Source organism: Pan paniscus, chromosome 1, assembly GCF_029289425.2.
Source record: "Pan paniscus chromosome 1, NHGRI_mPanPan1-v2.0_pri, whole genome shotgun sequence".
Classification (NCBI taxonomy): domain Eukaryota; kingdom Metazoa; phylum Chordata; class Mammalia; order Primates; family Hominidae; genus Pan; species Pan paniscus.
Window position 1 is genome coordinate 64,087,458 of NC_073249.2, and position 144,179 is coordinate 64,231,636.

At 37.9% G+C, this 144,179-nt stretch overlaps 1 long non-coding RNA gene across 1 annotated transcript; it reads left to right on the forward strand.

The window, feature by feature from the left end:
- The first annotated feature begins 11,135 nt into the window (after positions 1-11,135).
- On the forward strand, positions 11,136-79,407 carry LOC130541354 (uncharacterized). The gene is made up of 3 exons (XR_008955396.1): positions 11,136-11,292; positions 74,466-74,626; positions 79,111-79,407. It is a non-coding gene; the product is annotated as an uncharacterized LOC130541354 (long non-coding RNA).
- The last annotated feature ends 64,772 nt before the right edge of the window (positions 79,408-144,179 follow it).

Below are 144,179 nucleotides of genomic sequence, written 5' to 3' on the forward strand. Positions count from 1 at the left end.
ACTGAGGCTTGTGCATTCATCGCATAGTTCTCATGCCATGGTTTTCAGCTCCATCAGGTCCTTTAAGGACTTCTCTGCATTGGTTATTCTAGTTATCCATTCATCTAGTTTTTTTTCAAGGTTTTTAACTTCTTTGCCATTGGTTCGAACTTCCTCCTTTAGCTTGGAGTATTTGATCTTCTGAAGCCTTCTTCTCTCAACTTGTCAAAGTCATTCTCCCTCCATCTTTGTTCCGTTGCTGGTGAGGAGCTGCATTCCTTTGGAGGAGGAGAGGTGCTCTGATTTTTAAGAGTTTCCGGTTTTTCTGCTCTGTTTTTTCCCCATCTTTGTGGTTTTATCTACCTTTGGTCTTTGATGATGGTGATGTACAGATGGGTTTTTGGTGTGGATGTCCTTTCTGTTTGTTAGTTTTCCTTCTAACAGTCAGGACCCTCAGCTGCAGGTCTGTTGGAGTTTGCTGGAGGTCCACTCCAGACCCTGTTTGCCTGGGTATCAGCAGTGGTGTCTGCAGAACAGCGGATATTGGTGAACTGCAAATGCTGCTGCCTGATCGTTCTTCTGGAAATTTTGTCTCAGAGGAGTACCCGGCCTTGTGAGGTGTCAGTCCACCCCTATTGGGGTATGCCTCCCAGTTAGGCTACTTGGGGGTCAGGGACCTACTTGAGGAGGCTGTCTGCCTGTTCTCAGATCTCAAGCTGCGTGCTGGGAGAACCACTACTCTCTTCAATGCTGTCAGACAGGGACATTTAAGTCTGCAGAGGTTATTGCTGCCTTTTGTTTGTGCCCTGCCACCAGAGGTGGAGCCTACAGAGGCAGGCAGTCCTCCTTGAGCTGTGGTGGGCTCCACCCATTTCGAGCTTCCCGGCATCTTTGTTAACCTACTCAAGCCTTGGCAATGGCGGGCGCCCCGCCCCCAGACTTGCTGCTGCCTTGCAGTTTGATCTCAGACTGCTGTGCTAGCCAATGAGGGAGGCTCCGTGGGCATAGGACCCTCCAAGCCAGATGTGGGATATAATCTCCTGGGGTGCTGTTTGTTAAGCCTGTTGGAAAAGTGCAGTATTAGGGTGGGAGTGACCGGATTTTCCAGGTGCCGTGTGTCACCCCTTTCTTTGACTAGGAAAGGGAATTCCCTGACCCCTTGCGCTTCCCTGGTGAGGCGATGCCTCACCCTGCTTCGGCTCATGCAAGGTGCGCTGCACCCACTCTCCTGCACCCACTCTCCGGCACTCCCCAGTGAGATGAACCCGGTACCTCAGTTGGAAATGCAGAAATCACCTGTCTTCTGCGTCACTCACCCTGGGAGCTGTAGACTGGAGCTGTTCCTATTCGGCCATCTTGGCTCCATCCCTCTATTTCCCTTCTTGAAGGACACTAAAGACTCTAATCAAAAGATTATTCAAGTCTATGCATAGTTCAGATAATAAATAAACCACCCTCCAATTTTTCTCAAAAGTATTCTTTTCCTTTTTGCATAATTTTCTCCCCTAAAAGGGGCATTTTTTTTTTAAATGTCACCATGTCACAACCAGAAAAAAGTCAATTAAGTTTCCTAGTATGGAAGCCCAACCTGATGAAGTACATTTGTTTACTTATTTATTTCTCCATTTCTTTCTTTCTCTTGTTACTTTTGAAAAATAAAAGCAAAATCCTAAACTGTCCCCCAACACCCAACTGACTAAAAGGACCCCCTCTCAACCAAGGGGACAACAGAAAAACCTTAAACACTGAGTTCCCAACCATGATGGGATGAGAGGTCAGACATGCCTTAGCATGCCCCTTCCTTATTGATCTTTAACCAGAATTCTTTTCCAAGGAGTAAGCAGAAACCAGCTCTAGAAAACAAGAAACAGACAACTCATTTCTTTACCATCGTCTGCCAGTTATCTGAGGCTGCTACCAGACTCTACCTGCCTCTTTGCAGTTTCAACATGACAATTCACCAGTTTCACAATGCACCTCTTCCTAAAAACTGACCACCATGTCTAGACCAGTTTTGAGTCACTCACAGAGGATGTGCAGTGTGGGTTTTTGTGTCTTCTGCTTCACCTTTTGACATCAGATGGCTGAAAACGGCACCCTCAGATCATGCTAACACCACCATTTTTTCAACATGTGACTCATGAAAAAGCATGAAGCTCAACTGCACATTTGCATATTCTCCCTTCATAAATATTCATGACTTCTCCTTTACCTTATTGAGTATGTGTGTTTGGCTACCCTATTCAGCATGAATTCCTGTCTTACACTTTCCCTTCTTGAAGGGCCTGTTACCAGTTTCTGTCATAGACTACACTTCCAAGCCTGTCAGAATGGCTACCTGTAGGCTACAATCCTTTATAAGAAATAAAGCTCTCCTTTCCTTTTATGAACCTCCTCATTCTTCAATTGACAATCTCAATTTTCCTGGTGACAGTGATTCCAAAGTATCATAGAAAGGCTTGGTTGTTCTTGCCATAACTTTCAGAAGTTAAAGTGTCCTAGTTTTTATTTGGAGCCAACTATGAATATCGGACATGAATTTATCTTAATTCTTTTGTTTTTGTTAAGCTGTTTGTTTATATTTTTAGCTTGTGACATGTCTTGAGATAATGAGTTCCATGTCCCATATGAGAGAAAATCATTTATCTCTTACAGATAGAGTAAATAGGCCAGGAAAGGAAAAGTCCAGGATAAAGTTTTCAGTCTTGGGAATCCAGACCTGGACCTGGCCTTGAAGCCAAAGGACTCTGGGCAGCTGAAGAATATTCTGTAATTTTGAGTTCATTTGCCTTCCCCCTCCAGGGTAGAACCTGTGTCTTCGTACTTTCAGCACACAACAGTACCTACCATATACTAGATCCACAATAACTGTGCTGTGAAAAACAATGAATGAATAGATGGATAAATGGAGGGAGGGAAGGAGGGAGGGAAGGATGTCTGTTATGAGGAACTGGAGGGAACGTGAGTGGGACAATTTTCCTACTTCATAATTTTGGCAATAGAATATGTTTCTGTACTAAATTCTCAACTCCTGAATTTCCCACAAAGCTCATAATTTTTATATACATATATATATATACACACACACACACATATATATTTATACACATATATATACACACACATATATATATTTCATTCCAGAAGTCTGCTCTTCATATTTTACCTATAAAATTTGCTTATTGTTTTGTGTATGTTCCTTTGCTTTAATAATTAAAGTAGAAATATTGTAGCTGAGAATATAAGAAAATGTATGGTTAAAGTGAATTTACAGAAATAACAACTGATTGCAAGAAATATATCATTTTAGCCTGTAATCCCAGCAGTTTGGGAGGCCAAGGTGGAAGGATTACTTGAAGCCAGAAGCTCAAGACCAGCCTGGGCAACAAAGCATTTCTACAAAAAGTTAAAAAATTAGTCAGGCATGAAGGTGTGCACCTGTAGTCCTAGCCACTCATGAGGCTCAGATAGGAGAATCACTTGAACCTAGGAATTTGAAACTGCAGTGAGCTATGATTATACAACTGCACTCCAGTCTGGGCAACATGAGACCTCATCTTTATTAACAATAATTATGAATAAAATAAAAAAATTTTTAAAGAGATATATTATTTTAGTTACTGGGAATAGCTATAAACAGGAATATGCAAGAAAACAATTTAGAGAAAATAAAAAAGAAGCTGAGTGGGTTGGAACAGCAGCAGGAAAGCACTGACAAGGGAAAAATTTCCATCACTAGCTACAATATTGCCTAGCTTGCGGAAATCAGTTAAGCTATAATTTCCAAGTTCCTCATTAACAAAATAATAAAAATAATATCTATTTTGCAAAACACACAAAATTGGAGTAAGGATCCAAATTAGATGATGTTCAAGAATTAATCTATTAGCTTCCCTTTTTCATGTTTCTCAAGAGCAAGAATTCTGTTTCATTTACCTTTGTACCCACAGTTTCTAACACATGCTATATTAGTCTGTTCTCACACTGCCAATAAAGACATACCCGAGACTGGGTAATTTGTAAAGAAAAAGAGGTTTCGTGGACTCACAATTCTACATGGCTGGAGAGGCCTCACGATCATGGCAGAAGGCAAAGGAGGAGCAAAGGTATGTCTTACATGGCTGCAGGCAAGGGAGCATGTGCACAAGAACCACACTTTATAAAACCATCAGATCTCACTATCAGGAGAACAGCACAGGAGAAACCCGCCCCCATGATTCAATTACCTCCCACCAGGTCCCTCCCACGACATGTGGGGATTATGGGAGCTACGATTCAGGATGAGACTTGCGGGGGGACACAGCCAAACCATATCACATGCCCAGTATGTAAATGCATGAAAGTTGTTTAAGGTGTTTTAATCATTAGGCCATAGATTGTCAAGTTGAGATCAGAGAAGAAATGCCAAAAATGAAAGGCAAATTTTTCCAAGTCAACATTGGTCTTTTTCTGTGTGTGCATGAGTGTACTAATAAAAGAGAAAGGAAAAGAGAGGAAATTAGGGCAGTTTCAGTAGGGTGGTCAAAGCATTATCAAAAAGAGATATAGCTGGCCTAAGCAACATGGTAAAACCCAAACTCTACAAAAAATAGAAATATTAGTTGGATGTGGTGGCATGCACCTGTAGTCCCAGCTACTCAGGAGGCTGAAGTGAGAGGATCACCTGAGCCCAGGAGTTCGAGGCTGCAGTGAGCCATGATTGTGCCTCTGCACTCCAGCCTGGGTGACAGAGTGAGACACTGTCTAAAAAAAAATAGAAGGCACATAGTTGCCTGATTTCTTATGACAGTGGCATTAAAGACATTGTGAGGGGAAGACCGATTCCATTTGTAAAGGAGGAAGATCCAGCTGTCTGAAGGTAGTGAGTTATCTCATTTGTTTATTCAGTCAGTTACAGATCCAACTCCTTGTTCTACTCTTTCCCCGTTTCTCAGTACTACGCTTGACTAATTTTAAAAAAAAGGAAAAGGAGGAAAAACAGAGAAACAAGGGAAAGGCATCCCCTCCCCCACTTCTCACCTTTCTTATCCATTTATCCAATGTATGCTCTTTGTCCCATCATGTCCCATCTCCTGAGAGATGCTCTTCCCAATGACTTTATTCCATACCGATTTCTATGTTCTCTCAACTCCTAATTTTTTTTTAATGATTTCCACCTCTCTGTTTGGCATGTACTCCCTGCTATTTTCTCATTGCTTCACCTCTCTGACATTTTGTCAGAGTCTGCTAATTGTCCATCAAACTCCATTTTTCCCTTCTTTTATGGTTCCTATACCCTCTTGCAGTTAGGCACCTAAATGATTATGTTCTTTACAATGGAAAGAAAGTGGAAGTAATGTATGCCACTGCCAGGCTGGGCCCATAAAACCTCCCAGCAGTATCTTTTCATGTTGTTCCCCCTTCCTGAAAGCTGAATGATGTCAGTGAAGACCAGAGCAACATGTTGAAGATGGTGGCTTTCCAGCAGCTTGGGTTCCTGAATGATTACAATGAGTGAAGGCTTCTACCACCCCAGAATAATCAATAATAACCTTAACAATTACCCAAGGGAGAAATAAACTTCTACTGTTTTTGAGACATAACACCTTGGTTCTATTGGTTACAGTCTACCCTAACTAATAAAGACAGGTATATCTCTTCTCTCTATCCTCCAAAAGACCACCAGAGTGGCTAAATAGTAGAAAGGAGAGCGTTATTAACAATGTCAGTTTGCAGACCAGAAAGAGATAGTCTCCAGAATGAAGCAAAAATGCTGTCTTCAAAACAGGAACAGGTAAGTAGGGCTTCATGCCTCACAGCGTCTGTATTACTCAATAGAGTCATACATACTTAGCAGCTTTAGGGAACAAGATAAACATATTTACTAAAGGAGTCAAGCACGTGCAATGGGGACACATATATGTAATATACATCCAATGTTCACTTTTGGTGGGGTTTTAGCATTAAAATGAGGTGGAATTTGGCTTTTTGCATCAAAAGGTGAACTATAGGACACAAAGACAGTTTGTGCACAGCCATTATAAATGGACTGAAACTGGCTTAAGTGCTGCAGTTGCTTATTAGAAAAGAATGTTCGCAAGACCAGTCCCCTGTCCAATCAGAGTTGAGTGGTTTGGGTTGTAAGTGAGAGTTAGGAAAGCTCTGACAATTTGGCTGATATTTCCTATTGTTGGGTAATTTAGCAAGAGTGTGGTTTGCTCTTGTAGCCATAAGAATTTAGGAAGTTGCCATGCCAGCCAAGCCCTGAACTGTCAACCTGTAGACAACTTTTGTTTCTTTAACCTTAGGCTTCATTTCAGTTGATAAAGGGGTGCCTATTTGGGTCTGTCAGATCACATCTCCAATTAGATAACATGTCTCAATCACACCGCCCACTCCAGCACTATGTACATAATAGGTAAATGATAAACACTAAGATTATTGATATTTTAAAAATTAAAAATAAATATTGCCTATGAACCCAGAAAATCTGAGACAGGTCTCAGTTTATTTAAAAAGTTTATTTTGCCAAGGTTGAGAAAAGTGTGCCTGTGACATAGCCTCACGAGGTCCTGATAACATGTGCTCAAGACGGTCAGAGCACAGTTTTGTTTTACACATTCTAGGAAGACATAAGGCATCAAGCAACATATACAACATGAACATTGGTTTGGTCTGGAAAGGCAGGACAACTGGAAGCAAAGGCAGGAAGACTAGAAGTGGGGAGGGGGTTTCTAGGATAAGTAGATAAGAGACAAATGGTTGTATTCTTTTGAGTTTCTGATTAGCCTCTCCAAGGAGACAATCGGATATACATTTATCTCAGTGAGCAGAGGGGTGACTTTGAATAGAATGGCAGGCAGGTTGGCCCTGAGCAGTTCCCAGCTTGACTTTTCCCTTTAGCTTAGTGATTTGGGGGCCCCAAGATTTATCTTTCTTTCACATGCCAAATTAAAAATCAGTGAAACAGAGAAAAAATAGTATCATAGCTACACATCTAGGATGGAGAATAGCATTGGTGATGAAGTGGAAAATATGGGAGACAGGCATACTGCTCTGGAAAGATAGAATTTAGGAGATGTTAAAAGTAACTATCGTTACTATCATTTAAGTAGTATTACTGTGCTTCCTAGAACTGCTGATAGAGATTCAAAAAAATTCAGGTTTTTGGTAAAGCATGTGGGTCCTTTAAGAAAAAAATTATACTTCTTCTCTTATTTGTTATCAGAATCTTTGAAAATGAAATATTAGACATGTGAAAAACCATAAACAGCCATAAATGCTATAGAAACTACTGAGCTGGATTTTTTTTTCAAGTACCATTATATAGGCCAGAGGCCTTTGTGCCTGTTGACTTGTATTATTATATGGATGATCTTAGTTTCCATTAATGTTTATGTCATAATTTAAATTGGGCTTTTACCTGTAAATGTTATTTAATTAAAAATGCCTCTGGGCACAGTGGTGCACACCTCTAGTTCCAGCTACTTAGGAGGCTGAGGCAGGAGCATCACTGGAGACCAGGAATTTAAGCTGTGGTGCACTAAGATTGTGTCTGTGAACAGCCAGGGCACTCCAGTCTGGGCAGCATAGCAAGACCCCGTATCTTAAAAAATATAAATTATTGAAGATCTACACATTCTCAAATCCTTGGCAGATATGATGAGATTTCTACAAACAAAATATAAAAATTGCCAGCAGTATCACTGTAAAAATCCACTGAAAAGCAACTGGTAACAACTCTTCTTAAAGTTGAAACAGATTTAATATTTAAATTGATTTCTAATCTATTTAGTCAAATATCACCCAGCCTAAGAGTTGTATGTTGAGAGGTCTGTAACCTATCTGAAAACAAGCAAAATTGAGCATCCTGTGCAGCTACTATAGGGCTCTTGACAATTCATTGGCTCAAACATAGATCCTCAACTTCTCACTGACGTGCTGGTAAAACAAATTGGCTTGAGTGCCAAGAAAGGGAAAACTAAAAAAACAAAAACAAAACACAACAACAAGCTGAAGTACAAAGAGGTTTGTTTCCTGTCCTTAGTGGAGGCAGAAGGAGGTCTTCTAGATAAAGAGGCAGAAGTGAGATATTAGAGTCCACCATATTCAGAATATTTCTAGTGAGAGATTGGAAATGGGAAGAGTGGCATTTGTTAGCCAATCACAGAAGAATCCACTTATCCAAAGCATGTTTAAAAGGCTAATGTGGCTCCAATACCTAAATCCAGCAAATTTGATTAATTTGTGAGATTGTTGAAGGTTAATTTCTCCAATGTTGTCAACAGCGTGGAGAAAACATTGTTTGTATTGCAGAATTACCTTCATCATCCCAGCAATCTAATGTTGGAGATTTCTCTGATGATGCATTTCAAGATTACCCACTGCAGTTGACGCTTTTGTGTCCTCATGTTCCCCATCTACACGAATTCAACCAACCATGGATCCAAAATATTGTTTAAAAACTAAAACAATAAAAAATAAGAATACATCAATTAAAAATAATACAAATAGGCTGGCCTGAATGCAGTGGTGTTTACAACTAACTGATCACAACCAGTACAGAGTTCTTTTTTTTTCTCCACTCCCACTGCTTCATTTGAGTAGCCTTAAAAAATAAAATAAAGTAAAAATAATACAACATAATAGCTATTTATACAGAATTTACACTGCATTATGTATTACATGTAATCTAGAGGTGATTTAAAGTACACAGGAAGATGTGGTTAGGTTACATGCAAATATAGCCAAGCCCTGCATGGCAACATTTGGATCAAGGACAGACCGCATATCGTATGGTGGTCCCATAAGATTATAGTACCATATTTTTACTGTACCTTTTCTATGTTTAGATATGCTTAAGTAGATAAATACTACCTACATTTGTGTAAGTATACTCTATGATGTTCATTCACACAACAACAAAATTGCCTAAGGACGCATCTCAGAACAAATTCCCATAGTTCAGTGACACTATGTACTATGCCATTTTATGTAAGGGATATGAGCATCCTTGGATTGTGGTGTCTTCACGGGTCCTAGGACTAATACGTTGTAGATACCAGGGGATGACTCTATATGGAATTTATATTGGAGCCCTTGTACTTCTCAACTGAATCAAATTTATTCTTTTAGTAGCTCAATAAAATATCCTTTCAACTGAAACTATAACACATCATGGCACAAAACTTAAATTGCTTTCACTATAAATAGTGGGCAAAGTACACATATAAGATGTGTGTTGGTAGAAACTAAAAAGCACATCCTTTCTATGTTCTGACCTGCTATGTTTTTTTTAATTCCAGAAAGTTATTTGATAACCACATAACATCTCAAGAACTATTTGGGTTTGAATTTCAGCTCTGCCTTATATTAACTCTGGGATCTTAGGCAATTTATTCAACCTTTCCTTACCTCAGTTTCCCATTTATAAGATGATTAATGTATATGCAGTACTGCTTTACATATAATAATAGCTCAGTGAACCACAGAGATGACCCCCCAAATAGATATTCGATTCCATACTTTGTCCTGTTGAGCCAATTGCTCTACCACAACCACAGCAGTATTTAAATATTTTGCGGGAATCTTAAACACAACGTGCCCCAAATCACACTTATCATATTCTGACTGAAAACTGGTTCTTCCATTGTCTCCATTTTATTTTCTGAATTTGCTATAATTCTCCAATTTAAGCTAATTGGAAGCTCAAGTTGCTTCCCCAATTTTGGTACAGTTACCACATAGCTTTCTTACTCCATTTTAAGGGTTAAAGGATTTCAAATCTGAAATCTTGCACAGAATTCTGTCTGCAAAGAAAACTGCACAGAAAATTTATAATGGGATATTTGAAGAAAAAAATGGCTTATCCTGAACAGCACCAGAAGTTTCATATTTTTCTGTACTGTTGTAACTCAGCAGATAATGTTTACATTTGTGTATATGTCCTCCAACACAAATAAGTATGGTTGCTAAATAATATTATGCCATTAAACTTCTTGTTTAATGCTTCTTCATTATGATTCATTATGATTGTTTAATGCTTCTTCATTACGATGTGTTAGAAGTTTTTCAAAAGTTTATACTTTGTCTCTTAGTGGCAATTACAAAAGAAATAAACATGAACTCCCCAAATGAGCCACAAAAATAAATCAGCATGTCTAAATTTCAGAATGAGACACAAAGATGCAATTCTCTCCTCAGACCAAACAAAGCAGAGATTTTCAAACTGCAGAGGTGCCATAGAAAAGGCTGAATTCTCAAGCATAGTGAGCTTCGACTTCATAGCTAAAATAGAAATTTCAGCTTTTAGAGCTGAAATAGAAGGTCTGAGCATTAACAAAACATTAGTATAATGTATATCTGTATATATAGTATATACAGATCAGATTTCCCTCTATGCTGCCAGACTGCTTTTCCAAATAGCTGTGCCAGTCTGGACTCTCTTGGGAAGTGTATTCCTTTTGTTGTTTACTTTTTCTTTTGTTTTTGAGACAAGGTCACACTGTCATCCAGGCTGGAGTACAGTGGTGCAAACGTAGTTCACCCAGCCTCACCATCCCAGGCTCCAGCGATCCCCCACCTCAGCCTCCTGCCTCAGCCTCCCTAGTAGCTGGGACCACAGGCATGCACCACCACACCTGGCTAATTTTTTGATTTTTTTGTAGAGACAGAGTCTTGTTGTGTTGCCCAGCCTGGTCTTTAACTCCTGGGCTGAGCAATCCTCCTGCCTTGGTCTCCCAAAGTGCTGGGATTACAGGCATGAGCCACTATGCCCAGACAAGAATGTATTCTTAACCAGCATTTGTATCATCTAACCTTCTACTTATTGTCAATCTGATCTGTGTAAATTAGGAACTTTAAAATTATCATTTATCTAATTGTAACCATAATAGGTTCATTTGCCCGATGTGCAGTGAGTCAATAAACTGAGACACTTGGGATACAGCAGAGACAGAGTTTAATACTTGTAGGGCAGCTGAATGAGGAGACCAGAGGAAACTTCAACTATGTCTCCCCAAGAGTTTTGGGGTTGTTTTTAAGAGGTATTAACTGGGGTTGAAGTGTGGGAATCACTGATTAGACGAGAAGCTCAGAGTGATACCCTGGGACAGGGAGATGAAGAAACCACATTTTTTGTTCTAAGTCTGTTTCTGGGTGGGTGGGGGATCTTCACACTGGTTGGCCTCAGACCAGCTGGAATTTGAAAATGCCATAAGCTCTTGAGCAAGAAGCTCCTATCATTCTAGCATCAGAAATTCTATCTATAGGCACAATGGGGGAGCAGGTACCAGGTGGCCAGCATCCTAAATGACTCTCAGCAGCCGCAGAGAAGTGAGTCAAAGTGCACCAGTGCACTCTGAATAATGCCTAACTATAATTCTGCCTAAAGCCTGGCTTATAATTCTTGTTAACCCAGTGAGAGTGGTTCCATAACTACTATCGAACTTGACATCTATCTATCTATCTATCTATCTATCTATCTATCTATCTATCTATCTATCTATTTTTTTTTGGAGACGGGTTCTCACTCTGTAACCCAGGCTGGAGTGCCAGTGGTGCAGTCTCGGCTCACTGCAACCTCCATCTCCTGGGCTCAAGTGATCCTCCCACCTCAGCCTCCAGAGTAGCTGAGAACACAGGTGTGTGCCACCATGCCCATTTAATTTTTTGTTTTTTGTAGAGATGAGATTTTACCATGTTGCCCAGGCTGGTCTTAAACTCCTGGGCTCAAGTGACCTGCCATTTTGGCCTCCCAAAATGCTGGTACTTCAAGTGTGAGGCACTGTGCCAGGCCCTCATCTCTTTTTACACATGCTAACAATTTGGGTTTCCTCTTCCATGACTTGCCAATTCATATATTTGCCCCATTTTTCTACTTGTTTTCTGTCTTGTTCTCATTGATTTATGGGTATTGCTCATGTACTCTAGATCAGGATGTCCAATCTTTTGGCTTCCCTGGGCCACACTGGAAGAATAATTGTTTTGGCTTATACATAAAATACATTAACACCAACAATAGCTGATGAGCTAAAAAAAAAAAAAAAAACACACAAAAAATCTCATGTTTTAGGAAAGTTTATGAATTTGTGTTGGGCTGCATTCAAATTGTCCTGGGCCACATGCAGCCCACGGACCACAGGTTGGACAAGCTTGCTCTAAATAGTCATAATCCCTTGACATTCTTAGACATTTGTTGGAGTGCAGAAAATGATTCTTTAAAACATGGTACTTGGGCATGCTGAGTGCTTCTGAAAATTGAAAGGCCTCAGAAATAAGCCTCAGAATCAATTTAAAATTGTCTTGGGTCCCCCACCCCCAGCACAGGGAAACAGGGAAAGACTCTCTGGAATTTCCTTATCTGACCAAGAAAGCTTCTTAACAACAACAGCAAAGCAAAACAAGAAATCTCTCTCTTTCTGTCTCTCTCTGTTTCTCTCTCTCTCTCTCATACACACACACACACACACACACACACACACACACACTCACAAACTGCCTTCTCTCCCCCACCCTCCACCCCACCCTTACCTCCTTACCTATTGTGGAAAAGACAGAAGAATGCAACCAGATCTGGATGGATTTTTCCACAAGATAATGCCTGCTTCTCAGGCTCATTCAAATTCCAAAGGGAATTATTTATAAGTTAATTTCTGCCTTGGGTCCATTCATTCTCCCTAATAATTGTTTACTGCCCCTCAGAAGAATTGTCTATATTTCCCCATCTCCCCCTTCCCCTATGAAAAAGGATATAGAAGCATCTGTACTCCACAGCATGGTGGGTAATTACTCTGTGATTTCCCCCTCATGCACATTAATACATTTGGATGCCTTTTCTCCTATTAATCTTGGACTTTTGTCAGTTGATTTTCAGGGAGCCTTCAGAGAGCAAAGGGAAAGTTTGCTCTTGCCCACTAAAACTTGCAACTGTCCACAGTCTGTCATCTATCTTTTAATTTTATGGTGTCCTCTGTTGAACAGAAATCTAACTGTGCTAGAGTCAAAGCTATGTTTTTCTCCTTTTACAGTGCGTTTTGACCCTGTTGAAGTAAGGTATTCCAATCCTAACTCACAAACATATCTTTCCATATTTTCTTCATAAGATTTTAGCTTTACCTCTCACTTTTAGGTCTTCAGTTCATTTAAACTTTATTTTCATATATGGTATGAGCTAGGAATCCAAATTTATTTTTCTCCACCTAGTGATTCTGTTTTCCTCAGTACCATCTACTAATGATCTATTCTTTCCTCATGATGAGATACCACCTCTATCATATGCCGACTTCACATTAATATGTGAGATATTCTGAGTTCCTTTTCTCTCTCATTGGCAGTTTCTATTTCTATGACAAACCTCACTTTTTATTTTCGATTGCTCATATCTGATAAAGTATCCCTCTTTCTCTTCTTTTGTAAATTTGTCTTTTCATGTACCTTTATTTTTCTGTATAATTTTATAATCAATTTGTCAAAAGCTCCAAAACAATTTTATCAGGAAATTTATTAAAAAGACTTTGAATACATTCCTTAATTCGAAAGCAGCTATCATCTTTAAAATTCTACAGCTCCCCATAAATGAGCATGGTATATGGTACTATTGATAAAGGAGCTAAAAGAAATTATTTAGACAGATAGTGAAGGTAAGAGAGTCCTTGGCAGAGCTTCCCTTTTAACAAAAAGTAACCCCCAAAATCACTTCTTTTCCAACAAAGAGCAGCCTGAAAAATCGAGCTGTAGACATAGATAAGGAAGCTGGAAGCTTGCACGGGTGAATGTCAGCAGCAGTGCCCATAGAGAAGGGCTACCTGAGGGCCAGGTATGTTCAACATGGAGGCTCCATTTTCCCTTTTCTTTGTCACCACGTGTACAGTAAAGGAAGAGGCAACATGGCACCAGCCAGTTAGAGAACCCATCTGCATAATAAAAGATTAAGGTGGGGTGGCCAGATTTTCACATGCTTTGCAAATGGCACACCTAGTCCGAACCAGTTCTCTAAATGTATCTGATACAGAATCAAATTTTAAATTAAAATGTTTATCTACAATAAAAGAAATTGACTGGTTAACCAGTTTTTCACATGTTATGCAAATGGCACATTTGGTCCAACCAATCTTTCATGCCCTATGTAAATCAGACACTCCTTCTTAAGCTCATCTATAAAACCCCTTGTATTTCGCTGCAGACCAGGAAACCCACTTGGAGAGAGCTTTTCTCTTTCTTTTGCCTATTGAACCTCCACTCTTAACCTCACTCCCATTGTGTGTCCACATCCTTGATTTCCTTGGCATGAGACAATGAACCTTGGGTATTACCCCAGACAAATGATGTCACTTCACTATCTTATAATATCTTCTTTTGTATCTTTCAATAAATTTCTCCTAAAATATTCTCCATAAACATCTTGTGCATTCTTTATCCTATTATCTCCTAGATCTTTTAGAATTTTTTTTGCTAATATGAATGTGATCTTATTTGGTATTATCTAGTCAATTTCTTTTATTGTAGATAAATATTTTAATTTAAAATTTGATTCTGTATCAAATACCTTTGAAGAACTTTATTAATTTGAATAGTTTATGGATTATTTAAGTTTTTTTCTATCAATGAGTATATCATCTATAATCAATCGTATTCTTTTTTCCTTTTTTGAGAGAGAGTCTCGCTCTGTCGCCCAGGCTGGAGTGCAATGGCATGGTCTCGGCTCACTGCAACCTCCGCCTCCCAGGTTCAAGCAATTCTCTTGCCTCAGTCTCCCGAGTAACTGGGATTACAGGCATGCACCACCATGCCCTGCTAGTTTTTGTATTTTTAGTAGAGATGGGGTTTCCCCATGTTGGCCAGGCTAGTCTCAAACTCCTGATCTCAGGTGATCCGCCCATCTCGGCCTCCCAAAGTGTTGGGATTACAAGTGTGAACCACCGCACCCAGCCATCAATGGTATTTTCAGCTCTTCCATTTACTTCTTATACTTTCATTTCTTTTGTCTTGTTGCACCGTCCAGGACCATAATGGATGGATATATAGGCTGACGTATATCAATTGGCTTGAGTTGTTTGGTGATATTCACCAGATCTATATTTTGCTATTTTATGGATATTATTTTCAATTTCTGAGGTAAGTACAATAAATTCTCAAACTATAATTGTTAATTTACCTACTTGTCCACACAGTTCTGTCTGTGATTGTTTTCTATATTTTAACTACATGTTGTTTGGTGTATATTCCTACTGGTTCATATCTCCTTAGCCCTTTGTTCCTTTTACCAGTATATATATTTCATACCTTTATGATTTTTCTTTTTATCTTCCAAAAATATGAAATTCTTGGAATATTTGAAAGAGCTGAGTTTTAAAATGATCTAGACTGATTTGTGTGTGTAATTTCATTTCTTTGATATTTATAAGACCACTCAGCTGTTCTATATCTTCTTGAGTTAGTTTTGGTCAACTTTTGCTTTTGTTTTTTTAGTAGACTTTATTTTTTAGAGCAGTTTTAGGTTCACAGCAAAGTTGAGCAGAAGGTACAGAGATTTCCCATATACTCCCCATAAATTCTGGTATGGTTTGGATACTTAGGCCCTCCAAATCTCATGCTGAAATGTGACCCCTATGTGGAGATGGACCAAGTGGGAGGTGTTTGGGTCATGGAGGAAGATCCTTCATGAATGACTTAGTACTCTCTTCACAGTAACAAGGGGGTTCTCACTCTATTAGTTTGCAGGAGAACTGGTAGTTAGGGAGTCTTGGCACCTCCTCCTCTCTCTTGCCCCCTCTCTGACCATGTGACACACCTGCTCCCTTTTTGCCTTCTGCCATGAGTAAAAGCTTCCTGAACCTTCACTAGAAGCAGATGCTGGTGCCATGCTTCTTGTATAGTCTGCAGGACAATGAGCCAAATAAACCTCTTTCCTTTATAAATTACTCAGCCTCAGGTATTTCTTTATAGCAATGCACAATGGACTAAGACAGATGCATATGTCCTCTATGACCAACATCCCCCATCAGAGTAACACAATTGTTACAACTGATGAACCTACACTGACACACCATCATCACCTAAAAGTTTGCAGTTTACATTAGGGTTCAGTCACTCTTGGTGTTGTGCATTCTGTGGGTTTGGACAAATGTATATACTATTATAGTATCATACAGAATAATTTCACTGATTTTTAAATTCTCTGTTCTCTGCCTGTTCATGCCTTCCTCTCTCCCACTAAGCCCTGGCAACCACTGATCTTTTTACTGTTGTCACAGTTTTGTCTTTTCCAGAATGCCGTACAGTTGAAATCATACGGTATATAGACTTTGCAGGTTTTTATGCGGACATGTTTTTTGACTCCTTTGGGCAAATACCAAGGAGCAAGATTGCTGGATCATATGGTAAGACTATGTTTAGTTTTATAAGAGACTGCCAAATAATCTTCCAAAGTGGCTGTACCATTTTACATTCTTAAGAGCAAAGAATGAGAGTTCCTGTTACTCTACATCTTCACTGGTATTTGGTGTTCTCAGTGTTCTAGATTTTGGCTGTTCTAATAGGTGTATATGGTACCTCATTGTTGGTCTAATTCACATTTTCCTAATACTGTATGATACGGAGCATCTTTTCATATGCTTATTTGCCATCTATTTATCTTCTTTGGTGAAGTGTCTGTTGACAGCTTTGGTATTTTTTTGATCAAGTTTTTGTTTCCTTATTTTTGAGTTTCAAGAGATCTTTGTGTGTGTTGGATAGCACTCCTTTATCAGCTGTTTTCTGCAAATATTTTCTCTCCATCTGTGGCTTGTCTTCCCATTCTCTTGACAGTGTCTTTCACAGTATAGAAATTTTTAATTTTAAGGAAGTCCAGCTTATCAAGTCTTTCTTTCATGGATCATGCCTTTGGTCTTGTATCTAAAAAGTCATCTCCAACCCCAAGGTCATCTAGATTTTCTCCTATGTTATCTTCTAATAGTTTTTTAGTTGTGCATTTTACATTTAGGTCTGTGATTCATTCTGAGTTTTTGTGAAAGGTGTAAAGCTTGTGTCTAGATTTATTTTTCTTGCATGTGGATGTCCAGTTGTTTCAGTACCATTTGTTGAAAAGACTACGTTTACTCCATTGAATTGCTTTTGCTCTTTTGTCAGAGATCAGTTAACTATATTTACGTTGGTCAAATTCTAGGCTCTCTATTCTATTCCACTGATCTATGTGTCTATTGTTTAGCCAATACTACATTGTCTTGATTACTCTAGCTTTACAGTAAGTGTTCAAAAATTGTAGAGCCAGTCCTCCACTTCAATTCTTCCTGAATATTAAAGTAGCTCTTTGGCTATTCTGGGCCTTTTCCCTCTTAAAATAAACTTTAAAATCAGTCTGTCAATATTCACAGAATAGCATACTGGGATTTTGATTGGGATTGCATTGACCCTATAGATCAAGTTGGGAAGAATTGGAATCTTCATATATACACACATATATATGTATATGTATACACACGTATATATGTATATGTATACACACATATATATGTGTATATGTTTGGCTAAAGAATAGACACATAGATCAGTGGAACAGAATATAGAGCCTAGAATTTGACCCACATAAATATAGTTAACTGATCTCTGACAAAAGAGCAAAACACATATATACACACATATATACACACATATGTGTGTGTATATATATATGGAATCTTCATATATGTGTATATATACACACACATATATATGAAGATTCCATATATATATACACATATATATACACACACATTTCTTTATAGCAATGCACAATGGACTAAGACAGATGCATACATCCTCTATGACCAACATCCCCCATCAGAGTAACACAATTGTTACAACTGATGAACCTACACTGAAACACCATCATCACCTAAAAGTTTGCAGTTTACATTCGGGTTCACTCACTATTGGTGTTGTGCATTTTGTGGGTTTGTACAAATGTAAATACCATTATAGTATCATACAGAGTATGTGTATGTACTATATGTGTATATATATGAAGATTCCAGTTCTTCCCAACTTGATGTATAGATTCATATATATATGTATGTGTGTGTGTGTGTGTGTGTGTGTGTGTGTATATATATATATATATATATATATATATAGCTTAGGCTTAAGCTATCCTCCTGTCTTAGCCTCCTGAGTAGCTCCAATTACAGGCATGTGCCACCATGCCCAGCTAGTTATTTTATTTTTTGTAGAAATGGAGGCTTGCTATTTGCCCAGGATTGTCTCAAACCCTCTCCTCAAGTGATCCTCCCACTTTGGCTTTGCTTCCCAAAGTGGTGGCATTACAGGCATGAGCACTGAGCCCAGTCTAGAACTGAAATCTTGACAACATTGAGTCTTTCTATCAATGAACATGAAATATCTCTCCATCTATTTAGTTCTCTGACTTCTTTCATCAGAGTTTTGTAGTTTTCTACTATAAATCTTGCAAATATTTTGTTAAATTTATATCTAAGTATTTTATTTTGTGGGGTACCAATATAAATGGCATTACATTTTTAATTTCAATTCCATTTGTTCATTGCTAATTTATAAGAAAGTAACTGGCTTTTGTATATCAATCTTACACCCTGCAACCTTGCTATAATTTCTTATTAGTTCCAGAATTTTTTTTTTGCCTATTCTTGAAGATTTTCTACATAGACAATCATGTCAGCTGCAAACAAAGACAGTTTTATTTCTTCCTTTCTAATCCACATACCTTCTATTTCCTTTTCATGTCTTATTGAATTAGCAAAAACTTACAGCATAATGCTGAAGAGGAGTGCTAAGAGAGAACAGCCCCGCCTTGTTCCCATTCTTAATTGGAGAGTATCTAGTTTCCACCATTAAGTATGATGTTCACTGTAGGGTTTTTTCCAGGGGATTGGGGGTATTATTTAACAAGTTGAGAAAGTTTCCCTCTATTCCTAGTTTGTCTAGAGTTTTTATCACAAATGAGTAGTAGATTTTGCCAAATGCATTTTCTACATCTATTGATAGAATTATGTGATTTTTCTTTTTTAGCCTATTGACATAATGGATTACATTAATTAATTTGTAAATGTCGAACCACCCTTGCAAACGAGATAAATTCCACTGGGTTTTTTTCAGGGGGTGGGGGTATTATTTAACAAGTTGAGAAAGTTTCCCTCTATTCCTAGTTTGTCTAGAGTTTTTATCACAAATATTAGATTTTGCCAAATGCATTTTCTACATCTATTGATAGAATTATGTGATTTTTCTTTTTTAGTCTATTGACATAATGGATTACATTAATTGATTTGTAAATGTTGAACCATCCTTGCAAACCTGAGATAAATTCCACTTGGTGATGGCGTATAATTCTTTTTATACATTGTTGGATTCAATTTGCTAATATTCTTTTGAGAATTTTTGCATCTATGTTCATGAGAGATATTGGTCTGTAGTTTTCTTGTAATATTTTTCCCTGGTTTTGGTATTAAGTTAATGCTGGCCTCATAAATGAGTTACTAAGTATTCCTTCTGTTTTTGTCTTTTGAAAGAAACTGGTATAATTTATTCCTCAAATGTTTGGTAGAATTCACTTGTGAACCTATCTGAGCTTGGTGCTGTCTGTTTGGAAGGTCATTAATTATTGATTCAGTTTCTTTAATACATATATGCCTATTCAGATTGTTTTAATCTTCTATGAGTTTTGGCAGATTGTGTCTTTTAAGAAATTGATCCATTATCAAATTTGTAAGCATAGGATTGTTCATAGTATTCCTTTATTATCTTTTTGATGTCCATGGGATCTGTAGTGATGTTACCTCTTTCATTTCTGATATGAGTAATTTGTATCCTCTCTATTTTTTTCTTAGTTAGCTTGGATAGAGGCTCATTAATTTTATTTATCTTTTCGAAGAACCACTTATAGTGATTTTCTTTTCTTTCTTTTTTTTTTTTTTTTAATTGAGATGGAGTTTCATTCTCGTCGCCCAGGTTGGAAAGCAATGGTGCAATCTTGGCTCACTGCAACCTCTGCCTCCTGGGTTCAAGCAATTCTCCTGCCTCAGCCTCCTGAGTAGCTGGGATTACAGGTGCCCACGACCACACTTTTTGTATTTTTAGTAGAGACGGGTTTCATCATGTTGGCCAGGCTGGTCTTGAACCCCTGACCTCAGGTGATCCACTCACCTTGGCCTCCCAAAGTGCTGGGATTACAGGCATCAGCCACTGCAGCCAGCCAGTGGTTTTCCTTATAATTTTACTTTTTCACATGTTTTGCACAAATTTTTAATTTTACTAATTTCTCTTCTAATTTATTTTATTTCTTTTCTTCTGTTTACTTCGAATTTAACTTGCTTTTTTTTTTCTAGTTTCCTAAGGTGAAAGTGTAGAGGACTAACTTTAGATCTTTCTTCTTTTGTAATATATTCATTCAGTGCCATAAATTTGCCTCTAAGCACTGCTTTTGCTCCATTCCACAAATTTTAATGTTGCATTTTCATTTGTTTATAAATTTTAAAATTTCTCTTGAGATTTTTTTCTCTGACCCATGTTCTATTTAGAAGTGGGTTGTTTAATCTCCAAGTATTTTGGGATTTTTTAACTATCCTTCCATTATTGATTTCTACTTTAATTCCATTGTGGTCTCAGAACAGACACTATATTATTTCCATTTTTTTAAGTTTGTTAAGGTGTGTTTTTTTTGGCCCAGAATGTGGTGTGTCTTGGTGGATGTTGAATGTTAGCTTGAGAAGAATGTGTATTCTATTGTTGATGTCAATTATATCTAGTAGATTAGTGGTGCTGTTGAGTTCAACTATGTCCTTGCTGATTTTTTTGCCTACTGGATATGTCCATTTCTGAAAGAAGGGTGTTAGAATTTCCAATCGTAAGAATGCATTCATTTATATCTCCTTGCAGTCTATCAGTCTTGCCTTACATATTTTGATGCTCTATTGTTAAGTGCATACACATTGAGGATTGTGATATCTTCTTGGATAATTGACCCCTTTATTATTATGTAATGCTCATCTTTATCCCCGATAACTTTCTTTGCTCTGAACATCTGCTCTGTGTGCAATTAATATAGCTATTCCCACTTTCTTTTGATGAGTGTTAGCATGGTATATCTTTCTCCATCCATTTATTTTTAGTCTATATGTGTCTTTATATTTAAAGTGGCTTCCTTGTAGACAACATATAGTAGGGTCCTATTTTTTTATCCATGCTGACAATCTCTGTATTTTAACTGGTGCATTTAGACCTCTGACATTCAAAGTGATTATTGATATAGTTAGATTAATATCTACCATATTTGTTACTGTTTTCAATTGGTTGCACTTGTTCTTTGTTCCTATTCTTGTTTGACAGTCTTTTTCTACTTTTTGTGGTTTTAATTGAGCATTTTATATAATTTCATTTTTTCTTATTTTTTACTTTTTTTAGTGGTTGGCCTAGAATTTACAATACATATTTATGGCAACTAATCTATTTATTCACAGCTAATTCAAGATCACTTTCAAATAACACTATAGAGTTTCACATGTAGAGGAAGTACCTTATAATAATGAAATAATCTTAATTCCTCACTCCCATCCCTTGTATTAATGGTGTTATTCATCTCACTTATACATAATGAATACACTGTTGCTATTACTACTTTGAGCAAACTGTTACATGTCAGATTAATTAAAAATAAGAAAAATAAAAGTTTTTATTTTATTTTTGCCAAGTTATTCTCTGATGCTTTTTTTTTTTTTGAGACAAGGTCTCACTCTGTTGCTCAGGCTGGAGCACAGTGGCTTGATCATGGCTCACTGCAGCCTTGACCACCCCAGGCTCAGATGATCCTCCCACCTCAGCTTCCTGAGTAGCTGGGACTACAGGCATGTGCCACCACACCCAGAAAATTTTTTTGTTTTTTGCAGAGACCAGGGTTTTACCATATTGCCCAGGCTGGTCTCTAACTCCTAGGCTGAAGCAATCCTCTTACTTAGGCCTTTCAAAATGTTGGGATTAAAGGCATGAGCCATTGTGCCCAGCTTTGAATTTTTTTTTTTTTTTTTGAGACAGAGTCTTGCTCTGTTGCCCTGGCTGGAGTGCAGTGGCATGATCTCGGTTCACTGCAACCTCCACCTCCCAGGTTCAAGTAAATCTCCTGCCTCAGCCTCCCGAGTAGCTGGGATTACAGGCACACACCACCACGCCCACGCCTGGCTAATTTTTGTATTTTTAGTAGGGGTTTCACCATGTTGGCCAGGCTGGTCTCGAACTCCTGATCTCAGGTATCTGCCTGCCTTGGCCTCTCAAAGTGTTGACTTTTTTTTTTTTTAATGTAGATTCAAGTTTCTGGCCTAACAATTTTCCTTCTCTCTAAAGAAATTCTTTTAACATTTCTTGCAAAGCAAATTTACTGGCAATAAATTCCCTCAATTTTTGTTAGTCTGAGAAACTATTTCTCTTTCACCTTTGAAGGACAATTTCACAGAATACAGAAATCTAGGTATATGGAGTTTTCTCTCAGAGGACTTTAAACATTTTACTCAATTCTCGTCTTACTTTTCTGTTTCTGAGAAGTTTCATGTAATTCTTATTTTGCTCCTCAATAGGAAAATTTTGCTCCTTATTTTCCTTTGGCTTCTTTCAGGACTTTTTCTTTACTTTTGATTTTCTGTAGTTTTGAGTATGATACACCTTGGTGGAGTTTTCTGGACATTTATCCTGTTTGGTGTTTTCTCAGCTTCCTGGGTCTGTGTTTTTATTTCTGATTAATTTCAGAAAATTCTCAGCCATTATTGCTTCAAATATTTCTTCTGTTCGATTCTCTCTTTCTTCTCCTTCTGAAATTCCCATTACGCATATTTACATCTCTGTAGTTGTTCCACACCCCTTGGATATTTTGTCCTGTTTGTTTGTTCTGTCTTTTTTCTATTTGCTTTTCAGTTTTGGAGATTTCTATTGAAAAATCCTCAAGGTCAGAGATTCTTTCCTCAGCTATGTCCGGTCTACTAATAAACACATCACAGAAATTCTTTATTTCTTTAAAAATGTTTTTTAGCTCTAGCATTTATTTCTGTCTCTTTCTCAAGATTTTGGTCTTTTTGCTTACATTGCCTAACTGTTCTTGCATGCTTTTTAATTTGTCCACTAGAGCCCTTAACATGTTAATTATAGTTATTTTTAATTCTCGGTATTAGAATTCTAACAACCTGCCATATCTGAGCCTGGTTTTGAGGCTTGCTCTGTCTCCTCAAACTGTTTTTTTTTTTCCTTTTAATAGGTCTTGTAATTTTTTTTAAAAGCCAAACATGACATATTGGGTAAAAAGAATTGCTATAAAGAGGTCAAAAAAAAAAAAAGGAAAACAATAAAGCATGTCTACAAGATCTAGAAAATAGCCTCAAAAAGGCAAATTTAACAGTTATTTGAATTATGCTGAAGAGGAGGTAGAGAGATCTGGATAGACTGTTTATTTAAAGGGATAGTAACAGAATATTTTCCAAACCTGGAGAAAGATATCAATATTCAAGTAAAAGAAGATTATAGAACACCAACCAGATTTAACCCAAAGAAATCTATGTCAAGGCATTTAATAATCAAACTCCCAAAGGTCAAAGATAAAGAAAGGTTCCTGAAAGCAGCAAGATAAAGAAACAAATAACATACAAAGGAGCTCCAATATGTTTGGCAGCAGACTTCTCAGTGGAAAATTTTTGGCCAGGAACGAGTGGCATGACATAATTAAAATGCTGAAGGAATAAAAACTATATTCTAGGATAGCATATCCAGTGAAAAAATCCTTCAAACATAAAGGTAAAATAAAGACTTTCCCAGACCTGTTTGCTTCACTGCTGAATTTTTATCAAATATTTAAAGAACTAGTATCAGTCTACTGAAACTATTCTGAAAAATAGAGGAGGAGAGAATACTCCCAAACTCATTCTATGAGGCCAGTATTACTCTGATACCAAGATCAGAAAAAGACACATCAAAAAACAAAACTACAGACCAATATCCCTGATGGACATTGGTGCAAAAACCCTCAACAAAATACTAGCAAACCAAATTTAACAACACATTAAAAAAAAGATCATTCATCATGACCAACTGGGATTTATCCCAGAGATGCAAGAATGTTTCAACATATTCAAATCAGTCAATGTGATACATCATATCAGCAGAATGAAGGATAAACCATATGATCATTTCAATTGATATTGAAAAAGCATTTGATAACATTAAATATCCCTTCATGATAAAAATCCTCCAAAAATGAGTATAGAAGGAACATACTTCAACATAATAAAAGTCATATATGACAGACCCACAACTAGTATTATAATGAATGGGGGGAAAACTGAAAGCCTTTTCTCTAAGATCTGGAACATATCAACGATGCCCACTTTCACCACTATTATTTTATGTAGTACTGGAAGTTCTAGCTAAAGCAATCAGACAAGAGAAAGAATTAAAGGGAATCCAAATTGGAAAGGAAGAAGTCAGATTATCTTTGTTTGCAGATGATATAATCTTATATTTGTAAAAACCTAGAGTCTCCAAAAAACCTATTAGAACTGATAAATAAATTCAATAAAGTTGCAGAATACAAAACTCAGTATCATTTCTATATGCCAATAGTGAACAATCTGAAAAAGAAATCAAGAAAGTAATTCCATTTACAATAGCTACAAATAAAATAGTATACTTAGGAATAAACTTAAAGAAGTGAAAGATCTCTACAATGAAAACTATAAAATATTGATGAAAGAAATTGAAGAGGACATACCAAAAAAATGGGAAGATATTCCATGTTCACGGACTGGAAAACTCGATATTGTTAACATGTTTATTCTACCCAAAGCAATCTACAGATTCAGTGCAATCACAATAAAAATATCAAGGACATTCATAACAAAAATAGAAAAAATTATCCTAAAACATATACAGAACCACAAAAGACCCTGAATAGCCAAAGTCATCCTGAGCAAAAAGAAAAATAAAACTGGAGAAATCATATTATCTGACTTCAGATTATACTACAGAGCTATAGTAACCAGAAAAGCATGACACTGGCATAAAAACAGACATGTAGACAATGGAACAGAATAGAGAACCCAGAAATAAATCCATACATCTACAATGAACTAATTTTCAACAAAGGTTTCAAGAACACTCATTGGGGAAAGGACAGTCTCTTCAATAAATGGTGCTGGGAAAACTGGATATTCATATGCAGCAGAATTAAATGAGACCCCTATCTCTTGCTACAAACAAAATAAAATCAAAATGCATTACAGACTTAAATCTAAGACCTAAAACTATACAACAAATTTTGTATTTGTCATATACAAATACAAAAAGAAAGCTTTGAGGAAACTCTCCAGGACATTGGTCAAGGTAAAGTTTTCTTGAGTAATACCTCCAAAGCACAGGGAACCAAAGCAAAAATGGACAAATGGGATCATATCAAGTTGAAAAGCTTCTGCACAGCAAAGGAAACAATCAACAAAGTGAAGAGGCAACCCACAGAATGGGAGAACATATCTGTAAACTAGCCATCTGACAAAGAATGCATACCAGAATATATACAGAGCTCAAACAACTCAATAGAAAAAAAATCTAATAATCTTATTTTAAATGGGCAAAAGATCTGTATAGACATTTCTAAAAAAAAAAAACAAACAAACATACAAATGGTAAACGGGTATATAAGAAGATGCTCAATATCACTGATCATCAGAGAAATGCCAATCAAAACTAAAAGGAGGTATCATCTCACCCCAGTTAAAATGGCTTATACCCAAAAGACAGGCAATAACAAATGTTGGCAAGAATGTGGAGAAAAGGGATCTAAAAATCAAAACAATTGAACCCATGGAGATAGAGAGTGGAAGGATGGTAACCAGAGGCTGAGAAGAGTAGTTGGTGTGTAGGGGTGGTGGGGAGGGTATGGTTAATGAGTATGAAAATATAGAGAATGAATAAGATTGAGTATTTGATAGCACAACAGGGTGGCTACAGTCAACAGTAATTTGTTGTACTTTTAAAATAACTAAGAGTATAATTGGAATGTTTGTAACACAAATAAATGATAAATGATAAATGCTTGAGGAGATAGATACCTCCTTTACCCTGATGTGATAGTTATGCATTGTATGACCATGCCAAAATATCTCACGTACCCCCATAAATACATACAACTACTATGTACCCATAAAAATAAATACATGCTATTTCTTATTCTAAAAAAAGACTTTCTGTAACACTACACTAATAAAAACAGTATGATAATGGTATAAGAATAGACATAAGTATTGATGGAATTGAATAGAGTCCTAAATAACTTACATACAATAAATTGAAGCCTAAATATTAAGTGTCTTTCAAGAGGGAAATGACAGGACAATGACAAGAGAAGTCCAAATGAGCAAGAAAAATTTCTTTTCAGGTGGGAGAGAAGTGAATACATTTAAATGCTGCAAGAGAAAAGGCAATCGAGAAAGTAAACATATAGAAGAAAACTGGAAAAATCAATGAATAACATTTTAGTGAAAGAGGCAGGATAGGAGGATCAAAGGTGGAGAAATTTTACTTAGACTAAAAAAGAGAATCCCTGCTCTGAAAATGGCTGTAAAAACAGATTAATTTGAGTTGGGGTCAGATAGCCTTGATAATTTTTTTCCAAAGAAGAAGCAGATCTTTTAGATGAGAGAGAAGAGTTATGTGGTACAAGTTTCTAAAGATAAGGAGTTAACAAGGTGGAGAAGAGAGGAAGAATGTTCCAAATGAAGAGAAGATCATGAACAAAATCAGGAAAGAAGAAAACCTAGCACACAGAAGAGCCACAGCTTAAAACCTCAACTATTGCCATAGAAGCCTGGTGAATGATGCAATATGTCTGTGTCTATAATACACATGTAAGTTATTTATATCATGATCAATGGAAGATTAAAAATAGAATGCAGCAGATATTCCAATGAGAAGCTCTAATTTGTGACTCTGAAAGTGTGATTAACATACATCCTTGCTCCATAACTATGCAGTAAGCTTTCCTTTTTTTTTTCAATAATCTAGCCAATTATTTTTGAAAGATAAATCCCTTAAAAAACTAATGGTTACAAGGGCAGCATGATTTTTTTTATTTTTAATTTTTGTGGGTACATAGTAGGTGTCTATATTTATGGGGTACATGAGATGTTTTGATACAGGCATGCAATGCATAATAATCACTTCATGGAAACTTGAGTCTCCATCCCCTCAAGCATTTATCCTTTGTGTTACAAACATTTATCCTTTGTGTTATTTTTAAATGTGCAATTAAATTATTATTGACTATAGTTCCTCTGTTGTGCTATCAAATACTAGGTCTTATTCATTCATTCTAACTATTTTTTTTAATCCATTAACCATCCTTACCTCTCCCCCACTCACCCTCACTACCCTTCCCTACCTCTGGTAACCATCCTTTTACTCTCTATCTTCATGAGTTCAATTGTTTTGATTTTTAGATCCTATGAATGAGTGAGCACGTGTGATGTTTGTATTTCTGTGCCTGGCTTATTTCACTTAAAAAATGAACTCTAGTTCCATCCATGTTGTTGCAAATGACAGGATCTCATTTGTTTTTATGTTTGAATACTATACACAGTCCATTGTGTATACATACCATATTTTCTTCATCCATCAATCTGTTGATGGACACTTAGGTTGCTTCCAAATCTTGGCTATTGTGAACAGTGCTGCAACAAACATGGGAGTGCAGATATCTCTTCAATATACTGAGTTCCTTTCTTTTGGGTATATACCTAGCAGCGGGATTGCTGGATCATATGGTAGCTCAATTTTTAGTTTTTTGAGGAACCTCCAAACTGTTGTCCAAAGCGATTATATTAGTTTACCTTTCCACCAACAGTGCAAGATGGTTCTCTTTTCTCCACATCCTCAGCAGCATTTGTTGTTGCCTGTCTTTTAAGTCATTTTAACTGGAGTGGAATGATACCTCATTGTATTTTTGATTTGCATTTCTCTGATGATCAGTGATGCTGAGCACATTTTCATATGCCTGTTTGGCATTTGTGTGTCTTGTCTGGAGAAATGTCTATACAGATCTTTTGCCCATTTTTTAATTGGATTTATAAGGTATGTGAACTTAAGCAAGTTATCCCTCAGGCCTTCAAAATCTTAATCCATAAAATGTGGATAATAATTCTATTCACTTCATAGGTGTTTTGTGAGGCTTAAATGAGATGATGTATGCAAAGTAAGTGTCATAATGTTAGCTACTCTGACAATTGCTATTTTTATTCTTGTGAAGAGTTTCTCCTAGAATGTCATTATGAAAAACTTTAACTCAGACAGTGAGCTTGTTTGAAAAGTTTTTGCCAAATTTTTTCTGCCTCTTGCTTTGAACAGTAATTGACAATAAATGAGTGTGTTTTCATTATATCTTGACTGAATAACATAACTAACACCAAAGGCTATGCAAGAAATTGTAATTGCCAAAAGCAACCATGAACAGAATGTGGCATTGGAACAGGCTGACGAGCTGTGGGAATATTGTAATATAATTTTGAGGTATTTCTTCTTCTGTGGGACAATAACACTCATTAATCTCAGAGACTTTGCCAAACAGATCTACTATTTATAATTTCCACATTGACACTGGACTTTGCAGATAAGCCAATATGTAGTGAGTTAAAGACTATCTATGCCAAAATATTATATGTTGTGTTGTATAAGTAAGGTTGGCAAAATAACTTCATTCTTTAATAACTCCTACAGCCTGGGCTATATATTAAGTCTCATGCCTTATGTGTAACTGAGTGATAAAATCTGTCCTGATTTCTATTGTAAGTAGGGGCCGAAGTGTCTGGGCTTGACTTAGACTTTCAGATGGCTCTGGTATCCTACAACTGTATAAAGGACATACAAAGGATTGCAAACATCACTGGCTAATTTGGAAGTCACAGAGAAATAGAAAACTTGAAGAACTTATTACTTAAAAATGTTTAAAATAATTATTGGTTGGATAATGTTCCAAAATCAGTTTTTTTAAAAACTTTTATTTTAGGTTCAGGGATACATGCAAAAGTTTGTTACATAGGTAAACACATGTCACAGGGGTTTGTCTTACAGATTATTTCGTCACTCAGGTATTAAGCCCAGTACCCAATAGTTATCTTTTCTGCTTCACTCCCTCCTCCCACCCTCCCCTCTCAAGTAGACACTAGTGTCTGTTGTTTCCTTCTTTGTGTTCAGAAGTTCTTATCATTTAGCTCCCGCTTATAAGTGAAAACATGTGATACTTGGTTTTCTGTTCCTGCATTAGTTTGCTAAGGATAATGGCCTACAGCTCCATCCATGTTCCTGCAAGAGACATGATCTGTTCTTTTCTATGGCTGCATAGTATTCCATGGTATAAATATATATTTTTTAAATCTAATCTGTCATTGATGAGCATTTAAGTTGATTCTATGACTTTGCTATGAATAGTGCTGCAATGAACATTTGCGTGCATGCGCCTTTATGGTAGAATGATTTATATTCTTCTGGGTATATACTCAGTAATGAGGTTGCCAGATCATATGCTAGTTCTGCTTTTAGCTCTTTGAGGAATCATACTGCTTTCCACAATGGTTGAACTAATTTACATTTCCACCAGCAGTGTATAAGAGTTCCCTTTTCTCTGCGAACTCGCCAGCATCTGTTGTTTTTGACTTTTTAATAATAGCCATTCTGACTCAGGAGATAGTATCTCATTGTGGTTTTGATTTGCATTTCTCTAATGTTCAGTAATATTGAGCTTTCTTTTGTATGCTTGTTGGCTGCATGTATGTCTTCTTTTGAACAAAATCATTTTAATATTGAATTTCTGTTAATTGATGTCTGGAAATTAAAATATATTATGTGCATATACATGCATGCATATACACATTTACATTTAGAATAAAAAGAGGAAACAATGTCTAACTCATATTTCTTTTCTTGAATTCTTTAGCTTTTAAGAATTCTTCATTTGTTTTTACTTGCAGATACCATACCAGTCTTTACCTAATAGGTCATGAAATATTGTTTAATATTTAATGAGCACAGATAATTAGAAATTCTGTAGACCACAGAGATTTTACAGGAAATATTGTCAGGCTGTTTTTGCTAACACTTAAATTAGTAGACAGCATGCACCTTGACTTCAGGAATGGTGCCATCTCTGTTTGTATTTTCAGCACCTTGCTCAGTGTCTGGCAAATTGTAGATGAATGTATAGATGACTGAACAAATAAGTGCATGATTACATGAATGAAATGATAATGACAGGAGTGATTACACAAGATGATAGCTTTCTGTGGGTCTAAAAACATTTAATGAAAATAATGGTTGCAGTGTATTTAATGAAGAATGTACCTGAGAGATGGAAATGAGAGGTCCCACAGTTCTGGACACCAGAAGGTATAAGGCAGTAGCCACTGGATGATTGAGCAGGTTGCCAGGCTGCATATTCAAACACTTTTATTGAAAGTGAATCTCTATGTGTCTATTAGAAGTCATTAAATTGAAGAGGATATAACATAATATTTGGTCAGGCTGATTTTTTTTTTCGTGTATTCATTTGCTATTTTCTTTCTGTGTTTCTTACTTGTCAGGAAAGAGGCATTACCATGTCAAAGCCTTTAGCCTTCTTGCATCACGACAAAAATTTGAACTTGGTGTTTGAAGAACATGAAAAATGAGGAGGAATAAAATAATCATGAGTCTCCTGGTCATTAACTGCATGAAGTTGAGCTGGTCACTTAAGCCATTCCTAATATGTAACTTGATAGTATAGTATTAGATATTCAGTAAATTCCCTTCAAAATTCACATTTAATGTTTCCTAATTAAATATATATTTGGGGCTAAATATACAAAGCATGGTAGTTAAGTTCTATATTTACTTCCTCCCTCACTAATTTAGCAGTTTTTTTTTCTTTCTTTCTTCTTTTAATTAGAAATGGGGTCTTGCTCTGTCACTCAGGCTGAAGTGTGCAGCGGCACCATCCTAGCTCACTGCAGCCTCAAACTCCTGGGCTCAAGTAATCCTCAGCCTCCTAAGTAGCTGGAACTGCAGGCATGTGCCACCATGCCCAGCTAATTAAAAACAATTTTTTTTTTTTTAGAAATGAGATCTTGCTGGATTGCCCAGGTTGAACAGTAGCTTTTCCAAAATAAATTCGCTTTTTTTTCTTAATTTGCTGATTTATCAATGTTATCTATGTATCTAATGGGACTGAGAATTATTAACATGTCCATCTGGTCCTCTACCAGAACTGCAGTAAATATGAGAAGTGGTGCAGAGGACAAGAGCCCAAGAGACATCATTTCTCTAAGGAAAATATTTACAGATGACAAATGACATTTCAATTGATCTATGTCTGGTGGGGGAACATTTTGTATTGAGGAAGATGGAATTAGGAAAGGGGTGTAAGCAAGAAAGTGACCAGGGAGGCAGATGAAGATGAGGGATCAATGTGGATTTATTTGAAAGAAAGAGTCCACCAGTGAGTTTCAGAGAGCTGATTTACAGAAGTAAAGGGGATTGTCATAAATTTGCTATCAACTGTATGCTTAGATTTCTTCTTCAAGGAAAAGCAAATGATTTACGTTATTTCTAAATTCCATTTGTTTGTTTGAGATGGGGTCTCGCTCTATCCCACAGGCTGGAGTACAGTGGCACGATCTCCGCTCACTGCAACCTCCACCTCCCAGGTTCAAGCAATTTTCCTGCCTCAGCCTCCCAAGTAGCTGGGACTACAGATACCCACCACCGCACCCAGCTAATTTTTTGTATTTTTAATAGAGATGGGATTTCACTATGTTAGCCAGACTGGTCCTGAACTCCTGGCCTCAAGTTATCCACCTGCCTCCACCTCCCAAAGTGCTGGGATTACAGGCATGAGCCACTTTTAAAACTTTTAAAATGTTAGAATAGTTTTGGGTTTAGAGAATAGTTGCAAAAGTAGTACAGAGAGTTCATTTATATCTCAAACCTAGTTTCCTAAAAGAAATTTATTACTTACAGTTCTGGAGCCTGGGAAATCCAAATCAATGTGCCAGGAGATGCAGTGTCTGGTGAGGGCTTTTTCTCCTCTTCAAAGATGACGCCTTGTTGCTGTGTCTCTACATGGTAGAAGGGGCAAAAGGGCCTAACTCACTTGCCTGATCCTTTTTGTAGGGGCACAAATTCCTTCCATGATGGCAGAGTCCCCATAAAGTCCCTACTTCTTAATATTATTGCATTGGGGATTAAGTTTCTACATGAATTTTGGAGGGACACAAACATGCAAACCATAAAAAGAAGCATTGCTCAGGTTTTATAGAATACCCCTCACATTAGTTTTGTCTAATTTTTTTTATTATGATTTGGCTGGGGCGATGGCTTTGGAGAGGAAGATAACAGAGGTGAAGTGCCATTCTTTGATAAGGGTATATCACATCAAGGGTGCATGTTATGTATGAGACTTATCACTGATGGTATTAACTTTGAACACCTGGCTGAGGCAGTGTTTGCCGGGTTTCTCTGTTATAAAGTTATTTTCCCCTTTCCTTTCTGTGTTGTATAGAATCAAGACACTAAGCATAGTCCACATTTGAGAGGTGGAGAGTTATGTGCCACCTCCTTGAGGAGGCAGTATCTATATAAACTATTCAGAGTTTTTTGTTTTTTGTTCTTTTGTATGGGAGGTTTCTCTCTTCTATCCTATTCATTTATTTAGATTAGTATGGACCCATTTAATACTTTGGGTTAAAATCCCACAGTCACTTATTTTGTTGTCTAATTTCCTTTTTTTGGTTGAATGTATTTTCTTGAACAGAACCTCCTGAGAAGCTCAGAATTCCTCAGGCTGCCTTTGGGGCCTTTTCTAGTAGCCCAGGAGACTGACTTGGAGGAAGTTCCTTGTGTGTTCTTGTTACTTTCTATACTCAGGTACATTTTTGTTTGTTCATTTGTTTTGAGGGTCTCACTTCTGTCACCCAGGCTGAAGTGCAGTGGTGCAATCACGGCTCACTGCAGCCTTGACCTCCTAGGCTCAAACAATCCTCTTGCCTCAGCTACCAAGTGGCTGAGACCACAAGTGTGTGCCACCATGCTCAGCTAATTTTTAAATTTTTAGTAGAGACAAGACACTTGCTATGTTGCCCAGGCTGGTCTTGAACTCCTGGGCTCAAGCAATTCTTCCACCTCGGCCTCCCAAAGTGCAGTGAACAGTGTGAGCCACCACACCTAGTGCTAGGTACATACATTATATTTGGATCATAATTCTGAGACCAGGAAGCATCAACTGTCATAGTAACCCACTGCTTAGACATTCTATCCAGAGAAATCACATACAAATGTCAAGAGTCCTTGATGTTAGGGATTTTTACTATAGGCCCTACCCTGTAGGGTTTCATGGCAGCAAGAAGGCCAGTCGGGAAAAGGCATGTGAGTCTCCTTGACGGGCTGTAACAGAATCAGGACAAGAGCACTAAGTGTATGCATGTACTAACCTTTTGTTCCATTATCTATTATTAGTCTGTTTTACACATAAATTTAAGATTTGGATGCCATTCCAATGATCCTGAAACTTATATCCTTGGTTCAAAAAACAGCAAATAAAATATCTTAAAAGATGCATACTGTTAGGATGGCTGCATTTTTAAAGTGTGTCCACAATGCCAAAAGAACAACTTAAAATCCCCATTTAAAAATATTTTTTCAATGTTATATCAATCAAAATATGTTAATTTCTATAATAAATAATCTTAACATCTCAGTAGATTAACACAATACAAGCCTACTTCTCCCTCAAGTAAAGTCTGATGTGGATATTACCAGACAGAAAGTTCTCCTGGCCGGGCGCGGTGGCTCACGCCTGTAATCCCAGCACTTTGGGAGGCCGAGGCAGGCAGATCATGAGGTCAGGAGTTCGACAACAGCCTGGCCAATATGGTGAAACCCTGTCTCTACTAAAAATACAAACATTAGCCGGGTGTGGTGGCAGGCACCTGTAGTCCTAGCTACTCGGGAGGCTGAGGCAGGAGAATTGCTTGAACCCAGGAGATGGAGGTTGAAGTGAGCTGAGATCACGCCACTGTACTCCATCCTGGGTGACAAGAGTGAGACTCCGTATGGCTCCATATAGTCACATGGTGGGAAGGAGAGAACATGTACACACATCACCCACAACGCTGTAGGGGCTTGCTTGGAAGTAGACAACATTACTTCCACCTCTACCTCCTTTCTGTTGCCCAGTGCTTAGTCCCATGGCCCCATCTAGATGCAGTGGAAGACTGGAAAATGTCCTCCTGGTGTCCAGGAGAGAAGAAAGAACAAAAACAGACTATTAAACACAACATTATGTCTGCCACAGCTGCTTAAATTATTTTCCTAAAAGGAAAATAGATCCTAACAGTTCTCTTGTTTCCCTTCATAGCATTTCCATCCTTTCTTACCATTTTCCTTTCTTCCTCCCCACCCCTGATTCTCTTCTTCTGCCTCATGATTTGATGTTTTCTGTGATTCTATCCTTGTGCAAGAACTCATCTCTTCTCAGCCTCTCTGTTCTCCCTCAGTGATCTTGTTCATTTCCCTAGCTTCAACTACTACCCATCTGCTGGTGATTTCTACTTTCATTTCCCTGCTGATTTGTATTTTCAAGTGCCTAACAGGCATATCCACCCAGATGGCTCAGAGGCTCTTTTTTTCTTTTTCTTTTTTTTTTTTTTTGAGACAAGGTCTCACTCTGCTGCTCAGGCTACAATGCACTAATGCCATCTCTGCTCACTGCAATGCAGCCTTTTGGGCTCAAGCGATCCTCCCACCTCAGCCTACAGAGTAGCTGGGACTACGGCATGCACCACCACACCTGGCTAATTTTTGTATTTTTGTAAAGATGGGGTTTTACCATGTTGCCCAGGCTGGTTTTGAACTCCTGAGCTCAAGTGATCCACCGCCTCAGCCTCCCAAAAGTTCTGGGATTACAGATGTGAGCCACCGTGCCTGGCCAGAGGCTCTAGAACTGGGCAATCACAAGCTGAATCTACTGTCTCCTCCTAAATTTTACTCTAGTTTATCTCTCTTGCTATTTTAGGGAATGGACCAGCTCACAGTGGTTTCTCATACCATAAACTGGGGGTCATTCTAGATCCTTTGCCTTTCCTTTCACAATACATCTAATCTCTCTGTCCTTTCACTGATACCTTCTAAATGGCCCTTTAAATTTCTCCTATTCTCTCTGTCATCACTGCTAAGTGCCTTAATTTAGGTTTTTATCATCTTGCATCCAGACCACCTAATTGTTATTACTCTCTTAAATACCTCCTCCTCAATTCCATCCTTCACATGGCCCCCAAAGTCATATTTTTAGACCCAGATTTTATCAGCTCACTCCCCTATCTAAAATATTTCACTGCCCCCCTTCTGATGAAAGCTGTGTCTTCTTCTCTCAAAGGAAAAAGTGAGACTGTGACAAAATAGCAAACATTCCCCATACTTTCAGCTACTATCCCCAGCTTCCCAGAATGGCTGTTGTGTGTCTTCCATAACCAGGACATTGAGGGAGAAGCTTTGCTCAAGCCAACTCATAATGTGAATGGTAAAAAGTAAAAACAAGGTAAATATCACTTAGGGTAAGCCAAGAGTAAGAAGCCACAAAAAGTAATTATGAACATTCAATTCAAAGGGCCAGTGGCAGCCCTGAAGTTGATGTTACAGCTATAAAGACAGCACTTGAGGCCAGTCAGTCAGAGCATGCTGGGAACAAGGAGAGAGAGTCTGAAGAAACTGGCTCAAGCAACTCTGGGGCATCCACAGCTGGCTTTTTTTTAGTTGGTTACCAGGCTTATGGCTATTTGAGGCAGAGATCATAGGAAATAAATGGCAGTCCTGGAGAAAGCTTTGAGGTGAGTGAATTTAAATTAAATTATAAGAGAATCCCAGTAAAAGCAATGTCATATCTCCCTAGGACAGAGAAAATTTTAAAGCCTAGATTACTTCAAGAACCACTCCCAACTGAAGTGGTGTGAGGCCGAGGACTACATTAGTCAGGGATCTCCAGAGAGACAGGATCAATAGGATGGACAGATAGATAGATAGATAGATAGATAGATAGATAGATAGACAGACAGATAGATACATAGATACATAGATACATAGATAGATTTATGAGTGGAGAGATTTATTAGCGAATTGGCTTCCATGATTATGGAGTCTAAGTTCCATGACAGGCTGTCTACAAGCCAAAGACCACAGGGTGCCAGTTGAGTGGCTCAGTCTAAGTTCGAAAGCCTCAGACCAGGGAAGCTGATGGTGTGACTCTCAGAAGACCCAAGAACCTGGGGAGCTTTTGGTGTGAGGCCTGAAGCCCAAAGGCTAGAGAACCTGAAGTTCTGATGTCCAAAGACAGTCAAAGAAGAGTGTCCCATCTCCAGGAAAGAGAGAGAGGAAATCGCCCTTCCTCTGCCTTTTTTGTTCCATTCAGGCCCCCAGTTGATTGAATGGTGCCCGCCCACACTGAGGACAAATCTTCCCCTCTCAGTCTGCTGACACACAGATTAATCTCCTTCATAAACACTCTCACAGATGTACCAGAAATAATGCTTTACCAATTCTCTAAGTGGTCCTTAACCCAGACAAGTTGACACCCCAAATGAATCATTATAGGGACAGATATAATTTGAAAGGAAACCCACTTCTGTTTAGAGATGAAAAGTCAAATAATTACCATCACTTTCACATTTGTTTTTCTTTTCTTACATTGTGGATATAGAAACTTAAATAACAGCATTAGAAATTTACCCAATGCTACACACTTCAACACTCAATCTGCTAGGATAATCAAGAGGCTTAGATCTTCAAGAAGGAGTCTCAATTTACAGAATTAAGTATAACATCACTTTAAGAGCAGAATACTAACATCAGCCTCCAAATTTCTAATAATTGAGTTCAGTTGGGATTTTTTTTTGCAAGAAATAGAATAAATAATGGCCTAATCAAATTAAGAGTTTGTTTTTCCTCATATGAAAACCTAGAATTAGATTGTCCAGGGCTAGTTTGGAGTGCCACAGTGCATAAGACTAGGTTTCCATTCGCATATTCACCTCCTTGCCCAAGATGTCTCCAACCTTTGTTAGACAAAGAGAGGAACAAGGACATGACCTCCCCCACCCACCCCATACACACTTTAGGTATACTTGCTGGAAGCTACATACTTTCATTTACATTCCACTGACCAGAAGCTGGGCATATGGCCACACGTGGCTGCAAATGAGGGTAAGAAGTACAATGTTAATTCTTAGCATAATGTGCTCATCTAAAAATAAGAGGTTCTATTGCTAAGAGAAGGAGAATAAATATTGGAGGACAATTAATAGCAATGCTACATTCAAATGCCTTACTCTCCTCCATATCTATCAATTACTGAATTTATTCTTATACTCTACAATTCTTCAAAATTGAAAAGAATAGAAGATAATTTATTTCTGCAATGAAACTATATGAAAATTCTGCTACACCATAGTTTGTTTCATTAACAGAATATGAATTTTTAAAGAGTAGAATATAAACTTTTAAAAACTAAATATTGACAATAAATCCATAGGGGTGCACTTTAACATAATATAAAATAAAATATTTAAAGACAAACAAAACCAAAAAGGAAATCAAAGAACTGAGAACAAAAGACTTCCAAAAAGATATGACAGTAAGCTCAAAATATAAATCAGAATTTCTATATGCACAGCTGAGATATTATTTTTCTTTTGTACCTAGACCTGTCTCCTCAAACCATTTCTCTGTGCATCTTACCACCATAGCAATTATCTCAAACCTTAGCTGCAAAAAAAATTTTTTCTTGAAAAAAATAAATACTATTTATGAAAAAAATGAATTTTCAGAATTTGAAATATTTTCAGTGTTTCTAATTTATTATCTTATTTCATCATTTAATACTTATTTAGTTAATTTAGTTTCTATTTTGCATGAGGGATTCTGCTGTACTACAATGGGAGGGAAAGCCAGGGTTGATATAAAGATAAGTCATGGCCTTCAATGATCAAAATTTGGAGAGATAAGATGTTTGAAAAAATAGTTTTAATATAATAAAAATGATAAATGCCCTAACTATGGAAGTTCAGAGAAAATTATGACTATATTAACATTTTCAAACATATGTTACCAATATGACTTTATCAGCTCAAAATACAAAGGTGATTACACTGCCATTATACTACTAATTACTTATTAGCAAGTCCAGTATTTTCCTTTAGAAACCACTGCTTGCTGTTAATTATCTTAATTAACAAGTATCTTAATGCTTATTCAGCCCCAAGTGATCGTTTCTACTTCCAAACGACCAAGTGGAGAGAACCAGAGGGTCTAATGAGACCGCTAGCATAATTCCTCAGTAGCAACCACATTTACATAGTTACTGAACACTAGATGCCCAATGGTTGCTTGTCCAGCTGCAGTGATTGCCTTGCTGATCCTTGCTGCAGTTGTTTTAAGACATAATCACATATTCAGTCATTGCAGCTAAAACATGATCCCAAGCATATGTCTGGCTTAGTAAAGAATACCTTCTACCATATCCACATATTGTGGATATGTGCCATCAACACGCCAACCCTGGTGTTAAGATTGGGACACTACTTCTACACATTTCTTAGGAGCGAACTTCAGTTAGCTGAAGTTAGTTGAACTCTGTCTACCAGTGATGTTCTAATAATGTTAAACTCAAAAGGGATGAGGTCAGTTTCCTGATTCTTCAGTCCTAGGAGTCTCCTTGGCCCTTATGCCATGTTTCCTATGTCCTCCCCGCCAAAACAGCTCTGCCTACCAAGGGCTATTATAAGGGGCTTCCTTTTGCTAGCCATAGAAAGCACCCTTACACATAGTTATTATTTTCTCTAATATTAGAATTTGTTTTAAAATTACTTTGCATTTTTGTTGACTCCCTAGAGAATTTTAACGTGTTTTTGAAAGTTACATTTCAATATTACTTAGATGTTTAACTTAGAGTATATGGTCTAGGTAACACTAGCAATAAACCATATTAGATCATGAATGTGAGGGTCGCTATGGAATGTATTTGATGTACACTTCATTTTACAGGCACCCAGCTGAGCAGTTTGCCAAGGAAAAAGAAAAGTAACTCAAAATTGTTTTGTTTTTTTTTTGTTTGTTTGTTTGTTTGTTTTTTAAAGAAGGGGCAAATGAAGCTAGTAAGTTTATGCATAGTTGAGGGGGGAAAATGTGATTGCTAAGTTGGTATGCTACTACTGAGGAGAAGTACATCACACCTGTAATTTCTCTCCATCAGCAGTAGCTTTGTGAATAAAAATGAATTTTTACCCCATTTAGGAGAAAGTAAGAGACTAGGTACATGGAACTTAGGTTAACAAGAGAACTAAGTACTGATAACTGAGGAAGCTGAAGACAGTCAAAAGATTGCCTCAATAAGGAAGTTAAATCTTGTAACAGAAATGAAGAACTATCTAGAGATGTTATTAAAATTTCAGCATAGTAGAAAAGCCCCAGAAGAGTCTTTGGGCAAGTTAAAGATAAGCAATTTCTTTCCAGACTAAAAATAGACTAGAGATGCAGTTTGATTGACAACAGCTAAGGATCATCAAGGAAGGTACAAAACGCTACTTAGGTTTTTATTAACATCTTTTAATGTTTTCTTAAGTTTGTTAATTTAAAAATAGTAACCATGTTTCATAATCAATGGTCAATGTTTCTACTTTGCTAAGTTAATAAAAATTACCTTTTTATACATTAATGTTAAAGTATGCAACTCTACAACATAAGGCATAATCCAGCACTGTTTGGCAAAATTTCTACTGGGAGGCAAAGCATACAGGATCACCTTTTGAGAATCAGTCTTTCAAATCCATAATTGAGCCAATGAAGGGGAGGCAAATGTTATGCAGATTAAAAGTAGAAAGAATTCCAAGCCTCATCAAAGGTTTATGTTTGCACTGTGGGTTTTTCTTTTTTTTGTTTTTTATTTTTTTGTTTGTTACATAAATATTGTTACCAGCAGAAAAGCAAACACATAAATAATGCGTAATTTATTTTTAAAAATTGATAACCAGGCAATTTTTTAAGGAATCTATAACAAACTCATATTTTTGAGAAATAAACATGTTTATATGTTTATCATACAGTTATTTCCATCTTTCTTTGCAGTCTTAATTTTTTAAATGCATTTTGCTTTACAATTCAACACTGAATTATTAGACTTTTGTTTGTGACTGCCAGTAATTCTGGTTGGTGTTGATTTAAGTAACAATATCAAAACACATTGCACTACAGCGGAACTAATAGGCCAAGTAGGACTACCCTCAAAATAATGATCTACAGGAATTATTTTTTGCCAAAGTTATTATTGCTTTTTAATGCTGAAAACCAAAACAAAGAAAGCAGGTGAAATAAAACGATAAGGTTTCAGTTATTACAGATAATAACAAAGGATTCTTTCTAGGAAATGAATATTTGAGACAGATGAGCCAATTTGATAAGTAGCATTTCAATGTTCCTTTTTTATGAAAAATTTGTAGTAAAAGCTCCTCCCACACCAGTCAAGGTGCTTATTTCACAAATTCTCTGGAGAAATATGGGAGTTGATACAAAGGAACTAAAGTACTTAACTGAAGCATTGTCATTAATTAAGAGGAATTGGCCGAAAGTCACACTTTTGCACTAAACAGGTCTTCCAAGCAAATTTATCTTTTAATATAGTACACATGAAAAAAATTATACCTAAGTCTGTGTCTCCTGAGGCACTTAAAAGTAGTATTGGGGACTCCAACAATTATTTTTAATATTCCAAAATATCAAATGAAAATCACAGTTTTATCTTCGTTAGAATTGCTTGGGATGACTAAAACATCTGTTGCTTGTGGTTGGAATTCAGTCAGCTTGGTGCTTAAACAATGTGTAACTTTTAAGAATATTTTTATTTATAAATACTGAGAAATGATTTATAACATATTGTTTGTGGTTTAAGCAACAAAAATATTTCACGCTATGGGGTATGGGAAAATAAAAAGGTCTCTGGGTAGAGCTCTGGGTGGTTCCTGCTCAACTTCAACAGCAAATGAAAACCTATAGCAGAAGCTGGGAGGAAAGATATATGTGATTCTCCAAACCCCAGGGGATTTGCAATCAATCACCAAGGAAATGGTAGAAAAGTAGAGCTTTTCCCTGGAGTTCACAGATCTGGGATGGCAGGACCCCTTAGGAGCTGAAACCAACCTGTATAATGACCCTCAGTCTCCTTTTCATGAATGTGTATCATAGTTTCCAACAGCTTGAAGCCCAACAGTGAGATCTTACAAATTTTTGTTCTTTTTCAACAATTTTTAAATTAAATAAAATATATATGTGTATATGTCTGTATGTGTGAAAATATCTATCTCTATATAGAGATAGATATAAATATATCTCCAATCAGAGACTGGCATGGCATAAAACTTACAAAAAGGTTTCTTCCATGTTTCTGCTTTAGCAAAATAATTCATTTTCATTACTCTCAAAAGAGTTAATGAGTTAATAAAATATTTTTTTCTGCAAAGACTTTGAAAGTAATGTATTGCATGTTGAAAGGCAGAAATGAGAGAGTCAAATGCTACCCAAAGCAAGACCATGTCATCCTTCATATCCAGCTATCAATATCCACCTTCTCCATTGTTCTTATTTTTTACCCCTCCTATCTTTATTACGTGATACTGGGTCTAGGACTCTGCAAATCAGCTTAACCTGCTGACTCCCTGTCAGCTTCTACCAATAGTGGCCGCTAGAGGGAGGTTAAATGGCAGACTCTTTGCTTTCTTCCTCTTCCTATCATCACCTGAGCAATAGCTCTGCATCCTGGGATGGGCAGTTGGCTTCAGTCTCCTCTTTTATTTTAGTATTCTAAGAACTAACCTGAATGTGCCCTCTTAGAGGTACAGGTACCAGCACTAGCTGGGAAGTCTTCCCAGCTCTTCTGAGCTCCTGAGGTACCAGCACGTGCTGGGCAGCAACCAGGCCTGCACCTCCTGTCCTCCACTCCCTGACACATAAGGTTCTGCATTATAGCTCTCTGAGCTGTGAAGATAGGACTTTGTGAGAGACTGGAAGTGTGAGAGAGAGGCAATGCAGACAAAGCTTAAGATTCTGATCTGGAGAGGCAGCAGCTTCTTATAGTCACTCTCTCTTTGTGACCTCAGCATCCCTTCTTTGGGTTTTTATTTCTCCAGTCCTGTTTAACCAACTTCTCATATTAAATTCTCACTGTTGAAATGCCCAATGCAGTTTCTGTTTTCCTGACCAGACTCTTATCGATATACCATATACCCAGAAAACAACTTTCTTTTATTGTTTAAAAGAATCAGATGAACCAGCATCCTCATAGACTAAATCATTAATGAGTATAAATAAGCTCCTTAATGTATGGTTACAAGATACTGGGAAAATGACAGACCTAAAATCCAACCTGGCTCCTTTGGAGCTCTCTCTCTTCTCATTCAGCCATCATGCTCCAGCCACACTGGCTGTCTCTGAGGTCCTCAGATTATCCACACTTCCCTCCAGCTCAAAGTCCGCACACATGGTCTTCTCTTTGCCAAGAATACACTTCCTGACATTCAACTTGTTCACACCTATTCCTTTTTAAGATCTAAATTCATTTACCACTTCCTCAGGGGAACCTCCCCAAGACTTTCAGGGAGACACAGACATTTTTATGGCACCCTGTACTTCTGAAAAGATTAGTATTTAAATAAATAATTGGCTAATTAGTTATTAAATCCTAGAATGTAAATTCCCCTGGGGCAAAAACAATTTCTTGCTGTGCTTTAATTGACTCCCTTGCCCTCTGGCTCCCTGCTGGATTTGGCAGAGCAGAAACTATTTCTGTAGACTATTAGCTGTTTCATAACTGTTTCACCAGTTCCTTTAACTACATAGTAGTTAAATTACAAGTGTATAAAATATATTAATTATTGAACACTAACTATGTGCCAGGCATTGTACTAAACACACTGCATGTATTATTTCATTTAATCTTCCCAACAACTCTAAAAGATAGGTACTATGACTACACTGAACAGAGAAGGAGCCTAAGGCACAGCGATGGGAAGTGGCTTGAACAAGGTCGTACAGCTCACAAGTGATGGAGATAGGATTTCAGCCACTCTTACTCCAAGCCTATAAACGAGTGACGGTCTCATTGGGAAAACAAAGCTGATAGTCTCATTGGGAAAACAAAGCTTATACTTCACAGACAGGCAGCATAGGCTAAGTTTGAAAAAGCTAATGCAGACATTCTGTGTTACCAGAGCACAGAGAAAGGGCAAATCTCCAAGGCCAGGGTGATAAGAAAAGTTTCACAGAGTGGCTGGAATTTCAGCTGGACCTTGAAGGTAGGGCTGTACTAGATAAGGAGAAAGAAGGAAGGACATTTAATGCAGAGTAAACAGCCCAATAAAATGTCCTTCAACCCCTTCACCTTCAGGTGACCTTTAAAAGCAAAGAAAGCAATCTGGAAAATATTTAAATGTGTGTGTGTGTGTGTGTGTGTGTGTGTGTGTGTGTATGTGTTTTAAGGGCTAAGTTTCCTCTTTAAAAGGACTCCCTTTTCAACAGCCAAATAAGCACAGTTACCAATTTATTATAAAGCACTTCTAATCTGAAAGGGACAATCACAAAGAACCGCAAAACAGAGGGATATATGCCAAGGTACAGCTGAGCAAGTGGCAGGCTGCATCAGAGGGCACCAGGACATGATAGCTACCATTGGCCACTGCAGATAAGGTGGAACAAAGCCACAGAAAAACTGGCAGAGCAGCATTTGTGCTGCAGAGCTAGGCAGGAAATTTGTCTTCCAAAACTGACACTGGGCTGGGACTCAGGATTCCTGAGCATTCTTAGGATAAAGCCCTGAATAAAAAGAAGGAATCAGGATTTAACTGACAAAATTATTCAAAGGCAGAGCCAAAATAACTTGCTTATAGAAATGGGTTAGGAAGTAGAGTTGTTACTATTAGCAAAGCATAGATGGAAATAGATTATGTTGAAGGATGGGCTTATAGAAAGTGACAAAGTTTAAGGCAGGACCAAAAGACACCTGGATCCAGCCTGATTTCCACCTTCACTTAGGAATAGTAGAAATTTCCTCATTAGCATGGTCCTTTATGGGTCCAGGCTCGAATAAACCAACCTAGGGTTTTCTTCTAGTAAGCCACCTTGATTTTGATATTTATTCCTTTACAAATGATAAAATTTGTCCTACCTTGGAGGAAAACTCATTATCTATTTTTGCATGGTTTTAAATTTTTTTTAATTTAGTTTTACTATTTTATATTAAGTTTAAAGAAACATAATTTCATTTTGATATTTTGTTAAAAAATTCTCCCAGACATTGGTATATGAAATATGATGTATGTACATAGTTCTATAAAAATGAAATTATACATTATATGTTGTTTTTTAAACTCCTTTTTCCACTCAGCAATATGTTTGGACCTCTCTCTATGACAGTAAACACATTTCTTCATCACTTACCATCTATTTTCAGAATGGGAAAATTGAAGCCCAGGGGACTAAAATGACTAATCAAAGCTCCAAAGGAAATCATTTAGAAAAAGCATTCATTAAACATCCATTTTTATGTAACACTACACAAAAAAAGTTAAAACCCATGTAGACCTTAATCAGCATGTATTTACTGTATAAGATAAACACAGAAAGACCCACAAAAATTATAAAGCCTAGAAAAATCAGATACCTAAAAATACTCTTAAAGAGGTTTCTGGTTTATAGAGCAGTTTTGGAGAAATAATTTGATTTTTCAAAACCATCCAGTGAATTAGCTAAATCTGTTTTTATTAATAAATAACATTGATAAGTGTCTTCCTGTCTGTTATATAATTTCTACTTATAAAAATTCCTCATTCCTCTGCTCCCCACTCACAACAAACCTTATTAAGTAATTATTCAAAACATGCTATTTCTACTTCCTTATTCAAATATTCATCCTCCAACCTACCCCAATCTGGATTCCAACCTTATCACTTGACTGACTTCCACTTAGCTAAATCCAATAGCAAATTAGACTTTTCTGTCCTTATCTTTCTAAACCTTTCAGCAGGGTGCATTATCACCTTCTTCTGAAATCTTTCTCTTTCTTCTCTTGTTGTCCATGACACTACTTTCTCCTGGTTTATCTTCAGAATTACCAGCTGCTTTTTCTTACTTTCTTTTTCTAAATTCTACCCAATCTCTCAGTGTTTGAGTGCCTCCGGAATTTTTTCTGCTTTTCGTTATCTGTACTTTTGTCTAGTTATCTCCTCCAATCCAATGGCTTTAAAGGACACCCATATGCTGGTGACTACCAACGTTGTGTATCTAGCTCTAACCAATCTACAACCCAAGCCCCAGACTCATATTTCTGACAGCTGACTGAACAACTCCATTTGAATATCTAATAGAATCTCAAATTTACCAGATCTAAAATATCCTCTCCAACAATAAAATCTGTGTTCCTCTAGTTTTCATCAACACATTAAAAAAAATTTTTTTTATTATACTTTAAGTTCTAGGGTACATGTGTACAATGTGCAGGTTTGTTACATATGTGTACATGCGCCATGTTGGTTTGCTGCACCCATCAACTCGTCATTTACATCAGGTACTTCTCCTGATACTATCCTTCCCCCAGTCCCCTACTGATGTTTCCCACCCTGTGTCCAAGGGTTCTATTGTTCAATTCCCACATATGAGTGTGAACATGCGGTGTTCGGTTTTCTGTCCTTGTGATAGTTTGCTGAGAATGATGGTTTCCAGCTTCATCCATGTCCCTGCAAAGGACATGAACTAATCCTTTTTTATGGCTGCATAGTATTCAATGGTATATATGTGCCACATTTTCTTAATCCAGTCTATCATTGATGGATACTTGGGTTGGTTCCAAATCTTTGCTATTGTGAATAGTGCTGCAATAATCATACGTGTGCATGTGTCTTTATAGTAGCATGATTTATAATCCTTTGGGTATAAACTCAGTAATGGGATCACTGGGTCAAATGGTATTTCTAGTTCTAGATCCTTGAGAAATCGCCACACTGTCTCCCACAATGGTTGAGCTAGTTTACACTCCCACCAACAGTGTAAAAGTGTTCCTATTTCTCCACATCCTCTCCAGCATCTGTTGTTTCTGACTTTTTAATGATCTCCATTCTAACTGGTGTGAGATGGTATCTCACTGTTGTTTTGCATTTCTCTCATGACCAGTGATGATGAGCATTTTTTCATGTTTCTGTTGGCTGCATAAATGTCTTCTTTTAAGAAGTATCTGTTCATATCTTTGCCCACTTTTTGATGCGGTTTTGTCTTTTAAATTTAAGTTCTTAAGTTCTTTGTAGATTCTGGATGTTAGTCCTTTGTCAGATAGGCAGAGTGCAAAAATTTTCTCCCATTCTGTAGGTTGCCTGTTCACTCTGATGGTAGTTTCTTTTGCTGTGCAGAAGCTCTTTAGTTTACTTAGATCCAATTTGTCTATTTTGGCTTTTGTTGCCCTTGCTTTTGGTGTTTTAGTTATGAAGTCTTTGCCCATGCCTATGTCCTGAATGGTATTGCCTAGGTTTTCTTCTAGGGTTTTTATGGTTTTAGGTCTAACATTTAAGTCTTTAATCCATCTTGAATTAATTTTTGTATAAGGTGTAAAGAAGGAATCCAGTTTCAGCTTTCTACATATGGCTAGCCAGTTTTCCCAGCACCATTTATTAAATATGGAATCCTTTTCCCATTTCTTATTTCTGTCAAGTTTGTCAAAGATCAGATGGTTGTAGATGTGTGGTATTATTTCTGAGGCCTCTGTTCTGTTCCATTGTCTATATCGCTGTTTTGGTACCAGCACCATGCTGTTTTAGCTACTGTAGCCAAGTCAGGTAGCGTGATGCCTCCAGCTTTGTTCTTTTGCCTTAGGATGGTCTTGGCTATGTGGGCACTTTTTTGGTTCCATATGAACTTTAAAGTAGTTTTTTCCAATTCTTTGAAGAAAGGCATTGGTAGCTTGATGGGGATGGCATTGAATCTGTAAATTACCTTGGGCAGTATGGCCATTTTCACGATATTGATTCTTCCTACCCATGAGCATGGAATGTTCTTCCATTTCTTTGTATCCTCTTTTATTTCCTTGAGCAGTGGTTTGTAGTTCTCCTTGAAGAGGTCCTTCACATCCCTTGTAAGTTGGATTCCTAGGCATTTTATTCTCTTTGAAGCAATTGTGAATGGGACTTCACTCATGATTTGGCTCTCTGTTTGTCTGTTGTTATAAGAATGCTTGTGATTTTTGTACATTGATTTTGTATCCTGAGACTTTGCTGAAGTTGCTTATCAGCTTAAGGAGATTTTGGGCTGAGACAGTGCGGTTTTCTAGATATACAATCATGTCATCTGCAAACAGGGACAATTTGACTTCCTCTTTTCCTAATTGAATACCCTTTATTTCCTTCTCTTGCCTAATTGCCCTGGCCAGAACTTCCAACACTATGTTGAATAGGAGTGGTGAGAGAGGGCATCCCTGTCTTGTGCCAGTTTTCAAAGGGAATGCTTCCAGTTGTTGCTCATTCAGTATGATATTGGCTGTGGGTCTGTCATAAATAGCTCTTATTATTTTGAGATATGTTCCATGTATACCTAGTTTATTGGGAGTTTTTAGCATGAAGGGCTGTAGAATTTTGTCGAAGGCCTTTTCCGCACCTATTATCATGTGGTTTTTGTCATTGGTTCTATTTATGTGATGGATTATGTTTATTGATTTGCATATGTTGAACCAGCCTTGCATCCCAGGGATGAAGCTGACTTGATCGTAATGGATAAGCTTTTTGATGTACTGCTGGATTTGGTTTGCCCGTATTTTATTGAGGATTTTCCCATTGATGTTCATTAGGGATATTGGTCTAAAATTCTCTTTTTTAGTTGTGTCTCTGCCTGGCTTTGGTATCAGGATGATGCTGGCCTCATAAAATGAGTTAGGGAGGATTCCCTCTTTTTCTATTGATTGGAATAGTTTCAGAAAGAATGGTACCAGCTCCTCTTTGTACCTCTGGTAGAATTCGGCTGTGAATCCATCTGGTTCTGGACTTTTTTTGGTTGGTAGGCTATTAATTATTGCCTCAATTTCAGAACCTGTTATTGGTCTATTCAGAGATTCAACTTCTTCCTGGTTTAGTCTCCGGAGGATGTATGTCTCCAGGAATTTATCCATTTCTTCTAGATTTTCTAGTTTATTTGCATAGAGGTGTTTATAATATTCTCTGATTGTAGTTTGTATTTCTGTGGGATTGGTGGTGATATCCCCTTTATCATTTTTTATTGCATCTATTTGATTCCTCTCTCTTTTGTTCTTTATTAGTCTTGCTGGAGGTCTATCGATTTTGTTGATCTTTTCAAAAAACCAGCTCCTGGATTCATTGATTTTTGTGAAGGGTTTTTCGTGTCTCTATCTCGTTCAGTTCTGCTCTGATCTTAGTTATTTCTTGCTTTCTGCTAGCTTTTGAATTTGTTTGCTCTTTCTTCTCTAGTTCTTTTAATTGTGATGTTAGGGTGTAGATTTTAGATCTTTCCTGCTTTCTCTTGTGGGCATTTAGTGCTGTAAATTTCCCTTTACCCACGGCTTTAAATGTGTCCCAGAGATTCTCGTACATTGTGTCTTTGTTCTCATTGGTTTCAAAGATCATCTTTATTTCTGCCTTCATTTCGTTATTTACCCACTAATCATTCAGGAGTAGGTTGTTCAGTTTCTATGTAGTTGTGCGGTTTTCAGTGAGTTTCTTTACCCTGAGTTCTAATTTGATTGCACTGTGTTCTGAGAGATAGTTTGTGGTGATTTCTTTTACTTTTGCCGAGGAGTGCTTCACTTCCAACTATGTGGTCAATTTTAGAATAAGTGCGATGTGGTGCTGATAAGAATGTATATTTTGTTGATTTGGGGTGGAGCGTTCTCTAGATGTCTATTAGGTCCACTTGGTGCAGAGCTGAGTTCAAGTCCTGGATATCCTTGTTAACCCTCTCATTGATCTAATATTGACAGTGGGATGTTAAAGTCTCCCATTATTATTGTGCGGGAGTCTAAGTCTCTTTGTAGGTCTCTAAAGACTTGTTTTATGAATCTGGGTGCTCGTGTATTGGTTGCATATATATTTAGGATAGTTAGTTCTTCTCGTTGACTTGATCCCTTTACCATTATGTAATGGCCTTCTTTGTTTCTTTTGATCTTTGTTGGATTAAAGTCTGTTTTATCAGATACTAGGATTGCAACCCCTGCTTTTTTTTGCCTTCCATTTGCTTGGGAGATCTTCCTCCATCCCTTTATTTTGAGCCTATGTGTGTCTCTGCACATGAGATGGGTCTCCTGAATACAGCACACTGATGGGTCTTGACTCTTTATCCAATTTGCCAGTCTGTGTCTTTTAATTGGAGCATTTAGCCCATTTACATTTAAGGTTAATATTGTTATGTGTGAATTTGATCCTGTCATTATGATGTTAGCTGGTTATTTTGCCCATAATTGATGCAGTTGCTTCCTAGCATCAATGGTCTTTACAATTTGGTATGTTTTTGCAGTGGTTGGTACCAGTTGTTCCTTTCCATGTTTAGTGCTTCCTTCAGGATCTCTTGTAAGGCAGGCCTGGTGGTGACAAAATCTCTCAACATTTGCTTGTCTGTAAAGGATTTTATTTCTCCTTCACTTATGAAGCTTAGTTTGGCTGGATATGAAATTCTGGGTTGAAAATTCTTTTCTTTAAGAATGTTGAATATTGGTTCCCAATCTCTTCTGCCATGTAGGGTTTCTGCTGAGAGATCCGCCGTTAGTCTGATGGGCTTCCCTGTGTGGGTAACCCAACCTTTCTTTCTGACTGCCCTTAACATTTTTTCCTTCATTTCAACCTTGGTGAATCTGACAATTATGTGTCTTGGGGTTGCTCTTCTCGAGGAGTCCCTTTGTGGTATTCTCTCTATTTCCTGAATTTCAATGTTGGCCTGCCTTGCTAGGTTGGGGAAGTTCTCCTGGATAATATCCTAAAGAGTGTTTTTCAACTTGGTTCCATTCTCCCCGTCACTTTCAGGTACACCAATCAAATGTAGATTTGGTCTTTTCTCATAGTCCCATATTTCTTGGAGGCTTTTTTCATTCTTTTTTACTCTTTTTTCTCTAATCTTGTCTTCTTGCTTTATTTCATTAATTTGATCTTCAATTACTGATATCCTTTCTTTCACTTGATCAAATTGGCTATTGAAGCTTGCGTGTGCCTCACGAAGTTCTCGTGCCATGGTTTTCAACTCCGTCAGGTCATTTAAGGTCTTCTATACACATTTATTCTAGTTAGCCATTCATCTAACCATTTTTCAAGGTTTTTAGCTTCAATGGGTTAGAACGTGCTCCTTTAGCTCAGAGAAGTTTGTTATTACTAACCTTCGGAAGCCTACTTCTGTCAACTCGTCAAAGTCATTCTCCATCCAGCTTTGTTCCTTTGCTGGCGAGGAGCTGCAATCCTTTGTAGGAGAAGAGGTACTCTGGTTTTTAGAATTTTCACCTTTTCTGCTCTGGTTTCTACCCATCTTTGTGGTTTTATCTACCTTTGGTCTTTGATGTTGGTGACCTACAGATGGGGTTTTCATGTGGATGTCCTTTTTGTTGGTGTTGATGCTATTCCTTTCTGTTTGTTAGTTTTCCTTCTAACAGTCAGGAACCTCAGCTGCAGGTCTGTTGGAGTTTGCTGGAGGTCCACTCCAGACCCTGTTGTCCTGGGTATCACCAGCAGAGGCTGCAGAACAGCAATATTACAGAACAGCAAATATTGCTGCCTGATCCTTCCTCTGGAAGCTTCGTCCCAGAGGGACATCTGCCTGTATGAGGTGTCTTTTGGCTCCTACTGAGAGGTGTCTCCCAGTTAGGCTACATGGGAGTCAGGGACCCACTTGAGGAGGCAGTCTGTCCGTTATCAGAGCTCAAACCATGCTGGGAGAACCACTGCTCTCTTCAGAGCTGTCAGACAGGGACATTTAAGTCTGCAGAAGTTGTCTGCTGCCTTTTGTTCAGCTATGCCCTGCCCACAGAGGTGGAGTCTATAGAGGCAGTAGGCCTTGCTGAGCTGCGGTGGGTTCCACCCAGTTCAAGCTTCCCAGCCACTTTGTTTACCTACTCAAGCCTCAGCAATGGTGGACGCCCCTCGCAGGGCTGCACCCTCGTAGGTTGATCTCAGACTGCTGCGCTAGCAGTGAGCAAGACTCTGTGGGTGTGGGACCTGCCAAGTCTGGCATGGGAGAGAATCTCCTAGTCTGCTCGTTGCTAAGACTGTGGGAAAAGCACAGTATTTGAGCCAGAGTATACCGATTTTCCAGGTACAGTCTGTCACGGCTTCCCTTCGCCAGGAAAGGGAAATCCCCCGACCCATTGTGCTTCCCAGGTGAGGCAATGCCCCACTCTGCTTTGGCTCACCCTCTGTGGGCTCCACTCACTGTCCAACCAGTCCCAATGAGATGAACCAAGTACCTCAGTTGGAAATGCAGAAATCACCCATCCTCTGCATCGATCACGCTGGGAGCTGCAGACTGGAGCTGTTTCTATTCAGCCATCTTGGAACAGATTCTCTTTCATCAACACATTTTATCACCATTTGTTCCGCTGCTCAAACCCCAAACCTAGAAAGCACTTATATTCTCCCCTTTCCATCACTCCCTCATACCTAATCTCTCCATGTCTTGGAGAAATTGTAATTTCTTCCAGTTTTCACATCTGTCCTCCTGCTTCTGTGTAGGGGATCAGTCAAGGTGGTGGGAAAAATTATAAAGTTATAAGAAATAGACACAAACCTTCTTGGAAGGCCAGGAGGTTTGCATAGCTTCAGTAAAAGATTTGGCTGAAGGCAGCCTAATCCTCTTTATCTTGAGTTGATAGCAGAAGAGCAAATAACAAAGGAATGTGGGGGAGCTTACCTAAATAGCTTGTTTACTTATATGGTTCTAAGACTGACTTTTGATCTTCCACGGGTGCATGACTGCTCTCTCTCGGGGAGCGTGACCAGATTAATTATCCACAGGTGTGTTGACTCAAAGTCTTTGTCATCAAATCTGTGCTGAACAAATGCCCACAGGGCCAGCTAGTTGGGGCACACGGCTGCTACAACTTTTTTCTGTGTACAGCCCAGCCCCCAGCCGCTCTTTCACTGAATATCAGTGTCTGAGTATGTTATTCTTCCGTCGTGCAGCCTACGTCTGCGGGTCAGACCCTGGCAGGTGGTGCCCCATGTGAGGAAAACTACAAAGGATCATAATGGAACCCTCAAAAATAGGGGTGAAAAGGACGGCACAGTCAGTGAGTCAGTAAGTCATTGGTGCCCGCTTGGGATTTCCAAGTTGTGGGGGCATTGTTCAGGCTAGGGTTTCACCATGGGACAACAGTTATCAGCTCAACAGAAACAGTATATAAAAGTATTGAAAGAACTTCTTAAAAGCTAGTGGAGTCTCGGTTTCTCAGGCTCAATTAAGGGATGTAATGCAAACTGTTGTATTCCATAACCCATGGTTCCTGGAAAAAGGTACACTAGACGTAGAGCTCTGGGAACAAGTGGGGAGAAATCTTAAACAACACCATGTGCAAGGGGAACAGGTCCCAGTAACAGCTTTAATGCTATGGGCTTTAGTTAGGGTGGCTGTGGTCTCATTATACACAGAAGAGCCTAAAATGGGGAAGGAGGAGGAACCGTCACTTACCTTACCGCCTCTTTGTCCCTCAGCCCCACTATCACTGGGGCCAAAATAACAAAGAGGAAATGGAGGTCTTGCCTGAGCCTCCTCCTCTAATTGATAGGAAAAAAGACAAGGGATATGCTACAGCTATGGGACCCCATCTTAGGCAAGCAGCATTAGAAGGGGAGCTCTTAGCCTGTCCAGTAATGCAAGATCAACAAGGCAATCAGGTATATAAACACATTTCTTTTAACGTTTATAAAAAGATAAGAAAAGGCATTAGAGGCTGGAGCTGCATGGCCAAGTGGGCGATGGGTGGAAGTAAAGGCTCAGCAGCTGGGAAGCTTGTGGTGCCCCGGGCCGACAGGGTCCGCCCGGCCGGCAGCAGCCACGCAGCGGTGGGGGAAGGGAGCAGCACAGACAAAAAGTGGCACAGACAAAAAGCGGTGCCTAGGAAAATGCAATGTGACCACTGCCCTAGGATCCATGCCACTGCTCTTTGGCTCCGTGGGCATCCCACAGCAAAATTCATGTGTTCCTTGTATACAAGCAACATCCCAGATTATAATTCTCTGCTAAAATATAAGTAAAACTTAAGAATTTAAAAGACCTCTTTCTAATAATGGCCACTGTTATGTATCTCCTACCCCTAACGTGGCTCTCTCAAAATCCAATTTAAGTAGAACAGTAACCTTTAAAGGGGGAGAAATTACAAGGAGGCCATGACTTAGTTGAGGAGCAATTAAAAACAGGTCATATAGAATCATCAAACAGCCCTTGGAATTTGCCCATTTTCGTCATTCCCAAAAAGTCTGGTATACGGAGACTTTTGCATGACTTACATGCTATTAATGCTAATTTACAACCTATGGGGCCCCTTCAACAGGGCCTTCCTGCCTCCGCAGCAATTCCTCAAGATTGGCCTATAATTGTTACTAATTTAAAAGACTGCTTTTATACTATTCCACTTGCAAAGCAGGACAGAGAAAAATTTGCATTTACAATACCAGCTATCAATAATGAAACGCCAGCTTGCCAATTTCATTAGCAAGTGCTTCCTCAAGGAATGCTGAATAGTCCTACCATGTGTCAGTATCATGTAAATCAAGCTTTGCTCCCCAGTAGAAAAGAATTTCCTGATTGCAAGGTTATTCATTTTATAGATGATATTTTACTACCAGCCCCAACAGAGCAAATGTTTTTAAGTCTATATACCTCTGTCGTAAAAAACACACAGTTAAGATGTTTAATCATAGCACCTGAAAAAGTACAGATGTCTTCTCCTTGGAAATTTCTTGGATACATACTAACTTTCTGGTCAGTAAGACCTCAAAAGTTTAAATTAAATACTAGCAACTTATACATCTTAAATGATTATCAGAAATTGCTAGGCGATATTAACTGGCTTCACCCCACCTTGGACATGTCTACAGATAAGTTGCAAAACCTGTTTTCTCTCTTAAAGGGCAATACAGCCCTGGATTCTCCCAGGTATTTAACCCCTGCAGCAAAAAGGGAAATTGAAAAAACAGAACAAGCTATCTCTCAAAGGCAACTAGATCGCATTGATCCATGGTATTCAATTCAATTGTTAATTTTTCCCACTAAACACTCTCCTACAGGGTTAATAGGACAGATGACTCCAGGACTGCGCTTTCTAAAATGGGTTTTTTTTGCTCGCATACTGGAACTAAAACACTTTCTCCCTACATCCAGTTAATCAGTAAAGTAATCTATTCAGGCCACAGACAATGCAATCAGTTGCTAGGTTATGATCCTGGTAGCATCAGGATTCCTTTAAGTAAGAAGCAATTCAAAGCAGTATTGCCCTTATTGATGGACTTGCAAATAGACATCTCTGATTACACAGGCCAAATAGAGAATACCCTTCCTGCTGATAAACTCCTTCAGTTCTTGTCTCATACTCCTGTGATTTTACCTACAAAAATAGTTCACTACCCCATACCTAATGCTTTAATGCTGTTTACTAATGGTTCAGGTAAACATGGAAAAGCAGCTGTCTGGTGGAGACCACATAATTCCCTCACTCGATCTGGGTTTACTAGCACTCAAAGAGCTAAGGTGGAGCCTTAATTAATATTGGCTTTGGAGACTTTTTCCACTCAGTGCATCAATATTGTGAGTGACTCTGCTTACTCTGTTTATTTATTCCAAAACCTTGAAACAGCACTAATTAAGTCCACTCTGGAGCCCACCCTGTGTGCTCTTTTTCTCCAGCTTCAGCAATTGCTAGATCAATGTTCACATCCTATTTTTATCACACATATTCAACCCCTCAGCTCACTGTCTGGCCCTTTAGCTTATGGCAATGATCAAGCAGATCTTCAGGTTATGACATCACTGATTGACCAAGCCACCCAATCACATCAATTCTTCCACCAAAATTGGAGAAACTTATCTGAACAATTTTCACTTACCAGAGACTAGCTAAATAAATTATCCTGCAATGCCCAAATTGCCAGCTCACAGGCACATCCCCTCCTTCTACAGATGTTAGCCCTAGAGGACTAGAACCTAATCAGTTATGGCAAACAGATGTTACACACATCCCTGAATTTGGAAAACTTAGATACGTACATGTATCCGTTGATACCAATTCTCACTTAATTAGTGCATATGCCCTTCCTGGAGAGTCCACCCATATGTCATTAAACATATTCTTTTCACTTTTGCATTTATGGGGTGGCCCACAAAAATTAAAACTAATAATAGTCCAGCTTATGCCAGCTCACAATTTCAACAATTTTGTCACATGTGGAATGTCCAACATTCCACAGGCACCCCATATAACCCCCAAAGGCAGGCCATAGTAGAATGTACCCACTCCACCCTTAAAAATATGCTCAAAAAACAAAAAATGGGGAGTATGAGTAAGGACCCTGCAACACTATTAGCACAAGCCTTATTTACCCTTAATTTTTAAAATTTAGATGATAACTTTCAATCATCTATAGAAAAGCACTTTGCTAAAACCTCTCAAGACATAAAACCCTCAGTTTTATGGAAAGATGTAAACAGTTATGCATGGTGTGATCCAAAAGAATTGCTAATGTGGGAAAGAGGATATGCTTGTGTTCACACCCCCTCACATCCTCTTTGGATTCCAGCATGACACATCAAACTTTACCATAGTGTGGCTAGGACCCAACCCAGTACCAAAAATAAAGAAAATGTCCCTGCAGGACCTAGAGCTCCAGATGATGCAGCTTCCTTGGGTGGCACAAGCCCCAGACAGAATCCTGAAGAAGACAACTCAGACTGAGCGAATCCTGCTCCAGACACAAACACCATTCACTCCAGATAATTTGTTCCCTTCTATACTTTATTAACATTTTTATTCTCTCACTTTGCCTGCTACCTGTACCTACAACACTCTATTAAGCCCATCTTCTAAATCCACCTTTTCTCAGCCCAGTTACTTAGGCGAACACCCCTTTCCCAGCTTCTAACAACATGACTGCTTGGCCAAGAGGAATTAATATACCCCTAGTGGGGTTCCTCAGTAACAACCATGTGAAAAGGTATGCAAAAACATCTCTCCTGGATAGACCCCCACTCCTGGGGGTCACTCCTTGGTTGGAAAAGAATGTTGCTAATTATACTCATGTTTGTCTTATGTTATTTGCTAATTCTAGAATGCAAAGCCCAAATAAGAGCAATGACCACCTCACCTAACAGACCTGTTGCTGCACACAACTGTACTATTCAAACAACCAGTCCTGATGCGAAAAAAAAAAAATACAGAAAAGAGGGAGATGTAGGGGATCAGTCAAGTCAAGGTGGTGGGAAAAATTATAAAGTTATAGGAAATAGACACAAACCTTCTTAGAAGGCCGGGAGGTTTGCATAGCTTCAGTAAAAGATATGGCTGAAGGCAGCCTAATCCTCTTTACCTTGAGCTGATAGCAGAAGAGCAAATAACACGGGAATGTGAGGAGTTTATCTAAATAGCTTGTTTACTTATGTGGTCCTAAGACTGACCTTTGATCTTCCACAGGTGCATGACTGCTCTCTCTGGGGGAGGGCGACCAGATTAATTACCCACAAGTGTGTTGACTCAAAGCCTTTGTCATTAAATCTGTGCTGAATAAATGCCCGCAGGGCCAGCTAGTCAGGGCGCATGGCTGCCACAAATCTTTCTGTGCACGGCCAGGCTCCCTAGATGCTCTTTCACTGAATATCAGTGTCTGAGTATGTTATTCATCCATTATGATGAATAACATGATGAAAAAAAAGAGGTTATTTGAAACTAATAAGAACAAAGAGACAATGTACCAGAATCTGTAGGATACAGCTAAAGCAGTGTTAAGAGGGAAATTTATAGCACCAAATGCCCACATCGAAAAGCTAGAAAGATCTCAAATCAACAAACTAACATTACAACCAAAAGAACTAGAGAACCAAGCACAAACTCCAAAGCTAGCAGAAGACAAGGAATAACCAAGGTCAGAGCAGAAGTGTAGGAGACAGAGACCAAAAGTCCTTCAAAAATCAATGAATCCAGGAACTGTTTTTTTGAAAAAAAATTAATAAAATAGATAAATTGCTAGCTAGACTAATAAAGAAGAAAAGAGAAGAATCAAATGACACAATCAGAAATGATAAGGGGGATATCACCACTGACCCCACAAAAACAAAAACAACAATTAGAGAATACTATAAACACTTCTATGCACATAAACTAGAAAATTTAGAAGAAATGTATAAATTCCTGGATGCATACACCCTCCCAAGCCTGAAACAGGGAGAAACTGAATTCCTGAATGGACCGATAACAAGTTCTAAAATTGAAGCAGTAATAAATAGCTTACCAACCAAGAAAAGCTCAGGACCAGATGGATTTACAGTTGAATTCTACCAGAGGTGCAAAGAAGAGTTGCTACCATTTCTACAGAAACTATTCCAAACAATTGAAAAGGAGGGACTCCTCCCTACCTCATTCTATGAGAAAAGCATCATCCTGATACCAAAACCTGGCAGAGATACAGCAATGACAAAAACACTTCAGACCAATATCCCTGATGAACATCTATGCAAAAATCCTCAATAAAATACTGGCAAACCAAATCCAGCAGCACATTGAAAAGCTTATCCACCACAATCAAGTTGGCTTCATCCCCAGGATGCAAGGTTGGTTCAACATACACAAATTAATAAATGTGATTCATCACATAAATAGAACTAAAGACAAAAACCACATGATTATCTCAACAGACACAGAAAAGCCTTCAATAAACTTCAACTTCCTTTCTTGTTAAAAATTCTCAATAAACTAGGTATTGAAGGAACATACCTGAAAATAATAAAAGCCATGTATGACACACCCACAGCCAATATCATACTGAATAGGCAAAATCTGGACTCAGTCCTCTTGAAGCCTGGCACAAGACAAGGATGCCCTCTTTCAACCACTCCTATTCAACATAGTATTGGAAGTTCTGGCCAGGACAATAAGACAAGAGAAAGAAATAAAGGGTATTCAAATAGGAAGATAGGAAGTCAAATTACCTTTGTTTGCAGATGACATGATCCTATATCTAGAAAACCCCATAATCTCAGCCCAAAAGCCTCTTAAGCTAATAAGCAACTTCAGCAAAGTCTCAGGATACAAAATTAATGTGCAAAAATTGCTAGTATTCCTATCCACCAACAACAGGCAAGCAGAGAGCCAAATCATGAATGAATTCCCATTCACAATTGCTACAAAGACAATAAAATGCCTAGGAATACAACTAACAAGGGAAGTGAAGAACCTCTTCAAGGAGAACTACAAACCACTGTTCAAGGAAATCAGAGAGGACACAAACAAATGGAAAAACATTCCATGCTCATGGATAGGAAGAATCAATATCATGAAAATGGCCACACTGCCCAAAGTAATTAATAGATTCAATCATATTCCCATTAAACTGCCATTGATGTCCTTCACAGAATTAGAGAAAACTATTTTAAAATTCATCTGAAACCAAAAAAAGCCTGAATAGCCAAGAAAATCCTAAGCAAAAAGAACAAAGCTGAAGGCATCATCCACCTGACTTCAAACTGTACTATAAGGCTTCAGTAACCAAAACAGAAGGTGCTGGTACAAAAACAGACACATAGACCAATGGAACAGAATAGAGAACTCAGAAATAAGACTGCACACCTACAACCATATGATCTTTGACAAATCTGACAAAAACAAGCAATGAGGAAAAGATTCCCTATTTAATAAATGGTGCTAGGAGAGCTGGCTAGCCACATGCAGAAAATTAAAACTAGACCCCTTCCTTACATTTTATACAAAGATTAACTCTATCGGGGGAACCCACCCCCAATATTTCATCATAGGTTCTTTCTATTTTCCTTAAGTGTTGGCCAGCTGAGAAATAAAGAGAAAGAATACAAAAAGAGGAATTTTACAGCTGGGCCTCCAGGGGTAACATCACATATCAGTAGGACCGTGATGCCCACCTGACCTTAAAGCCAGCAAGTTTTATTAAGGATTTCGAAAGGGGAGGGGGTGCAAGAACAAGGAGTAGGTCACAAGATCACATGCTTCAAAGGGCAAAAAGGAGAACAAAGATCACATGCTTCTGAGGAAACAGGACAAGGGCAAATCCAGAACTGCTGATAAGGGTCTATGTTCAGATGTGCACATATCATCTTGATAAACAACTTAAACAACAGAAAACAGGGTTCGAGAGTAGAGAGCTGGTCTGACCTCAAATTTACTAGGGTGGGGTATTTTCCCCACCCTAATAAGCCTGAGGGTACTGCAGAAGACTAGGGCGTATTTCCGTCCTTATCTCAACCACATAAGACAGACACTTCCAGAGCAGCTATTTATAGACCTCCCCTGAGGAATGCATTCCTTTCCCAGGGTCTTAATTATTAATATTCCTTGCTAGGAAAAGAATGTAGCAATATCTTCCCTATTTGCACATCATTTATACGCTCTCTGCAAGAAGAAAAACATGGCTCTATTCTGCCTCACCCCACAGGCAGTCAGACCTTATGGTTGTCTTCCCTTGTTCCCTGAAAAGCACTGTTATTCTGTTCTTTTTCAAGGTGCACTGATTTCATATTGTTCAAATACACGTTTTACAATCAATTAGTACATTTAACACAAGAGTGGTCCTGAGGTGATGTACATTCTCAGTTTACGAAGATAACAGGAATAAGAGATTAAAGACAGGCATAAGAACTTATAAAAGTATTAATTTTGGAATTGATAAATGTCCATATTAAAATGAAATCTTCACAATTTATGTTCAGAGATTGAAGTAAAAACAGGCATAAGAAATTATGAAAGTATTATTTGGGAACTGGTAAATGTCCATGAAATCTTCACAATTTATGTTCAGAGATTGAAATAAAGACAGGTGTAAGAAATTATAAAAGTATTATTTGGGAACTGATATATGTCCATTTTAAAATGAAATCTTCACAATTTATGTTCCTCTGCCGCGGCTCCAACCGGTCCCTCCGTTCAGGGTCCCTGACTTCCTGCAACATAACTCAAGACAGATTAAAGACTTAAATCTAAAACCCAAAAGTATAAAATCCCAGAAGAAAATCAAGGCAATTCCATTCAGGACATAGGCATGGGCAAAGACTGCATGACAAAAATGCCCAAAGCAATTGCAACAAAAGCAAAAATAGACAAATGAGATCTAATTAAACAAAAGAGCTTCTGCACAGCAAAAGAAACTATCATCAGAGTGAACAGACCACCTACAGAATGGGAGAAAATTTTTGCAATCTATCTATCTGACAAAGGTCTGATATCCAGAGTCTACAAGGAACTTAAACAAATTTACAAGAAACAAATGAACAACCCCATTAAAAAGTGGGCAAAGGACATGAACAGACAATTCTCAAAAGAATAAATTCATGTGGCCAAGAAATGCATGAAAAAAGCTCAACATCACTGATTATTAGATAAATGCAAATCAAAACTGCAATGAGATACCATCTCACACCAGTCAGAATGGCGATTATTAAAAAGTCAAGAAACAACAGATGCTGGTGAGGTTGTGGAGAAAAAGGAATGCTTTTACACTGTTGGTGGGAGTGTAAATTAGGTTAATCATTGTGGAAGACAGTGTGGCAATTCCTCAAAGATCTAGAGGCAACAATACTGTTTGACCCAGCAATCTCATTACTGGGTATATACCCAAAGGAATATAAATCATTCTACTATAAAGACACATGCATGCATGTGTTCATTGCAGCACTATTCACAATAGCAAAGACATGGAGTCAACCCAAATGCCCATCAATGATAGATTGGATAAAGAAAATGTAGTACATACACCATGGGATACGATGCAGCCATCAGAAGGAATAAAATCATGTTCTTTGCAGGGACATGGATGGAGCTGGAAGCTGCTATCCTTAGCAAACTAACACAGGAACAGAAAATGAAACACTGAATGTTCTTACTTATAAGTGGGAGCTGAATGATGAGAACACATGGACACATGGTGGTGAACAACACACACTGGGGCCTGTTGGTGGGGGTGCAGGGGGAGGGAGAACATCAGCAAGAATAGCTAATGGATGCTGGGCTTAATACCTAGGTAATGGGTTTATTTGTGCAGCAAACCACATGGCACATGTTTACCTGTGTAACAAACCTGCACATCCTGCACATGTACCCCAGAACTTAAAAGTTGAAGAAAAAAAAAGAAAATGTGACACATATATGTCATGTCATGGAATACTAGTCAGCCATAGAAAAGAATAAAATGGTTTTTTGCAGCAACACGGTTGGAGCTGGAGGCCATTATCCTAAGTGAAATAACTCAAACAGAAAATCAGATACCACATGTTCTTACTTATAAGTGGAAGCTAAACGATGGATACACATGGGTACAAAGAAACAGAAAAATGTGAACCATATTTGAAAGAAAAGGCAATCAACAGAGACTACAGATCCAGATGTTAAAATTAGCAGACAAGGATTTTAAAGTCACTATTATAACTATGCACAATATAGCAAAGGAAAATATCTTTATTATAAATAAAAGACCAGGAAAATTTGACAGAGTAACATAAACTATAACAAAGAACAAAAATAAATTCTAGAGCTAAAACACAAAACTGAAATTAAAAAAATATATATATCCCTTTGTGAGATTAACAGCAGATTGGAGATGATAGAAGAATGTAAATTTGAAGGTAGATTAATAGATTATCCAAACTGAAGAACAGAGAGAAAAAAGATTCAACAAAATGACAGAGCCTTAGGGACCTGTGGGACAATATGAAAAATTCTCACCAAGTGTCACTAGAGTTCCCAAAGGAGAGGAGTAAAACAGACTGGATCATACTTGAGTGTGTGTATTTGTCAAACTCACTGAATGGTATATGTAAATCTGTGCATTTACAATCATCATTCTCAGTAAACTATCGCAAGGACAAAAAACCAAACACCGCATGTTCTCACTCATAGATGGGAATTGAACAATGAGAACACATGGACACAGGAAGGGGAACATCACACTCTGGGGACTGTTGTGGGGTGGGGGGAGGGGGAAGGGATAACATTAGGAGATATACCTAATGCTAAATGACGAGTTAATTGGTGCAGCACACCAGCATGGCACATGTATACATATGTAACTAACCTGCACATTATGCACATGTACCCTAAAACTTAAAGTATAATAATAATTAAAAAAGAAAAAAAAACACAATATGTATGTTTGATGACAGAAGAAAAAAAGAGAAATCATAAAAAAATGGATCCCTAGTAAATTGTACTCATGTTGAAGTGTTTAGAAGTGAAGTGTATTGATGCCTGCATTTACTTTGAAATTCATTAAAAAATAAGGTGGATTGATAGAGAGATAAGTAGAGGGATAGATTTGTGGCAAAGCAAGAATAGTAAAAGGTTGATTGCAGAATCTTGGTGATAGGTACATGGTCTAATACTATGATTATTTCAATATTTCTATATTATGAAAAATTTAAAAATATCATGATGGAAAACTGTAAATTGGGTAATACATTTGTAGTGTTTTTTGTCCAAAACTTGCCTCAAATAAATAATCCATGAAAATTTGCTTACAAGCCTATAAAGAGTTTCTATAAGGCTGGGCGTGGTGGTTTACGGCTGTAATCCCAGCACTTTGGGAGGCCGAGGCGGGTGGATCACCTGAGGTCAGGAGTTCAAGACCAGCCTGGCCAACATGGCAAAACCCTGTCTCTAGAACAATACAAAAATCAGCCGGGCAGGATAGCAGGCACCTGTAGTCCCAGCTACTTGGGAGGCTGAGGCAGGAGAATCACTTGAACCCAGGAGGTGGGGGTTGCAGTGAGCCGAGATCACACCACTGCACTCCAGCCTAGGTGACAAAGCGAAGTTCCATCTCAAAGAAAAAAAAAAAAGTTTCTATGCATTAACTATTATTATTTAAGACACTTTTATTTTTCTTGGACAACTGCAATAGTCTCCTAGCTAGTCTCTCTCTTGTCACTTTCTCTCTAATTCATGATCTCCATTCAACAGCTAGAATGATATTATGAAAATGTAAATCTGGATCTGTTGTTTCCTTTGCTTAAAATGCATGAATGGCTTCTCTTGCTCTTAGAATAAAACTTAATCTCTTCACAGCCTGGGGTTCCTGTTACTTGGCCCACCACACCCTTTCACACTTGCAGGCTTTGCACTTGCCTGGAATGTTCTTCCCCCAGCTTCTTACTGGCTGACTAATTACCATTCTTTAGCTCTATCTCATCATCCTTTTTTTTATTTCTTTCATGGCATTTATCACAGTTTGTAATTATCCGGTGTTTCTGTATTTCTTTATTGTCTCTCTTCCGAACTAGAGTTTCGTAAAGGTAAAGATTTTTCATTCTCGATCACTGTTGTCTTCCTAGAGCCCAAAATGTAGTGGGCCCTGAATAGACATTAAGTATCTTCTTCATATTGTATCAAAGTTAATAAATTACAGAGCTGACCTTCAAACTCAACTGTTCTGTGGGTTCTTTCACATACCAAATGAGTAGGGAGAAATTAGACTGCAAGATTTCTACCCTTCTGGAGTTTTTAGTCTAGAAAAGTTAGAATACAGAACCAGAGTAAGAACTGGTTCCAAGCTCCAGAAAACCCCAACACTTCATTCTCCCACCATGTCTTTCCTTGAGGATCCATGCTTATCATCAGTTACGACTTATCATGTCCTCTTATCTCCCACACAGAGTCTGTCACTAAACCCTGTGTTATTCTACTTCCTATGTGTATCTCTGTTCTGCACTACTACTGTACCATACCAGGCTTTGCCATTTGTCAAGGCTACCACAACCAGTGGTCACCTTTCCTCCATGTTGCCTCTATTCTCTATGCTGCATTTGATGTAATCCTTGTGAAACACAAATCTTGCTATGTCATTTCCCCACTCCAAACCATATAACTTCCCTAGAATGCAGTCCAGTCTCATTAACATATCTCTCAAGGATCCTTGGGAGGCACCTTCCTCTCAATGCCTCCTTCCATCTGGAAGCCCATCTCCTGTTACTCCTCTCCCTGAATTTCAACATTTCATTTCCCCAAATGCTCTCTCCCTCTAAAGTATTTCTTCTGCCCAGAACACTACTCCACTAGCTTCTTTGGCTGACTTCCTCCCACTTTGCCTTCCTTCCCCTCCACCTCTTTACCTTCTATGACTCTATATTATTGCACACATACATTTAGGAAAATCTCTTGGCATCTTGGAACCTCACTTTCTTCATCTACAAAATGGAGATAATAGTGGCTATCTCAATGGATTTCTATGCTGCAGAGTACTTACCACGGTGCTTAGCTCAATGGCGTGATTGTCAAGTTTTCCCCTCTGCCAGTGTTTTTTTTTTTTTCTTGAAGACTGTCCCCAGTCCTGACTATAATTGGAGATTTCAGCTAAATGCATAAGGACACAACTCACTGAGCACCAGGCACTCATTTGCATTGGAAGAAGGAGGGGAGCAATCAAGAATAAAAGAAAATTCACAAAGCTATGCTAAATGTGGTACTGCAAATGATGAGGTTGATCGGGCCTTTAAGACATTTCATTTTACAGTCTGAGATTGCAATAACAAGTGTGTACCAAGTTTTATGCTAAACCCTTATCCATGAACTCACCATTCTGCCATTTTGATGGAAGGCTAGACATGTTCCAAATAGAGGAGTGAACTACAGCCCATTTTTGATTAATGAAAGACAGCTGATCTGATTTGGAACTCCTCTGGGGGTTCTCCAAGGCCACATTTCTGTTACATGCACCATTTTAATGTCAGCTTCTCTGCTTCAGAGCTGAGCCTGAAAAGGAGCCATAAATTACTTTTGATCATGCATATGCTGTAAGCTGGCTGGAGGAGATGGGATGCCAATCTGCCTCTTTTTTGGGGGAGCATGGGGAGACCAGATGTAACCCAAAGCATCCTGAGATTCTATTTTTAATCATCAGCTTTTATTTGTCTTCTCATTGCTCTTCCCAGGTTCCCCTTTATCCTCAAGATTATAGCTGAGGAATAGGTAGTGCTGCTAAAGAGGTTTGGGCCTGGATAGAATGAGGGCAGCAGGGACATAACTGTAATTAAGGACTCAGCTTCTACCTGGACCCTGATTTATTTATTCATCCAATCAAGAAGGCATTTCATAAGTACCTACTGTCTTCCCACTTATCCAGAAAGCACTAAACTCAAGGAAACTTCCTTTTATTGGAATAATTTCCAGCCATAGCTGTGTTTCAAAATTTCCTGTGGCGTTTGAAGAAAATGCATATTCTTGGGCCCAACTCTCCAAAGATCCTGATTTGGTATTTCTAGTGGGGTTCTTCGCACTCGTATTCAAATGTACAGCACAATTCCTTCCATTTCATTACCATTTGCCTATCATGAATGTCTTCCTCAAGCCTCACTCTCTCCGGTTGTGATGTCTTTTCATATTAATTAGCTAATTAGGCAAACTAAGTCAGGACCTCTCTTCTACAAGAAATATCCATCCATTTGACAAACACATACAAGGCCTGAGCCAGGTGCTCTGTGTAGACCACATAAAGATGAGCCGTCCCGGCCCTGCCTCACTGTTTTAACAATGGTATTCTAGAGACAATCGTGTGCAGGTAGAATACGCTAGAGGGGATTTTCAGACCAAGTTAAAGTAGTGATTTCAGGAAGATTTACAAAGTCAGGCAGTTTAGCTGCCACTTAATCTGACCCAGGGTAGAGCTGGCTTTCACCACGGTCTCGTGATTCAAGGGTCTCAGGGGATTTTTTCCTACTCCCTTTGGAAGTTCTAGAAGCCTGGAACCTGAGCTTCTGTTTAAGCCCAGAAATATGAACATGAGGACAGAACATGACCTTAGGAGACTCCCGGAGAATCTGAAAAACAGATCAGCAACTCCCACATAATCAGGAGTTAGCAGAAAGCGTTGGATAAGTTTAGAAAGATGATTAGTTCATGTCTGACTTCAATTTTCTGCATAATTTTCATTATACAGTTTGAGTTTGAGATTATCCATGTCAAAATTTTTTCTTAATAAGTCTGGAGTTGGTCACATTTCATCATTTAAAACATGCAATTCTATATTATCCACCTCTAGAATGAACTACTTACTGAGGAAAAAAAAAAATCTACGTGATCTTGAGCCCAAGAGGTCTAAGTAAGTATGGGATCTAAGCCTTCCATGAACATAAGGTTTGAAGGTGATATTTTCTCAAGGGCAGTTTCATTCCTACGGAAACAGAAAATCAGCAGAGATGCCAAGTTTGGTATGCAGAGGGTGAACAATAAATGACAGTAGAATTTAACTTAATTCTAAATGAAAAGGAAAAGATGGAGGAGAATTTCCAAAGAGTATAGGCACTTAAATGATCTCAAGACTTGGAAAGGAATATCCAAACAAATGCCTGTTCGACTAAATGGAACGTTTAAATGAGTTGGAGAGAGTCTGAAAACATGTTTTTTTGCTTTGTTTTCCATAGTACTCCATCCCACCTCCAGTCATTCCAAGGCAGTAATGGAATAACTTGATAAAGTAAGCAAGCCTTGCATCACTGGAAAAGAACACATTTCTGGTGAATGAATAACTGGCTAGATTATAAAATCAGAATACAGCCTTTTTTTCACCTCTTAAGTCAAATGCTTTTGGAAAGTGACCTGAGGCTATTTTTTTATTCCACTGACAGACTTTAGGCTTTACCTGTTTTTCACTTGACTGTGATGCGATGTGATAGCATCACGTGGCTTAGGTGTGTCACAGGTTGCCTGCTGTGTACGTGGAGTCAGACACTCAGACCTCAGAGCCGGGAGTCAAGGTTCATGAGACAAAGCTCACTTCAATGTCTGGTGTTCTGAATGTCAGAACAATTAGAGATTAAATGGAAGGAAATTTGAGGCCAAAAATAAAGGAAAATAAAACTTGTGGTCACAAATGTAGAAGACCAAGTTTTATTTCATGTACATCTCTTATTCCTTCATCTTGATCTCTCTCCCATGATTCTTCTGTGTCTCATGCACATATACACTAGATCAATTCCCCAATGTTCTTCCTCTATTAAAATAGTCATACAAAGCCTGCTTATGTAGGAGGAGGCTGAAAAAGATAGAATAATAAAATCACATTTTGTTGCAGGAGGACTATAGCTCAGGGACATTTACTAGTTGGAAACCAGAAATAACTAGAGGGAGAAGAGCATTACGGTAATGAGAGAGAAGTCTTACAGGCCATACTCAGCCAAGAATGTATTTTCCCCCTTCTTAAATCCAAGGTGGTCCATAAAACCCCCTCACTGAAGCTGCAGAGAACACTTTGACTAGAACATTTGGTGCAGGGAGGGAATAGGCATTCAATGAACTGGTTAACAGAAAATATAACATTGGAGGAGCCTCTCATCTCTAACATTTCATGCATTTGCCTAGATTCATAAAATTGGAAATAGGAAAATAAGTAACTAAGTAATCATATAATAGCTAACTATATTTGTGAAGCCAAGCAGAAAGTCTGAACTTTAAACAACTGGAGACTGAAAAATCAAAAGCTCTGAAACTACATATGCACTGCAAATTTAAGAAGAAACCAGTTTGACAGCAAACCAATATGAAACAGAGTTTGATGTGGAAAGAGATGAGGCCCGAGGAGAAAAATAAAACCATGAGAATCTCTAAACTAAGTAAAGATGGCCCCCAGCAATGAAAGGCTGGTAGTGAGAACCAGAACTGTGGCTTTTCCTCGTGATCTTGCCTGGCTCACTCATTCAGGTATGGACGTCCTCTCACATCTCCAGAAGGCAATCCCTTTAGCCCTATGATACCCAGCCCTCTCCTTGGCCTCTCAAAGAACACCTGGTGGATCTGGCTGCAGAACTCCTGCCAAATGGTAGAAATCTGATAGGCTGTAACTTCAATTAAGTCGATCAGGTATTTATTTATTTTCATAACATTGCCTGAGCCAAATCCATTTTCGTTTACATATTTTTCTTCCAACTAGACTATGAGCTTGAGGGGGAAATCTCTTTGTCTTATTCATCCAGATATCCTCCACTGCACGTAGTAGATGCTCAAAAAATGTTTATTGAATGAATAGACCAGGCTGCCACTCAAACAAATGATTTCAAAGTAAATTGTTGAAAGTCACATATTCAGTATGTATTTACTGAGTAACCAGCTATCGTGCTAGCTAACTAGGTATAAAAAATAAGATAACTCATGCCCTCAGGAAGCTCACATTTCAAGGAGACAGGAACTATGATGGAGTGGCAGTAGGATGGAAGGAAGAGGACAGGCTCGAGAGACAGTAAGGGGATCAAATCCATAGGACTTGGTGCCTATTTCACACTTAGGTAGTAAGGAGATTAGGAGAAGAGCTTGGATTAAAGGAAGAGACATGAGAATGTCCAGCCTAAGGGAAAGTGCCATTGGAGATAGTTGATGCAGTGAAAATCCTAAAGGGCCCCCTCAAGAAATGGCTAGTTTTCTATGTCTTAAAGCAGCTGAGTCTATTTTTAGCAACTCTGAGGACTTGAATATCTACTATTATATACCTACTGCCCACTGGTCATAGTTGGTTCTATGAAAGTCACACGGAAAAAGTGAAATTCCTTTTCTATGTGGCAGTTCTTCAAATGCATGCTCCCCTTTTCATATAATATGATTTCCAGACTTTTCACCATTTTGGTCATTCTCATGCTTTTAGATTGACTAATTAGAAAATGGAAGCTTTAAGAGATAGAAAGTAAAAAATCTGAAAATTATGGTTGCAAGGTCTGGGAGGTAATGGAAGGGGAAAAATTAAACACCTACATGTGAAGCATTGGGTTAGGTCTTTTTTGTACAGGTTAAAATGCCACAGGGATCTGAGGACATTCTGTGATGTCTTGTTCTCCTCCTCTGATTCATTTCACACTTACTTTCTTACAGCATTCTCATAAGAGAGAATCAGTCATCCTGAGGTCGGTCATCTTACCCTTAAAATATATTAATTCTGTTTTGCTTTTCTTATTCTATATTAAAATACTGATGGAATAATGTGAAAGAGGCATTAGGATGAAATAAGCATTTCATGATCTTTGGAAATAAATGATACTTAAGTGTGAGGCAACAGGCAGTAGTGAGTTGGCTCTATCTTTGCACATCATAAGTTGCCCAAACAACATTTCCTTTGTGGTAAATTGTAAAGAAACAAATGTGAAAATTTTACTATGTCATATGCTGCAATTATGTGTACATATCAAAGAAAAAGGAAGGGAGAAGTACAAAATCAATTTTTCTGCTTACATAAATAATTACCCTAATAGTTTATGAAATAAGAAAAAATTGCTCGAGCAAGAATGAAATCATTTCTTTTAGACATTAGAATCTATTCAGAAATTATGTCTTTTCATTGGACTTTCATCTGGCTTCCAACACGTCAAATCATGTATCTTTTAAACCACATGTTCTTTTTTTGTAGGTTGGATAGTTTCATACTAGGCTCAATTTACCCCTTTTCTCTATAGAATCATGCACCTTACAGTTCCACTTTTGCCACATCTTTCATACTTTATGTTTCACATTTTATGAATGGGAATCCATATTTTAGAATAAAAATCTGCAATGTCAAACCAACATCATTTTTTCTTTTTTCTTTTCTTTTTTTTTTTTAGTAGAGACAGGGTTTCACATGTTGTCCAGGCTGGTCTTGAGCTCCTGACCTCAAGTGATCTGCTGCCTCAGCCTCCCCAAGTGATGGGATTACAGGCATAAGTCACCATGCCCAGCCATCTTTTCCTCCTTGGGGTTTTGCTCTATATGTATAGACCTTGAGAAAGAGCTTTAAAAATAGACTTTATCCATAATCAACATCTTAGGATCTTTTTTCCTCCATAAAGATCTTCAGCATCACTATGCACTACAGTTCATTTCTCTTTTAAAGCAAAACGTAGCATAAACTAGACAAAACCCCCAAATAAGCTCTCCATTTCCTGCAGCTTGTGTAGCTCTAGCAGTCTAGTCTATTGCTGGGCAATATATTCAAACCTCTCACTGATTATGTTATCAAAGCTGTTTAAATTCCATTCCATGAGTTTGTGTATGGCAAAGATGAAGCTGTTTGTTTAATTAAACAATTTCTCTAAAAATGCACACAGTATATTTTGAGAACATAGTGAGACTTTGACCTTGCTTCAACAAGGGCATTTTGCTGCCACCCCCATTCTGCCACACTTTTCAACATGTTATCCCTCTTGAGTTTAATTTCTATGTTGTAAAACATCTCATCAATTGATATCTAGCATTTTGCATCTAATGCATTCTCATAACTTCTAGTTGGCTGTGGCTTATTTCATTGTATGCTTTCTTCTTCATACTTCTGGACAAGCTTTGTTTTTATGGCCTTTAAAAAAACATGGCTGTTATCAAACACTATATACAGAAATGGTTTCCTTGACAACCATAACCACAAGCGAGTCGTCTGCACCTCTTTCTCATTGCATGATTTGTTTGGTTGCTAAAACACTTCAAAATATTTTTATTCAGAGTCAGGTATTAAGTACCTGAATTTACAGAGTAAGCTGAAATCCAAGCAGGTGATGAACTATCAGAACGGTTGTAAAGTGGCAAACTCTAATCATTTTCAAGTATTAGAGTTTAGCCTCATGACACAGTCTCTAAAAGGACAAATGCTGAAAGCTTGATATTTAAGATCCAAAATGAATGACTACCTCAAGGACACAAATTAAAAAAAAAAAGACTGGCTAGAAATGCCAAAGAAGTGAAAAATATTGCTTAAATGGAAGGTGACATTGCAGTTTTATTCATTCATATAAAAATTCCAAATGTTAATTCTTTAACAGGAAAGAGGTCAGCTTCAAGGTTATCAACAGAACAGCAGATATTTGGTCAAAAGTGCTCCTAAGACTATGTCTCTTGACAAAATTAAGCACAATATATATGGAGCATCCATTTAAAATAGTTTTTGAAAATTTTCTTTGGTTAAATGTCTCATAGCTCATAAGATTCAGAAAATCTCTATTTCTGGGAACTTCTCAGGGTAAAAATATTTTCCCAAATATCAATTTTTTACAAGGAAATATACAGCTTGCATGGATTACAAAAAAAATTAGAAAGATCAACATGAGATTCTGTACAATGTGATAAGCATCCCAAGAAAAAATCACTAACAATATCATCTCACTCCATACTGGTCTAGTCTCCTAATATCTGTCAAAGACAGGATATAATAAAAAACATGGTTTACTGGCCCCCCCACCGCATCATGTCCAAAACCATGGTTAAGTTGGAGATGTCTTCAGATTGGTTGGAATCAGAGTAATTTGACTGAAATAAATCACATAAATAATCCTATTTGTGTTCATGCATGTTTATAAAAAACAATTGTGCAAAAATATGAACCTGAAAATTTAATCAAGAGAGGTAGTGGCAATTCTTATGAGAAATTGGAGCTCTGGGTCACCAGGTAGGTTGAGCAGCAGGTGAAAAAAAATTATACAGAGCGTTTTTACTTATAGAATTTTACTTAACAGCTCTGAAAGAGCCTGTGAGGTTAGGTATGAATTATGGCAGGGGAAAGGCAGGCATAAGAAGGAAGGAAGGAAAGAAGAGAGGGGAGGAGGGAGGGTGGGCCAAAAGAAAGAAAACAAAGAGAGAGATAAAGGGAAAACATAGGCCAAGCTGCTCAGAGCATGGGGGGTGGGGGAGGGGGGTGAGGCAGGTGGGGGCAGTCATAGAGCAACCAAAGTAGAACCAAGGAGTGAGTTAAACGGAGGTTCCAGGTACCATTCTGAGGTGATTTTGAGAACAGTGTTAAAATGAAGCCAAAGAGATGTATCTGAGCCCCGGTCAGAAAAGAACCTCAGCTCCCCATGGACCAAGAGAACTCAAAAAGAGTTTAACTTTTGTCGCATACTTCAATTCTTACCATAATGTTCTACAGGTATAGAATGCTGGGGCCCTTCCATTACTCCATGCACTGGGGAAGAACTAGAATTGTGAGAAGAGCTTTCACGCTCCCATAACCATTCCTTGGCCCACCTCCAAGAAAAGGCAGGCTGGCCTCTGTTTAGGTGTTGTCTGTGCTTGCATTCCCAACGTTCACATGAGGAATTATCAATGGGTTCCGGACATAATCAGCCACACAGCAGAGTGAATTCCAGGAGGTATGTGTCAGGCAGGATCCCATCAAACTCATTGCTTTCAATACTTCAAAAGCTTGTTTTAGAAACACCATTACGGAGAACTGCCTGAAGGATTGAAAATCCAGACATTCCACTGCATACTCTAAAATCTGTCTTTGGGTGGTTCCAGGCCAGCAGAGATTTTCATACCTAGACTGTCTCATTTAGTTCTTGCCATCTTTTGATGACTTTTAAAAATGTGTATATTCATACCTTACTTTGTTCTGTAAAGAATTTAAGATAGGAATTTTTATTGAATTGAGCTGTGAATTTATGCCATCAGCCTTTATCTGAGGAACATTATAGGAAGCACTTCTATGAAATGCCTGTCAAGATACTATTGAGAATGTGGCTCATTACATTTCGAAGTATCCTCCTTAGGAAAACCCACTGGAAAAACTTCCCTCTTGCCTTCATACAAAGAAGCATTGAGCTTGTCTTCTGGCACTGGCTTGTTGTATCTTACGGACACTGATTCACTTATTGGACCATGTTTTTCTCTAGGCACAAAGCCAACTTGGGGCCCTTGCCCATCCACCATACAGAACCTTTCAGCATGCATTTTGTGGATTCACTTCTAGATTTACCATTCTTTCCCTACCCCTATTTTCTCTGTATTCATAAATCTCCACTTTATACATTTTTAAATTTGTTAACGTATATAGTACACTAAGTAAATATACCATGGTGCAGAGTAGCACCCCTCCTGCCAGAGGATGGAGAGAAGCAATATACCCCGTAGGGGCTGGACACATATTCTACCCATTTAGATCCAGAAGGAAACTCGAGCCTCTCTTCTCATGGAGAAAGAGTAGGGTAAAATCACAGACCACCACTATCCATCAGACCACTCTCATCCATGGGAGGGTAACTTTTAGGGAAAGCATTTTGGAGTGTCATGTAATACCACCCAATTTTCCTATAGACTCATAAGATTAAATACTCAGTACTTTTCAAAAATGAAAATAAGAAACAAAAGTTCATTATTAAACCCCAATGTTTACTTTATCCCTTGCATATGATGAAAATAATCTACTCCCTTGAAGGAAAGTGCTGACTTTCTCTATTGGCTCTGTAAGTCCTGGAGCAGGTGGTCCCTGCAGCAGAGGGAACTGAATGAGAAGACCCTTACAGTAGCCAACTGACTATTCTAGAACTCCTGGGAGAACCATACCTCATTATTCACCTAGAATGGGCCCAGCTTGTTCTAATTTCATTTGGCTCCATGCAGAAACACTCTTCATTGTCTAAAACTTTGGGTGGCTGTGAACTTCAGCTTTGCCCCTTAACTCTCCTCTGACCCTTTTCTTGACCCACTATTTTGCTCACTATATTTTTGCAATATACACTTGGCTTGGGCCACCAAAAAAACTCACCCCTGCCTGGTCCATGGCTACTCCCTTGAGCTCAGCTGAACAGCTCACCCTGGCTTTAAAACTGGAAGTCCCACATCCCTGGAAACTTCTCAGTCCTAGGCAAAGGAGGGATGGTTGGTCACCCTACTCCCAGCCCACACTGATCATGCAGTAAATCAATGGCAGAACCAGAACCTTATTTATTTTATTCCTTTATATATTATTATAAAGCTCATATAATAATAACATATGAAGGACTATAACAATTATATGTTATATAACATATTATTAATTATATATAATGTATTATTAATTATATATTTTGATATGCATATAATAAAATATACAGGAATATAATAGATAAGTATATTATATATAAAGGAATAAAAATATGTTTACAGAAATATACATAAACAAAGTTTACATATGCATATATATTTTGCAGTACATAACTTCTTAAAAGACAACACTGTAAGCAAATTTCACAGAATTAAGTTATTTAACTGTGTAAGAACAACATGGCAATATCCATAGCAAAATTTTAATCTCATTCTTTTCCCCCATGATCCTTCATGCTTCAGAAATGCCTCTGCTGCCTTTTACCACTGTGTATTCAAGTAATAGGAATAAATGTCTAAAATTAGTCCAAAGAAAATGAGATTAAGGAAACATATCTGTTATCTAAAAAATAAACTATGAATTCTAACACCCCCCAAATGATTTTAGGATTATCCAATTTTATAAAATCTCTCTCTCTCCTCCTTCCTTTAGTGTAAATAACAAGAGCTGCCTATAAATCTACCTCCGAAGACAAAGGGAAAAGCAAAACTCTGCCCAGGAAGACCTTACTTTACAAACCGGGTGACCAAATTTCTAAAACATCATTCCCGTAATCCCTGATCAACAGAAAGGAAGCTCTGGAAGCATGAATGGTCAGTACACACATCATCCACAGGACTCACACACCACAAACGAGTCATTGATCCCTTTGACCCAATTTCAGAAAATATGTTTACATAGAGACATATATTTTTGCTATTTACTTTTTGAGCAACCAACAGGAAAACCTATCCACATATGTCCATTATGATCCTCTCTAATGAAGACTATCTCTTTATGTTGTTTAAACAAAAAGAAATTAATGCTTGAGAATGTCAAAGTTCTGAGCTTTAAGTTTCTGTACTCAATATATTGAATAAAAGATATATGTAGTATACATTGGAATAGAAAGAGATTAACTCAGTGCGTCATCGAGCACCTAGTTCTGGGGGTGGTATAATCATTCTGTCATGTATGATGGATGCCTGGATAGATCTCAGGATTTTGAAAGTCTCAAGTTAAGCTTCTAGTTTATTCCTCTAAATCTCTAGGGCTTTAAATAAAAACAATCTCGTAAATATCTTCACTACAAGATTCAAGTGTGAAACCCTTCAGTAGGCCTCTGAATTAAATATGTTTGGTAATTGATTATGTGTCCACATTATCTGAATGTAGGAGATGGATGCTGACACTGCTTTAAAATAACAATAGGAAAATAGGTTTCCAGTGAGAAAGCCCCTGTGATAGGAATGTCAATTTATTGCAGACATTTGTGATAAAAAAGTCAGTCATTTTTCTTAAATGAAAACTAGAGTTAAACACAGTAAATCTGTTGGCAATGGAAATTAATAGGATACCAATTTAAAAGGAACCACACAGTTTTTTAAAAGGAAGAAATCTTAGTTTTCAGAGCAGTTTTAGGTTGACAGCAAAACTGAGCAGAAGGTACAGAGATTCCCAGAAGGTACAGAGGTACCCCCTTCCCCACATATGCACAGCCTCCCCATTGTCAATATCCCCCACCAGAGTGGTACAGTTGTGACAATTATGAACCTACATTGACACATCATTATCACCGAAAGACTATAGTTTATATTAGGTTTCACTCTTAGAGGTGCACATTCTGTGAATTTTTGCTAATGTATAATGACATGTATGCACCATTACAGTATCATACAGAGTAGTTTCACCGTCCTAAAAATCCTCTGTGCTCCACCTATTCATCTCTTCTTCCTCCCCCTGGCAACCACTGATCATTTTACTGTCTCCATAGTTTGGCCATTTCTGGAATGTCATATAGTTGGAAACCTACAGAGTGTAGACTTCGCAAGTGGAGTTCTTTTTGGTGATATGCACTGACGTTTTCTCCAGGTCTTTTCGTGGCTTGATAGCCCATTTCTTTGGAACCACACACGTTTTTAAAAAATTGACATTCTTCTGCGACTTACAACTGCGGTTTCTGTGGTTAGATGTAGAGATTGAGTTTTACATGTTGGCAAATACATTTTGGAGTAGATAAGCCCTGGGTTTAGAGACAGCAGTCATGAGTTCAAGTTCCAGCTCTGCAATTTACTAGGATGGGAACTAGGAGAAGTCACTTAACCACGGAGGTTAGTGAAGGCTGAACATAAAGAGGCTCAATTGTCCACGAGGTAACCCAGCTTGAGCTTTTGTCCAGTAGGGGTACCCCAGAGGGGGTGTGTGACACACTGAGCCAGTCAAACCCTCTGTCTTACAAAGTTGAACCAGCAGATAAATACATAAGCCACTAAGTTTGAGGGGATTCAGAAGGTAGATCACAGAGTTGCTCTTGAGTCCCAAAATAAATTCAGTTCTATCCATATAGTGAAACAAAATGTAGTCAATAAAGTTCATTATTTGAGATAGGGAAGATTTTAACAATAGGGGGTCACTCTCATAAGTAATTACACGTGGGAGGGGTAAGATATAAGGTAAGATATAAAGATGTACACACAGAATTAGGCTACATCTGTAACTCATGATTTAATCTGATCCCACAGGATAATAAATAAAGGTAGCTAAGGAGATACTCCAACATGATTACCCATATTTATCTCTAAGTAGGGATTATGATTGTACCATCCTGGGTTTCAGCAGAAAACTGATAAAACTCGTATACTGGGTAATTTGAGGAGAGTGTCTTAAGGGACTATATGTGAGGTACGAGTGAAGAATGGTACGGGTTCCTAGGGTCAGCCCCATTAGCAGCCTAGGCCAGAAGGGGTTGGAGGAAGGAGGGTTTCCTGAACCTTTAGAGAGAGGGCTGCTGGACAGAGCTGTGCCCTTCAGTCAAGGCACACAGACAGCCAGCTGCAACCCCACAGGAAGGAAGTCAGGCCCAACTTCACTCACACAGGCAAAACTCCAGCAGAAGTCCGAAGGCAAGGGGGCCTTTGGATGCAGCTCAGCCTCCCCAGGCACTCAGCAAGGTGGAGAAGGATGGGTGCAGAGAGCAATCGGGGTGATCTAACCTTCCTCTTTATTCTTGTCTGAATGTTCCACACTTTCTCCAAGGAACATGTAGATCAAACATGTATTTCATAGCTTTAAGTTATTTTCTCCTTCAGTATTCCATTTTTGTCATTCATTGCAGAGGGTTGGATGAAAAATAAAATAGAGGCGTGGGTCAAAAAAAAGACTGAAAATAAGTAGAAGGGGATGAGAAATTCTGGAAAAAGTAACAGAAGTGATTCTGGGGACAAAAAAAGTCACATTTGGTGGCTAAAGTAAATGGGCCGCCAAGTCTCACTGTCCCAGCTCCACAGTGTTCTGCACATTAAAGACGAACCATAATAGAAATAATAGTCACTTCTAAGGGGATTTTCTCAAATGGACTTTCCTGAATCTGCTTTGACATACAAATTAGCCTTAAATGAAAACACCATTTCAGAGTTGCCAAGGCCTTTTTCAGCATTCTAAAGCCATTTTGTCTTTTCATGTCTCTGATCTAAATGTATCTGCTTTCAAACCCAAAATGGTATTTTCTGTACAAGTGTACCAAATTGAATAGAACCCGCATCTGACAGATCTCACAGATATGACTAGTTTCAGTACAAGCAGATGTCAAACCAAGCAAACCATTGTCACTGGCTAAGTGCATGAGGTGAACTGAGGATAAATTCTGTGGTCGCCACTTCCTCAGAGCTCAAAGGCTAACACCCAGTTCATCAGAAGGACCCACTGGGCTTCAAGGACGCCTATGCTGATCCAGTAGAGGGCAGTGATGGTTCCAGGAGCCTGGCTGGCCCTATGCAAGGACTCCCCAATGAAGGCAGGACTGTAAGGCTTTATACAAGCCAGACAGGCAGAGTCACCTGAGTTTATTTCTCTCATCACACTGTGGTCTGTGGCTATTCCCTTAGTAACCCTGCAGCTGCTGCCAGCAGTCATGGGAAAAGGCATTATGACTTTCAACTCCATCTGCAACCTTGAAAACAAAAGCCACAGCACCTCTAGCCTCCGCAATATCAGATACATAGCACGATTGTCTGGTTATATATTTCAGGCCCAAACCAGCCTCTGAGTGAGGTAGGCAGGGGGCTACTCCTTTAAAGGAGCAACAAAGGAGCCCATAGTTCCCAAAAAGGACATTTAAACCTAATCAAGAAGGGATCTGAAGCAGAAGACAATCAATGCTGATCCTTGAAAGGTCTGGGGCTCTTTAATTAAAGAGACCCCCCCCAACTTGACATTATAGTTAATGCAGGAGAGATGAGCTTAGTTACGAACAAGCAAAAGTGTGTTTCACTTGCAAATATCAAACAAGCTGTGGAAATTATTTGCATGGATTATCAGTTGGTAGACACCTCAGAAGATTTCAAGTCTCTGAGAATTTCTAAAATAATGTATTTAAGTGATTTAAGTTACAAGTTGGGGAAGCACATTATGCAACAGTTTTCCCAGTGCAACTTAACTTTTCTACTAAGGAAAATAACTTAACTTGCATTGCACCATTTATATGCAATCAGGAGTTAGTCTTTCTTTCAATGGCATATAAAAATAGAAAGCATTATAAATGTTAGAGCTAGAAGAGACTTTAGTATCACTGTTTTAAATTTGTTAAGCAGTGGAACCCTTTTCAAGATAAACCTTATAGGCAACCTCAATATATCCAGAACAGATAAAAATATTCTATTAATATAAGTTTATTTTATAAGTTCACATTTCTGTTAAATATTATAAAGTCAGTCACTGAGAACACGGAAGTGTTTTTAGATGAATGAGATCTGAGTTTATGGATGACTTATAAACATACATCTGTTTTAGAATATAATTTATTTTGGTGTTGTCTTTGCAATGACTTTTGTCAAGGATGACAGTGATTGCCACAGATAAATCACTGTAAATGGTAACAAATGTTTTTGTAATAGCCTTTCTTTCAACCTTAGGATATTCTTTAACTAAATAAAACAAGAAGCTTAATTCCAAAATCTGCACCGAAACAAGTTATTAACATTGGCAACATAGTAGTAAGCTGTAGTGCCCCAAAAGTTAAAAGATATTTTTAAAAATTGTAGTAGAGACAGATAGCTGTGTCCTTAACAAAAATCAGCTCCTTTTCTCTCTGGGTTCACAGCTCAACCATATTTACCAGCCTTCCTGTGGTCATTTGTCTGAGCTCCAGCTAGTGAAGTATGAGTAGAACGGACATGCACCACTTCCAGACCTGGCACCGGCAAACCCCCCATGGCAACCCTCCAACCCTTTCCTCAACAACTGGACCACGCTGGAAAGGACTGAGGATCTAGAGGAGGACAGGGCTGTAATATGGAAGGAGTTTGGTTTCTGAAGGACCATGTAGCAGGCCACCTGCAGGGCGGGAACATCTTTAATAGGTTTGGAATAGCGAGAAATAAACTGGTCTTGTATTAAACAACTAATTTTGGGGTCTTTGTTACAACAGCTAGCATTATTTACCCCTACTAATTAATATCATAGATATCATGGTTAAGATAAATATGAAAACAACATTTGAATAAAATGTTTGCTGAACCCCTAAAGCACCTATCCAGAAACCACAGTTTGTAAAAACAGAGTTTTGTTGGTTTTTGTTTGTTTGAGACAGAGTCTCGCTCCGTCGCCCAGGCTGGGATGCAGTGGCGCAATCTCAGCTCACTGCAACCTCCACCTCCTGAGTTCAAGCAATTCTCCTGTCTCAGCCTCCCAAGTAGCTGGGATTACAGGTGTGCACCACCATGCCTGGCTACTTTTTTGTATTTTTAGTAGAGATGGGGTTTCGCCATGTTGGCCAGGCTGGTCTAGAAGTCCTAAACTCAGGTGATCTGCCCACCTTGGCCTCCCATAGTGCTGGGATTACAGGCATGAGCCACTGCGCCCGGCGGAAAAACCAGAGCTTTGATCCAAACTTCTATATAGACGCATGACTTCCTTGCTGGAGGGTAAAGTGAACTCTTACTCAAAGCCACCAAAAAGTTAGTAGGGCTTTCAGCAAGTAGTAAGAATAATATGATCAAGATAACTTCTGTTTTGTTTTTTTTGGGTTTTTTTTGTTTTTTTTTTTTTGTTTTGAGACGGAGTCTCGCTCTGTCGCCCAGGCTGGAGTGCAGTGGTGTGATCTCAGCTCACTGCAACCTCCATCTCCTGGGTTCAAACAATTCTCCTACCTCAGCCTCCCGAGTAGCTGGGATTACAGGCATCCACCACCACACCCAGCTAATTTTTGCATTTTAGTAGAGACAGGGTTTCACCACATTGGCCAAGCTAGTCTCAAACTCCTGACCTCAGGCGATCCGCCCACCTCAGCCTCCCAAAGTGCTGGGATTACAGGTGTGAGGCACTGCTCCCAGCCGATAACTTCTATTTTTATGCAGTAGTGTGAGAGAATTAAGGTGCTGGTCCCTCCCAGCTAAAGCCATTATTTCCCTGGCACACTCATTCTCCATGAGCCTTAGGGGACTCAGATGCTGCACCTGTGGTACCTGAAGGTATGAGACAGAGCATGGCCTTTCTTTTCTTCCAATAAATCCCTACAACAGGAGGCACCTTCTCTGCCATTTTATTCCTAGTGAATTTACCAATTTAAGAGGGGAAGCTGTGGACTAGCAGGAAGACCAGCAAACTCAGAGTTAGAAGTTCCAAATTCAAGCCCCACACCAACTGCTTACTAGTTAAATAAACTTAGGCAAATCTCTAAACTTCATCTGCAAAATTAAGAAATGAGATCATTGAAAATAGTAAAGAAACTCAAACATATGAAAGTTCTTTAAAAAATGAAAGAGTATATGAAATACAAAATATTGCAATTACTGGTGACCCTGAAGAACTTGGCAGATCTATAGTCATTTCACCAAAGAGGCATTGTGATAACATGTTACAATCATGAGATTTAGTATGAGAAGACATAGGTTGGCCTCTTTTTCTGCTTTGAAGTTGTTGAACTCTATTTGGTTGTAAGCAACAGAAAAATATGATGGTGGTTTAGTTCTCTCATGTATAAAGTCCTGGGAGACTTCTTAGGGTGGGTATAGCATTCCATAGTGGGGTTCCAGTTAGGGCTGCCAGATAAAACACAGAATACTCAGTAAGATCTGAATTCCACATAAACATTGAGTAACATTTCAACACCAGTATGTCCCATGAAGTATTTATTGGTCATCTTGTGTTTTTATTTGCTAAATCTGGCAACTATAGACCAGCCAGGCTTCTTCTTTTAATTTATTCATTCACTTTCCAAGATGGTAGCATTCATATTCCAAGAGGAAAAAATGAAGAGAAAAACAAAGTATACATAAGCACTAGCTTTTAATCACGGCTCCCCCAGAGCTACCACACTACAATTCTATATGCATCTCAAGGTCCAGAGCTTAGTTACATGGCCATGCCTAGTTGCAATGGAGCATGGAAAATGGAGTCATTATTTCAGGTAGTGGCATGCTCACCTAAAAGTTCCATGACTGTGGAAGTAGGAAGGACTCAATGTTGCAGAACAACTGTTAGATTCTAATACAGTCTGTCTTAGTCCATTCTTGCTATTATGACAAAACACCACAGACTGGGAGCACTCATGACTTAATCGCTTCCCCACGGGCCCTACCTCTTAATACTATCACATTGGATATTAGGTCCTAACGCATGAATTTTGGAAGAACATATCTATTCAAACTATAGCATATACCTCTTATCAAAAGTTTCATTTTGTAAAAATCAGTGTACTACTTCTCCAAAACACAGTTCACTTATCAAAGCACTTGACTTTTTGAAGATTAAAAATGGAATAATGTATATAGACTTTTGCTTTATTACTAGGTAAACATTTAACTATGCTTTTATTCCTTCACAGACAGGGTGTACAGGCAATACCAATAAAGTCAGAAAACTGCCACTGTGAGGCTTAGCACAGTAGAGTTAGAGATGGGACGGGTAGGTTAGAGAGGGCTCCTTTATGGAGTAGATAGGACTTGGCCTTGATGATGGGTAGAATTTAGAAAACTGCAGAATAGTGGGGAGGACATTTGTGGGAGGAGAATGGCTTCAGTAAAGGCACAGAGTTAGAAATAGTCACCACCTGTTCAAGGGGTGAGAAGCTAATTTGACTATAATAAAAGAGCTATTACAGAGATTTCAATATTCCCATATTCCCACTCAGAGCTCTGCCTCTTAACTTAGTAATTACATTTCTTATTTTTTCAAATGGCTGATAAGTTGATTTTTAGTGAGCTAAAAGAACAATTTCTTTTAGTTCTGCAATTTTAGCTGAAATATTTCAGCAAATATTTATTGATCATCTCTGATGAGCTGAGCACTGGGGCTATATAAATCAGTGAGATGTTTGTGTAGAAAGACATGTGAACAATGAAAAGATGATATGGAAGTGCTATAATGGGAATATGTGTAAGTTGCCACCAGAGCTTTGAGGGAGTAAGCATCTAACCTGGACAAGGCTTCGCAGAGTAAGTGAACTTTCCTTGCATAGTCATGAAAAAAAATACAGAAAAATGGGTCAGGAAAAAATGAAGAGGTGAGCCAGCCCTCCTGGTAGAAACAATCAAAATGTAAAGGCATAAAATCATCGTAGAACAATGGAAGTTATGGGTAGAATGACAGATCAATGTCAAGGAATGTCAGGAATATAAAGGGAAAAGGTTGACTTTGAAGTATTGTGTGAATACTTCAAGTAATAAACTAAGCCCTGGACATCAAAGCATAAATTTAGAAGACTTAGGCTCAATTTCAGTCTCTGCTAATTACAAAGCTACATGATCTTGAGGACATATCATTTAATCTTTTTTTTTTTTCCAAGACAGAGTTTCACTCTATTGCCCAGGCTGAAGTACAGTGGCGCAATCTCGGCTCACTGCAACCTCTGCCTGCCAGGTTCAAGCAATTCTCCTGCCTCAGCCTCCTGAGTGGCTGGGATTACAGGTGTCCGCCACCATGACAGGCTAATTTTTTGTATTTTTAGTAGAGACAGGTTTCACCATGTTGGTCAGGCTGGTCTTGAACTCCTGGTTTCAAGTGATCCCCCTGCCTCGGCCTCCCAAAGTGCTGGGATTACAGGCGTAAGCCACCATTCCCAGCTCCTCATTTGATCTTTTCTGAACTTTAGTTTCCCTACTAGTGAAATGGGAGAGATACCCATGCTAGTTTTGGCTATTATTACTATAATTGTGTGCAACAGAAAACCTTTGGAATTTTTAGGCAGGGGGTGTACATTAGAAAAACATATCTAGAGGCAATGCAGAGCATAAATTGGAAATGCAAACAACTGTAGGAAAGAATAACTCTTATCCTAATGAGAATTTGAACTAAGAACTAACAGGAGTAGGCACAGAAAAGAGAGCTGTCTGAAAGTAGAATCAACAGATTTGCCAGACAAGTACTTGAGAGCAGTGAGGAACACAGTCAAGGATTAACTGAGACTTCCAAGCTTATGAGCATAGAGATATTATAGATGAGGCAGTTACAGAAGAGCAGACCCTGTGAATGTGACCTTATTTGAAAACAAAAAAAAAAGGCTTTGCAGATGTTGTTACATTAAGGATTTTGCCAAGCATGGTGGCTCACACCTGTAATCCCAGCACTTCGAGAGGCCAAGGCAGGCAGATTGCTTGAGTCCAGGAGTTTGAGACTAGCTTGGGCAACATAGTGAAACCCCGCAGATGTGGTGGTACACACCTATAGTCTCAGCTACTTGGGAGGCTGAGGTTGGAGAATCACTTCAGCCACTGCAGTAAGCTGAGATCTCACCACTGTACTGTATCCTGGACAACAGAGTGAGACCCTGTCTCAAAAAAAAAAAAAAATTAAGGAATTTAAGATGAGATCATTCTGGTGGATCCACGTGGGCTCTAAATCTAATGACAAATGTCCTTTTAAACGAAAGGCAGAAGATTTGACCCAGAGAGAAGTGGGGAAGGAAGAGAAGGCCACAGGAAGACAGAGACAGAGATTGTGCCTGTGCTGCTACAAGCCAAGGAACATCTGGAACCACCTCTGGATAAGGCTAGGAAGAATCTTCCTCTAGAGCCTTTGAAGAGAGTGCAGCCCTGCCAACACCTTGGCTTAGAACTTCTGGCCTCCAGAACTGTGACAGAATGAATTTCTCTTGTTTTAGGCCACTCAGTTTGTGTTAATGTATTATGGCAACCACAGAACACAAATATACTGATCCATACATATGAACTTTTTCACACATTACAATTGTCAAGGTCCTGTTATTATCTCATCTTATAGATGAAGGCAACGAGACACCAAAAATTTGAGAAACTTTCCCCAAGATCACACAGCTAGCTGTTGACAGAGCTGAGATTTGTGCTTCAGCCATCCTGCCCCAGAGCCTGTGCACCTCGGGGTGTGGGGGTGGAAGCACTAAGAGGTGTCCACACTGAGGCTGCTAAAAGTATAGAAAAGTAGATCTAAGTTTCAGACTTACTGGTGTCTCTCATAGTGAAGAGGCTTTATTTATTTATTTATTTATTTATTTATTTATTTATTTATTTATTTGAGATGGGGGTCTCACTAGGTTGCCCAGGCTGGTCACAAACTCCTAGCCTTAAGTGATCCTGCCACCTTGGCCTCCCAAAGTGTTAGGATTATAGGTGTGAGCCACCACATCTAGCCTAATGAGGAGGGTTTAGATGAGCTAAAACCTGTAAATTATTTACACAGTTGGACAGTGTACAGGAAATGCTCAACAAAACTTAATTATCAATATTACTATTACATGTAATTCAAATACAATATTGATATTGTACTTGAAACTGCAAGAGGGGCATTGTTCTTGCCTGATAAGAAGACTTGATTTATTGAAGAGTAGAGAGAGAAAGTTACATCAAAATCAAATCTTAAAATCATAGGAACTATGAAAAATAAAGGAAAAAATGAGTTTAACATTAGTATCCACAGACATAGCTTGAACTCTCTAAAACAGAATACAAAGGTAGTAAGAAGAGAACTAAAGAAAAGTCCCTAACATAAGCAAAAAGAAGGGGTGGTAGGCCAGGCGCAGTGGCTCATGCCTGTAATCCCAGCACTCTGGGAGGCTGAGGCAGGTGGATCACGAGGTCAAGAGATTGAGACCATCCTGGCCAACATGGTGAAACCCCGTCTCTATTAAAAACACACAAAAAATTAGCTAGGCGTGGTGGTGCACACTTGTAGTCCCAGCTACTGGGGAGGCTGAAGTGGGAGAATCGCTTGAACCCAGGAGGCAGAGGCTGCAGTGAGCCGAGATCGTGCCACTCCAGCATGGTGGCAGAGTGAGATTCCCTCTCAAAAAAACAAAAAACAAAGAACAAAAAAAACAACAAAAAAAAGGAGTGGAGAGAAGATAGATCAAACAACGTGGAAATAAAACAATTATGTAAATTATGTAATTATGTAAGTAGGTAAATAGTGTCTTATCTGCTGAAGCAAAGGTCTTGGCATTTGCACTCTGAACATTAAATAATTGCACTCAAAAGCTATGAAAAAATAAAATAACAACAATTAACTTGGTACTTAATTAGCTTAGTACGACAATTTGCTCAGTTCAATCTGATTGGAAGTCCACAAGATATAGGCAATGGTAAGACCTGAGACAACTTTCTTTTAAATTCTTAGGCCCAGGATGGGTTACACTAGAACACCCTTGATAATAGCCCTTGTCCTAACTCTAAAGTCAAAAGATGCAACTACTTTGTGGGTCACTTCTGTTTACATACTCTTGATCTGTCTTATTCATTTACTTAACAAACATTAAGTGCCTATACAGCGCTGCCTAAGCCCTGGGAATACACAAATAACAGATAGCCCCTGCCCTCAAGGAGCTGTGTGAGTAAGAGGCAGGCATTGAAAGATGATATGACAATGTAACAGCACAGTATAGAGTTATGCTCTGGATATTAATGGAAGAAGAAAGAAGAAAATCTGGACACATCTAACAAAGGAGATTCAGAGCAGGTTCTGTCCATTTGGGCTGCTATCACAAAATGCCATAAACTGGATACCTTATAAACAACAGAAATTTATTTCTCATACTCTGTGGGCTAGAAAGTCCAAGAACAAGGCATCAGCAGATTCAGCAATTGGTAAAGGCTTTCTGGTTCATAGATGGTACCTTCTGGCTGTCCTCACAAGATAGAGGGCAAGTGGTCTCTCTTGGACCTCATTTGTAAGGGCGCTAATCTCATTCATGAGGGCTCCACCCTCCCTCATCTCCCAAAGTCCCAATCTCCTAATACAATAATCTTAGAGGTGTGTGAATTTGGGGGAGATGCAAACATCCAGATCACAGCAGGCTCCCTGGAGGGCATGACCTGGGTTAGCATAAGCAAAGGCACAAAGGTGAAAGACCACAGGACTGTTGCAGAAACTTCACATCTCAGTCCTGTTGGAGTATCAAGAAATCCAACTGAACAGGTAAGTTGAGGTCAGATTACAGACCTTTCATGTCTTAATGCTTTTAGGTTTTACCAACTTCTTCCTAGCCCCTTGACTTGCTTCCTTCACTCCTAGGCTGGTAGATTTCAGCCAAGAAGCATTTATTTTGTTCTTTCTAATGAAGAAGTTTTGTCCTTTAGATCAACCACTGGGAGCCAAGGGCTCTTGCTTCTCTTGCCATGAGCACGCCCCACCCACCTCTGAGGGCACATGCTGGCCCTGATGCAATGAGAACCAGAGCAAGGGGAAACAGCTGGAGGCAGAGGGTCACGAGGAAGCAATTCAGCAGACACACCGGTGACTCCTTCCATACCAGGGATCATCCACAGCCCCTCAGAGCATGCTAGAAAAGGTTCCACTCTAATCTGTGTTTCTGAGATAACTTTAGCTGAGAAAAAAAATCAGAACAATCCTGTTTTTCTCATTTCTCAGATCTCTGTGACATAAAGGGACAGGAGTCTATTTAATTTTGGTCATTGCTGCTTCTTCCCTATAAAATTATAAAAATCTTTATTCAAGACAAATTATATACATTAAATATGTGCAATTTTTTAGGCATACAATTGTACCTCAATAAAGCTGATAAAAAGAGTTGCACGGATATACCACTAGCCATCTCAGCAAGAGACTGTTCCAACTCAAGGCTTTCCTGTGGCCATTTCTTGGATCAGCCTCTGGTTTTCCACTACAGGTTCTGCCTTAACTATTTTTCTCTGGTTAAAACCATAATGGCAGACTGAAGCCCCCACCCCTCCTCCACCACCTCCAAGTCCTATCCGTATTTAAGATTTATGTCTTAAAAAGTGTTTCAGAGGAAAGAAAAGGGAAGAACAACCTATCCACACACATGAACACAATGCTTCTCAGTTATCCCATCTGAGAAATAAAGCATCATTGACGGAGCTCACTTGGGAACGTCCAAATATTTACTGAAAGAAAATGACTGCATATCAAGAGGTGGAAGAAATGCCTAGGAAAGCAGATTCTGATAAGATTTGCTGCTGTGTGCACTGGCAAAAACAACTTAACCAGACAAACACCAGTCTATAAATCATGGCAGTTACTCCCAGGAAAGTGGTGTTCCTGTAGAAGAAGTGGTTTTCTTTTTCCTTTTTTTTTTTTTTTTTTACTATCATTATTTACCAAGAGACTTGGTACTTAAAAAAGAAACGAGAAGGAAGATTGATCAGGGACCATTATGGGAATAGCTGCTCTGAACCCAGCCTTGAAGACAGGTCCTTGGAATCCAGCACTTCCCCCTGTTAAAACACCATTTCCAGTACCAAAAAGAAAAAAAAAAGTGTGCAATTTTATGCAACAAAAAATATGCTGTTGTGACAGGAAACACTAATTAGATGTCTGGAGTGAGGGGGCTGCAGGGGGATTCTGTTGCAAATTCATAAAGGAATTTTAAATACTCAATGTGTGAGTATACTGTAATACAGAAGGAGGCAAGAAAGTGAAATGAACACTAGACGCCATCAGAAAAATAATTTGTAAATATTTGCTTTTTGATAAAGCTAAATGCTTTTTTTTAATAAAGTTGTTCCTTGGTGGTATAAATAACTAGAACACAAAATAAAGACATCCCCAGAGGACAGACGTTTTAAATGTTAATCAAGAAAGCAATTTCCATATAATACAAAAACTAATATTGAGAAGAAGAGAAAGGACAAAATAAAGATGAAAAGTTTTCCTTGAAATATTGAGGGAAAAGTCTTTTAATGTAGTTTCTGTAAAACACAAATATATTTTAACAATATTTTCCATCACTGATAAAATCATAGGTACGTTTAGAGAACATATTAACATACTGATAGCCAATTTGCATTTGGGAAAGTCTGGCTTTCCAAAAGAAGAATCACATCCACCCAAAGTCTCACAACTTGTTTTTTTCCCCCTTTTAACCTGGAATATCCCACTTTACCAACTGAAAACAGACTCTAGGACACAACAGCAATATATCCAGGATCCCAACACAAGGTAATTAAAGGCCTAAGGAAATCAAACTGTGGTCAGCAGCTTTTTGTTATATTTATCTAATTATCCATCAGTCTGTCTCCATAAATGGCACTTTGTTAATTCAACGAATATTTACTGAGCACTCACTACATGTAAGGTTGTAAGGTGCTCTTCTAGGCACTAAGATTAGGGCAGCAAAGAAAATCTACATGTCCCTTTTCTCCCAGAGTTTACAACCTAAACTAGAGGCAGGACTGCAGAGAAAGGGGAGAAATGTTTCCTAGTTGGAAACACTATTGGCATTTGAGATCAAAATCCTTGATGATCAAAATCTCTCAAGCTGGCTGGGTGCGGTGGCTCATGCCTGTAATTCCACCACTTTGGGAGGCTGAAGCAGTGGATTACTTGAGTCCAGGAGTTTGAGACCAGCCTGGGCAACATGGCAAAACCGCATCTCTACAAAAAATACAAAAATTAGCCAGGCATGGTGGTGTGTGCCTGTAGTCCCAGCTACTTGGGAAGCTAAGGTGGGAGGATCACTTGAGCCCAGGAAGTCGAGGCTGCAGTGAGCCAAGATTGCACCACTGCACTCCAGCCTGGGTGACAGAGACCCTATCTCAACACACACATACACACACACACACACACACCCCAAAGTCTAAAGTCTAAAATCCTAAAAATCACAATCACATCATATCGCGTCATGTTAGGTGGAACTATTATCTCGTTATTATCTCTTTTAGAAATTAAGTATGGTTTAAGGAGATGTGTATGGGCGCCAAGTTGACAAGGGGTGGGTTTGTGGATTTAATTTTAGCTTGTCAATTTGACTGGATTCAAGAATACTTAGAAACCTGGTAAAGCATTATTTTGGGTATGTCTAGGAGGGTGTTTCCAGCACAGACTAGAATGTGAGTCTAGTGAATAAAGTAGGGAAGATTGGCCCTCAGTGTTGGTGGGTATCATCCAATAGGCTGAGGGCCTGGAGAGAAAACAGAAGGTGAATTAGTGTCTCTCTGAGAGCTGGCACAGACTTTTCTTCTGCTACCTTGGACATCAGAACTCCAGGCTCCCTGGCCTTTGAATTCCAGGACTAATACCAGTGGCGCCCGGGTTCTGAGTCTGTTAGCTTCAGACTGAGAGTCACACCATCGGCTTCCCTGATTCTGAGGCCCTTGGACTTAGACTGAGCCATGCTACCAGCATCCAAGGGTCTCCAGCTTGCAGATGGCCTGTCATGGCATTCTTCACCTTTCATAATTGCATGAACCAATTCTCCTAATAAATATCCTCTAGTATATCTATATACATACGCTATTAGTTCTGTCTGTTTAGAGAATCCTAACTAATACCGATTTGGTGTTGGGGAAACTAAATATCTTTCCTTCTTACTATATTCCTTATAACACAATGGTAGAGATCTGTGAAATTGTTCCCTTGGGAAAAAAAAAAGCTGTGATAATTATATGAGGCTACTTAATGGTAAAAGATAAAAGTTTAAAAGCTAATTGTTATGGGTGTTTTGAAAGCAGAAAATGGCTTAATTCCAATGGTCAAGCAATAACCATAGTTTCTGATGGACAGCATGTACTTAACAAAATTTGTAGGCCACAACCACTCTCCAAATACAAGCGCAGCAATTGTTTCAAAGATCATAGAGGTGAAAAATTCTGCCAAATTATTCAATCATGTATGACTTCTGCCTCTTCACACACAGTGTAATGCTTGCTTTCAAAAACACTCTTATTCAGTGAATAAAAATAATTTGGCAAGCTCAGTGACCTTCTGAACCAAAGACACTGGCTGATTTTGAGGTTCCTTCAGTGTTACAAAGCATATTAAATGGTGAACTATTCTTGATTAGGCATTTGACTGAAGAAAATAGATTTTTTTTTTTTACATTTACCACTAAATCTAACATAGAAAAACTAGCACATGCTTCACTTTGGCTAGTGGATGGCACTTTCTTTTTTCTTCTACAACAATTATCTTAGGAAGGATGGCACTTTCAAAACTGTCCCCATTGTTTTTGTTTTTTTTTTTTTTAAATCAGGTATACACACAATTCATGCCCCTGTTGGATCTGAAATATCCTGAACTTATCTGCTCATTTATGTATTAATGACTGGAAAGAGTGAAGTACTTTATAAATGCTGATTTGAAAACTTTGTGGCTTCCTCCTTGCTTCTTTGTCTTGGATCAGTCACTCTGGAGGAAGCCAGATGACATGTCATGAGGATGCTCTAGCAGTCCTATGGAGAGCCCCACATGGTGAGGAACTGAGGCCACCTGCCAATACGAGCCACCTTGGAGGCAGGTCCTCCAGTCCCAGTCAAGCCTTCAGATGACAGCAGCCTGGGCTAACATCTTCAGTCAAATCTCATGAGACACCCTGAGCCAGAATCCCCTAGCTAAGCCACTCCCAGATTCAGACCCCTAGAAAACATGAGCTAAAAATGTCTGTTGTCTTAAGCTGCTAAATTTGGAGTAATTTGTTTCTCAGCAATGGGTAACTAATATAAGTGTGTAGTTTGATCACCATGGTCTAAATAGAAACCTAATCTTCCAAAGTTATTTTAAACCTTCCATATTGCAAAACAGTGTGGTCCAGGTGTCAGCAGCAGCTCCTGTCTTTAGGACATCTTGACATAATTGTCTCTACTCAGAGCTTAACCAGCTCCACAGCTGTGAATTGTGAACTCTATCCTGTGGCATCATCCTGAATACAAAGTACTTCCCTGTCTTCTAGACTTCTGTTTCCACCTAACCAGAGATTATTTGCAAATAAATACAATGTTCTCCTTCGTAGGAACTGAGGTAAGTACAACTGTCTCCATCTCATTGTTCAATATCTTATTGGATTGCAATGCATAGATTTATAACCTCTGAATCAGACTACTATCAACATATCCCAAAGTACCAGACCCATTTAGTGGAACAACACCCTGTGCCACCAATTGTTAACATGTGTGATGAGCAGCTTCTAGGACAGCTCCCCCGATTCCCAGTTCCTGGTATTCATGTCCCTGTACAATTTCCTCCCTTTAAATGTGGGCTGGGCCTAGGAACTTACTTCTAACACACAGACTGTGGTGAATGTGATGGGATGCCACTTCTGAGATGAGATTACAAAAAGACTCGGGCTTCTACCGTGTTAATACTGATGACAGCCAGATGCCGTGTTGTGAGCTGCCCTGTGAAGAGGCCCATGTGCCAATGAACCAAGGGAGACCTGCAGCCAACAGCCACTGAGCTACTGAGGCCCTCAGCCCAACAGTCACAAGGAACTAAATCCTGCCAACAACCACATGAGTGAGCTTAGAAGAGGATCTTCCCCTGATTGGGCTTTGAGGGAACCACTGCCCTGGTCAGCACCTTGGGTGTAGGCTTATGGGAAACCCTGAGCCACAGGACCCAGTTAGGCCGCACCCAGTTTCTGACCCACAAAAAACTGAGATAGTAAATGTTTGTTGTTTAAGCTGCTACATTTGGGGGTAATTTATTACACAGCAACCTATAAGTAATATACTGTGGGAAAAGAATTAGCTATAAAACATAAATTGTAAAGTGCACTACAGTCAAGTGTTTCTAGAGCATGTTCAGCACTGTTAACACAAAGCACTAAACAATATTTGACCAAGACCTAGTAACACCAAAGCATAGATTATGGGATGCAAATTTATCTTGACATGTGAATTTTCTCTGTGATAAGTTTTCCCAGATTCATCTTTGTTGTCTTCATAATTCATAATAATTGTGCAAGGGAATATAAACACAGCTATAGAGTATTAAAATGTTTTTAAAAAGCATTAAGTAGAAATATATCTGGCATTTACATAGCTTCTGATCTCCTTTCTTAGGTTTTATGAATTCACTACCTACCACATGGTGGATGAGCATTCGTCATACTTAAATATGTATGGGAAAGTAAATTTGGAAAGCCATTCATCAGCACCATTTGTTTTAAACCCTTGAATTGAAAAAGGAGAAAAGTAGCTGAGTTTTGAATTTTTCTCTAAATTGGCATTTCTCTAAATATACAAGCTATTTAGGGGTGGTATATATATATATTTTAAAGGTTCCATTGTCAAATAAGTTTGTTAAAAGCTAGGTGAAATTAAATTAAAATAGGCTTATTTTTTGCACAACATCTCTAAGCCTTCTTTCAGCAGTGTACCTGCTGTACTAACAGCAGTGTACCTGCTGCTGGGTCACCTAAGCCTTTGCTATGTAAATAAGTATTGTGAATCTCTAAAAGGAGATTGTGTTCTGCAGCGTTTTTTAAATCTTATTTGGTTGAATGACTGATGCTTCTTCTCCAGGAACATTCCCTGAAATCACAGTTTGGCAAAACTGTTGAAAATTAAGAGCTTAACTGAAAACTGACAACTGAATGTTGCTCTCAGCTCTTTCCTGTCAGAAGATTCCATTCCTCAGATGTTATCAAAGTCACCCCCAAACTTCCCTCATGGGTGGAAGCTTTATTAGGTAAGAAGCTGAAGCTACACACTTAAACAGGTTTAATACTTCTCACCAGTAGTGGGTTTAGCTTCATTCACAATTGCAACAGACAACATTAGTAACCATATCTGTTCTTAAAATAGGGTTAATAAATGGTAATAGTAAACCCACAGTAAATGTTAACTATGTGCCAGGCATTATTGTGACCCCCCAAAAAATCTGTACTGACAGATGAAAGAGTTGACATCCAGGAAGGTTAAAGAAAACACTGTTTAAATACCACCACCAATATCTATGTACCATGTATTCATGCCAGGGGAGTACTGTTGTAATATGGACATTGCCTGCATTGGTTCAACAATTCAATGCAAATTATTTTATGAAAGAACAAGCACAAATTAATCTTATACCCTATTAAAATTCATCTCAGTTTGCTACTGAATTTTCCCCTATTGATTATTATGTTGTAACAACAGAAACAATATTGATATACTATTCTCATAACAAATATTAATGCACCAAGGATTATATAGTAAATACCAAGATACAACAAATTAATATTCCATTAGTATTTTTTAACATATTTTGAACTAAATTGGCTATAAAATTCACAAGCTTTACAATTTTAAAGTGAGATTTTTTTTCTAGGAGCTTCTATAATTCTAGTGAATATACATTGAATTTATATATAATACCAACCAGCAAGAGCTCTTACAACTGCCTCCTTTGGCTCTTGTTAATGCCTGTATATCCACATATGTTTTGCACAATGAACATTAATGCACAGAGACTACATGTGTTTTTACAATTATTTGTTGACTTTTAAGAGGAAAAAGTTTTAACTTTTAAAAATTATGCCACTTAGGAAATTTTTCTAGTTGTTAAACTTTTAATTGAATATCATAGTAAAGTTTGTGTAATTGATAGCAAAACAGATCAGATACTCATTGTTTAATCTAGAAGAGACCCAACTGTATCTGAAAGTTTTATCATATGTTGGCCGGGCGCGGTGGCTCACACCTGTAATCCCAGCACTTTGGGAGGGTTGGGCAGGCAGATCACCTAAGGTCAGGAATTCAAGACCAGCCTGGCCAAGATGGTGAAACCCCACCTCTACTAAATATACAAAAATTAGCCAGGCATGGTGGCAGGTGCCTATAATCCCAGCTACTCGGGAGGCTGAAACAGGAGAGATTGAACCCAGGAGGCGGAGGTTGCAGTAAGCCGAGATTGTGTCACTGCACTCCAGCCTGAACAACAGAGTGAAACTCTGTTTCAAAAAAATAAATAAAAATAAATAAAAATTTAAAAGTTTTATCATGTGCTATATGCTTTATCTTATGAGTAGATTACACACACAAACACAGACACACATGGAAGTAGAATTTCTTTGGAGAGGAGTAGAAAGACTATATGGAACCTGCCCTTTGTCATTAAAACACAGATGTAGTAAAAAGGGTTAGATTTGTGTTCAAATTCCACCTCTAAGTGTTTTATTTTGGACTAGTTACTTAGCCTCTCTGAATTATCTATGAATTGATGGTGAGCAGAGTGATAATACAAGGAGTAGAGACAATATATATGTGCCTAGCACACAGTTCACACTTGACAAAGTCCTGGAAGCACCATCATTATTCGATTTAAAAGGAAAACGCTAAACCTCATATTTTCTAAACCCTCTGTGAATCTGTCTTAATACAAAGAGAAGGAAGTCCCGGCTGGTCAGTGATCATATATATGGAACTTGTTTGATATGACACAGTGAACGTTAAGAGACTTGCCCCCATAGTTTAGGGAAAAATAATTAGCCATTTAGGCATCTAATCCTTAGAGAGGGCATTAGAAGGTAGGAGGAGGAGAGAATATCAGCAGGTTTGGGGATGGGGCTGCACAGAGAAGGTAAAGAAAAGAAACCTGAGCGTGGACTGTCTTGTGAACTGGGCTACCACACTGACTTGTCTGTGTCTGTCTCTGCTGCTAGCTCAAGAGCAACATAAGATGCTGGGACTGTGCCTTCTTTATCTTCTGTTGGCCACAGTACCTAACACAGACCTTTACACACGGTGCTCAGTAGTGTCAGATGAGTGGGAAGAAAGAATGAAAAGGTAAGGAAGAGAAGCTGGAGAGAAAGGCAGACGAAAGAAGTGGGCAGATGAGAAGCAAGAAGAGGTAAGAAATTGGTTACTCTCTCAAATGGGAACCAGAAACTGCTACTCTATAAACGTTGCTCACATCTATGTTTTTGTGAATTTTTAAAAACTTTTTTCTCATTTAATTGGTAACAGTTCTTTGGTTCAACAAAACTAAGACCAAGAAAGCTTTACATAGTTGGAAGTATTGGAAGTAGAGTTATTGGACGGTGACGGCAGCTACATCAGTTCCCAAGGGTGGGCTGGGACAGCGAGATGGGGGAACCAGACAGCCATCCCATTAAATGTCCCTCTGTGATGGCTAATCCTTCCCACTAACTCACACCAGCCAATCTAATTACAGCCTGCTTACATGAAGGGCACGACCAAATCTTATCTATTTTTCTATGTAATCCCTCTGAAAGTCATTTCTGAGCTTCAACCTTTTTGGCTATACCCACTGGATTCTGAGATCCTGAGTTCTTTCCTTTCAACTCCATTTCATACATAGCTGTAAAACCTTTTGCTGCTATACTTCCTGCTTCAAAACCTTCATTAAGTCCTTTGTCCTGGCTTCCTTACCTGTCACAGAAAATTTAAGTTGGGGAGATTAGTTTTGATCATAGTACTAAAGAAACTAAGGCCAAAGGTTAAATACCAGAAAAAGCTTATAAATTCCTGAACTCACAAACCTTAGAGCATGAAAAGAATTCTAACAATGATTTAGCACAACGCTCTTATTTTACAGAGGAGACTATTAAGGCCCGGAAAAATCAAGTTTGCATTGAAGGAAAAAAAAAAAAAAGAATGTATACATGGCCACAGAATGATTTTTAAATCTTAGGCAATCATCTTGAAAATGCCTGTTTTGTATTTCCAGAAGTCAGGCAAGAATGTGGATTACATCACATAACCATCACCCTCCTGGAGGAGGCTGGGAAACCTCAAAGCTCTTGAAGTTCTCTTCCTCTAATTGCCAGTCCCCTTCCCACTGAAGTATGTGTCCTAATCCTTAGCCCCAATTTGCATTTCTTTTTTTTATTATACTTTAAGTTTTAGGGTACATGTGCACAACGTGCAGGTTTGTTACATATGAATGCATGTGCCATGTTGGTGTGCTGCACCCATTAACTCGTCATTTACATTAGGTATATCTCCTAATGCTATCCCTGCCCCTCTCCCCACCCCATGCATTTCTTTATTTTTGTCAACTGAATGTTGAGGAGAGAAAGACCAGAGAATGATCTCAGACAGCATGTGTAGTATAGAAGTGACATACAAGGATTCTGGGGAGAGGCGGGGCTGGAGTTCTAGCTCTTAGCTGCCTCCTAACCCTTACTTTGGGCAGGTTTCTTAACCCCTCTAAGCCTAAGTTTTACAGCTGGAAAAATGAGGTCAATACTAAGTCCTACATTATAGAATTTTTGAAAGGGTGAGTGAGCAACCCTGAACCAGCCTTCCGCTATAACCACATAGACCCTTGTTTGTGACATGTGGCACAGCCTAGTTGTCCCATTTCCCACAGTGAGTTTCTTCCTGGTTGGGAGAGATCTGATCTTCTTTCCTAACTAATGACTTCAGCTAGGACTGCCTCAGACCATCAGAGATGTTCTAACAACATTAAACCTCAAAAGGGAAGAAATTAGGATCTCAATCACTTTTATTCCCATAAGCTTCTTAGCACCTTGTGGAAATATGCTTTCACTCTCCCCACCCTACACGCACCAACCAGCAACCTCATATACCAAGGGCATAGAGGGGCTGCCATTGTCTGGCCAAATAAAATCTTATTCTGCTGCCATAATTCATCTTTATTTCGTGTACTTTCTTCACCTTTATGCCATATTTTCCTATAGCATGGATCGTATTTGATTCTTTCATATTCAATCACACATTCTTTTTGTTTGTTAAGCATTTGTTTACATAAGTATTTTTATATTGCTACATAAATAGGCATGCCTGTTAATATACATTCACATTTCTGAAAAGAGCCGAATATTCTCCCCAGAAAAGTATCTGAGTCAAGCTGATCTGATATCTCCAGCACCAGAAACACACTTTTAAATAGCAGTTATTTTTTCTATGAGTGTTCCCACATTTCTTCTTATTGGGCAACCAACCCCATTAAAATGATAATATCATTTATTATGTTACTATTATGTCCTAAGCATTTTTTCAAGTGTTACTTTATTCCTCAAATAATCTTAATTTTAATAGATCAGCATGGTTATTCCTATTTTTCAAATAAGGAAACTGAGGTACAATGGGGTAATGTCATCGGCAAAATGTCACTCAGCTAGCAGACAATGGAGCCAGGATTCAAAACAAATCTATATGGAAATGTCAGAGGCATTTGAACCAGAGCAACACCATCTTGAATAGGAGCTCGGTAAATTAAGACTAAGACTTACTGGGTAGCCGCATTCCCAGATGGTTCGGCATTCTAAGTCACAGGATGAGATAGGAGGTCGGCACAAGATACACGTCAGAAGACCTTGCTAATACAACAGTTGCAGTAAAGAAGCTGGCTAAAACCTACCAAAATCAAGATGGTGATGACAGTGACCTCTGGTCCTCCTCACAGCTACACTCCCACCAGTGCCATGACAGTTTACAAATGCCATGGCAAAGTCTGGAAGTTACAGTATATGGCCTAAAAAGGGGAGGCATGAATAATCCACTCCTTGTTTAGCATATCATCAAGAAATAACCATAAAAATGGGCCCAGCAGCCCTCAGCGCTACCCTGTCTATGGACTAGCCATTCTTTTATTCCTCCACTTTCTTCATAAACTTGCTTTCACTTTACTCTATAGACTCACCCTGAATTCTTGCTTGCATGAGATCCAAGAACCCTCTCTTGGGGTCTGGATCAGGACCCTTTTTTGGTAACAATTCTACAACTCATGCCTACATCATCTTAATTTACAGAATTCTCCATAAATGAAATATAAGCCAATGGCTTAAAATGTGTATTAGTCCGTTCTCACACTACTATAAAGAACTAGCTGAGACTGAGTAATTTATGAAGAAAATAGGTTTAATTGACTCACAGTTCCACAGGCTGTACAGGAAGCATGGCTGCGAGGTCTCAGGAAACGTACAGTCATGGTGGAAGGCAAAAGGATAGTAAGCACATCTTACATGGTGAAGCAAGAGAGACAGAGAGTGAAGGCGGAAATGCCACGCACTTTTAAACCATCAGATCTCATGAGAACTCACTATCACAAGAACAGCAAGGGGGAAATCTGCCCTCATGATACAATCACCTACCATCAGGCCCTTCCCCAACATTGGGGATTACAATTCAACATGAGATTTGGGTGGGGACACAGAGCCAAACCACATCAAAAGGCAACTATGGCAGAAAGTTTTAGCCTATGACTCAGAAACTCAGTAGCTGTTTGGTGGCAGGCAGGGTGTACAGCAAAAGCCCAAGGAAGTGAGTTATGTGTAGGGGACACACTCACCAAGGCCCATGGGCTGCAGGAGAAACACAGCTGTTTGGCTTCCCGCATTGTTAGAGCCCTTACTTGTTCTCTCACTGACAAGTCAGCCCAGTATTAGGAAGACCCACAGAATGGCAGAATCCTTGAAAACTTTCCATGAGACAAGGCATGTTGTAGTATGTGGTAAATTTAGTCACAAGCTGAAAAAACATGTATAAAATACAAATATTATCAAAATGATTTTAACTCAGAGGCTGTAACATTTTAAAGGAAAAATTTTAAAAGAAAATGATAGGTAATATATATATGTACATGTGTGTATGTGGATAGATAGTATTTATATAGATATAAATTATACACTATAAAAATTTACAAATGAGGAATATACATGTGTATACATATATGTATATCGGGGGACCTGCCCCAATAATCACATAGGTTCTTTTCTATTTTCCTAAGCATCGGCTGGCTTGAGAAATAAAGGGACAGAGTACAAAAGAGAGAAATTTTAAAGCTGGGCATCCGGGGGAGACATCACATGTTGGTAGGATCCGTGATGCCCCACAAGCCACAAAAACCAGCAAGTTTTTATTAGGGAGTTTCAAAAGGGGAGGGAGTATACAAATAGGTGTGGGTGACAGACATCAAGTACTTAACAGGGTAATAGAATATCACAGGGCAAGTGGAGGCAGGGCGGAGATCACAGGACCACAGGATGGAGGCGAAATTAAAATTGCTAATGAAGTTTTGGGCACCATTGTCATTGAAAACATCTTATCAGGAGACAGGGTTTTGAGATAACCAGTCTGACCAAAGTTTATTAGGTGGTAATTTCCTCTTCCTAATAAGCCTGGGAGCGCTATGGGAGACTGGAGTTTATTTCACCTCTGCAATCTCGACCATAAGAGACAGGTACGCCCCAGGGGGGCCAGTTCAGAGACCTACCCCTAGGTGCGCATTCTCTTTCTCAGGGACTTTGCATGCTGAGAAAAGGAATTCAGCGATATTTCTCCCATTTCCTTTTGAAAGAAGAGAAATATGGCTCTGTTCCGCCTGGCTCACCGGCGGTCAGAGTTTAAGGTTATCTCTCTTATTCCCTGAACAATTGCTGTTATCCTGTTCTTTTTTCAGGGTGCCCACATTTCACATTGCTCAACTACACATGCTGTACAATTTTGTAGTTAACGCAATTATTACAGGGTCCTGGAACGATATACATCCTCCTCAACTGACAGGATTAAGAGATTAAAGCAGACAGGCATAGGAAATCACAAGGATATTGATTGGGGAAGTGATAAGTGTCCATGAAATCTTTACAATTTATGTTTAGAGATTGCAGTAAAGACCGGCATAAGAAATTACAAAAGTATTAATTTGGGGAACTAATAAATGTCCATAAAATCTTCACAATCCACGTTCTTCTGTCATGGCTTCAGCCGGTTCCTCCTTTTGGGGTCCCTGACTTCCCGCAACATATGTACATATATCCCCCCCAAATTAAAAACCACCTGTCAAGATTAGATAATCTATCCATGTTAGACATGACAAATGATAGCATTAGAAGCACTTGAACTTTGTACCACTTATCTGGGCAGCTACATCAGAGAACTTGTGATCTCAGTAAGCCAGAATTCTTGGGAGAAGGGCCTCATGGCAGTCAGGAGACTCCTTGGTCCAGGCTACAAATACTAGAGCAGTAGTGCTGTCTTGACAAGGATGTTTATCCAGGAATCCATCTGACATTTGGTCAGAAGCTACTGAATTCCTTTAGGGTACTCTGGATATGGACTCCTCTGCACCTGGAGAGTGTGAGCAGTAATAACAGGTGGCTAGAGTTGAAAAGAACATCCCCCACAATTCCACCTGGGCACTGCCCTTCCCTTTTTCCTGTTTACAAAACCGGACTTCCCATTAACTTCAGCCCAGCTTCATTCCCTGGCTCCTGTTTCTTGCCTTTGCTTTCTTTAATGAGGCTTTATGCTCAAGTCTGTGTCCAACCTTCAGTTCCATGAGCAAGCTCCATACCTGGATCTTGGTTCTACCCTGGCCTTGCCTTTGTTCTCAGCTCTGCTCTATACCCTCCTAGCATGCCACCCTCTCCAGTATGCCCACCTTCCATCAACCTCACATCTCCCTTATCCCTTCCCCAGGACTTGGGCTCATGCCTGCCCACATCTGATGTGAGCTCCTAGCTCCTGTTCAACTGGAGCTGGCTCAGCTCCTCACCCAGCTATGTGAAAGCCAGAGGGCTGCCGAGTCTCAAGGTGAGGCCCCAGCGGAGCCAAGGAACCATTCCTCTTCCAAAATTCTTACCAAATACATAAGAGAGTCCCAATAGCCTTGCCAGAGTCAAAGATAATTCCCATCTCTGTGGCAAGCTCTCTAAATCTCTGTTCTCCATCCCATATTGTTCACACCCAGAGAAAGGAAGTGTTTCTCTTGGAAATCAAGGCTGGCCATGCACCCGCAATCTTAATCACTAACCTTAAAAGCCATAATGTCTTCAAATTTTTAACTGTACAGGTTCACAATGAATGGAGAGGCTATGGCGTTATACTTAAATGTCAAATAAATGTGTTATATTTCTCTCACTGAGAACTATTGAGGATTGAAGTGATAGAGTTGATTAAAATTTACACCAGAAACAAAATTAGTTTCTGAAAACTTAGTTCTACTGAAAGTAAAAGTATAAGCTTAAAAAAGAAAAAGAGGAAAGGAAGGGAGAAAGGAAGGGGGAAGAAAAAGAAAGTGACAGGTCTTGTAGCAGCAAAAACTACTAGGAAAGCTTGGAGATTTTTTCCCCTCATTATACAATTAATACACGGAGACTAATAGAAAACTTTGAAAAAAAAGAAGCAATTTTTAAAACTATTCCACCACCAAAATACATCTGGATTTTATGTGTTTTCTTCATCTTTATGCTATATTTATCTTATAATATAAATCATAAGTATTTCATTTTATTATATACTCAAATGTAAATTTATTATTCGATAAGCATATGATGATGTTACATCATCTTTATAATCATTATTTGAATGGTTGCATAATATTCCACAGATTCCACAGACTGACCAAACTGTTTTACCTAGTTGTTACCAATGTATTACCTGGATAATAAATTGGATATTTAGGTTGTTTCTAATTCTTTCCTGTTTTCAAGTAACACTGCTGCTAGTAATACCTTTACACAATTTTTCAACATTTAGAATATTGTTTTAGGCTAAGTGTCCAGAAGTGGATTAACAAGAAAGGGTATAAACACTTTAATGGTTCCTGATCTGTGTTCCTAAATATCTTTCAGAATGAATTTTTACCAATTTACACAAAAAGGTTTGATTTTACTGGACTCATCAAAATTAAACATTGGCATTTTAAAATTATTTTTTATCAATTAACTCATTTTTTACTTTAATTTAGCTTTCTTTGATTCTTATGTATAATTGAATTGGGTATGAATTTTTTTCATTCTCTATACAATTTATATATATAATTTAAATGCTGTTGTAGGCAGAGAGAGTACTAAAGGAATTGCAGACACTTACCAAAGGATTACTTCCCTAAATGTTAAATAGATTTTACCAAAAGTTAAAATTTGTAATGCTCTTTCAAAAACCAGAAGATCTGAATCAGTTTTCTTGCTTCTGCATTTAATTTAGGATCATTTAATAAAGTACTGGTTGATCTTGAAAGTGTTATATTTGTTATTTTTGGTAACAGAAGGAGAAAGAATAATATACTGGAAGCACCACCATTGCAGATTTGTAACAACGGGCTTGTCTTACAGGAGATAGGGTGAAGCCATTTACATCTCATTACTCTGGTCTTATAACTAATATTCACTTTGAAGCATTTATTTTATTGTATCTTTTGCCTTCCTCTCCATGCATAAAATGTTTACTTATATGGTTTCCTAAAAAAAAAAAAAAAACACTTTAAAAAATTATTCTAAGAATGGGCACTTGCCACCCAAAGTCACTCACTTGGCAATCGTAAAGAACAGGAAATGCTGAGAGAAAGGATTAGAGAGAGGCGGGCTTACCAACAGAGTTACACAGAATTATCAGGACATATGAAAGGTGAGAATATTCATTTCTAAAATTTTGGCTTAAAGAATATGAAACATTGATATTAAGGGCTGGAAGTAATCAGCAGTGCACTTGAGCAGGTAAAGAGAAAGGGGGAGCTGTCAAGGAAAATGGAAGGCTTAGACAAACGGTAGACATTCCATGTTCCTGCAATTAATTGCAAGCCAACCAGAATCTCAACCAGGAACCTGGAGCCAAGTAAAGTAACAAAGCGTACTCAATGTCCTAAACCTCCTGTGTACCTCTGGTGAGGCCAGGGCTTAGTGCTTTCCCAAAATGATCTGTAGATTCACAGAAGCAACACCTGTAACCTTCTGTCAACAAACAGAGCCATGAAAATAGCATTGGCCTTTATGTCCACTGGCCCATGTTCTCGAAAAAGTCAACGTGGAACTGAAAGCAAACAAGCACTATGCCAAAAAAAATTAAGTAACAGGCTTTTGGCACATTTTATGACTTCCCGTATTTTGTGTGTTAAGAGAGCGATTTACTCTTGCTCATTAAAAAATGATTCATTGTTTTCCAGCAACAAAAGATAAATTTTTAAAAATGTGGTATATTCATTTAATGGAATATTTATAATCTTTAAAATCCATAATGACATGGGAAGATTTTTGATGTATTTTCAAGTAAAAAAAGAACTGTTATAAACCAGTGGAAATTGTTATATTTTTAAAGTGGGTAAAACCATGAGGCTCATAGAGATAGAAAATAAACATATGTCAAAATTTCTATGTAACTCATTATTAGTTATTAAATGAGGGAAACAAGCAGATGTTACAACCAATTCAAAGGAGAAATAAATGAACTGGAAATTTACATGGAGCAAATGAATGTTGAAATAAATTTACAAATGAACACAAAACTGGCTTTTTCCTGGGGATGAAGAGGGAGATTGTCTTTCCAACAGACAGAAGTCATTTGAAAGTCTAGAAACAAGAAGTACTTGCATTTTCAATAATTTGTCAGTAATTCATAAATTACAGAATTGAAAAATAACCCAATGAAAGACAAAGTCCACATCCCTATAGCAGTGATTCTCAATGTTTCTTTCATTATTGCCTTCCTAAGAAGATTTTTTTCGGATATCTTAACCTAATCTCCCCTACTTGGTGCCCTCAAAATTAAACACTAAGATATAAGGATTTTGTTGGATAGAGTTGAACTTTGGAGGGCTACAAACCATTATAATTGCTATGATTCTTTTCTGCCCCTCAGATCGAATTTTTGTCCCCTTTGGGGCAATTGAAAATCCATGTTGTTTAGGACAGACAATCCCCAGAGTCTATTGGAAGGAATATCTAGTAATCTCTGTAGCCTGTTTCAAAGTTTTAAATTACCTTTACAATATAATACAATGATATCATTCTTTAAAACCACCACATATATGTGTGTCGGGGGTGGGTGTTAAAGTGTATTGCAGGAATCAGCAAACCACAGCTTACAGGCAGACTCTAACCTGCCCATTTTGTAAACACAGCTTTATTGGTGACACACAGCCACACACACAGTTTCTAATCATCTCCTGTCTTCTGTGGCTGCTTCCATGCCCCAACAGCTGACTTGAGTGGTTGCGACAGAGACCTCAGTGTCCACACAGCCTCAAATATTTATTATTTTTGTCCATTGAAAGAAAACGCTTGCCAATCTCTGGTTTATACTAGGCTGTTGATAGAAATTCTTTCTAGTTAATAAGAAAATAAATTATTTTTCTTTACAAAAAATAACATCTCTATTTTCTATAAATGTTTTACTTATTGATGAGACAAAAACTCAAAATTATTTGTTACACATCAATCGTATGCAAAGCACTTGAAGGATAGAAGTATACACCATGGTTCCTGCTTTTAAAAAAGCTTCTAATCCATGTTGCTGGGATAAAGCGGTATGTTTGCTATCAGAGTTGCAGCAGTTTTGCTGAAGTAAACTAAAAATAGAAGTAGACAGGGACCACTAGAGGGGAAAATAGATAGTAATTGTAAATATGAGCCAGTTCAATGTCAACTTCTAATTTAAACTTTGGCCTTCTGAGCCTTAAAATAAAGGAAAATCAGATTTAATAGTTCATCATGACTGAAGTATTTGTTTCAAATGATTATAAAAATAATAAGAAAGAATATGTGTGTTTTCAACCTCTAGAGAACAGTATTTTCTCTCCATTCAAATTTTATACTCACTGAGGTCATGAAATTCAAAGTTACTCTAAAAACCACTGTGAGAAGATGTCTTCTAGATAGGAAATATTTCAAGACTTAAGCTGTCCTGATTCACATAAATCTCTAATCTTTTCCTGTCCATGTTTCAAGATATCATAGCTTAACAGAGTATCTCAAGGTATGTGTGGCATTCTTTTCAGTTCATTCTCTCCAGCTTCCAGAAACTTACTTTCCCAGGGACTTTATCCTTGGATGGGTCTCTTTAATACATGAGTGACAATATCTTTGTTCTCATTATAATTCTTATATTATGAAGAAGCTATTTTTTGTAATATAAGACTCTTGTATATAACCATAAAGACCCAGACAAATGATTTTTCTCATTGCTTAATTCTAGAAATTTGAGAACAGCAACCTGCAAACCAGAATATTTATAGAATAAGAATTTTACCTATTGGTAAGATAAAAAGTAAACAGATAAATGAATGAGTCTAGGGGGATCAAAAGAATTAAATTTTTTGGTTGAAAATTCTCCAGGAAAAATAACTATAAAATCACCATTAAATCCAAATCAACTTAATAATTTCTTTGGACCTAAGATATCAGCCTTTTCCAACCATGTTGTCATAAAACAGTAAGGTACTCCAATCAATTGTGTGATGTGTCTCCAGTAATCTGTCTCTAATAAAAGCAAAAGTACTGAAGTTTCCAAGTTATTTACTATTTTCAGAAATGAAAACTGATTCAAGGCGACCCCTGTAATAACCATTCTCACTCACTTGCCTTCTAATACATGTTACTGAATGAGCAAGAAAGAAGAAGTTAAGGCCAACGATGTTAAGGCCAACGATACTCCTACAGAAGTGTCTGGCATGTGAACAATATCTGTCATTTATATCATGGTATACAAATGAGGTTCAAACTTGCAGCCGAATGGAAAGAATCAATGGGGAAAGAGAAAAATGGTGGAGGAGGGGAAGACAGAAGAAGAGGGGGTGAAGAAGCAGGAAAAGAACACAATTTGGTGAATGAGAAAGGAGGAGAGCCCAAATGGAAACAAAGCAAAAAGAATCGGAAACCAGGAGAGAGTGGCTAATGGAAACCACAGGTGAAAATCTCTAAAACAAAAAAGGGTGTAGAGGGCAGCATCAATTCCTGCTGAGAAATTAAGCAACCTTGTTGATGTGAGGCAATTAGATGCCCCTAGGCAGGCGTTAAAGCCTGAATCGAAGAAAGAGTTAAAAGAAGGGGAAATAGAGCATCTGTAGACTCTTCCTTGCCGAAGCTTGGCCTTGCTGAAAGAGAAAAAGATAGGATAGTGTTTACAGAGAACACTAAGTGAAGGCAATCACTTTTAAGAATTGGAGAGACCTGAGTATGTACAGAGGCTCCAAACAAACAACAAACTAACAAGGATAGGTTAAAAATATCTTATAGAGAGGAAATACCCAATGGAACAAGGTTCTATTCCCAGAAAGGGCAGAAGGGGATAGGATCATGAACAAGGTTTGGTCTTGAACAGGAAAAGACACACCTCTTCCTCATAAACTGGAAGAGAGGAGATAAGAGGGTATGTATTTGGAGTGCAATTTCTTGTGGATAGAAAGCCATGAGATTCAGATCCTGTAGACCTGAAAAAAGTCATCAACTGAGTGGGAAGAGGACAGGGTAGAAAATGAATAGCTGTTGTAGAACGTGGGAGAGGAAGATGAAGAGAAAGAGCTAAAATTATTGCTCCAGCCCCTCACCCCACCCCCAAGGCCCTGTATATATTTTCCAGAAGAAAGGAAGGAGGAGCTAACAAAGATATTGGAGAGAGAATGGCCACGGTACTGGGAAGAAAGCTGCATTGTCACGGAAGCCATAGTAAGGAACACTTAAAAGAAAAATAGGGAAAAGAAGGAGCTGATCAATTGAATGCAAAACTACCAAGAACTTTGAATGATACATATAGAGGAAACTTCACTAGATTTAGCAACAAGGAAGTTATTAGTAACTAAGTGAGATTTTCTATAATGGCAAAGATTAGACCAGATTTCATGGAGTGGTAGTGATGAGTTGAGACAGTTATGGGAACATTTCACCTTTCCAGGAATTTTAGAAGTGAACAAAGTATGAGATGGGGTAACGGTTTGGGGAGATGGGATATTTTGTATATGAAAGAAAACTGAACATACATTTGTGTGTTTGTGGCAGGGGTTGAAGTGTATACGTTGAGTGCTACTATAACTCAACAACTCAGCTACCTTACAGGATTATTGTCAGAATTAAATAAAACACTTTATAAACTGAAAATTATCATACTAAGTGTTATCATTTTCATGATACACAGATTCTCATTTATTGAATGTACAAAACATGTTTCTTGCCATTCAAAATTCCATTTAGTGTTTTATATGAATGCAGTCATGAATCAATAAACTTTATCATCAGAGTTCTCTCCTTATAGCCACTAAAATCCTTGACAGCTCTGAAAGATGAAATCTCCAGACAAATGAAACCAGCAGTTGCCATCTCAGAACCTGAGCAGAGAAAAATGGAAAAATTACATTAAGCTGATTTCTATGGTCCTCAGACACCTGCAGGTTATGGGGACAAAACACTGACTTTGGGAATTAGCTTGCTTTTTCATTCTGGCTTTCAGATCTGTTGCTAATTTAATGAAACCCATATTTCTGCTGGGCAACACCCAGGTAAGTCTTAGGTCAAGTTTTTAAACCCAAGCCTTTTATCACACTCTGACAGCTGGGAAAATGACGTCTGGAAAATGCCGTTATCAAGAAAAAGCGGTGTGTTTTGCTTTGGGCTCTTCCACCTGAGGTTTTCTGCACATTTGAAAAACTCCAAAGGAGCTAAGCAGTTTGCAGCTAACAGCTAGTAAAGTAATTAAATTGTGTATTTGCCAAAATAAATAAAACTTATTAATTAGTAGGATTGCATTACATTCTAATATTTTGGCCAAAATTTTTTTCTTTTAAGAGTAGGTTCTCAAACTATCAACTCTTGATATGAAATCAGGGGCCTTTGGAACAGAACAATCTTCCTGTTTTTCTGCTATTTTATATATTTGAGAGCAATTAATTTAACCTACCTGAATGTTAATCTTTTCATATAAACTGGAGATAAGAATTATAGTCATGTGCCACTTAACGACAAGGATATGTTCTGAGAAATGCATTGTTAGGCCATTTCATCATTGTGTGAACATCATAGAGTGCATTTTCACAAGCCCAAAGGGTATATATAGCCCACTACACACCTAGTCTAGATGGTCTGTTACCATACAGTTACTGCAGGCAACTGTAACACAATGATAAGTATTTGTGTACCTAAACATATCTAAACATATAAAAGGTATAATAAAATACAGTGTAAAAGATTAAAAGTGGCACACCTGTATAGGGCACTGACTGTGAATGGAGCTTGCAGGAAGTTGCTCTGGGTAAGTGAGTGAGTAGCGAGTGAATGTGAAGGCCTAGGACATTACTGTATACTATTGTAGACTTTATGAAAAGGTATACTTAGCCTACACTCAATTTATTAAAAAAAATCTTTCTTCAATAATAAATTAAACTTAGCTTACTATAACTTTATTTTATAAACATTTAAAATTTTTTAACTTTTTGACTCTGTTTTAATAATACTTAGTTTAAAACACAAACCCATTGTCAGTGGTACAAAAATATTTTCTTTATATTCTCACTCTATACATTTTTTTTCCATATTTAGGACTTTTTAATTTTTATTTATTACTTTTAAAACTTTTTTTGTTAAAAACTAAGACACAGACACGTACATTAGCCTAGGCTTACACAGTATTGGGATCATCAAGATGTCACTCGGTGAGAAAAATTTTTCAGCTCTACTATAATCTTATAGGACCACCACCTTATATGCAGTCTGTTGTTGACCGAAATGTCACTATGCAGCCAAATGACTGCTTTGGTAAAGAGGAACATTTGCACCTTCGTTCAGCACAGTAAGCATTGGGCATATCATCCTTGTCTTCATAGAACTTTGGATATTCAAAATGCAATATTACTAAAATAGTATTTCCAGCTCTTAAACATTGAAAACCTGGCTCTCAGAGATTAGCTATGGGTTTTGAAACAGAGAATCTGTGGAAAATTTGGCATTAGAACAGAGGCCACCAAAAGCGAGATGGGATACACAATAGACTCTTAATGTAGGTTTGTCTGGGAGAAGGTGGGGACAAGATGGAATGTGGAATCAAGAAGATTGAATGTTATTTTAGCGCACTTGTTGTCACCCTGAAAATGCACTGGGTTTTGTAGATTTTGAAAGTTTTCATAAATATTTTAACATAGATTTAAATAATCCATGTCTCTTTACTCCTTTTAGTACAAATCAATATATAGTTTGTTAAAGTTGTATCTTCAGAATCATAAATAAAGATAACTTTATTTTAACCCTTATTAATTTAAGTGAGGCAGCTTCAAGTTGGAAGCCTTACATAAAATGATCAAATGTAATACTTGGCTAACTCATATTTCCCCACATCTAGTGAATTTCCTGGGCTGTCAACCAAAAAAAAAAAAAAAAAAAAAACCTGGTTTGAGCAAAAAGACGCTTAGTAAGGAACGAGGACATTCCTCTATGCCAGTCTTACATAAGAATCATATTGGCAGCAATTCTTCCAAGCCATCATCGTCAAATGCTGCTATCTGCTAAAGACAGGAACAGTGCAGCAAACTGCAGAAGAGCAATGAGTCACAGGCAATACCTGCCACACGCCTTATCCTCAAGGTAAATGCATGTCATGAGACAAGGCCACAGAGTCCCAAAATAGTCTGAGCCTGTCACTTGGTACCCAAAGTAATTATTCAAGAAATAATTGTTTCTAAAGGGACAAATTACCCCATCAGCATAAAATGACACTGTCATGAGACTGTTGGATAATGTCTTTCTTTTAAATAATTTCATGGTAATCACTCTGACATGAAAATTATAAATTAAAATTACATCAGCTAAAGGGAGTCAGGAATTGTTTCCTAAATATCTCCTCAGTTCCAGTCTAGGTTTGAAATAATTCCCACAGAAGGACCACAGTAGGAGCTGGTCACAAGAATCTATGGGAATCAACTATGAGGAAAACTGAAAAGCAAGTGCCTCAGAAAGACCAGAAAGACTGGAGGCTTCCCATGGGGAGAAGTCAGGAGAAGATGCTCCAGAGCTCGAATTTTCATGCACACGCCTGCTAGAGAGCCACGTCCTGTTACAGAGCACATGAAAGGGGTGTCTGAACACAGAACTTTAAACATGGGTGAGGATCAACTAACCCGAAGTTTGCAAGGTGTATTAGTTTCCTGGGGCTGCCATAACAAATGACCACACACTGGGTGGCTTAAAACAACAGAAATCTATTGTCTTGAAGTTCTGGAAGCTGGAAGTCCAAAATCAAGAGGTCAGCAGATCAAGAGGCTCCTCCTAGAAGTTCTGAGAGAGAATCTGCTCTATGCCTCTCTCCTAGCTTCTAGTGGTTGCTGGCAATTCTTGGTGTTCCTTGACTTGCAGGTGCATCACTGTAATCTCTGCCCCCATTGTCACATGGTGCCCTCTTTGTGTCTGTCCAAATTTCCCTCTTTTTATAAGGATACTGGTCATTGAATTAAGGTCTGCCATAATCCAGTATGACCACATCTTAACTTGATTACATCTGTAAAACACTATTTCTAAGTAAGATTACATTCACAGGTACCAGTGGTAAGGATTTGAACATATTTTGTTGGGGTGGGGGGACACAATTCAACCCACAACACTAGGTCTCTCAGAAGCAACCTAGTTGTCCACTACCACAATGATGTGGGACCTTCTGGCACAATGTGAGGAAACCATAGAATGTTACAGCTAAAAGCAATCTTAGCAATCACCAAACCTAACCATCTTACTTCATAATTAAGAGATCTTTCCAAAGCAGCAGTTTGTAACCAAGCACACTATTGAGACACAGGGTACACAATCTATTGTAAGGGTTGAGACAAGTAAATGATTATTTTTTAAAAACACTAAGTAGTGAGGATGATTCACTTTCACTATGCACAAGGATAGATGAACAGCTGTGCCCATAACTCCCTCACTCACACTCACTTGTATTTCTTCTGTTGGAGAGAAAGGAGGGTCAATAAAGCCTAAGGTGCTGAGAATTGCCTGTAATCCACATGCATCTTACCTCTGCTTCCAAGAAAGTATATCAAGCATTAGAATGTCAACCAGATGGGTATCCTAGTACAAAAATGGCTAAAAATCCCTATTCTGCAAGAAGTACTTTAGCAGGCAAAGATTGTGAGATGAACCCATGTACTACCCAGTTTCTGGACACACACAGAAGAAACAGAAAGGGGAACTTGAGAGAAATATGCAAATGGCATACGTAGTAGAGCACAACCTCAAACAAGGTGGCTTAGACAGGGTTGCAATGGAGAGCAAAGAAAGTGTGTAAAACATAGGATCAAAGGAAAATCTTCAGAAGGCCCCACTGAAGACCCCACCCAGACACAAAATGACTGTCTTCAGTCCTCTACCTTCCAGCAGGAAGAAAAGAAAGATAAAGAACAATCTATACAAACTTTGCCCTGCTCACCTGAGAGGCACTATAGCAAAGTGGCTATGACTAAGGTATCCACTCTAGGGATGATATCAGTTCTGCTTCTGGAAGGCTGTGTGACCTCAAGCAAGTTACTTTAAATCTCTGGGCCTTGGTTTCCTCATTTATGAGGATGATAATAGGAACTAAGGTGGTTTGAAGGACAAGGTTAATAGACATAAAATACTTAGAAAAATGTCTGGCACATAGTAGACAATAAATACTAGCTATTATTTTTATAGTGTTGTTTGTGAGGATCCAATGAAACATTTATAATTTCTGAAAGCTATAAAATTGACATTGTTACATCAGTAATAAAGGGAATGATATCTTCTTTAAAACAGATTATTTTATACTTGACAAATATTTATGAGGCTCTTTTGACATATTTTCTTGAATTTAAACTCAGCTATAAAAGATAAACACTACTTTTTGAAATTCACGTACGCAATTTTTAAATGTTTAAATCATTTAATATCTTACATTGGCCAATGTATAGGTATAGACTCATTATTTTGGAGTCTTGGAGTCTTTCTAAATGCTCTCTAAATTCACCATATTTGGATAAAAATCACATTAGACTGGTAACAAGACTTCAGGTTCAAATTCTAGCCCTGCCATAAACAAACTGAATGTCTTTAGGCAAGTTATTTGGCCTCTCAAAACCACAGTCTCCTTATACATAAAATTTCCAGGTGGGAGCAGATAATCTGTAAGGCCACATGCAATTATAAGATTCCATGAGTTGTAAGTTAGGGCAAACATCATTACCTTTGTTTTCTTTAGGATACATTTTAAAAGACTTGCCTGAAGTCAGACATTTCAAATTTCAAACAAACAGCAAACGCCATTCTCCTGGCTCCCACACTGGAACTTTCAGTTCACTGAATCTCCAACTTTTGAAATCAAGATGCCATAGAACTTTACTATGTAAAAATATTGAAAATAAAGACAATTGAAGAAATATAAACTCACAATTCTTAGCAAGCTGACACCACCTGAAAAACACTTCTGTTTTAATCTTTCTCCGGCAAAAGGATACCTCTACTAGCCTGGCAGAAGCAAGGTCAAAAAAATTTCCAAAGGTAGACAAAGCCAACTCATCCTATTCATATAGCCTGAAACCAACAAACTAATTTTGCTGCTAGCCTGCATTGGTCTCAACACTGCCAGATTTTAAGAAAACTGCAATGGCCAACAGTACGTCACTCCACCTGTGCCTCACCAATATATTTAACACTACCTGACAAAAGTCAGCAGGAGGGACAGTGACATGGTTTGGCTGTGTCCTCACCCAAATCTCATCTTCGGTTATACCTCCCATATTTCCTACGTGTCATCGGAGGGCCCTGCTAGGAGGTCATTGAATCACAGGGGTGGGGAGAGGGGTGGTATTTCCCATGCTGTTCTCATGATGGTGAATAGGTCTCACGAGATCTGATGGTTTTATAAAGGGGAGTTCCCCTGCACACACCTGCCTGCCGCCACGTAAGACATGACTTTGCTCTTCATCTGCCTTCCGCCATGACTGTGAGGCCTCCCCAGCAATGTGGAACTGTGAGTCAATTAAACCTCCTTCCTTTATAAATTACCCACTCTTGGGTATGTCTTTATTAGCAGCATGAGAACAGACTAGTACAGTAAATTGATACCAGAAGTGGGTGCTGCTGTAAAGATACCCGAAAATGTGAAAGTGACTTTGGAACTGGGTAACAGGCAGAGGTTGGAACAGTTTGGAGGGATCAGAAGAAGATAAGAAAATGTGGGTGGGAAAGTTTGGAACTTCCTAGAGACTTATTGAATGGCTATGACCAAAATGCTGATGTGATATGGACCATGGAAGTCCAAGCTGAGGTGGTCTCAGATGGAGATGAGGAACTTCTTGGGAAATAGAGTAAAGGTCACTCTTGCTATGCAAACAGACTGGTGGCATTTTGTCCTTGCACTAGAGATCTGTGGAACTTTGAACTTGAGAGAGTTGATTTAGGGTATCTGGAGGAAGAAATTTCTAAGCAGCAAAGGGTTCAAGAGGAAGCAGAGCATAAAAGTTTGGAAAATTTGCAGCCTGATGACACTGTAGAAAAGAAAAACCCATTTTCTGGGGAGAAATTCTAGCCACCAGCAGAAACCTGCATAAATAACAGGGAGCCAAATGTTAATTGCCAAGACAATGGGGAAAATGTCTCCAGGGCATGTCAGAGGTCTTCACGGCAGCCCCTCCCATCACAGACCCGGAGGCCTAGAAGGAAAAAATGGTTTCATGGGCCAGGCCCAGGGCTCCCCTGCTCTGTGCAGCCTAGGTACTTGGTGCCCTGCATCCCAGCCACTCCAGCTTTGGCAAAAATGGGCCAAGGTACAGCTTGGGCTGTTGCTTCAGAGTATGCAAGCCCCAAGCCTTGGCAGCTTCCACATGGTGTTGAGTCTGCAAATGCACAGAAGACAAGAATTAAAGTGTGGGGACCTCTGCCTAGATTTCAGAGGGTATATGGAAATGCCTGGATGTCCAGGCTAAAATTTGCTGCAGAGGTGGGGTCCTCAGGGAGAAGCTCTGCCACAGCAGTGCAGAAGGGAAATGTGGGGTTGGAGCCCCCACACAGAGTCCCCACTGGGGCACTGCCTGGTGGAGCGAAGAGGGCCACTGTCCTCCAGACCCCAGAATGGTGGATCCACCAACAGCTTACACCTTATGTCTGGAAAAGCCACACACATTCAATGCCAGCCCATGAAAGTAGCCAGGAGGGAGGCTGTACCCTGCAAAGTCACAGAGGTGGAGCTGCCCAGGACTATGGGAACCTACCTCTTGCATAAACCCAGATGTGAGATGTGGAGTCAAAGGAGATCATTCGGAGCTTTAAGATTTGACTGCCCTGTTGGATTTCAGACTTGCATGGCACCTGCAGTCCCTTCATTTTGGCCAATTTCTCCAATTTTAATGGATGTATTTACCCATTGCCTGTACCCCCATTGTATCTAGGAAGTAACTAACTTGCTTTTTATTTTACAGGCTAATAGGTGGAAGAGACTTGCCTTGTCTCAGAGAAGACTTTGGACTGTGGACTTCTGAGTTAACGCTGAAATGAGTTAAGACTTTGGGGGGCTGTTGAGAAGGCATAATTGGTTTTGGAATGTGAGGACATGAGATTTGGGAGGGGCCGGGGCAGAATGATATGGTTTGGCTGTGTTCCCACCCAAATCTCATCTTCAATTGCAGCTCCCATAATTCCCAAGTGTTGTGGCAGGGATCCAGTGGGAGGTAATTAAATCATGGGGGCAGGTATTTCCCATGCTCTTCTTGTGGTAGTGGATAAGTCTCACAAGATCTGATGGTTTTATAAATGGGTATTCCCCTGCACATATTCTCTTGCCTGCTGCCATGTAAGATGTGACTTTGCTCTTCATTTGCCTTCAGTCATGATTGTGAGGCCTCCCCAGCCATATGGAACTGTGAATCAATTAAAACTGTTTCCTATATAAATTACCCACTCTCAGGTATGTTTTTATTAGCAGCGTGAGAACAAACTAATACAGACAGTATATTGGCAAATGAGAAAAATAAACAGAAAGCATATTAAAGTCAATTATTTCCTTAGTGGTTATATGAATATCAGACAAAGTAGACTTCTAGACAAGGAATATTAACAGAGATAAAGAGGGACATCCCATGATGATAAAGGGGTCAATTTATTAAGAATATATGGCATTCTTAAATATATTTGCACCTAATAACAGATCTTTAAACTGCATGAAGCAAAAATTCACAGAACTAAAGAGAAAAAGAGACAAATCCATAGAGTTTGAGATTTTTAACCATCCTTCTTTCAGTCATTAATACAATAGAGAAAATCAATAAGGATATTGAAGATTTGCTTAATGCTATCAACCAACTTTATCTATTTGATATTTATATAACAGAACAACCAACACCCTGAATAAAATACTTTTTTCAAAGGCATATGGAACAATTATCTAGCAGGATCATGTGATGAGATATAAATCAAATCTCAAGAATTTCAAAGAACTTAATCATACAGAATATTACCATGACTATAACAGAATTAAGATACAAATCAGTTACCAAAAGATACATGGAAAACCTCAGAATCCGGAAATTAAAAAACCTACTTCTAAATAATCTATTAGTCAAACAAGCAATCTATATAATTCAAGCAAATTGCTTCACTTGAATTATATATATAATTCAAAGCAAAATGAATATATTCAAAAGAATATAATTCAAGCAAAATGCGAATGAAATCAAACTTTGTAGAATGCAGTCAAAATTGCACTTAGAGGGCAATTTCTAGCTTTAAATGCTTATATTAGAAAATAAGAAAGATTTATAAATAACAATCTAAGCCTCTAAATAAAGAAGCTGGGAAAAGAAAAGCTAATTAATTTAAATTAATTAGAAAAAAGAAAACATTAAAGAATGGAAAACAATAAAATGAGAAACAGGCAATGGACAAAATAAAAGAGCTAAAAAATAGATTTTGAAAAAAAATGTTAAGGTGATAAACCCTGTGAAGACTGATCAAGTAAAAAAAGAGAGAAAAAACCCTCACAAATTACCAATATGATGAATAGAATAGGGACATTACGACAGACCCTATAGACCTCAAAAGACTAATAAGGGAATATCATGAAAAACTTTATGCTGATTAAGTTGCCAATTTCAATAAAATAGAGAAAATCCACTAATAATATAAATTGTGAAGAAGTAATAGAACATATGAATAGCCCTATAACTGTTAAGGATGTTTAACTTATTTAAATTTTTCCACAAAGAAACATCAAGGCTAAGATGGTCCCATTCATGACTTCTATCAAACATTTAAAGAAGAATAAATACCAATTTTATACAAACTCTTTGAGAAAATAAAGTAGGAGGAACTTTCCCAGTGCATTTTATGGGAACAAGATAAACCTGGTGTTAAAACCGGACAAGGACATTACAAGAAAAGTATATAAAAATGACTCTCTTGAATAAAAATACAAAACTCTTTAACATAATACTAGTAAATCAAATCTAGCATATAGAGAGTATAGTGCATCATGACAAGTAGGCTCTTTCCTCTGAAGGCAAGATTAGTTTAACAATCAAAACTCAATCAATGTGTATAGGCCAGGTGTGGTGGCTCACACCTGTAATCGTGGTACTTCGGGAGGCAGTGAAGGCAGATTGCTTAAACCCAGGAGTTTGAGACCAGTCTGGGAAACATGGAGAAACCCTATATCTACAAAAAATACAAAAATTATCCAGGTGTAGTGGCATGTGCCTGTAATCAAGCTACTTGGGAGGCTGAGGTAGGAGGTTCACCTGAGCCTGGGAAGGTCAAGGGTGCAGTGAGCCATGATTGCACCACTGCACTCCAGCCCAGGTGACAGAGTGAGAGCCAATCTCAAAAAAAATAAATAAATAAAAAATAAAAAATATCCAGTCAATGTGTCAATTAAAATTAAGGCTGTTCAGATAAAAATAATTTAATTCAGTTTCCTTCAAAGCCAAATGTGAGGATAAACTTGAGAAAACACACCATCAAAGTTAAGAGTGTTTAGAAGTCTGTTGGAAGACTTTTATAGGAGAGATTAGGAGAAGGGAGGGGGACTCCTCATACTGGATTTTCTTTTCATTGGAGGGTGCAATATAGAGGTTTACAATCATTGGATACAGATTGCAATGTACAGGCTAAAATGTCTGCATGCAAAACAATTAGTAAAACTGTATAATTCAAAAATGAGTCAGCATCCTTTTCAGTGTCAGTAGGCTATGCATTAATCAGTACATCAACAATTTGAGGAACTCATGACAAGACTCTTTACTCAAGAAGAAGGTGTCATCATGAATCACAAGACTTTCCCAAGGCAGATTAATTTGAAAGCCTGTTTTCTTTTAAACTGTCAAAGTGACCTCTGTTTTTTATTTCCCGTTTTTGATCCAAAATCTTCCCATAGAAGCATTGATGATCAATCTCTGCTTAGGTTACAGTGATAGACTTGCTTCATTCTTTGGTGCTAGGAAAGCTCATTCTCAGAAAGTCATATCCTTCAGTGGGGGCAAAGAACCTTGTTACTGCAGGTAAGGCAGATTGCTAGGAAGGTAGGTCATGGACACAAGACTACATGCTATTCTCCTGAATAATGAATCATTGCCAGTTGCTGGGTGACCATGATTTTGGCTTTAGACATTGATCTAAAGCAAGCAGAAATGAAAATAATGAGTAACTTAATAGCCAGGAAAATAACAACTATGTTTATATTTATGGTTATGGTTATAATAATAACAACTTGAAGACCAGCACGAAATAAAGGAGTTAGTCCTGAGTGTAACCAACTAAATAAGATATCAATTTATAGCTGCTCTCACTTGTTGAATCATCTCTAATCTTTAGAATTTCATGATTTTTGTTTTCTTGGAAGAAGTAAAACAATGAGACATACATAGTATTAATAATTTACATAGTGCAAAAAATTCACATAAGGATTAGAATTAAAAAGAGAATTTGTATGCCAGAATGGAAAAAAGAAAGCCTATACCATTAGGGAGCCAACTAAAATCACCAAGAAGAAAATCAACTTCAGGTTCTTCTTTAGAGACATGTTATAACCAGGAGATAATCCAGTATTCAGTCCAAAAAAAGGTCAAATTTTTAAAACTCAAAAACAACAGTCAGGGCTAGAGTCTAATAACAGGTATACTATAGTTCTCTTCTGAAACATGATAGTTCTCTCTCCAGTCCCTTTTTCTACCAAAGAAAAATCACAGTGAGACCAATTTGTTCGCCATATAAGTTTTAGTCAGATTGTATTTGCCTTGGTTATTCGTGTAAAGTACAGCAAGAATAGTGATTGGCCATAGAGACTCCTTTTAAATTAGCTTTGCTGTAACTTTTTTTATAACTGATTTTGGGTTGGACTTTTAAAAGCCTCTTGAGCCTAAGTAGCCAACCCAAGGATTCACTATCAGACTGTGCTTGTAATACCAGCACAGATTAGGTGACTTCCCCTCTTCTTGAGGTCTCCAGAATATCTTGAGGTTCCTAAACCTGTCCAAAAGTAACATTCTTTACTTATCACAAGGTCAGAAACCTTGTAAGGAAATTGTGTAGACAAAGTATTAGGCCCATATTTTTCCAAGTCTATTAGCTTCAATCTCAATTCCTCAAAGCAATTTTGTCCTATTTGAAAATATGACATTCTAGTTAAAGCTTTGGAAAAATAACCAGTGTTTCCACTGTATCCTGTTACCAAAAAAAAATTCTTATTGAACTTATACAAATAACTACATTGTCATAAAACAAGAATGCTTAGGAATAATTTCCAGATTCTGGATAATTCAAGTAGAGAGAGAAAGGTAAATGTTTCAGTTTTGCTTATAGAAGTATATTTTACCCAATTACTGTAAAATATAAATAGCTCAAAAGAAAAAAACTTTTTTTGATGCTGGAAAACAAAATATAAAAAGAATCAGCCCTGTTTCAAACAAAAAATCATAAAAAATCACTTTAGTCCTCCATCAGTTTAGTTCTATATAATTTTTGTTCTGCTTGGTTTTGGGTTAGCAATTTTCATGAATACATCAGTTTTTCATTAGAGTTCTGAAAGTTCTAGTCCATTGATCTTAAAGTTATCAGAAGTCTGTGTTCAAGAGCACTTGTCAGTTTTTTCAATAAAAAGCATTTTTGAACCTTAGTTGATTACAAATATTTTTAGAGAAGAATTGAAAATATTAACCGTAGGTGACAAAAAGTTAGAATAGCCATGGTTAAAATCTGATGAAAGTTTCTAATTGATAAACTAATGTAGTTATTTCTATTACATGCGGCATTTTAAGAAAACAACCAGAATCATGACTAACAGCATCAAACGAGGACCTTTAGAGTTTTGTAAATTTCACATGCTCTTTAGAATCTTTAGAATATTCACATTAATAACATATTCATACAAATATAATTTTAGAAAAAATTTAACAATCAAAATTATAAACAACATATTAGATTTGTATGAATTTGTATAATTTTTGGAACATTTATATCAATAACATACCCATAAATATAAATGATTTTGATCCTGAGGAAACCTTCATGATATCAAAGTTTCAAAACATGTGATCAAAGCATAATCACAGGTCATTGTAAAGTAACAGGTATTCATTTAACCAGAGTCAAGTCGACTTCAAAAGCAATACAGGAAGTTACATGAATGTAAAAACATTAATCCTTTTAAAACTCAGTTTTTCTAAGTAATCAAAGTCCTAATAAAGACAATGTAGAAATTATCTTGATAAAAAGAAGTTTCGAAAAGAAAGATTACAGAATTAAAAATTGAAATCTCTTGCAATTGTATTAAGAGCAAATTAATGCTTCAAGAAAGCTTTGTTATTATAACATAGGGAATAAAATTCGTTAAGTTTTATGTTTGTGTATTTTTAATGTTAAAGCTTCATCTTCAAAAAGACATCCATAATTTTCATATAATTATAGCCAACTTGATCACACACGAAATTTCTTTCATAAATTTTCTTTTCATAAACCTTATCATGACTTACTCAGACCATTGACAATATGCTTGGACTTTTTAATTTATCCTACATCTCCTCTTTCTTAAATAGCTAGTCATTTTACTTTAGGAAAAACATTTACAAGATTCTTTCTCATACAAAATTATTCTCCTTACTTTTTAACCTTCCGTACCAAAAAGTCATCTTCATATCCATACTTTTTTTTTGTTTTTTTGTTTTTTGTTTTGTTTTGGTTTGGTTTTGTTTTTTTGTTTTTGTTTTTTTATTATACTTTAAGTTCTAGGGTACATGTGCATAATGTGCAGGTTTGTTACATATGTATACACGTTGGTGTGCTGCACCCATTACCTCGTCATTTACATTAGACATTTCTTCTAATGCTATTCCTTCCCCCTCCCTCAACCCCACGACAGGCCCTGGTGTGTGATGTTTCCCACCCTGTGTCCAAATGTTCTCATTGTTCAGTTCCCACCTATGAGTGAGAACATGCAATGTTTGGTTTTCTGTCCTTGTGATAGTTTGCTAAGAATGATGGTTTCCAGCTTCATCCGTGTCCCTACAAAGGACATGAACTCATCATTTTTTATGGCTGCATAGTATTCTGTGGTGTATATGTGCCACATTTTCTTAATCCAGTCTATCATTGGTGGACATTTGGGTTGGTTCCAAGTCTTTGCTATTGTGAATAGTGCTGCAATAAACATACGTGTGCATGTGTCTTTATAGTAGCATGATTCATATCCACAACTTTCTTTATATTTTTTTCTCTCTCCTATTTACTGGTTCCTTTTAATCTTGTTTGTATCCTTCCTAAATCTATATTTTGAAGTAATTTTTAGGTAACATCGAAATTGTACAAAATTATTCTTTTCTCAATAAAGAACACATTTTTATACCTTCTGATAATATGTTCTCATCAAAAACACATCTTACTTTTTTGGTCCTTTTTATATAAAGAGTTGTATATATTAATTAGAATTTTAAATCTTAGTAATCTTAAATTTTAGTGAGAACCTAAGAAGCAAGAAATCTAGAATTATCTGTCACATATCAGTTTTTTATAGATAAGAAGCATTTTATAATTTCTAGAAACATGCTTTCTTATAACACAATTTTTTACCTTAAGTGGAAATGACCCAGACGTTTAGTGATTATCTATTATTGAATTTAACATACTTTTGAGATTTCAAATAACACAAAAAATTCATTTATAGAAGTTTATCCCATTTACATTTACTTATTTGTTTTTAACAATTTACCTAGTTTACTTATGAGAACTAAGATATTAGACAAAGGTAGTCATCATTTCAAGTTATTATCCTGTTAACCATTTTTATAGCCTGTGAATATCAGCTGCTCACTCAAGAAAGACTATTAAAGTTAAATATTTGGGTGTTTTGCCAATAACTCAGAAAATACAGCTATTTTCATTAAATCAACAATATTAAATTAATCTTATTTACCAAAAGATTTATTCAAGTCCTGTGAACTTGGAAAATATTTGGGCTTACTAATTTATGAGCACTCATTTATTTATAAGTCAATTTAGTACCATGCAGACAACATACAAATACAGGTATGTAAACATAAAAATACAGATAAATATTTTCTGGCTTTGAATTTAAAATTTTAGTCATGAGTCAGAGAAAACTCACTAGTTTAAATGAAGAGTTTAGTTAAATTTTGCCTCTGAGAACAGAACAAGTTAAAGTTTATCTGTCCTGCATGGCCAAAGCCCTTACCACGTGTTAGGGAAAACAGTGTAGCAAATTTATATCTCAAAGCATGGAGAAAGAATTTAAGCTTTCCAAAAGGACGTGAAGTTTTACATCTCCAAATGACTGCAAAGTCCAACAGGGCATTTAAAGAACATTATCTGATATTGGGTAAAAGGTTTAATCAATTTTACTTCCACTTTAATGGGGATGGCTGAATATATTTCACCAACATGAGTGAAAATTGGGACCATAAGTGATCCAGCACAGCTTGCAATAAATTATCAATATCACTCATTAGTTCTGGTTTAGGAAAATTTGTTGGATCTGTATTTTTATAATCTCAGTGGTTTTATTATTCTGAATTATTGCATTTGCTCCTTCTGTTTCAAATTTAAATACATTTTCCCCTTTTGAGAGAAGGAAATGTGTGCATTGTGAAATTCCAAAAAATCTCTGCCTGAGACGTATGAGAGTTGAAGGAACAAGCTGAAAGGAATGATTTCAGATAAGGGAGAATATGAAGGCACAGGATAGAATGGGGAAGAGCGTTCAGAGGCAACAAGGAGAAAGCCTCTGAAGTCTTGTCTAATTTAGAAATAGTTTCAAATATCCTTTGTTTACTTCTTGAATGGGGAAAACATTTTTTTCAGAATTTGTTTTAGAAGCTTCTAGGTGCTACTGAAAGTAAGTCTCCCATTCAACTTGTCTGATTCTAAAACCAGCTTTTTCCAATTTGTTTTGAGTAAGACAAGCTATGTAGTGGATCAAGTGTGCTAGTTACGAATCGTTCTTCCCAGAGGTTTCATGCAATGGGCCTAATAGAGTCTCTTAGATGTCTCAGATTCCCAAATCACCTCCAAAGAAGTGGCAGGGTGCTCATGGGAAACAGATGATTAGTCTTTACAAATCCCACCAGCTGTGCAAAAACTTAACAGTGTAGGGGTTTTCCTATGAGACTACTATATATCATGGACAGTTCATCAGACACCTATGTTACTTTTTGTTTCCCAAGAGTCATTCAACCAGAGGAAGTGTCTTTTACCTTCAGAGCAAGAGTGTCCTCATGAAATCAAAAAAAAGAAAGAAAGAAAGAGAATGCTAAAAAAAAAAAAAAAAAAAAAAAAAAAAAAAAAAAAAAAGCTAAGATTGTCTTGCTTCAAACCTGCAGGGAAACAATTCACAGAGCTCCTATTTTACCATGGCCTAGAACTAAAAAAAAAAAAAAAAAAAAACAAAACAAAAAAATCCTTACCTTGAATTCATGGGAGTAACTCTAATTTTGAGAGAGTCTTTGACCTCTTAGCCAAGGAAAAAAACAGCTTCAGTAAACTAGAACTTTCACCAAGACGAGAGGTTTACTGATTCTGGGAGGAGCTCATCTGTAGTACCCAGCAAGGGTATCTGAGTTCAGGAATACAATGGGTCCATTGCTAGTATCGGCACAAATGCTGGAAGCCATGCTGGATGATCTAGGGAGGTCACTGTGAAATCCCACCAGCTATGCCAAAATGTTGACCTAAATTAAGTTTGTTGAGCCAGAAATAATTTGATAAAGTTTTATTGGAAGCCAAATGTGAGGATTGATCTGAGAAGACACACCAACAAAGTTGGGAGCATTCCAAAGTCTGCTACAAATTGGAAAACTTTTATAGAAGACTTTAGAAAGGATGAGAACTCCTCATATCAAACTGTTATTTTTCACTGGAGAGTACAATACAGAGGTTACAATCATTGGACACAGGATGCAATATACACGCTAAAATATCTGCATGCAAGACAATCAATAAAACTTTATAATACAGAAATAAATCAGCACCCTTTGTAGTGTCAGTAGGTTATACATTAATCAGTACATCAACAATTTGAGGAACTCATGATAAGATTTTTTTTTTTAACTTAGAGACAGTACGTTGCCATGAATCACAAGACCTTATCAAGGCAACTCAATTTGGAAGCCTGTTTTCTCTTAAAGAAAACTGTCAAATGTGAACTATAGGTCATCAAATGTAATTCACAATAACTGTATCATATTAAAAGCATTAGAAAATGACAAAATTCAAATCAATTAATTCAGAAAACCAGAAATAGAAAGGGAATATCTTCAATATGAATGAAAGACATACACAGCTAAAAAAAAAAATACATACCTGGCCGGGCGCGGTGGCTTACACCTATAATCCCACCACTTTGGGAGGCCAAGGCTGGCAGATCACGAGGTCAGGAGATCGAGACCATCCTGGCTAACACGGTGAAAGCTTTCTCTACTAAAAATACAAAAAATTAGCCGGGCATGGTGGCAGGCACCTGTAGTACCAGCTACTTGAGAGGCTGAGGCAGGAGAATGGCGTGAACCAGGGGGGTGGAACTTGCAGTGAGCCGAGATCATGCCACTGCACTCCAGCCTGGGCAACAGAGTGAACCTCTGTCTCAAAAAAACAAAAAAAACAAAAACAAAAAAAAACATAGCTAACATTATACTTAGTGGTGAAAGACTGACACATTTCTCCAAAGATCAGGTAAGAATGGCTCTTTTCTTTATCTTTGAACTGGAAGTCTTAATAATAAAGCAAGGAAAGAAAATTTAAAAACAAAGATTAGAAAAAAAATTAACATTGTCTTTGTCAATGACATGATTTTATTCAACCAAAATCCCAAGGATCCATAAAGAATCTAATAAGCCATAAAACAATTCTTAGCAAATTCAAAGAAACCAAAACCATACCAACCACACTCTTGGACCATAGCACAATAAAAACAGAAATCAAGACTAAGAGGATTACCCAAAACCATATAATTATATGGAAATTAAACAACCTGCTCATGAATGACTTTTGGGTAAACAATGAAATTAAAGCAGAATCAGGAAATTCTTCAAAGCTAATGAAAACAAAGATACAACATACCTGAATCTTTGGAACACAGCTAAGCAGTGTTTAGATGAACATTTATAGCACTAAATTCCCACATCAAGAAGTTAGAAAGATCTCAAGTTAACAACCTAACATCACACCTAGAGGAACTAGAAAAACAAGAGCAAACCAATCCCAAAACTAGGAGAAGACAAGAAACAATGAAAGTCAGAGCTGAACTGAATGAAATTGAGTAGTGAAAAACCATAAAGAAAGATTAACAAAACCAGAAGTTGTTTCTTTGAAAGAAAAAATAAGATTGATAGACCGCTAACTAGATTAATAAAGAAAAAAGAGAATATCTGAATAAACACAATCAGAAATGCAAAGGGGACATTATCATTGACCCCATAAAAATACAGAAGACTTTCAGAGACTTATTATGGACACCTCTATGCACACAAACCAGAAAACCTACCAGAAATGATTAAATTCCTAGAAACATACAACCCTCCAAGATTGAACCAGGAAGAAAATAAAACCCTGACTAGATTAATAACAAGTTCCAAAATTGAATCAGTAATAAAAAGTCTACCAACCAGGAAAAGCCCTGAACCAGACAGCTGAACTCTACCAGATATAAAGAAGAGCTGATACCATTCCTACTGAAACTATTCCAAAAAATTGAGTCAGAGGGACTCCTCTCTAAATCATTCTATGAGGCCAGCATCATCGTGTATCTTAGTGCATTCTCATGCTGCTATGAGAACATACCTGAGCCTGTGCCATCTATAAAGGAAAAAGGTTTAATTGACTCACAGTTCCACATGGCTAGGGAGGCCTCAGGAAACCTATAATCATGGCAGAAGAGGAAGCAAACACATCCCCAGAACCACACACAGTGGAAGGAAGGAGAAGAATGAGAGCCGAGCAAAGGGGGAAGCCCCTCATAAAACCATCAGTTCTCACGAGAACTTACTATCACAAGAATAGCATGGGAGAAACTGACCCCATGATTCCATTCCTTCCCACCGGGTGGGACACAGCCAAACCATACCATTCCACCTCAGGCCCCTCCCAAATCTTATGGCCTCACATTTCAAAACACAATCATGCCCTTCCAACAGTCCCCCAAAGTCTTCACTCATTCTAGAATTAACCCTAAAGTCCAAGTCCAAAGTCTCATCTGGGACAAGGCAAGTCCCTTCTATCTATGAGCCTGTAAAATCAAAAGCAAGTTAGAGATTGATCATAAAAGTGAAAACTATAAAGCTTCTAGAAGAAAATGTATGATACTATCTTTATGTTCTTGGGATAAGTAAAGATATTGTAGACAAGATTAAAATGTCTAAGCATAAATGAAACATCAATAAAATTAAAAACTATTGTTCATCAAAAACACATTAAGAACATAAATAAATAATCCACAAACAGAAAATATTTGTGACATCTTTATCTGATGAAAGACTTATATCCAGAATATGTAAAGAACTACATATCACAAACCAATAATAAAAAGATAACTATTTTTTTAATGGGAAAAACTTGAAGATATACTGGAGGAAAAAGAGAATACACAAGACAAACGGCCAAGAAGCACATGAAGAGGTGCTCAACATCATCAGTCATCAGTGAAATGCAAATGAGAAGTACATTGAGAAATTACTACACACCCTGTCAAATGGTTAAGATGTTAAAAGTAATAATAGGAATATTGGCAAGGATGTGAAACCACTGGAACATTCATACATCACTGGTAGGTGAGGAAAATGCAGCAACCACTTTGGAAAACCATTTTTTGGTTCTTTATAAACTAATATATATACGTATATATATACACATACATATATATACATACATATATATGTATATATACACACACATATATGTATATACACATACATATATATGTATATATACACACATACATATATGTATATATACACATACATACATATATGTATATATACACACATACATATATATGTATATATACACATACATATATGTGTATATACACACACATACACACACACACACACACACACACACACATATATACCTACTCATTTAATATTTCTACTCCTAGGAATTTACCCAGGACAAATGAAAACACAAAAATTTTTATAAGAATGTTCATAGCAGCTTTATTTATAATAGCTAAAAACTGAAAATAATCAAAATGTCCATTAATAGGAAAATGGTTAAATAGTGATATAATCATATAATGAGATACTGTGCAGTAACAAGAAAGAATGAAATAATGATACCCACAAAAATCTAAATGAACCTCAAAGATTTCAAAAACACTCTGTTGAGCAAAAGAATCCAGGTGTAAAAGATATGCCATTGATAGCCAGTTCAAGAATAGCATAAATTAAACTATAGTAAAATAAATAAGAATATCAGTTGGGAGATGGGGAAGGAATTGACTGAAAAGGCACATAAGGAAATTTTACAGATTGATGGGAATATTCTACATCTTTATTGGGATGTTGATCACATAGGCGCATACATTTGTCAAGACCCATCAAACTGTACAGTTAAGATCTGTGCACTTTGTACATTAATAAATAAAAAACTAGCATTTCAAATACCTTATCTGATGTGAAATATAAAGCAGATATGTGTCACTTTTTTTTTTTTTTTGAGACGGATTTTCGCTCTTGTCACCCAGGCTGGAGTGCAATGGCACAATCTCGGCTCACTGCAACCTCTGCCTCCTGGGTTCAAGTGATTCGCCTGCCTCAGCCTCCTGAGCAGCTGGGACTACAGGTGCCTGCCATCATACCCAGCTAATTTTTGTATTTGTAATAGAGATAGGGTTTCACCATGTTGGCCAGGCTGGTGTCAAACTCCTGACCTCAGGTGATCCACCCGCCTCAGTCTCCCAAAGTGCTGGGATTACAGGCATGAGCCAATGTGCCCAGCCATGTGTTGCTTTTAAGAAAAAAAATAAAATAAAATAGCTACATTGGGTTGTTATTAGCAAGAAGATTTTTACTTTAGATACTTGCTTGGGAGTTCCTCTCAACAAGGTGATCCTTTAGTACACTGAAAATATGATTAGATTTTCAAGTATATAGTTTAAAACAGCTTTTTAGGAACATAAATCCTGCATAAAGAATCAGCTCAAAAATATCTTAGTTCTTGGTTACAAAGAATCTCTCAGGTATTTAACTTAACAGTCCCAGAAGTAGATAACTTGAGATCATGTTCCAAGAAAACATTCCTCATGGTAGACATGTCACAACTGATGAGCTACCTATGTCAGTTTTTCTTAGCACGTAGAAAAAAAAAATGTGATTCAATAGGATCAAAAGAGCTATAGGAAGAAACTTCGGCATATATGACATTTTTCTGCATGGGCAAGCATCTTCAGTTTTATCTTGACATATCTATTGCCATCTTTCTAAAAGCTGCTTTTGCACATGAAAAATTGTCACTTCACACATAGCGAAATACTTTAAATCTCCTTCACACATATAAAAAAAGTCATGTAATCTCTGAAAAATTGGTTATATTTTTATCATTACTGAGAACTGATAAAATTAAATTACGTAAGTTACATAAGTTTATGTGAAGCTTACATATTACTAACTAGCTGGGGTAGATATGATCTACATATAATATATATACCTTTGTTATCAAAGGTGTTTCTAATTGCCTGTTTTCTCAGTGTCCTAATCACTAACTCTTTAAAGTCTAGTCATACCATGATTTACATAAAGATTGAAAACAAAGGATTGAAAATATATAATCAGGATTCTGCTACTTAGAACAATGCCTTTTCTCCCCAGTAACAGACAGACACTAATACTACCAATGACATCCAATTCCATAAATCAGTGAGGTAAGTGGCACCTCTCCTGGGATTCATTGTAACTAGTCACTGCCATTGGCCCTAACTCTGCTGCCATTGCCAATGTCAGAGTTCATGGCCACTGTTGGGAAAGAAATAGAAGGAAACTTAACAGGAGATCCATGAACCTGCCAATAGTGCTGGCCTAGATTTGGTCAAAGAAAAAGATGTGGTGCAGTGCTACACCCAACAACTTGATTATTCACTTCCTTTCTTAGCTAATACTGGGTGGGGGACAGAAGAAGCAGTTTAACTTATTGAACTGAGACACTACATTGAAAACTATTTGTTAACAGAAGGATTTGGTGTGCATCTGACCCATCTTGGGCTGTATCCAATTTAGTTACTGAAGAACCTGTGGTGCTTTGTAGAAAATGTCACTGTGAAAAGCAGTGTCACCTATTTGGCCCAACTCTAAAGAAGGAGTTATGGAACACTAGAGTAATTCCTAGCATATAGTAGGCTATCGATATATATTTGTTGAGTGAATGAATGGATAAATGAATGAATGAATAAAACAAGGCTGTAGTACATTATTAAGAAGCTTTAATACTTACACATAAAGTTAAGCATAATTTATTGGTTTCACTTGAACAAGTATATATAGATAAAATAACAATACTAGCTACCATTTATCAACTACCTGCTGCATAGCTGAAGGAAAAGAGATAATATTCTGAAAATATTAAGCTGGTAGATATGCCTTACTACTCCCCATCCAGTAAAAACAAGAGCTTTTAACACTTTCAGGGAACAGATAAAGAAAAATGAAGTTACCATTCAGTTTTAACTTGCATATTATATTTGCTAGTCCCATTTTTAGTTTTGACAACCAGATTTTGTTGAGAGGGGATGGAAATTTCCAAACTCAAAAGGCTTCTCTTGAAAACTAAGAACAAGAGCCTGAAAAGAAAATCAGGGAAATAAAGTCAGAAAGTGCAGTGTATATGTTCATGCAAATGGACACCAAAAGTGAGCAGGAGTAGCTATTCTTATGTCAGACAAAACAAACTTGAAGGCAACAGCAGTTTAGAAAGTCAAAGAGGGACATTATGTAATGATAAAAGGGCTAGTTCAATAGGAAAATATCACAATCCTAAATATATATACACCTAACACTGGAGCTTCCAAATTCATAAAACAATTACTACTAGACCTAAGAAATGAGAAAGATGGCAACACAATAATAGTGGGGGACCTCAATATTCCATGGACAGCACAAGAGAGGGCATCAAGACAGAAAGTCAACAAAGAAACAATACTAAACTATACCCTAGAAAAAATTGACTTAACAGATATTTACACAACATTCAACCCAACAACTGCAGAATATACATTCTATTCATCAGCACATGGAACATTCTCCAAGATAGGCCACATTATAGGCCACAAAACAAGTCTCAATAAATTTAAGAAAATTGAAATTATATCAAGTATTCACTCAGACAACAGTGGAATAAAATTGGAAATCAACTACAAAAGGACACCTCAAAACCATGCAAACACATGGAAATTAAATAACCTGCTCCTGAACAACTATTGGGTCAGCAATGAAATCAAGACGGAAATTAAGAAATTCCTTGAACTGAATGGCAATAGTGACACAACCAATCAAAACTTCTGGGATACAGCAAAGGTGGTGCTAAGAGGAAAGTTCATAGCCTTAAATACCTATATCAAATAGTCTGAAAGAGCACAAATACACAATCTAAGGTCACACCTCAAGGAGCTAGAGAAACAAGAATAAACGAAACCCAAACTCAGTAGAAGAAAAGAAATAACAAAGATCAGAGCAGAACTAAATGAAATGGAAACAAATAAAAAATACAAAAGCTTTAAAAAAAATGTAAAAAGCTGGCTCTTTGAAAAGATAAACAAAATTGATAGACAATTAGCAAGATTAACCAAGAGAAGAAAAGAGAAGATCCAAATAAGTTCAATTAAAAACAAAACAGGAGATATTACAACTGATTTCACAGAAATACAAAAGATTACTCAAGGCTACTATGAACACCTTTGCATGCATCAACTAGAAAACCTAGAGGAGATGGATAAATTCCCGGAAATATGCAACCCTCCAAGATTAAACTATGAAGAAATAGAAACTCTGAACAGACCAATAACAAGCAGCGAGACTGAAATGGTAATTTTAAAAAATGCCAACGAAAAAAGTCCAGGACCAGATGGATTCACAACTGAATTCTACCAGACATTCAAAGAAGAATTGGTACCAATTCTATTGACACTATTCCAAAAGATAGAGAAAGAGGGACTCCTCCCTAAATCACTCTTTGAAGCCAGTATCACCCTAATACCAAAACCACGAAAGGACATAACAAAAAAAGACAACTACAGACCAATATCCCTGATGAATATAGATGTAAAAATCCTTAACAAAATACTAGCTAATGGAATCCAACTGCATATCAAAAATATAATCCACCATGATCAAGTGAGTTTCATACTGGAGATGTGGGGCTAGTTTAACATATGCAACTCAATAAATGTGATACACCACATAAACAGAATTAAAAACAAAAATCATATGATAATCTCAATAGATGCAGAAAAAAACATTTGACAAAATTCAGCATTGCTTTATGATTAAAACCCTTAGCAAAATCGGCATAGAAGGGACATAACTTAATGTAATAAAAGCCATCTATGACAAATCCACAGCCAACATAATACTGAATGGGGAAAAGTTGAAAGCATTTCCACTGAGAACTGGAACAAGACAAGGATGCCCACTCTCACTACTTCTATTTAACATGGTACTGGAAGTCCTAGCCAGAGCAATCAGACAAGAGAAAGAAATGAAGGGCATTCGAATTGGTAAAGAGGAAGTCAAACCGTCGTTGCTTGCCAATGATATAATCATATATCTAGAAAACCCTACAAACTCCTCCAGAAAGCTCCTAGAACTGATAGATGAATTCAGCAATATTTCAGGATACAAAATTAATGTACACGAATCAGTAGCCCTGCTATATTCAAACAGTGATCAAGCTGAGAATCAAATCAAGAACTCAACCCCTTTTACAATAGCTGCCAAAATAAATAAATAAATGAAACACTTAGGAATATACCTAACCAAGGAGGCAAAAGACGTCTACAAGGAACACTATAAAACACTGCTGAAAGAAATCATAGACAACACAAACAAATGGAAATACATCCATGCTCATGAATGGGCAGAATCAATATTTTGAAAACGAGCATACTGCCCAAAGTGCTCTACAAATTCAATGCAATTCCCATCAAAATACCACCGTCCTTCTTCACAGAACTAGAAAAAACAATCCTATAACTCATATGGAACCAAAAAAGAGCCCGCATAGCCAAAGCAAGACTAAGCAAAAAGAACAAATCTGGAGGGATCACATTACCTGACTTCAAACTATACTATAAGGCTATAGTCACCAAAACAGCATGGTACTAGTATAAAAATAGGTACATAGACCAATGGAATAGAATAGATAACACAGAAATAAGGCCAAGTACTTACTGCCAACTGTCTTCAACACAGTAAACAAAAACAAAGTGGGGAAAGGACACCCTATTCAACAAATGGTTCTGGGATAATTGGCAAGCCACGTCAAGCCACATGTAGAAGAAGAGTGAAACTGGATCCTCATCTCTCACCTTATAAAAAAATCAACTCCAGATGGACAAAGGACTTAAATCTAAGACCTGAAACCATTAAAATTCTAGAAGATAACATCAGAAAAACCCTTCTAGACACTGGCTTAGGCAAAGACTTCATGACTACGAGCCCAAAAGCAAACACAACAAAACCAAAGATAAATATATGGGACTTAATTAAACTGAAAAGCTTCTGCACAGCCAAAGAAATAATCAGCAGAGTAAACAGACAACCCACAGAGTAGGAGGATATCTTCACAATCTATACATCTGACAAAGGACTAATATCCAGAATCTACAAGGAACTCAAAAAAATTAGTAATAACAAACAATCCCATCAAAAAGTGGACTAAGGACATGAATAGATAATTCTCAAAAGAAGATATACAAATGGCCAACAAACATGAAAAAATGCCAATATCACTACTGATCAGTGAAGTGCAAATCAAAACCACAATGTGATACCACCTTACTCCTGTAAGAATGACCATAATCGAAAAATAAAAGAATAATAGATGCTGGTGTGGATGTGGTTTAAAAGGAACACTTTTACACTGCTGGTGGGAATGTAGACTAGTACAACTACTGTGGAAAACAGTGTGGGGATTTCTTAAAGAACTAAAAGTAGAACTACCATTTGATCCAGCAATCCCACTACTGGGTAACTACCCAGAGGAAAAGAAGTCATTATACAAAAAAGATACTTGTACACGCATGTTTTTAGCAGCACAATTCGCAAATGCAAAACTACGGAACCAGCCTGAATGCCCATCAGTCAACAAGTGGATAAAGAAAATGTATATATATATATATATACACACACACACACACACACACACACACACCATGGAATACTACTCAAGCATAAAAAGGAATGAAATAATGGCATTTGCAGCAACCTGGATGGAATTGGAGATCATTATTCTAAGTGACATAGCTCAGGAATCAAAAACCAAACATCGTATGTTCTCACTCATAAGTGGGAGCTAAGCTATGAGGATCCAAAGGCATAAGAATGATAAAATGGACTTTGGGGACTTGGGGGAAAAGGGTGGGGGCAGGGCTGCAGGATAAAAGACTACACATTGGGTACAGTTTACACTGCTCGGGCAGTGGGTGCAACAAAATCTCAGAAATCACTGCTAAAGAACTTATTCATGTAACCAAATACCACCTGTTCCCCAAAAACCCACTGAAATGAAAACAAACAAAAAAACAAATAAACGACAGCTCTTATAACCCATACCCTATTCCAGCTAGAGTCTGGAAAAAGCAATATACATTTAATAGGTCTAATTTCTCACCTTTTAAATTAAAATTTTATCAAACTGATATATGGAAAGGGCTAAAACAATAAAAATTAAATAAATGGAAAAATAATGATGTATTATATACCAGACAATATACTAAACTCATTACAGTTATTAATTCATGTATTAATCACAACTATTCTATGAAGCAGATACTATTTTTTAACCTACATTTCCTTTTTTGGAATGTCAAATTTTATTTTAGATATGGGGGGTACCTCTGCAGTTTTATTACAAGGGTATATTGCAACCAGGCAGTGAGCATAATACCCAATAGGTAGTTTTTCAATTCATGTGCCCCCTCTAGTAGACCACTTATAAGTAACAACTTATAGTATTTGGTTTTCCATTCTTGTGTTAGTTTGCTTCCCCCTCCATCCATATTGCTGAAAGGACATGATTTCATTCTTTTTTATGGTTGCGTATTCTATGATGTGTATATTCCGCATTTTCTTTATCTAATCCACCATTGATGGGCAATAGGTACTGTTTTCATACCCATTTTACAAATGAGGAAAATCTCACAGCTAGGAAGTGACAGAACCTGGACATACACTAGGCAATCTGGCACCAGAGCCAGTACTCTTAACTCCTCTGGTAAACTAAAGCTGTATTTGTTTTCTTGCTTTTGTTTTGGTTTTGTTTGTTTTGTTTCTTGTTTTTTTGAGACAGGGTCTCTGTCGCCCAGGTTGGAGTGCAGTGGCGTGATCATGGCTCACTACAACCTCAACTTCCTGGGCTCAGGAGATTCTCCCACCTCAGCCTCCCAAGTAGGTGAGACCATTGGAGCATGCCACTATGCCAGGCTAATTTTTAAATTACTTATTATTATTATTATATTTTGTAGAGATGGGGTTTCACCATGTTGCCCAGGCTGGTCTCGAATTCCTGAGCTCAAGCAATCCTCCCACCTTAGCCTCCCAAAGTTCTGGGATTATAGGCATGAGCCACTGCACCTGGCCTAAAGCTGTATTTGAATAAAATTAACTTTGCAAACTAGGAAAGAGCCTATCTGGGATTTAATACAGTCATGTGCTGCATAACACCATTTCAGTCAATGATGGGCTATACATATGACTGTGGTCTCATAAAATTATAATGGAACTGAAAAATTCTTAAGGCCTAGTGACATTGTAGCCATGGTAACCTCCTTTTCATAGCATTACCTGTTCGATGTTTAGATAGTTTAGGTACACAAGTATTTACCATAGTGTTACAACTGCCTACAGAACTCAGTACTGTAACATGCTGTACAGGTTTGCACCCTACCAGCAGTAGGCCACACCATATGCCCTAGGTGTATAGTAGGGCATCTAGTACACCATCTAGGTTTGTGTAAGGACATTCTATGATGTTAACGTAATGACAAAATCACCTAATGACACGTTTCTCAGAACATATTCCCATTGTTAAGTGACACCTGACTATACATCCATGGGTCTAGCTGCAGTAAGATCCACAGTCTAATGCTTCTGATAACAGAACCACTTTTGTTTTGGTACCTACACCTTTCCAAAAAGGGCTATCAATCGAGGATCCCCACCCAAACCAGCCAGTCAGTGAACCCTACTAACCTTAAGCATTAATTGTTACAGGGCCAGCAAAGGATCCAAGCAAGACCAATCAGAGTCCTTTTCAGAGATTGAAACAGACCAATCCTGGGAGAAAGAAAGAATCTCTCCTCTTCTGGGACTGTAAGCGTTGTGGTAGACAGTTATTCTCAGTAACCCAGAATCTAAACCACCATCAGGTTTCAGGAATTCACCACCTTAAAGGCAGAGAATGAGTCCCATTAAAGAAGCCAAATGTGCCAGATATTCACCTTTTCAATCTCCCTTGTGGCTATTTTACAAGCATAAAACCCAAGCCAATGCAATCAGATATACAGACTCTAGATTTTGATAGAAGTGGAGACTGCACAAAATCAGTTTTTGGAGACGGTGATATATGATAGCATCTACATCCATTTTCCAGAAAGAACCGAGAGAAGATGCACTTCTAGCAACAGTGTTTGATGCCCAGTGTCCCGAGTTGGCATCAGCAGGGCAAGCCACAAGAAGGCTGCAGTAGGCCAGTGATTGCAGAAGATGGTGGTGCAGCTTACCCTGCTGATACCAACACTGGACACTGAGCATCAGACACTGTTTCTACTTAAAATAGTCATTTAGTTCTTGTACTTGCAAGTAGGAACCTGTTTTCGTTTTTTGTTGATGCTGTGGTGACAAATTAACACAAAGTTTGTGGCTATAAAGAATTCAGCTGGGCGTGGTGGTTCACACCTGTAATCCTAGCACTTTGGGAGGCCAAGATCAGAGGATCATTTTAGCTCAGGAGTTTGAAATCAGACTGGGCAAGATAGTGAGACTCCATCTCTACAAAAAATAAAATTAAAAAAATTATTTTAAAGAACACAAATATTCCCTTACAGTTCTAGGAGTCAGAGTCCTAAAATCAAGGTGTCAGTAGGGCTGTGTTTCTTTCTGGAGGATCTAGAGAATAATTCATTTCCTTGCCTTTTCCATATGTTAGAGTTCTCTTTTCTCCATATTTAAAACCAGTAATGTTGCATCTCTGACCATTCTTCCACTGTCACATCTTCCTCTGACTTCCACCTTCCTCTTCTACTTTTAGGAGCTCTTGGCCTGGTGTGGTGGTTCATGCCTATACTCCTAGCACTTTGGGAGTCAGGAGGCCCCTAAGATTGAAATAGTGATCATCCACTAAGGTCATATTTGATTTCTATGACTAAAAAACTCTAGGTCTGGGAAACAAAGGGCTGATTTGAGCCACTATGATAGGAAGCCAGTCTCCTTATCCACTTCTCTGATCTGAATCACTTCATAGGAAATAAAGGAACGGCACCTTTGAGGAAGAAACCTGCAATGACATGAAAGCAAGTACTGTACATCCTCCTGCTAGCTTTTCCTATGGAAACTTTGGGAACTATAGCCATTTGCCAAGACAACTATGCATTGGAGAAATGGGAATATTCAGTCCTTTGAGTCTTTATTGACATTGGCTCTACACCATGCTAATTCCTGGAGACCCATCCTGTGGTACGCCATTCACAGTTAAGGATTACAGTATCAGATAAGTTCACCTACTCATATGCCTAGGGTCACCCTAAACCTATCATATCTTTATATCACCAGGTCTGAGTATATAGTTGAAATAGGTATGCCCAGAATTTCTCAGAATCTGCACATTAGTTCCCTGGACTGTGGTGGACAAGTAAAAATTCTTTGAACTCCTACTGTTAAGACAAACACTACTTCCACCATCAAAGACTTGTAAATGCAGGGGTGGTGCATCTGTCATCCTCATTTCCTTTACCTCTTTGATCAGTGCAGCAGGCAGATGGAACTTACAGAATACAAGTAGATGATTATAAATTTAATCAAGCGGCGACTCTGATTGTACCTGCTATTCTAGATGTAGTCACTTTGCTTAAGTAAACCAAAATAGTCCCTAGTTCCTGATATGTAGCTACTCATCAGGAAAATGCGTTTTTCTTTTTATCAGTATGCAGATACCAAAATCCCTTCTGGGAGGGGTATCAATACATCTTCATCATCTTTCTCGCTTATGCCAACCTCCTGGCTCTGTGCTAAAATTTAGTCCATGCATCCCTTGATGACCATTCATATCTGACTGACCCCCTGTATGACAAAAAGAAGTGTATTATTCTATATTCTTTGGTAATACAATGTATATAAGAAGAAGAACAAGAATTGTAAGATAATATCATGATTTGTAACTTCAGTTTCTGGGAGCTTAATGATCTGGGACAAGTTGAGGTAGCATCCCCAAAGTGAGGGTAGAGTTGCTAACTTTGAACCTTTTCTCACTGAAAAAGAAGCCAACAATTTTATGGATCTATTTGGATTTGGGAGGCAACATTCCTATGTATGTGCTGGCTGCTCTGGTCCATTTACTGGATGACCTAAAAAATGGCTAACTTTGAATAGAGCTACCCCTAATCAATCAAGGGCTTTCTGTCTGGTTTGAACCATAGCTCAAGCAGCTCTGCTACCTAACCTTTATGACCCATCAGGAGAGATAGTGCTTAAAATATAAAATGAAACAATAAGGATGCTAAATAGAGCTCATAGCAGGTCATGTGAAAGCCCCTAGGGCTTTGCATAGAAGCCATGCCCTTTTCAGCAAGTAATTATTCTTCTTGTGAGTAACACCTTGCTACTGGACTCTGACAGAGACTAAAAACCAGGTCATGGGACACCAGCTGACCATCATGAATGGGTTATCTCAGATGCCTCACCGTTAACTGAGTACACCCTGTAGCATATGATTATCAAGTGGAGGTGTTTTTCTACGGGCCAAAGCACAAACACAAACTTTTGCTTATTCTGAAAGCATAAGTTTCACGAACAAGTGGTTCATACTTCTGGCATGTCTGCTTCTGACCTAATACCACACCTCCTCAGCCCACACTTACAACTTCAGGAAAGTGGTCTATGAGTCATGGACTACAATGGAAAGGTTTTGAACAGCATCTAGAGAAGGCTCTGTGTGATATTCTGGCACCATCTGAAAGATTTGCTGAAATGTTTAGCACCCATTTAGGCATGTTTCTGAGGGACTATGAGAAAGAGAAACCTCCCTGTGAGTAGAAACTTGAGAGCTCTTTTGTCAAATTTGCTTGTAATTATCAATGGCTTGAAGTTAAATCTATACAGGTTCACAGGAATGTGCTAACGGTTTGGTCAGATATTCAGATATTTGGAAGGAATGAGATTGAAGGATTGGAGATAAGGTTTGGAGAAATGTATATAACTCTCCAAATGGACCCAGGTTGTGAGGAACCTATCGCCTACAGGAGTACTCACTGAAAGACCTAAGAAACAAGGATATTCCCCAACCCTGTGTGACCCACGTATTGTCTTGCCTTCTTCTTGCAGTTATTTCCTAACGCTAGATGGTTGCCTCTCACATGTGTACTGATCATTACTTAAAGACTCAAGGGGATCCCTCTAGAGATCTCCGAAGTGCTCTCTTTGTGGAGTCCTTCTTCTTTAGTACTCCACTCTGAAAATTTTAGAAGCCATGACTTCCCCCAAACTCCGGTCTCCATCTCTTACACTCAGCAAGATGACCAGAGACCATCCCTACCCTCACTATCAAACCTCTTGCAGATAGGAATCTAATACAATCTTAGCACTTGTCTTATTTTCTTTCCCTCAAAGATCACAGTCCTGCACTGTCTGTTGTCCAACACCTGAAACCATTAATTTGTATCATTTCTCTGGTGCTTTGTTGTTTCAGGAAGAATGGTAAATCCAAACTCTGTTACTCCATCTTGGCTGGAAGAAGGGTGCAGCTTCATTTTTAATGGGTGCCTAGAATTCCATTAATGGATGTACTCTGCTGGACTGTATGTATTTGGTAGGACAAACCATGCCTTGTTGACTGTTATACCCAAAGTCTGAGGTATGATGGAATTTGACATATAGCAACATTCAATAAATAATTAACAGAATAAATTAATATTGAAGCTGTTTCTATTTCTTAGTATAAGAACATAAATAGATATTTTTGTACAAATCTTTATCAGAGTTCTATAGTAGTCATCATTTCTTTAGGATACATTTTGGTAAGCATAAATACTGGCTCAAAGAGAAGGCAGATTTTAAGGCATTAATGTTTACTTCCAAATTGACCAAATGCAATCAATTTACATCTTCATTAGCTAATAAGCTTTTCATGAATGCTTATTTCTTTATATCTCTGACTCAACTGGATAATACACTTAAAAAAATTTCTTAATTTCATAGGTTTTAAAGAAGCTATCTTATATTAGTTGTTACTTTCATTTCTTCGACTACCATTGAAGTTTATCATATTTGTGTTTTTGTTTTCATTTGTAGTCCTTAAGCAATTCTATTGTTCAAATATTTTGTGAATTGTCTCTTAATCAAGTAGATAATGGGAACTTTTAACCTCTACAATATTCATCTTATATTCAGCACTACATCCAAAGCTTAGAGAGATATTTGGTTTTTAATCACCCCTTTTCTACTGTCATGTTTAAAACAGCTCAAAGCCAGAGAGCTCATTTGCTACTACAAAGAATGGACAGTATGTTCAAAGGATCCAGCAGTTTGGTAGAATCAAAAAGCAAAGAGGCAAAGAAAAGAACTGTAATTAAAAGCACTTTCACAGGTCAAAAGTATAAGCTCATTAACGTTTTACTGAGCAGATGGCATTAATGAGTAGCCAAAGATGCATGCTCATTATTATTGTCCCCGTCATTGTTCCTTTGACATAAATGGCTCAGTAGATGTGAGACGCTTACCCAGATGATGAGATTCAATAATTAACATGGTACCTGGTCTCTTTTCCTACAGAAACACTCAATAGGGTCAATAAAGGAAAATGCATAAAATTAGAATAAGAAACATTCTCACCTTATTAAAGGGATAACTTACCTCAGCATTATTTACAGTTACAAAAACATTGGAAATTTCTAATAATATAGTAAATGATTAACTAAATTATGGGACTACCTCTAACTAAAGATATATGCTGCTATTAAAACACTATTTTTCTGTAAAATTGTTAACATGGGAAAATGTTCATGACATGTTAATTTTGTTTAAAAAAGCCAAATGTGTATGCATTACAATCTCAATTACATAAAATACATACAATTATAAATATATGTGTATGTAAAGGACTACAGATTGTAGAAAACACACTAAAATATTAACTTTATCTTTGTGTGGGATGATAATAAGTGTTTGATTTTGTTTTCTGCCTTTTACTATTATAATAACCACATATTACTTTTCTAACCAGAGAAAAACCACCACCACAGACTACTTTTTTAAAGAGAGAATTATATATCAAACGGTAGTTTGATCACAGTAGTTACCTCTATGAAGGGTGGCAAGACAGGGAACTTGCTTTGTCTGTACTATCAGAATACTTTAAAGCAAGAATATACTCATCTATTATTTATATAATGAAAATCATTTATTTTTTAACAAGGAGAATTGTGGATTATATTTGGGATATTTTCTTTATTCTATTCCTTCATATTTAATATTCAAGTGTAAGGCTCCATTATAACATTAGATTTATTATAGTGAAAAGCAGTCACCTTAGTATTAGAGACAAACCTTGATTTTTAGCCCAGGTCTACCACTTACTAACTGTGTGACCTTGGGCTAGTAACTTAACCTCTCTGTGCCCCAAAATTGTCATATGTAAAACATTAAATTGATATTTTTCTGCCCGTCAACATGATTCTGATAATTCTTATAATTTATAGGAATGCTTGTGAGCTGTAAAAATGCTCCCCCAATGCAAGGTGTCATTTGGCAGTAACAAAAATGCACTGCCACTGAACAGAAAGGACACTTTTCAAAAGTTGTTTAACTTTACCTTCTGAACAAGGGAAATTCAAAAAGTGAGGGAGCAGAGAATTTAAAGAAGCAGGCTGAGGGAAGCATAAAATTGGGAAGAAGTAAACTCCCCTCACCAAAAAAAAAAAAAAAAAAAGGAAAAAGAAAAGCTAATCTCTCTCTCTCTCAATCTGAAGAAACTAAAGTTCAGAAAAGTAACTTGTGGGAAATTCTCATGGAACTAGATAAGACCCCAGACTTCCAATGTCTGACACACTGAAAGTACCAAACTCATGTTAATATACTAGATTTCAGCAAGTCTTCTTGAAAATTCTATACAGGACATGCAGCTCAACACCACTAGGCAGACATTAACTCACTGGAGGAATAACCACACTCATGCTCAGAACAAAGTGGGGACTCCAGCTTCTCTTCTCATCAGCCCCTATATCTACTTACTGACATATGCTCCTGTTACTACAGATGAACTGCCCAAGTTCCTGGGCAGTCCTGGTTAACACGTTGCCCTGGCATAATTATCAATGGTACCCTCATTTTGTGCTCAAATACTCCCTGGTCTGGATCACAAAGCACATGTGATTTATAGGTATATATCTTATATATTTTAATCTATCAATAAGCAGTAGTGGGGACAGGTGGGTCCTGAGACAGGTCATCCTGCTCACGGTCAGCACCAAGTCCTGAATGCGATGAGCACTGTGTCAATAACTGTCAGCTCCCTTCAGCTGCCAAGGAATCATTTTAACTCTGGGAGATGAACTAAAAAATGCCCCAGTGGAAGGAGCCAGTAGCTCATGGTCCATGTTTCACCTTAGAGTTCTCACACCCTCTCCTCTCACTAGCCAGGGCTCACAAAGATGATTCCCCATCTCCACCATTACCTCGCTTTTAGCCCCCAGACCTTCACTTCCACTGATGGATATTTTGAGTCCGATTTGCTGCAACATCTTAATATATCTAAAATCAATTATCACCTTGCCTCCAAACCAGCTCTCTCCTCAGATTTCCTCCATCCTATGAATGAAGCCATCTGTCACCCAGACCCAGGCTGCAGAGTCATCTTCCACCTCCTCTGTGGTTCACCCCACCACCTTCATCTCAGCCAGCTGCTCAGGTGTGTCAGTCACCAACCAACTTCAGATCTATGTGACTGGGAGACTCTAGAGACCTCTGCCCCTGGTCCCTGCAGAAGCTTTATTTGGAAAATCTTCTACAAGTACTGCTATAATTACACCACTCCCTTTCCAGCACGTGCATCCTCTAGAGTCCAGCCCAACTCACACCTCCTCAAAAAAGCCTTCCCAACTCTAGCAGAAAGGCATTCTTCTCTCCTCTGGATAGCCATCAAACCTCTTATCTGTAGCATGAGTTCAGCATTTTTATCACAGCCTACTGTTGTCTCTTCTCTTAGTTAGAGTATGGAATTTCTGAGGGCTAGGGTCCTATCTCAGGTATTTTTTAAAATCTCCCTCAAGTCTCATACAGAGCTTGATGTTACATGCTTTCCCTGTTTGGTGGCGTAAGCTGAAGCACAACCAAATTAGATGATGTGTCCACTGAGGGAGCTTCAATTACAAAACTAGGATCAAAATGCAGGCCTCTGAGAACACCTCTTCAATCTTCCTTATAAAAGCTGTAGAAATATTCACTAGGTTAGTCACATACTCTAATTAATTTCATTAAGCCCCTCTGTGAAGAAAAGATTCTCTGTAATCAATACGTCGGAACAAATAGTTTCAAAGATGAAAAAAAGTGATTCATTTGCCCTAGGCAACACGGCTAGACTTTTTGATCTTCTGGAGTATATTTTTTATTTAAATACGTCTTCATTCTGGAAATATTATCTGAATTTGTCATTTTTAAAGGACAAATGGGTATAAGTTGCCTGAAAGAAAAGAAATTAACATTTTTGACATTCAATATATCCATGAATACTATGTTATTCAGTTCCTCTATTATTTTGAAACAGTCATTCAGGAAGTTTTTGGTAAAGCAGGAAGAGAACTGGTCACTGAATATAATGTATTCCAGTCTCTCTAACACTTAGCACCGTCTAAATATAATACTTTTGTCCTTCAAGCATTTGTGTTTTGCTTTTTCCATGTCCCCTTCAAACTAAAATGTGACCTTCATGAGAGCAGGAATATTGCCTATCTGCTTCTTCAACAACAATGCTTGGTGCTTGGGTGGTGAAATTCATTTAGTTTCACTGGGTATTGGTTTCCTCACCAGTAAATTTAAAACATTAATGAACTCCAAGTTTTCTCTTAGATTCAAAAATCCTATTATTTAGGTAATTTAATAAGAAGCATAAAAAAGGAGGTTAGGCAGTGGCTCATGCCTGTAATCAATCCCAGCACTTTGCAGGCCAAGGTGGGTGGATCATTTGAGGTCAAGAATTTGAGACCAGCCTGGCCAACATGGTAAAACCCCATCTCTACCAAAAACACAAAAATTAGCCAGGCGGTAGTGGTGTGCACCTGTAATCCCAGCTACTCAGGAGGCTGAGGCAGGAGAATCGCTTGACCCTGGGAGGCAGAGGTTTCAGTGAGCCAAGATCGGGCCGCGGCACTCCAGTCTGGGCAAGAGAGTGAGACCCTGTCTCAAAAAAAAAAAAAAAAAAAAAAAAAAAAAAAAAAAGAAGGCTAATTTGGGGTTCATAGTAACCAAAAATATCCTCAGTCAATTAGGGCAGCAGCTGTTCTAGTTAATTGGTTATATTCCAAGAAATCTTTAATTTTCATGCTTAAATCACAAAGCAATATAACCAAGCAACCTTAGCCATATTTAGCTATTTACGTTATTACTTCTAGACTTCTCAAGGATAGACCAGATTCTTTTAATGCCTAAGATACTTTAAAAGTCTCAGCTACTCAGGAGGCTGAGGTGGGAGGATCCCCTGAGGCCAGGAGTTTGAGGCCACAGTTTGCTATGATTGTACCTGTGAAAAGCCACTGCACTCCAGCCTGGACACTTAATAAGATCCTATCTCTTTAAAAAAAAAAAAAAGTTATTTTCTACCTCTTCAAGTTCATTGAGGTCTTATTTAACAGACCAAGGTAATTTTATTAAATGGTCTACAGTAGTTTGTAGTTTTGAATTATCTCCTTTTATAAAATCCTTCTTACCATCCAATTTTCAATCATTCTTCCCATTTGCAAAAGTAAAACTTTAAAGTTAGAGATAATAAATGATTATTTGCATTGTAAAAGACTTCCTAATTCCCCTCCTCCAAGAAAAGTACTTGTAAAATTCAGCTAACTAGCAAGCTATCTTAAAATCTTTAGAAGAATTCCATTTATAAAAAAGATAATCAATTTTAAACATAGCAATTCAATGAAATGAAAAAACCAATCTAACCATACTTTTGTTCCAAGCAAGAAGCTGCAAATGCTGTCCCACATTTATAAAATGGATGATATATCATTAGGAAAAATGTAAGAACAAGTTGTCAAAAGGGTGATTTTTGAGCTCATACAGAAGGAATAAATGATTAACAGGAGCCGTCTGGCTTCACAAAGAATGCCAACTTAAACCTATTCATTTTTTTGATAGGAGTATCAACTAAACTGAAAGATTAAAAGAATACTATAGTCATGGAAGGATCTAAATTTCAGTATTTCCGGATAA